Source organism: Lethenteron reissneri, chromosome 14, assembly GCF_015708825.2.
Source record: "Lethenteron reissneri isolate LAM-NWPU_2019-01 chromosome 14, ASM1570882v1, whole genome shotgun sequence".
Classification (NCBI taxonomy): Eukaryota; Metazoa; Chordata; class Hyperoartia; order Petromyzontiformes; family Petromyzontidae; genus Lethenteron; species Lethenteron reissneri.
The window spans coordinates 6,196,824-6,334,286 of NC_083792.1; the positions used below are offsets into that span (position 1 = coordinate 6,196,824).

The 137,463-nt window shown below is 52.9% G+C and overlaps 3 protein-coding genes across 5 annotated transcripts in view; all 3 read left to right on the forward strand.

The window, feature by feature from the left end:
- The window catches only part of LOC133342312 (galectin-related protein-like), a 3,817-nt gene extending 2,428 nt beyond the window's left edge, over nt 1–1,389 (forward strand). Inside the window, exon 4 of the mRNA XM_061551400.1 lies at nt 1,080–1,389. Coding sequence (XP_061407384.1) covers nt 1,080–1,223 — 144 coding nt within the window. The 3' untranslated portion in view covers nt 1,224–1,389. The remainder of the gene's footprint in view (nt 1–1,079) is intronic.
- An 8,349-nt stretch (nt 1,390–9,738) lies between these two features.
- On the forward strand, nt 9,739–16,887 carry LOC133342291 (uncharacterized). Of its 2 annotated transcripts, none has more exons than XM_061551364.1 (2): nt 9,739–9,939; nt 12,836–16,887. In XM_061551364.1, the coding sequence occupies exon 2, from the start codon at nt 12,851–12,853 to the stop codon at nt 14,156–14,158; it is 1,308 nt and encodes a 435-aa protein (XP_061407348.1). In that variant the 5' UTR covers nt 9,739–9,939; nt 12,836–12,850; the 3' UTR covers nt 14,159–16,887. The 2 variants fall into 2 exon arrangements, with proteins under 2 accessions (XP_061407348.1, XP_061407347.1); XM_061551363.1 differs by lacking the exon at nt 9,739–9,939 and adding an exon at nt 10,035–10,660.
- A 27,420-nt stretch (nt 16,888–44,307) lies between these two features.
- On the forward strand, nt 44,308–115,484 carry LOC133342267 (nesprin-1-like). 2 transcript variants are annotated; one of them, XM_061551316.1, is made up of 39 exons: nt 44,308–44,662; nt 52,953–53,123; nt 53,722–53,961; nt 54,907–55,488; nt 59,764–60,381; nt 60,875–60,922; nt 65,235–65,381; nt 65,661–65,882; nt 68,319–68,459; nt 68,792–69,028; nt 69,518–69,727; nt 70,718–70,819; nt 71,312–71,431; nt 71,671–71,877; nt 72,197–72,358; nt 72,459–72,590; nt 72,836–73,239; nt 73,379–73,511; nt 74,424–74,606; nt 75,105–75,254; nt 78,156–78,338; nt 79,078–79,239; nt 80,067–80,222; nt 80,747–80,917; nt 81,349–81,482; nt 82,457–82,661; nt 83,127–83,309; nt 83,744–83,896; nt 84,495–84,649; nt 85,544–85,832; nt 86,683–86,777; nt 87,114–87,351; nt 88,251–88,448; nt 89,932–90,060; nt 90,693–90,858; nt 91,900–92,058; nt 92,880–93,046; nt 110,026–110,188; nt 115,304–115,484. In XM_061551316.1, the coding sequence occupies exons 1-39, from the start codon at nt 44,420–44,422 to the stop codon at nt 115,321–115,323; spliced, it is 7,578 nt and encodes a 2,525-aa protein (XP_061407300.1). In that variant the 5' UTR covers nt 44,308–44,419; the 3' UTR covers nt 115,324–115,484. The 2 variants fall into 2 exon arrangements, with proteins under 2 accessions (XP_061407300.1, XP_061407301.1); XM_061551317.1 differs by lacking the exon at nt 60,875–60,922.
- Nucleotides 115,485–137,463: the final 21,979 nt, after the last annotated feature.

The window sequence follows — 137,463 nt, forward strand, 5'->3', positions numbered from 1 at the left end:
GAAAAGCGTCAGTTGTTTTACCTAATGAAACTGCTGCATGAGAGTGTTTTATATCGATACATTTATTTTTCACGCAGCGCCAGGCGTGAGACAGGAATTCTCCACCTTGAGAGCGAGTTATGTGCGTGAATAATTGTGATTGAAAGAAGATTCGAATACCGCATCGCCACTGATCTTAGCCGTGAGCCGGAAATACAATTCAGTTAATCGAGTTCACGGCACAGCGGGATAACCGCTGAGCCAACGCTTCCCCCCCCAAGGCACTTTGAGGGAGCACAAAACTCCACACTGAGCCAGCCTCAAGCTCTTCTCAGTGGGCTCCTGCCAAGTTTTCGCAGTAGGGGGCGACGCTGCTGCCGCGTGTGTGATTCCCAACTGAGTGATTTGCCACGCACATTTTCAGTCGTGGGATGATATTTTGGCCAACACCACTTGCATTAATTCTAGATTTGAAGTTGTCGTGACTGCAAGGATCAACATACTCGTTGGTTCTTTCGGTAAATTCACGTAGGTGAAAAAAAAAAATATAAAATATAAAAAAAAAATGAAAACAAATATTTTTTCTTTTCACCTACGTGACTTTACCGGAAGAACCAAAGAGTATACACCACTTGCATTGTGTGTGGGTTTATTTGTTTAGCCATGGGAAGGAAACCATGGAGAACAGGGGGAGAACACACAAACTCTACGCAGAATCGAGCTCGGGTAAGTATTTCTGCGAGGCACCCCTCCTGCCCGCACTGTGTGTCCGTATTGCAGGCAGTGTGTGGGGGCCATGGCACGGTGGTCAGCGCACCGCGCTATATACAACCCGGCGAGCACGAGTTCGATTTCGCTCACGAACAATAACAGTGGGTCTCCCCTAGGTCAACTCAGTGTTAAATTAGCACCTGTCGCGTTGTGTAAACATCAGCATTGGGGAGACAATAGCAGCCGGACGTGGTGCTGCCCCCCCCGCCCTCACCCGCGTGCGCCGTGTCGTCCTTCATCGGAGCTACTCGCTAACAGCACTTGCCCCATCAGTCTGCTGCTAAAGGCTACACGGGGGCTCTCTTTGTCTTTTGTGCTGGGGGGGGCAGTGCGAGCTGCTGTGCGAGCACGAGCGATTCCGCGTCACCGTGGACCAGCAGAACCTCTGCGGGTTCTGCCACCGGCTCCAACCGCTGCACAGCATCAACAGCGTGCGCGTCCGCGGCGACCTGAGGCTCACCAAGGTCACCTGAGTGGCCTCCAGCGGGGCCCGGGGTCACCCCCCCCCCCCCCCCCACCAAGCAGGGCCCGAGCCACGGGAGGGAGGTGGGGTGCGCCAGGCTGAGCCCGGCCCTGCAGCTCCGCCAGTAGATGTCCCAGATTTGAAGCTTTCGTGACTGCAAGGACTTTTATTAATTTAATTTTAAATTTTAACCTACGTGACTTTACCGAAAAAACCTAAGAATAGTAGATGTCCCCTCGGCACCACCCACACGCACGTTTCCTCCGTAGCGGTGGATCTCTGTCACGGAGCCCCCCCCCCCCCACAGCCCTGCCCGCCCTTCTACCCCCCACGCGAGAGGACCTCGAGCCGGGCCCGACTCCCAATTAAACCAAAAACCATCAAGTAGCAAAACGAATAAGCAGACGCTGGCCCTTATTCCCATATTTGTTTCTCCAATTAACAAAATATTAACAAAGCATTTTGACACATCTCGTCAGCCGCCACAGCTTTTCGAGAGTGCGAGCGTCCTTTTAGCAGCGTTGGTTGAACGCAAAGCCAACGCCGGACTGGTTTCGACATTCAGTGCCTCATCACTGTGGTCAACTTCAAGAGGGTGAATGGTTACATCTGGCTTGAATGAAAATAAAATACAATTATTTACCCCCTTGCGACGGAACATCTCATTTGCATCGGTGTCCAGGATGTGGCATATCCATAGCAAAAGTGGAATAACGCGTATATTATGTTTTTGAAATCTAAAGCCTATAAAGCAGAGGTGGGGAACCTTTTTTCTGCCAAGGGCCATTTGGATATTTATAACATCACTAGCATAAGTACCCGGCGTTGCCCGGGTGAAAAATATATTTCTTAATAACCTTACATATATACACAGATGGGCTGCTACCCCTGCCCCCCCCCAGCCACGATCTCCTCGGCCGCTGTGCAGTAATATGTACGGCCTATAGTGTGGTGGGGTGTCGAGGCCTAGTACCGTGCAGAGCCTCCGGCCTCGCCTAAATTGCCCACCCGGCTGAGGCTGGGTACCGGGGCCGTCCCCCCCCCCCCCCCCCCCCGCGCTACAATAATACTGTCTAATCGCTATAATTGTATTATCTACCGACCCTATAATAGTAATAGCACACATTGGGGTGGGGGGGAAGTGAAGAGGACGTGAAACTTTGATGAATTTAGCTCAGAGTCGCGTGGTGGGTGTCGAGGCCTAGTACCGTGCAGAGCCTCCGGCCTCGCCTAGATTGCCCACCCGGCTGAGGCTGGGTACTGGGTCCGGTACCCCCCCCCCCCCCCCGCGCTACAATAATACTGTCTAATCGCTATAATTTTATAATCTACCGACCCTATAATAGTAATTGCACACATTGTGGTGGGGGGGGAGTGAAGAGGACGTGAAACTTTGATGAATTTAATGCGTGCGCCTATTTTTAACGGGAATTAAAAATGGCGTCCACCCCGCGGCGAATGCGTCGCTACCCGTTGCCAGGGGCAACCGCCGGACCAATCGTGTCTCGCAAATCCCTGACATTTCGTCCAATGAAACTGCGTATGGTCCGATACACAGACACACACACAGACAGACAGACCGACAGACAGATTTGCGATTTTATATATATAGATTCACGGGCCATACAAAATTATCAACTAAAAAATTAGCCTGTTATATTTGGCCAAACATTTAATTAACTCGCCCCTAATGCGATGGCTGGAACTGCTTCTCTTTGGCGAGGCGTGTGATGTTAGCTGGTATTGATGATGTTGCTACTTGCAACTGCTTTTCCAGGTTTGCTCCGAGATTTATTTAATTTCGAGTCTCGCCTGCGGTTGCCTTGGCAGGGCCAGACCAAATGATTTCGCGGGCCTTATACGGCCCACGGGCCGGACGTTCCCCACCCCTACTATAAAGTATCGTACCCGTTTATGCGATGTCAAATACACGCATATTTGTCTTCAGTATATTTTGCTTCGCGGTGAGCCAATGGTGCGGGGAAGCATTGCACAGCGAAATAACCTTCACAGACTCGATCTGCTGACACCATCATACAAAATGTGTTTAACAAAGCAATTAAAGAAAATATATTCTATATCATATATATGAATTTGCGTATTTAAGAAACCTATGCAAAACATTGATATGTACATTGTCTTGTATTTTCATTGATCCGTGACCATTAAAGGCTGATTTGGAACATAGAGTACACGTATATACGACTGCATCTCATTTGTCTGGCACTTGTGTAGTGACATAGAATGGGTCACTACGGCGCGTAGCGCTGGTTACTGACAAAGAGGGGAATTGTGGGATGTAGCAGCCGATCTGCCAGCAGAACATGCAATGCCATGGAATGGGTCATTAGGGTGCGTAGCGCTGGCTGCTGGCAGAGAGAGGGCATCTCAGGACGTAGCAGCCTGGTCGGCTAACAGGGCACGTGATAGGCCGGGTTAAGGGATGTAGAGCAAAGGTGACAGAGGGGACACGTGGGGTATAGCCCAGAACCTTCTGGTAGGTTCCAGAAGAGGGCGTGGCCGAGGGCGGAGCCAGGCCACGCTGGGGGGCATAAAAGGGAGGTCCCGAGGCTGAGATCGGGGCTGTCGTTTGGAATGGAACCCGTCGTGCTACGTCTTCGTCTCCTCGGCGTCGTGAGTCAGACAGCGTGCCGGCTGTCCTGACCCGTCTGTTGTTATCCCGTGTGTGAGCAGAAGTGTTTAAGTGTAGAATTAACGTATGTGCCTCCTACTATTAGTGTCTCCGAAGTGACTCACTACACACGGGCTCCGGGGTGTGTGCAGTGGTGACACTCGCGCCTCACAGCAAGGAGCCCCTGGGTTCGATACCCGACTCCCGCTACTCTCCGTGCGGAGCTTGTATGATCTCCCCCTCTTCTGCATGAGTTCTCTCTGGCATCTCTCAGATTTATTCCGATGGCTAATACAAAAAAATTCTAAGCAATGTTAATTGTATTGACCAAACATCCCAATGCTGAGACATTACATGCAATTTGCTCAATTGGGATTAGAAGCCACCTACTGCAAAATAATTTGCTGGGTGAACAAAAATAACAATACAATATGTCATATCACGTAAGGTCAAATACTTGGATATAGGATTACATGAATACATGTTACAATAACATAGCATAACAATGGATAGGTATTCTTCGTGCAGTACTCTGGCGGTAGTGCCGTTATGTAGATAATTCTTTCTCCAGCGTTCCTGAAAACAACGAGTGGGAATTGAAGCCCCGCCTGTCGCCATGACCCAATGGATGTGCTCCGGAGCGATGGCAACAACCACGTCGATTGTGCAGAACCTGTAACGTGCAGCCGCATGTGTTCTACACCCGGGCAGGCCTACACCGGCCCTCCATCAGACAAGTGGCTGTCGTGAAGGTCGGGTTTACACAACCACCCCGCCCAGCCACCGACACGACGGGAAATCGATCTCAACCGCCCGTGCGCGTACGCGTACTGTTGAGCCTTACAGCAGATCAGCAACATCGTAGTAATACAGCAGCAATGCATACCATTACAACTTGGAACGCGCGCAGTATGCGCTCACTCTTGCCATCTCTTCAAATCACGGGTTCGGTTGTTGCCATGTCTTTTACACAGTCGGTACCCATTGAAGTAAGGGCAGTGTGAGACAAGCATCGACGTCTCCGCCTTGCGATACAAATCCAATGAAGAACACGCGGCACCGCCTTCAAGTGGGGCAGCGTGCCGGGCAGAACAGGAGCTGCTTTGCCTGCGTGGCGTCGCATCCAGGGCCGGATTAAGATTGTGTAAGGCCCCTTGGGCTACAGGTACTGTGAGCCCGCCCCCCCCCCCCCCCCCCCAGTAATATTTCCCAAAGGAAAAGAAAGTTAAAGAACAATAAAATTTATTTTTACAAGGCTAACAACAAATAAAACTCAGCATTTACAAGTGAAATCACTTTTCACTTCATCTCTGGAGGTCCTCCAGCTGGCTGAGGCCTCTGGGCTGCAGCCCCTAGACCAGGGGTGGGGAACTTCCGTCCGGCCCGCGGGCCGTGTGAGGCCCGCGAAATCATTTGGTCTCTGGCCCTGCCAAGACAACCGCAGGCGGGACTCGAAATTCAATACATCTAGGAGCAAACGTGGAAAAGCAGTTGCGAGTAGCAACATCATCAACGCCAGCCAACATCACACGCCTCACCAAAGAGAAGCAGTTCCAGGCATCACATTAGGGGTGTGAGTTAATTAAACGTTTGACCAAATATAACAGGGATAATTTTTAAGTTGATAATTTTGTATGACCCACGAATGATGTTATAAATATACAAACGGCCCTTGGCAGAAAAAAGGTTCCCCACCCGTGCCCTAAAGCCCCGTGCCTTGATCCGGCCCTGGTCGCATCCAGGGTCCGTGTTCTGGCATCTGCAACGCGCTCTCGTGGCGTCACCGCGTATGCACGACCACGAACTCGCTTCGCGTGCCACTGCCAACGCAACGCACCGGTTAAGCAAGGGGCGTTTACGGCGAAATGTTTTCTAGAATAAAGGAAATTAACGCGGTCATGCAACGCGTTTTGGGGTATTACGTACAGGTGGACGTTTGAGACATGAATGCTTTTTTTGTTGTTGCTTTTAGCCACTTCAGTCAGAATAAACAACCTTATAATACTGTAGTCACGAGACGACATTTCAACGTCATATCATGGCAAAGGTAGAGAGATGTTGCATGAGTCACAGGAGACGGTCCCAAGCATCTAAAGGGGGTACCGACAGGAACTCTGTTGCAAGCAGACATCGCACGGAACGTCACAACACCCAGACAACAAAGCACACACTGACAATGATTGCGGTAGACGCTCGTGTTAAATCAGCCGTTTCAATACTTTGCATTTGATCAAGTTCGACAAAAGTATAGCAAGCAAGTATACAGGACCCTTACACATGTAAGCGAGTCACACAGATAGATTCGAATCTGAGTCGAAGACGTGTAAGGTTTCTACGTGGAAGTTTACTTCCAACGAAAGCCGTGGTTATTGTAATTTTTAGAAATGTCCACCAAACAAGTTAACCCAGGTGGCTTGCAAAGCAAAGACAAATATATTCATCCCAACCGTAAGAGGAAGTCGAGACTTTATCACGCATAGCGCCACTCTGCAGCCACAGTTGAGTGAAAGTGCAACTTCTTCATAAGGTTATCACGAACTAGCAGAGCACAGCAAATATAATCACGTGAAATGTACTTCCCGGGTGAGAGTGGGAATCCGTTACAGATACAACATCGGTGAGAGCATCAGATTTGACAGCCAAGGACAGCAGATTTCCACCGTTGCCCAGTGCCAGACTCTTTTTTTAGTTCAGATTCATGAAATTAATTTACTCCGCGACTTGGGACGTTTCAAATAAAATCGCCTTTTGATTTGACACGACCGACTGTGACCGATGGGGTGGGCGATTCCTCCGGCGTGGAACACGCGGCACGACCACCGAGTGTAGCCTCCTCCTTCCTACGCTGTTCGCACACGTGCTAACTACACGGCAGCATTGTGTTCACTCGCGTGCGCATACAGCGCTGGCAATTGCCGTACACAAAAGACCGATGAGTGCGAGAAGCGAACTCTTTTAAATGAACACCCGGTGCGAGTGAGCCTTAGTTTTACGTTTGCATTGTCAAAGCGTTCCGTGATCTTAGATGCCTCTCGCACGTGTAGGAGGAGTGTGGTGCCACGAGAGCGGAGCAACTCCGCAAGCACCGCGACTCCCTCCCGGCCCCCGCACTAAACACACAACCGCACGCAGCGCACCCGCGCAGTGTCCTGGCGGGCGGTTGCCTGGCACATCGGGTTTTAATCCGAAGGGCCCCTAGACGGAGAGTCCCACGGTTTCCCGGTGCCAGGAGAGTGGCCGACCCTCGCAGGACAGGTTACACTGCGGTGCCCCTAAATTAGCTTAACATTGTATGGGCGCTGACACGCCCGCGTCCGAGCAGCGAGTATTCGAGCGGGGGGGGGGGGCGGGGGTGTTAAACCCGCTCGCTAACACTCGCGCTTGTTCACGCAGCAGCAATCGCATTAACAGCGAGGCGAGGCGCAAATTCGCGTAGGCTTTGTGGAAAATAAGCGCCTGCAGGGGCGCGCGCGTGCATGCCACCGCGTTGGCTTGTGTGGCGGCGGTGGCGGTGTACGTGGGCGTGTGCGAGGTAACCCCGGGCGGTGGTGAGCCAGCCGATTAGCCACGCCCCTCAGAGAGGGCGCTGCCGCGGGGGCCCCGATCACCCGATCGGCGGGGGCCCGGCGAGAGGCGGCCAACGAGGAGGAGGGGGAAGTGGAGGGGGTGGACGTCGCTCACACGGAGCGGGGAGGTGGGCGTCGACCCCCACGGGAGTACGGACGGCACTCTGTTCACACGCGGACAAATAAAAAACAGCTCACGTTCATCAATCACTCTGCCGTAATCGTGAAAATATGTTTAAGAGGCGACGTTTTGGTCAATGACCCTACATGTGCGCTATGAACAAAGGCCGTTTCGCGAACGCGTCGCATGTTACATGCGTACGTTTGTTTCCACGAAGGGCAGGCGGCGTCGGTAGCGGAATGTGTTGCTTTGGGCCAATTCCACGAGCGATGGACGCAGAGCGGGGCCCCATCCCTCGCTTTGTCCGCCATCTGGTGGCCAACCCCACGGCCCACGCCGGACAAACCCGGCACGGCGATCCCGAGTCGTCTGCCATCGAAGTTCCGTGCGAACCAGGCTCAAATTCGCTTAGCTTCTGAGACGTGACGAGACCAAGGTGCATTCGAGGTGGCAATGAGCATATTGAGAAGTCCGTTAGCAACACGACCTGAACTCGATGTTTGATTTCAGTATTTTAAAATAAACATGTGCTTGATTAAAAAAAAAATAGGCGAGCCTCAACAATAAATTTCGATTTAAAGCTTTCGTGACTGCAGGGATTCATCTTCTTGGTTCTTTCGGTAAAGTCACGTAGAATGGAAATAATAAAATAATAAAAATAAAACATAATAAATAATTCTCACGACGTTTCGACCACAACGCAAGCAGCGTCCTCAGGTGGAGAACAGGTCTGTCGAGAAGACAGAGTCTGAACATTCTTAGTCTGCGCGTTGTAAAACTTAAACGGTTGCCAGTGCGCGTGTCTGGGCAGCAGTAGTGACTGCCTCGCGTCAACCCCCGCCGCCTTCGCTGCAGCCACGGACGCTTCTGCTTCTCGCGGGATGGGAAATGGATTTGAGGAAGTTTTCCTGCGTCTAAAATGTGCCGATGACTAACCCACGCGCGGGCCGCGGTGCTGCCAGGACGCGTTGCGTGGGTCGCGATCACCGTGTACTGTACACCACTGGGATTGTAAAGCGGTTCAACATCCAGCCCGCTGGATTTCACGGCCACGGCGATTTCTCATACAACAGAGTTGAATCATGAAATTACTCTCCCTCAATATGTGTGCAGTGTCTTAACTGCTGACTTATACAGGACTCGTTCTGTTATGGCATTCACCATCATCGTCATGTCTGCCAATACGCTGCCGGATGACCGCCTCCCGACGCACACACCGCCATCCCTTTCATTCTTGCGACGCCGCATCCCATTCCTGACCTCTCGTCGCTTCATCTCTGCGGCGATTGTCCCCTTTAAGGTTCGAGTTCCATCCCTTTGACTGCCATTCCATCCGGGTCACCCTTCTCGCACAATGCGACTCATCCCGTGCCCTCATCCTGGTCTCCCGTGCCCTCATCTCGGTCTCCCGAATTATCATCCCGGTCTCCCGACTCCTCATCCTGGGCATACGCACAGCTGAGAATCACGAGCAGAGCGTGGAGAGACGCGCACGTGTTGAGAATCACCGCAGCGTGCACGCTGACCTTGAACTCATTTCGCACCGCGCGTAGCTAACCGGAGGTGCGGGGGAAGTGAGACGAACGCACAGCGAGCACACGCACGGGCGTGTTGTGTGACAGTCAAGGCGACGTCCCCGTCGTCCCCTCTGTTGTTCCTCTGGTGGCGATGCGTGCTGTTGATCTTGTGGACGCTGTTTGGTTTTTACTCCACTCCGGTCGCCGGCGTCGATGTGTATGTTGCCCCACGTCATCACGAGTGCACGTGCACACACGCACGGATTGCTATGCCAGGGAGACATGCAAATTATGGTAAAAAAAATGTTTTTGTTCAGATGCATTTACAATCATCACCTGTATGGTGACCTTCTTTCGCGCCGTACGCAGCCAACCGTGTTCATCAGAGGTCCCCGGGGAAAAGGGACAATAAACTAAACACAAAAAGCAGTTCTGAAAGAAAGTGGTTTTCAATTTTGACCAGCATGTGCCTCGATGCTGAATGCCAGCAGCGCGCTAGACGGCCACTGGGTGGTGTTTGTACAGATCTCTACACGGTGTTTGCATTGCCGGGAAGGACGCTCACAGAGTTTCTGGATCAACAGTGGGGCCTGCCCGTCATCAAATTCCTCCCCCCCCCCCCCGGCTCTACTGCGATGACTACTTTCTGGGAAATTCCCGTGGACGTCACTGACCGCTGCTAGTTTGCGGCTACTTTGTTCGCTGGCTGCAGCAAATCACGAGGTGCCGTGCCAAGAATTGTCACTCCCCTTCTCTCTCAAGTCGCACTGGCAGCAAGCCGACACTAAGCGCCTGTTCACCGGCGCTGGTGGCTGCTGCTGCTGCTGTTGTTGCTGGTGACACGGAGCTGTCGCTGGGAGTTCCACAGAGTCCCCTGACGCCACGGAGAGGTGAGTGAGTGAGCCACTCGTGTTCACGGCGTGTGTGGCAGCAGCAGCGGCATCACTTGTCTTGTGCCATACACAGTGCGGGACATACAGCTACGAGAGTTACGAGCGGAGCGTGGAGAGTCGCGCACGCTTGCAGCGTGAGACGGACGTCGAGACGCACGCGGCGAAGCAGTCTACGTGCGTGTGTTGACCTTGAACTTCTTTCGCACCGCACGTAGCTAATCGGAGGTGCTGGGTGGGAGGGTGGGGATAACAAAATAGACGCGCGTGTAAAAGGTTATCGTAAGACGTGTCGCGAACTGGGGAGAAAGGTGATCGGGCCTTGGGCAGGAAATGTCACGCGAAGCGACGACTCTCGTTGGTGGTGGAGGCTGACGGCGGAGTGGCAGCCAAAGGAGGGAGCGCAAACCGCCCGCGGAGATGGAGCGGCGGGGATCGCGGCTCGTGTGCGTGTTAGCGGGACGAGTCGTTTAGCGTCGCAAGAGCCGCGAGAGAAGAGACGGCGGCACGGTCGGTGGCGAGGAGTAGCTATGGAGGGGACTTCCGACGGCAGAGTTGGAGCTATGAAATCATCTGGTGCGCCAGGACGCGCGGTGGATTGTCACGCCACCGCTGTTATCCAACAGTGGATCGAGAGATAATGGACGACGATGACGACGATGACGATGATGATGCAGGCTGCGTGCGTGCATGCCGACACCGCGCTGCGCCGCGAGTCACGGTAACGAGGGCTCGTTCCCCCCCCTCTCTCGGTCGTTCACGTCGCTACCTCCTTCCTCGTTGCGAACGGGTGGCACAAGAGCGGCGCTCGCCGAAGCGCACCGGGGAAACAGACGACGATGAGGACTTGGGTTGCGCAACAAGAGCACAACCTGGGGGGGGGGCGGTGTAGGGGGGGCGATGGGTTGGGGGGGGGGCATCGCGAGGAGTCGGAGCGCACGGGCGCGGCGCGGAACCGCGGCGTTCATCTCGAGCGCCGCCTCCTCCGAGTCGCGTGATGCCAAAACGCCGCGGGCACGGGAACGGAGCACGAGTCGAAGCTCGACTCATTAAATAACTAGGTGACTGTGACAGTGAGGGGCGGGGCATTCGGGGGCATTCGGGAGTTTTTGGGGGTGCTCATTAACAATTGATTGAGGTGCGCGCATATGCAGACTTTCCATTTTCATGGATAGATGCAAGCCGCTTGATCACGGCTGATGGTGGTGACGCCTCGACTGCAGCTTGCATACACGTGGCCGAGTTGCACGACTGCGTTCGTTTGACGGTTCATTCAATTGCGCAGACAATTGTGTGCGACACCATTGCGACGTTGACAAGTAAGGCAGCTACGACGACTAGGAGTGACAATGTGCGCTTGCTGCCGTGCACGTCATTCACATGTCAATTGGCATTCACTGTTATTCTCGTGATAGAGCCTCTTCGTTTGCATCTTTTAAAAAAATGTCACGTTTGTAATGCGAAGCGAAACCTCGATTTAAATGCACACGGCACGGTGCAATGGACAATTAATCAATGAACACCGAACCAGAGTGCAGTTCATGCTTTTTTAGAGCTGGCGCCAGATTGGAACGGCGCAACACCCGGCAGGTTGTTGTTGTTGTGGTTGTTGTGTTTGTTGTTGTGGTTGTTGTTGTGGTGGTTGTGGTGGTTTTTGTTGTGGTTATTATCATGGTTATTGTGGTTGTTGTTGTTATGGTGGTGGTGGTTGTGATTGTTGTTATCGTGGTTGTTATTATTATGGTTTGTTTTTGTTGTTATTATGGTTGTGGTGGTTATTGTGGTTGTAGTTGTGGTGGTTGTTGCTGTAGTTGTTGCTGTGGTTGTTGTTGTTGCTGTGGTTGTTGTTGAGACACGGAGTCGACGCGCGGCTCCTGGAGCTGCTGGTGGCGGCACGTGGCCACGGCTCCGCGCTGGCAGCTTGCAGATAATGGGGATGGGGCCACGTGGAAGTTTCTGTGAGCGCAGCAGCGACAGCAGCAGCAGCTGCAGGAGGCGTGGGTGGCGACGTGGAAACGCATCTCGCGGATGGCCCCTTTGGCACGGAGCAATGGGCTCGACGTCGTAACAACATCCTCGATTTCGATTCAAAGCTTTCGTGACTGCAGGGATTCATCTTCTTGGTTCTTTCGGTAAAGTCACGTAAAATGGAAATAATAAAATATTAAAAATAAACATAATAAATAATTCTCACGACGTTTAGGGCCACAACGACGAGGACGGCTGCTTGCGTTGTGGCCGAAACGTCGTGAGAATTATTTTATTATGTTTTATTTTTATTATTTTATTATTTCCATTCTACGTGACTTTACCGAAAGAACCAAGAACATGAACATTCTCGATATCCCATCTCGCTCTGCTGCCCCTCGTGCGCCCCACTGCTGCCACCAGCTGCGCTCCGCGGGAGGTCGCTCCTGCGCTGCTGTGGCTCGCAGAGTCGGAACCTCCCTGTCCCCAGCTGTCTGCCCTGGCGGCTCCCTGCCTCCCGCGCTGTCCCTGTTCAATTCCAAACTCAAAAGGTTTTCAATTTCGGCTGCTCTATGACTGCCTCTTCACTTGGAAGTGTCACGAAGTGTTCCTCGCCGTACGGCCATGCCCCCTATCCACCCTGTGGTCTCAGACCTGGTATAGTGCACAGCATATTAAGAGGCGCTCCCATTTCACGTACAGGTGAAGTGTAATGCCAGAGACAGCCTTTTGTCGATCCGCTGCTGGATGACCATACCTCACCACGCTGCTCAGTGCGGGTCTGTGACGATTGTGCCCAGGACCGGTTCACATATTGCTTGCCAACAATGTCGGCTGTGGGACCAGGAATCAAACGCAATTACCACTAACGCTCACATTTCAGGCGCGCCGTGTGTGTGTGTCATTGTCTATATTTGTTGCCCGGCAGATTGGTATCTTAGCCATGGCCGACGACCGTGACGACGCTCGACTGCTGCAGTTGGAGGAAGACACAGACAGCCTGTGCGATGTCCAGCCTCCCGGGATATTCAGCTGCTTCCTCAGCTACTGCGACGCCGACAGCGACTGGGCTCAGGGGCTCATCTCCAAGCTGGAGAGCCCCGAGCGTGGGTTCAGCGTGTGTCATCACGAGCGAGACTTCCTCGCCGGGAAGCCCATCGTGGACAACATGGTGGACGCCATCCACAGGAGCCACAAGATCTTGCTGGTCTTGAGCGCCGACTACTTGAGCAGCCGATGGTGCACGTGGGAGACGCACATGAGCATCCTGGGCAACACGAATATCGGCAAAGCGATCGTGCCAATTCTCATGGGGCCAGTCGACATGCCCTTCCAGCTCAAGCACCTCACCTGCCTGGACGCCGCCGACCCGAATTTCTTGGTCAAGCTGGACACCGTGCTGCGCACGCCGAACAGCCTCGTCGAGATGTCCGCAACCCTCCCGTCGCCTTCCCGCATGTTGCACAACGGGATGCTGCTCCTGGTGATGAGACCGCGAGAGCAGCACCTGGAGCCCTGGAAAGTCGGCACCTTCAACGAGTACATGATCCCGCCGATGCTCGGGTGGATCGTCAGCCTGCAGGACTTCATGAAGGCCATGCTCATCATCAACAAAATGCCAAAGACGGCGAGCGTCTTCAGTGAACATGAAAAACGAGAAAAATGCAAAAGACTGTTGCAATTATTGATATTCGCGGTGATTGTTGCTTTTATAGCCGTCATTATGCGATTTTCCGAAAACCGTCTAATCTTCCCCGTGTCAATCAGCGGCTTGGTGCTGTTGCTGGCGCTGCTGCTCGGGACGATGTGGTACGTGTGGACGTGGCCCCGGCACGAGTACCGCAGGCAGCAGGCGCGGCTGCACGAGCGGGTCGGGGAGGCCAACCGCGTGTTCATCACGAGCAGCATCATGGCGGGATGCGGGCCCAGGGGGGAACTGCTCTTCGTGTACATGTGCGTGGAGCAGTGCCGCGTGCTCGTCTGCAACATGTTGAACGCGTGCCTGACGCTCACGCCCGCGGAAACCGAGGAGCTGTTCGTCAAGGCCCTGCGCCTCTTCTCGTGCGCCTACGTCGCGACCTGCGGTGAACAAGGGCTTCGCGCCGAAGGATGCGGGAGGAGCCGCCATCAGCCACGTGGAGGAGGGCATGTGCTTCTGCGAGTACGTTCAGCACGTGGCGCGCGTCCATCACAAGATGCCCCTCGGACGCTGTTTAATCCGCAGGAACAAAGTGATGGTTTCCAAGAATAAGCTGAGTGACATCTACCCGGAAGCCAACGCCCGAAGGACGACTTTGCGATTCTCAAATTGAAACTTGCGCCCCGTATGTCCTGCTCGGCCGCATTGTATCGGCGCGTAGGCTCGACGGCCCTCTCACCGTCCATCGATTCCACGCTCGGCGATGGCTACACAACAACAACCGCCATTCGCCACTAAGTGGCGGTGATGTCACCACGACGCTTGTGCCAGGCCAAGTGCACATTGAGGCCACGTGAAGTGTCGAACGCCCGCTGGCAGGAGGTCACGGGGCAGATCCAGGTGCCACGGGTCGACTGACCGAGATGACTGGCTGATGTACCACCTGTGCCTCCTACTGTACCAACTAATGGCTACACACACACTCATACACACGTGCTTGGCTTCTTTCTTTGCAAGTCATATTGCATGCACGATTGGGATGCACTCAGGTTTATACGGAGCACGTTTATTTTTTTTTCATTTCCACGAGTCCGAGTTTGTTTTGTTTAACCGGGTGAGAACTGTCGTCGGAGAAGAGACCACGATCATCGCAATTGGCGAGAGTAGCCCAATGCGGAAACGTTGAGACCGGGGCTCTCGTGTCGAAGTTACGAAGCCGCTTTGCCGACTCCCTCGCACCGCTCTGCACGCCGGAGGCTGCGCAACCGCGGGGCGCGGCCGTGGTGATGGGCACGGCCCAACGCGACATTCGCGGCTCGCAAAGTCCTCGGAAATCTTTGAAAGCCACGCAGTTTAACACGTAGCGGGCTCCATAATAGAGGTTTTTGGGTTCGATCGCGTAAATATGTGTCGTTAAAACCTGCCATCACCCGACACAGCCAACTAGTAAGGGTTGTCACATAAACAGAACGTGCCAATTCGTCACAGCACACCGGTGTGTTGGAGAGCCAAGCCACAACATTTACAATCTGAGTACGACGTTTCGCCAGTAATTACAACTAGCTTCATCAGGCGACAGCCAGCACATTTTGAGGCTCGCGGAGGATCACAGAACACGCGCGCGCTGCTCGGGTAATAGACAATCGGCGTGGGAAGGGCACAGCGCCGGCAAAGACGACGTCCGGTGGTTGACATTAGCGACGGAGACGACTTCTACCCACAGACATGGAGCAGTGGAATCAACCGATGTGCCCGGTGCGAGGTGGAGTGGCACACCACCGCAGGACCGTGATGGTGACGGCTCGGGGAGGCCTTCATCCAGCAGTGGATAGATCATGGCCGATGATAATAATTGCAGAATGACCCAAGCTCGACTGGGCGAGGTTCGTGGGGAAGGTTGCATCCCTAAGTTGGTTCCCTTCCCACGCACAGAGAGCCAATGGACGACGACAAAACAGGCACTGCTCTGGGTGCCGGGTGCTGTGCGTAGAGTGGTCCCTAGGGCACGGCGAATCGGGGCGACTGCCCCGGGCCCCGCGATCCGGGGGGGGGGGAGGGGGAAGGGGCGCGCTTCGACGGTACAGTGCCAGAAGTCATACTTTAGGTTTGGTTTGAAGGCGTCGGGGGTGTGAGTTGACCCGGTCCCCGCATCCCCCACGATGCACGGCCCTGGCTGCTGGCTGGGCGCTGACCGTGAGAACACTGGACTGGTTGAGGCCATGGCCAGGCTGCTTGCCTAGCTGCATTACTTTTTTAGTTTGAGGTTTGTCGCTCTCCCTAACCACAGTAGGGCGTTATCTTTTTAATACAGCACTTAAATAATATGAAACAATTGCATTGAAAGTGTATGCTGAATTGAACTTTGTCATGAATGTGTTTGGCATTGTCTGATCGCCTGTATAAGGTCTAGATTTTAAAATGTTTTTATACTTGCCTTTACGTTGTTGCTATGTGGGCGTCACTTGATGCCTTGGACTCGCCGGTGAACACAATTTTCTATCTCAAGGGATTTTCCAGGTGAAATGTTTCAATAAACATGAGAACGAACGGTACACTGCTGTTTATGTCACGGGCACAGGTCAACACGCCTCGACTGTCAAACGCGTGTGGAGCATCACCCATCCCCATCGGCCGTATTGAGCCAAGTTCCGATCCATCCCCTTCTGGGATCGCTCTGCTGCTGTCACCGTCCTTGGATCTCGCCCAGAGCAGGAAGGACGCTGGCGAACAGAGCGGAACAACGCAGACGTCCAGAATATACAGCTCACTCGATACCCAAACATCATCGCACCTGGCTGTGACATTCCTGGAAGACACTGGTGGTATAACCCATCAACCGCATCAGAACATTTAAACATCTGTTAAAACGAGCTCCAAAGCTCATCAGATGGCTCCACTCTAAATAAAGATTATGATTCTGAGAACATCAACAGGCCGATGCGAACATCTTCATAAATGGGAAATTAAAGACACAAACCACACCGCGATTGTGGTTATGCAACACAAACTATGGACCAAATCATAAACCAATGTAGTCTGCAATCCTTCAACGGAGGAGGAATAGCAAGACTACACAAACTCTCCCTCCTGAAGCCCTCTGGTGGCTAGCAATCATCGACATTGCCATTGACCTCCCGAACACACAGCTACATGCACAAATAGAACAGAACAGCCAATTGCGGATATTCCACATTCCCATGGCACGGCTCGGTCTATATGGCGACCGCAGGCGAGCGCGATATTTGAACACTGCCTCGCACAAAACTGCGTTCACAAGCCACGGCGCTTGAGCCCACGACCCAAATTCACCCTCCCCAGAGTCCAGCCCTCACTCGGCGCTGACGCCACTGCAGCAGGAGGAGGAGGGAAGCGGAGGGAGGGGGAGAGAGAGGCATTGCAGCTCCCATTAGACGACAGTGAGAGGTGGGCGGGAGTGGGAAGCTGATGGGAGGAGAGCCCGGGGGCTCGCACCGACATCCAGTGGCTCCGGGGTCGGAGTGAGGAGGTGGGAGCCAAGACAATGGGTCCTGTGCCCTGGTAGACTTAGACGACATTGATCCAGCAACATCCCGTTTGCGACGTTTATTTGTGTGAAGGGGGCGTTATTTTTTTTGTATTGTCACCGTGAGTGATTGCGACAGTGCTGGGGGAACGTCCTGCAGTTTGGTGGACAGCGCTTTTAAACTTCAAATGTGACCTTTGTGGGAGTCAAAGTATGATATTTGGTGGAATTACCAAATATCGGATTTTGAGAGGGCACTGGTCAAAGGTGTCCCCACCATGAGTGGCTCAGGACAGTGGCCGTGACGTCTGGAAGAATGATGGGGCAGCCCCTCACCTCCACGCAAGGCTAAACAACGGTGAGCTAAGAGACACATTCCTCTAAGCCCTACAAACGCCCTGCGTCACGGAGCAGACTCTGAAAACTTGCCTTCAATGTCCGGTAATGTTCGTCGAGTAACGTACAATTCTTAATAAAGTTTTTTTTTATTCTGGCAAATAGCCCGATGCCGCTGGATGTAATTACCAGCGAAACGTCGTACTCCTCAAATTGTTAATGTTGTGGATTTACTCTCCAACACACCGGTGGGCTGAAGTAGTCACTAATTGCAACGTTATGTTTACGTGACAAGTCTCTTACTAGCTGTGTCGGGTAGTGGAGGGTTACGACACAACATTTACACTTACGCGATCTAACCCAAACAACGTTATTATTAATAATATTGTTCGCGAAAGCCTTCGTGTTAAACTTACAGTTGTACGCCTCTGTTATTTTAAATCCTTTTGCAAGAAGCGCTCGCGAAGATGTCCACTGTTTTGGTAACTGCCCGTCGCATGTTCCTGTTTAAGGGAGTGAGCAACGCTTTTTACATTTGCAATACTTGTCATCGTATGCCAAACACAGTGACCTTCACAAAACATTGCAGCTGTAAGTTTACGGCAGAACTCAGCCCATCATGTCCCTGGGGTCACTAAAATGAACGCAACTTTGTGGGGAGTTGGCAGCAGTGAGTGTCTCTTGGTGTGCGTGTTCGGCCGGATAGAGGGGGCTAAACGGGCTCGAGAAAAGATGGAGTGATGTGGTACAAGAGGATGTGTTGCTGAGTGGACTTGCCGATGACCGGTACCAGCGGTGTCAAGATCAGCCTCTGTGTGACGAAGCTCGTGAATGACGCTGCTTCTGGGCAGTTGGAGGCAGTCGCCCTCCAGCAACAACGGAGGGCAGAGGAGCGACGCTCACAACAACGAGCGGAGCGCCGGGCGTATAAACACAGCAAGTTGGCACAGTAGGGGGCACAGGTGGTGCATCGGCCAGCAGTCATCTCAGTCAGTCGACCCGTGGCACCTGCTGGGTCTGCCCCGTGACCTCGTGCCAGCGGGCGTTCGACACTGCACGTGGCCTCAAGGTGCACCTAGCCTGGAACAGGCGCCGTGGTGACGTCACCACCACTTGGTGGCGAATGGCGGTTGTTGTGTGTGCCATAGGAATGTGGAATTTGCACGAACATCCTGACGGTCTGAGCAGAGAGACACTGTCGTCAAGACAGACGCTTCCTTGTTTTCATTCGAGGAGTCCTAATTTCAGCCCACCCCCCAATATTTAATCCAAACAAATCAATTAACCGTTCGTGTGCCCTTTGGGCATAGCCTTTAGAACAAAAAACACGGCGTCTCTTTTAGTCGGTTGCAGTGGTCTTCTGAGTCTGTTTATAACGTCGTGTTTTATAATGCAGGCGGTAATAAACTGTGACTTTGTCGTTGAACAGTGGCGAGGCATAGCCACTGACAGCCTCTCCCGCTCGGCATCGCCATGCCGAGTACAGAGGCGGGGTCTGCCCCATCCCTTCCTTCATGCCCATCATGGATTTCTGTCTCCAGTCAATAATTGCTGTGAATAACATTCACATGGGCGTGTAAACTCGTCTGGCTCCTATTCTGATTCGTTACGATTGTTAGTCAATCTATTAGCACGAAATAAGGTGTTGTATAATAATAATGGCCTTTATATGTAAGGAACAATCTGAGTCTGTTGACTATTTTTTTGCAAGAGTTTTATCTTCAATGTATCAGAGCCGGTACTGCCTTCTCCTCCCTTCACCGACCCCAGTGGTGAAGTATGGTTAAAATACCCCATTGACCAACACAGCACAGGAATGCTTGTATCCATCAGTGCAGTGAGAACACGTACAGTACGCGTGCTCACTTCAGCACGATGGCCTTACCGCCACGCTATTTTTATCCCACAGTCGTGTATTTATATTTGACGCCGACCTTCGCGCAACAGAGCGCTTGCCTCTCGACATTTTCCAGTCGCCCTGTTGTCCTGGCTGGAAAGAAAATACGCCACGAGTCTAATCACCAAGATTGTCCGGATTAAAAAGGCGTTCGGGAGAGTACGGCGCACCCCAATCTCGTGCCCACTGTGAATAAAGTTCAACAAATCAAGTTATACAAAGCTGGTCTTTGACACCGGATTATAAGACGCACCCTCAACTTTTGTTTGACTTTCAGGGAGAAAAGTGCGTCTTGTAATGTGAAGGCATGCTTTGTTATTCCAACAATGTCTCCATTCATTGCCCTATTACCCTGCGCGAAAATAAACTCATCAATGCGTGAAAGTCATCATCAACATCAGTCACGGCCAATCCACTGCTGGAATGAGTTTCAAACAATCTAGGGCGATACACAGACCCCGAAATGTTATTTAGACTGTAAGAATCCGATGAGCTATGAAGCTTCTTTTCCCCACGCATGTCCAGTGGGACGTACACGGGAGGTGTAGGCAAACCCCACGCTTCTTGTGGGATCTCTGGCGTGGTTTCCCCGTTGCTTGATTTCACGCGGGCGCTGAGGTTTCACTTCTCATTCTTTTTCCTGGAGCGTCGTGTATTTATTCCCTTTCCACGCTCTTCCTCGTGCCGTTTCTCATCCTCTTTCTCATCCGCCAGTTGTTTCCGTAACAGATCCAGATGTGACGCCGTGGTGGTGAGCTTAACTCGCCAGGCAAGTCGAGCTGAAATTGAGTTGGTGGGAGGGAGGGAGGGGGGGTGGTGCAGTTGTCAGCATTTTAAAATCTGAGCGTCCATGAAATCACGTTACAAAAAAAAACTGCCCGCACCGCCATCCGGCTGCAGTCAAAGAAACACTTCTGCATGCGCTCTCATGCCAACGGTGGGGTTACAGAGTAAAGGCGCGGCCCTGCAATTGCTCGCTCGCGCCACTGCTGGTGGAAGGACCTCCGCTAGACGGTGTCATTGCTCCGACTCTTCCAGGGATCTTGGAAGAGGTGGCAGTACCCACACTCTGCACCACCGCACCAGACCAGCCGATCGACTGCCGAGTACCAATTCGAGACTGCTGGGTGGACGGAAGCGGGGGGATTAAAACCAAATGTCCCATTCTCTTTGGTTCTTTCGGTAATGTCACGTGGGTATGAAATAAAATACATATACTACGTGACTTTACCGAAAGAACCAAAGAGTATGGATTCCCTGCAGTCACGAAAGCTTCAAATCAAGACAAAATGTCCCATTGTTTCAGCTGCCGCGCCGGGTGGTCGAACAGGTGACCTCTGTATTGCAAGTCCGGTGCGCTGACCACTACACCACAGCGTCCCTTGCAAGACGACAGCCTTACAGTCGTGCGGGCAACACACACGCGCAGTAAAGTTATACTATTATACTGCGGTATGGGGCCGTCCATAAATGACGTCACACACCTGGGGTGTGGGGGTTGAGAAATGTTACGTCACATCAAAATGCGCAACTTTAAATAATATAGGCAACACGTTCTACTTAATTAAATATACGTTTTAATAAATGTTTTCTCCTACAACATCAGTGCAGAGCCACATTAAATACGCACTACAATGACAATAGTTTAAAGCGATTTGAAGCATGTTAATTTTTTGGGGGGGGGGGGCAGGCAGAGCTTTGTGACGTCATATTTGAGGGGGTCTGACTTTTTGTGACGCCGGGTGACGAACGGGGGGGGGGGGGGTAAAAAATCGTCCAAAATCGCGTGACGTCATTTATGACGGCCCCTATACAATAGGGTGGCATGTTACTATGCAGCCTCTCTACATGTCTGCCACCCATCTCACAACACGCGAATTCACTATTCAATATTCACTATTGTATCACTCGGGGTCCTCTGTGAGATACGGTGCCAACCGCTGTCTCGGTATTCACTCAGCTGTTGTGGGAACAACGCCGAGGGGCTTCAGAGATCAGTGGGGTGCCTCTAAATGTCCGCTCTTGCAATACATCACAGGCAAAGACGTGCGTCTTATTATTTACAGGATTCCTCACTCGGAAAAACGGTGACGTGAACATCGCGCAGTTCGCCATCGTTGGCTCAAGCGAGCACCTGGCGCTGCTGATGACACACGGGACACTATGAGATCTCTTTTACCAGTGGCAAAATATAGTAGTAGGTTTTTACCCTTTTAAACTGGTACAAAAACTGACACCTTTAAAAGAGATCTCATAGTGTAAATGCTTACCCCGACCTCTCAAGACTCTGATATTGCACTGTGTTTGAGTTGTACGCCTTCTGGTGTCATCTGGTCCAACACCAATGGGGACTAGGCTCTAAAGAAAGCCTTCTCGGGTGTGGACCAACCAACTTCAAGGACAGTGCATATTATTATCATTATCAGAGTTGCTTCTTTTTGTTTGCTTTTTTGACTACTTGTGTTGTGGTTATTGCAAACATGATGCCTTGAATAAAGGTGTCCGTTTTTGTACCAGTTTAAAAGGGTAAAAACCTACTACGACACAAGGAACGTTGAAGCCGGTCCAGAAATAATTGTCTTGCATTGCACCAATGCTGCCGAGCAGATAGAGGCACTCCCAGAAGGCCGTGGCGCTGATGGGTTGTCTAATAAAACGCGTCTATATATTAGAGGAGCAAGTGTGTGTGTGTGTGTTGCATGTTGAGCTTCTATCGCACAATACGTAGCCAACCGTGCTGCTAATCAAAGCTGCTCATCGGAGGCGGAGAAGCAACTGTGGGAAGGACGCGTGTTTTTAAATCCTTTATATTAAGTTCGCTTGCTTGCTTAGGACCGTGTCAAATCTTTCGGTCGTTTTTTAACCCACTTCCCGTGATCCAATCGAGCTGACATTTTCCACACAGACTCGTTGTGCGTGACAATTAATGTTCCAAAATGTTACACTTTTTAGGACAAAAATATATTTAATTACCAATTGCTTAATGGTGCAATGCAATCATCTGACCCATAGGTGACAGCCATCTCAAGCCAGAGGACGAGAGGACTCTAGCCGCCACGCATATAAAGGATTTATAGTGAAAAACTTTGTTTTTACTGGTTATACTTATTTTACATTAATTTTAACACCGTGGAGAATTCTCCACACCGACCGCTGAAGGGTCGTTCCGTGCAAGCGTCAAGGCGTAGTCACCAGGCGTGGCGGCTCCAGTGCAGGCCACTGAAGCCACGGCAGTGCGGGAGAAACCCCCGCGCGTCTCTCGATTCCACGACAGCAGAGGTCGCAACTGGGTACCCGATACCCGTACCATACCCGATACCCGGCTACCCGGCCGGGTACGGGTAGCCGTTTGCGACCCTGGTGCGGCCGGGTACGGGTACGAGTAGGCCGTGAGTCACTGGTGAGTAGCCGTTTGTCACTCATTTCAGGTAGGGTACGGGTACGGGTAGGGAACGGCTACCCGTACCCGGCCGGATACGGGTACCCATTTGCGACCCTGGTGCGGCCGGGTACGGGTACGGGTAAGGAATCAAAACCCGTTTGCGACCTCTGCACGACAGCCACCCGGTGTCTGTTAGAAAGTCCCCCCCAGCTGTGGCGGCCAGCAGATGTCCCCACACAGCCGTGCCCAGAGCGAGCACGCACAATCTGAGGGTCTCAATGATCTCAATGGGATATTCGTGGCTGAAGGAGGTCATGAATGCAGGGAGGGGCTAGTTCATGCTAAGGCCTTGGATACCAGCAAGAGAATCTTAAAATCAATACGGGGAACGGACAGGGAGTCAGTGAAGGGACAGGAGCACATGTGTGTGATGTGATCCTTTTAAAGCGTGTACCAGTTAGCACCCTGGCGGCCACATTTTGAACTTACTGCAGACTTTTCGATTTAAAGCTTTCGTGACTGCAGGGATTCATCTTCTTGGTTCTTTCAGTAAAGTCACGTAGAAGGGAAATAATAAAATAATTAAAATAAAACATAATAAAATACAATTATCACGACGTTTCGGCCACAACGCAAGCAGCCTTCCTCAGGTGAAGAGAAGGTCTGTCGCTGTCTTTCCAACAGACCTGTTCTTCACCTGAGGACGGCTGCTTGCGTTGTGGCCGAAACGTCGTGAGAATTTTATTTTATTATGTTTTATTCTTTTATTCTTTTATTATTTATTTTCTACGTGACTTTACCGAAAGAACCAAGAAGATGAATTACTGCAGACTGTTCGGGTGCTCGCTCGGGATTCCAAAAAGCAGGGCATTGCGGTCGCCAATGTCCATGTACGTATTGTGCACGGGCAACAAGCACACAGTCAGAATCCTCATTTAGCCCGGAGGAATCGGATGAGCTACGAAGCTCTCTTAATTCACCAAAATACAGTAAGAAGGGGGGGGGGTGGTCGGCGAGTTACATCAACAACCACCGAGTCGCTGGAAAGAGATCAATATAAAAAATAAAGTATCGAAGTACAAATTGTTCAAGTGCAGCCCGCCCGCGGGTGTCTTCCGCACGCCGGAATACACCCGAGGGCTCTCGGATCCTGACCGAGATGGTCAGTGCGGCTCGGTGAACGAACGACGTGATTTTGCTGCTGCACCGTCCTCTGCTGCCCGCAACGTGCAACGCACCCGTCCCTTGTGCAGGGTCGTGTCCCAGGGTCAAGCCCCGCTCAGATTCCCAACGTCTGGCGAGATCTGGCGCGTTGTGGATGATTTGGGGATACCTATAATGGAATACAAGCGCCTTTATTATGAATATAAAACATGAAATAAACCCAAATAGGTAATTATCACGACTCATCAGTCAAGTCCGCGACATTATTTTTTAATTTGTTTCATGGCGAAGATAAATTAGTTACCGTGGAAGGAAGGTTTAAATTTTTTTTAAAAACTGCGTTTGATACGGAGGGCGCTGACAGCCGTCGGTAAATGCTGACGCGCGCGCGTCATAAATACAGAACGCCGTGGCGTGTAGCGGGTCACGTGATGCGTGCAAAGGCAAAGCTCCCCCATATAGCCTGGACAGGCTGATGAGGCAAGTGCCGTTAGCGAGCACGTATGCAGGCCGGCTCAGCACACGAGGGGTTCGGTGGGCAACACCAAACCCCTCCGCCTTTGTCTCCCCAGTGCTGATGACAACGCACCGGAACAGATCTATTCGTTTGAGGCTAAGTCGACCGAGGGGAGGTCCGGAACAGTTTAAAATATCCGCCGCTGCAATTGATCGTGAGCGGAGCTCCGGGTTCGTAGCGCAGTGCGCTAACCACTGCGCCACCTCACCCCGCCGCACACGGCAGGATGTGGCAGCAGCAGGAGCAGGAGGCGGCGGTGTCAACCCCCCATACGGCAGGAGTCACCTCCACGCCGTTCGGCCCCTTGCCAACGACGAGGGGCCGAGGTCCCCCCCGTGACGCTGTTCACCTCCACGCGCACCGCACCCACGGCGACGTACGAACCCCGGGGACCGCGGCGAGTCACAACGCCCTTGCGCTGTTTCCATAACGCTTGGAGGTAACGGGGAGAGAGGGGGGGTGGGAGTCGCAGATTCGTTATGTACAGCAGCGTGGCCGACACGCACGCTCGCAGATTAAACTGAGCGACAGAACGGAGAGAATTGGTGGATCGGGGGATAAATGGCTGGCGATGGAAATGAGCGATTTCGGTGCGGGGGGGGACAGCGCTTTAGTGGAACGGGATGACTGTCGGCTGATGGACTACACCGACGACGACGCATCGACAACTTGAAGGAGATGACGCAGCCCGAGAGGGCCACCGCCGTGGAGACGGAGCAATGAGAACGGTTCACGCGAGACGGATTCTCGCAGTCGTAGTCATAATGTTCACTTGAGTTGAACACTGAGTAGTAGTTGTAGTCGTGGGGCTTTCGCGACCAATATCATCCACAATAGAAGTGTTTGGGTTCGATCGCGTGAATCTAAATGTGTCGGTAAACCCGCCACCACCCGACACAGCCAACTAGTAAGGTTTGTCACGTCAACAAAACGTGGCCAATTCGTTACTATTTTTCGATTTTAAGCTTTCGTGACTGCAGGGATTCATATTCTTGGTTCTTTCGGTAAAGTGTTTTATTTTTTATTATTTCCATTCTACGTGACTTTACCGAAATAACCAATGATATCATTCGTTACTAGTTCAGCACTAACCGGTTGTGTGTTGGAGAGTGAACCCACAACAATTACAATTTAAGTACCCGAGTACTTGAACTTGTAACGCGCCTCCACCACAGTGTTCACTCGCTCTCACGGAGAGAGGGCGAGGACGACTCAGAGGCGCGAGGAATAGGAACCACAGATGACGAGGAACCACGAAGGAATAGGAACCACAGGTGAATAGGAACCACGGAAGAATATAAACCACAGAGGAAAAGGAACCACAGAGCAATAGGAACCACAGACGACGGGGGAATGCGGCAGCTAAGTGGTGATTCGGCGCTACCAAACAATTATCCACGCTCTGCGGTCCTCTATGTATGAAGATGTTTTCGGCCAAATAATTCGTATGTATACTTGGAGGATGGTGATTGCATGTCTTTATCCAGCAGTGGGTAGAACATCCCTGACGACGATCACGATGATGATGATGGCAATATAACCGACCAGGTGTCCACGTGATATCGTGGTCTGTGCGTGCAATCGCCGATCACGTGCTCCTCAATGGAGTACGCACGTGATCGCGTGATCACGTGCTCCTCAATGGAGTATGCACGTGATCGCGTGATCGCGTGATCACGTGCTCCTCAATGGAGTATGCACGTGATCGCATGCGTACTCCATTTGAACGTCACGCGTGTGTTCCGCACAGTCCACGCTCGTCCGTTGCGCACGTCACCCCGCGCTTGCGTCACCCCGCGACCGTCCGTGGCGGGTTTTGCGAAGCTCAAGAGACGACGTCTGTGGTCGCCAATACGAGAGAGGGACCTTCCCGGGTCACAGTGGTGCTCGCGCACACCTCTCTGCCCGTTTCATCATTCACACGGCAAGTGGTGAGCGCAGCGGCGTTCCTTGATAGCGACCATACAGGCGTCTCCTGTCAGGCGAAGCTGACCCCTCGTCGCTCGGTCAGCCGTGTGCCACACCAGTGGTAACACCTCTCTCTCTCTCGCTCTCTCTCCATCGAGCCGTCCAATGTGAGCAGCGAGTTCTCACCGAGGGGCCGTCCATAAATGAAGTCACGCACCTGGGGGGGGGGGCGGGGTCAGACATTTGTGACGATGTGTGACGAGGGGGGGGGGGGGTTGAGAAATGTGACGTCACATGAAAATGCGCAACTTTAAATAAATATAGACAATACGTTCTACTTAATTAAATATACTTTTTTTAAAAAAATGTTGTCTCCTACAACATCAGAGTGCAGCGCCACATTAAATACGCCCTAGAATGACAATAGTTTAAAGCGATTTTAAGCGTGTTTAATTTTTGGGGGGGGGCAGAGCTTTGTGACGTCATATTTGAGGAGGGGTCTGACTTTTTGTGACGCCGTGTGACGACGACGGGGGGGGGGGGGTAAAAAATCGCCCAAAATGGCGTGACGTCATTTATGGCCAGCCCCTGACTCGTAAGTTAAGGGGGGCTTGGTAGGAAGGTTCGCCATTGCTAACGGGACTAATCCCATCCGACGCCATTGCAGGCCCGCGAGCAGGCCCGGATTAACGCAGGGGGCTTTGGGCCTTAAATCCCAGGGCCTCGAATTTGCAGGGCCCCAAAACGATACTGCGGCACAATGGTCAACCCTGCAGCGTGGTTTGGTCATGAAAGCCACAGTGGCTGCCCTGTGTGGGTGGATACCGGCTATGTGCCGACATGATTCAAAATAGATAGTTTTTTTAATCATGTCAGATCGCCGTGGAAGTAAATATTCCTTCTAGATTTGAAGCTTTTGTGACTGCAAGGATTCATACTCTTAGGTTTTTCGGTAAAGTCACGTAGGAAAAAAATAAATAAATACAATTTTAATTGAAAAACTAATATAAATAAATAAAATTCCCTATTTTATTCTTTATTTTTTACCTACGTGACTTTACCGAAAAACCTAAGAGTAGTAAATATTCTGTCGTGCCTCCCCCCTGCCCCACCAGCACCACTCGACATTGCCAATCAATAACCTCGTCACGTGATGAACACACGTGGCAGATTGTTACTGCTTCAGCAGCGACCGCCGGAGTGCTGAAGAGCAATCCACGGGGCCGTGTCGGGTGGAGGAGGGTTAACGACACACACACACACTGATTTAGCTTTACACGTCTCATGTTGCATTCAGAAAACAGATCTGAAACTGGCCAAGGTGGATTACGGTGCGTTGGTTGGCAGCCGGTACGGTGACTTGTGGCTCACCGTCAGAGGTGAAGAAGGAATGTGTCGTTTTAATCCCGATCCCGACCGTGAGAGATCGGCACGACTTGTGGGTGGGCACGTTGGTCTAGCAGTGGATTGATCATGGCTGATGATCGATGACGGTGATGCGGAATCTTTACAGAGAAGTACAAAACCCACGGAGAGTGAGAGAGAGAGAAGCGGAGAGAGAGGGAGAGAGAGAGAGCGATCGAGAGACGCGCGCGCACGAGGTGGAGTTTCACGTCGCATCTTATCACGATCCGCGCACATCGACGGATGACGGATGGGGCGGGTTCACTCAATGGCCCACGCGTGAGGACGAGCGAGCGAGCGAGCTCTCTTCTGGTGCCTCTGCCGTGTCTGTCGAGTAAATTGTCGCTTCTGGGGCTTAGCCTCGGGGTCGTGTCGTTGTGTGACTCGCAAGGCCCCCTCCCCGCAGCGTCAATTAGCGATCGCGAGGATGAGAAATGACCGCCTGCGTACGCGAACACAGAGAACGTGGCCCGCTCGCACACGCGTGGTTAATACATTCCTCGGGAAGCACGCATTGTGGAGCCTCGGTTTAATTAGCACGTGCTCATTCGCAACGTTGTTTGTTGCAACAGCCGTTTAATAAAGCCCTTGACACCCTTGAAAGTTTTGAGTTTGTTTAGCTTTTTTTAAAATATCCGACCGCCAATAAAAGGGGACTTATCATCGTAGCAACATTCCCCGGCCGCATATCCCCCGCCTGGCTGTCCCGACAGGAAACTGCAGCTTTGTTGATAGGAGACGTTTCGTGTCACGGTCAGTGGGACTTGGGCGATGTCGTCACTGCAGCGTCAGTTGAAAACATGTGGCAGTGGTGTCACTTGAACGCTCATCTCTGGAACATTAAAGGCTTTGTTTTGTTTTATATCAAAAGCGAGGCTTCAAAATTGTGTCAGACGACACACAGATTAGGTGCGTACATCTTCCTTTCGTCGTCATCATCAGGCGTGATTTATCCACTGCTGGATGAAGGCCTCCGCCGAGTCGTCGCCATCCCTCGTGGTCTCGCGATGTGAGCTCCTGCACGCAAGGCTAATTTGATCATCTCGGCGGTGGTCGTATTCTCTGGCGAGTTCTCGCATTGGGCTGTCAATATCGCTCGTCTCAGGCAAGCCCAAGCCCGCTCGCTCTTCTGCAACAGTTCACGTGATGTATTACGCCTGAGGAGTCTCTGATCCACGTATTCCACTGTCACCCAGTGCCAGTTTAAACACGCACCTCTCTACGCTCCTTTGCACATTTTTTTGTTTTTGTTCCCTTAAGTGGAACTGTGTACAATTCGTGAATTGCCAAATTAAACTATTCTACTTTCACTTTAAACCCATAAACACACTTTCTAAAGCATAATGACATCACTGTGTTTACGTTCAGATGTCGGTGGAAGCCCTCAACGTATTCAAATCAAACCTGCTTACACTTTGCCAAACAATAAGATGAGTGACTTCGTTTCCACTGTGGAATTGTTTCTCTTTGTCCGCCACGGCTGCTGCCCTGCGCGTGGGTTACGCGTTGCGTTTACAGGAGCTGACTGATCATATCCGGCCAAATGGCTCCGTGCTCGAGCCTGCAGCTCTCAAGTTCAGATCCTCATTGGTGGTTGACTATAGCCCATCATCTCTCTGGGGATCGATACATTTAGTACCACTTTTTGGGGAAGCCAACAGTGGTTGTTCTATGGATAGACTATCCCCGGCCATAGGAATGTGGAACTTCCACCGCTGGCCCAAGGCTGTGAAAAGGGGATGAGCACTCCCTCAATGCTTCTTTGACCAAAAACATCACTTTCTCACTTTAGTCCGTCTCGTGTAGCTTATTTCAACTTATATATGACCGAAAGAGGTCGTCACAAATGTTCCTTCTGGGCGCAAGCAGAATGAGTCGTTTGGACATGCTATCCGTCCTGTCGGGGTCATTCCCAAGTTGCAGTAGGACTGTGTTGTGGGCAGCAGAGGGCAGGGCAGCGAAATCCACGTGTTTACTGCGTGCCTACGCTCCCACGTCTACCACGACACCTTCACTAACGCTGCTCTGACGAGCGTGGTGAAGTATGGTCAAACAACCCCCCCCCCTTGATTCGCACGGCCTAGGGGGGGGGGACCCTCATCCAGCAGTGGAATGGCAACGGCGCTCTGTGCATGCACGCACGTGGACATCGCTTCACCACACAATTCTTCAGTCGACCACGCGTCGCCTATTCACGTCTAGAAAGCGGAGACCCGGTAAGTGTCACCGTGACGCGTGCAGGTAAACATCCTGACGAGAGAGGGGCAGCGTCTCCTCGCCAAGCCGACCTCTGCCAAGATAGAACATCGCGGGACTGGATTTTTTGGGATTTCGCGCCAGGGGTGACGTCGGTGGCCATAAATAACCGCCGTCTGGCCCAGTGGCCCCCATTGCGCTGAAGGGTGGAAGCCAGGTCCCCTAAATATTTAACGCGGCACTGTAAACGCAGCGACCGTAGACGACGCAGTTGACCGAGTCAATTCGCGAGTCAGTTCGCGCGCCGCCGCGACCCGGGCTGTCGCAGGGCCGCGGACAGCCGCGGCACAAACCGGGAGCGGTGTCATCCCCATCGACACGCCACGATCTTAACCACTGCTGGATGAAGAGGGCAGATTAGGCACACGGCGTTTGTACCGTGTCACATCCACGCACAGCACAGCACTGCTGACGCTGCGACCACGAAACTCCGCGCCCGCATGTGAAATGTTTTGGAAAGTTTCAGGAATTGTTGTTTTTGTGTAGGGCCATTTTTGCCATTGTTCGTAGCCGATGGACTATTTTGTATTGCGGGGCAATGACTATTGTTAGCTCCATTGTGAGACGTAGCACGTGCGTGTTTACATTGTCTGCGCTCGCCGCTTATTCCACAATTAAAGAATGAGTGGGAGTTGAATGGGCTCGATGTGGACAGCAAAGTGCAGGACGGAGCCGCCTTTCTGTTGCCATCGTTCTGCCACAAAGTGGCTGAATGATGGCTTCAATATCCACATCGATAGCCACACCGATATCCACATCGATATCCGCATCAATGAGGCCTGAACTGCTGCACCGACCACCAGAGTGACACGGTGCTCAAGAGTAATATGGCGCTACTTACAACCACAAATTGGTACCTATTTTGTAGGCCCCATCGGAACGGAGTTCTGATTTGACCCATAACCCATCATTGTTTATTTTTTTATGGGCTCGGTTTAAAGGACGGAGACGAAGCACACACACAGAGAGAGAGCGCGAGACTACTGCACGAAATCTTCCACGGCCCCTGTGAAGCGCCTCTCCGAGACACCCCCCCACCCCCCACCGGGGGAGCGCCGGGATCGAGGGAGTCACGCGACCGTGAAGCCGAAGTGCGCTCAGCGCGAGCTGTGACCCCGCAGCCCACGGCACGAGGTCAACAACCGCGCTGATTGGAAGACTCTTTAATTGGGGGTCGAAGCAGCTCTGACGCCCCCCCTCCCCCCCTAACCCCCCCCCCACCACCCGGCGCCGTGGAAGCAGCAGCGGAGTGACGGAGCGCGCGGCGACGGCGTCCGTGGGGCGGAGCGAAGATCCCGTGACACCTGAGGCCCAGGGAACCTTGCAAGGCGGTGTCGCGTCATTCCCCGGGGCCCAACGGAACGGAGAATCGCACCGAGGCAACGGACTCGTAGTCAAGGTGTTTGCGTGTCAAACGCCGCCGATGCACACGAGGTTGTCACCAGCCAATTAAGAGATGAAAAGCATCGTTAGCTCGAGAAGCAGGGGAGCATGCCCGTGCCCGCAGCTGCTTTGATTGGGCTCACAGAGCAGAGAGCTTCAGGAGGAAGGTGATGTGACTGACGGTTTCAATGACGAGTTCAATGAATCCACCTGCGATCGCTTGCACCGCTCCCTTCTCTTCTCATGTTCTTCCCAACCTGCTGCTCTAAGCACTCTGCCTTTTCAAAATCAGAATTTGTACTTATACTGGAGGAATCCGATGATCTGTGAAGCTCTTTTTCACATTTGTTTCGCCCAACGCGGGCTCTCTCATCGACCCCCTCTGCCACCCCCCCCACCCACCACCAGAATCTAAGTCCCGCTTTCTTCTACCTTCGCCTGTCCATCGCTCGCCACTTTCCGATCCGCACAGCTGACGGTGATTAGGTTGGCAAAAGGTCTCGACCCTTGCGTCAACGACGTTCAATTAAAATAAATGGGTCCCTGTTGTTGTTGTTGCTCTGTTCCCTCAATGGCTGTGTGGGGTTTTATTTTTTGCACTCAAAGGGCCGCACCCCTCCCCCCCCCCCCCCCCCCATTATGTGCAGATAATGACAAAGGCATCGCCGCACGTTTCCTCCTGCCCTGTGACACCGCCTTTGTGGCTGACGATGCCCCGGGGCCACCCGGGACACGGGAGGGTCGCCTTGTGATTGGTGGGCCCGCAGAGCTCGCGGACGACAGCTTAAGGAGGTTGGTGATAAAGCTGCTGCTGCTGCTGCGACTGCTCGTGGTGATGATGATAATAATAATAACAGCCTCGATTTTATAAAGCGCCTTACATCCTGAAGTATCTCAAAGCGTTGTACGGCACAATAAAACCACACTCACAAGTATTGGTACGATCTCAGCGACATAGAAAACTGATCATAATAATACCAATGACCCCACTCGAAATTCAAATAAAGTGATGCAATATGACAAAAGTCAAATAATAATACAAATTACAGAGTAATCCAATTAGACAATATTGGTTTTCACAATGATGACGATTACTTCAATGATGTTTTCAATATTGGTGTTAAAAGAGCATTTCAGCTTTCATTATCGTCGTCGTTATTATCATCAGCAGCCATGGTCAGTCCACTGCTGGATGAAGGCCTCTCCCAAGCCACCGCCACCCCTCACGATCGATCCTGTAATGTAATAATAATACACCCATTCTGTGTTGCTTGTTGTTGTTGTTGATGCAGTAAATTCCATGCAGAAGCAGGGAATTAACGCGCAACCTTTGTCATTTTATGACCGTATCTGCAACTGAGTTTTTGTTGCATTTCTTGTAAACACAATATTTTATTTTTTGTGCCTCTTTAAACTGCAGCAGATCATTATTTTTGTATGGGCATAGGGGGGTGTGTGACTTCCCGTGGATGCATGGGCTATTATAATCTGTTTCTATCAATTTAGAAATTAACGTCTGGATTTTTTTTGCTGCCGGCACAAATACAACAATTTACCAACTCCATGCTCTGCTTCGGCACGATGACTCAATGTGTAATTTGTTCATCGAAGGTAATTAGGGCTGCGTTGGACTGGGTCACACGAACGAGGAGGGAGGAAGGGGGTGGTGTGAGATTATAATTGGGCATCTGGGGACCCTCCACAAACAATGCCTGACACGAGGACTACACCATCCCTGCACTAGCAACAACGAAACGCAACCCATACCCCCCCCCCCCCCCGCAAATAGTGGGGACAAAGCAGTGCCCACGCGCTTGCTGATATTCACGCAGAACACGGCTTACGGTGTCATATCCTAGATTTTTTGCGTTTGTCCTAAATTATCATTTGCGCATCATCATCATCGCCACCGCCACCACCACCACCACCAAGCAGCACCACCAGAGCGTCTATCCGACGAGGTTCATTAGTTGCTCGGCAGGGCGTGTGCTAACGTCGGCTTTGTACGCTCGTCTCGCGCGTGACCTTCTCCGGCGCGCTCAGCCGACGCCGCCGAGTTTCGCTCGGAGCCCCGCGGGTTCGTAGCATTGGCGGAACCCTTTGGGGGGGGCGGGGGTGGTGGGAGAGCCAGTGGAGGTCGGACAGTGGGCACAGCCGTCGCCGTTGCTGCCGCCGCAGCCGCCGCATTGTGAAGGCGCGCGCGCATATGCCCGTGCAAGCGGACAATCGTGCGCGCGGAAAGGCGTGAACGCCGAGCGGCCGTGTGGCTGGAGTAGCGGCGCACGGAGGATCAAAGGGCGCTAACACGGCACTTGAGGAGCATGCGTGTGGCTGTGGTTGCTGAAGATGCAGCCAATGGCGTCGTGACGCAGGCGTGGCTCGCCTGCGTGCAGAGCTCGCGGCGAGAGCTCCTCTCGCGCTCTCTCTCCGTCCCTCTCTCCCTCTCTCGCGCTCTCTCCCTCTCTCGCGCTCTCTCTCGCTCTCTTTCTCGCGCTCTCTCTCTTTTTTTTACGATCAGTGGAAACGAGAAGATGCTCGGTGTAGTCGGCACTTTGCTTCGTTCATCATTTCGCTTTTTTCAATGCTTGCTTTATGTGCCCCCCCCCCTGTTTAAATGAAATATTTCACCAAAGATTTCACGCTCTGCTCTCCTCCTTCTTACCCCTTCCCTCTCTCTCTACCCCCTCTCTCTACTCCCTCTCTCCCTACTCTATGTCTATGTTCCCCATGTTTGCTATGTAATTTTTTTTTACTACGACAAGTGCTGCATCTGCACCCAGCCCTCCTCGCAGTCCTACGGCCTCCGACGGGTAGCTCATCTCTGCATGCAGAGCTCTCCGTCTTCTGCCACCGAGCACACAGCCTCCTCCAGCGCCCACTTCTCCATGAAGGCCGGCACGGCGTGGGTCAGCCACGCATGGCGAAACTCCAGCCACACCCTGACACTGACTAGAGCGTGGAAGATGCCCAGGCTGCTGGCCGGACGTTTCCCCTCCACGGCCACCTTCCTCGTCCTGTATATGACGAGATTGGAATAGCCGACGAGCACGTTGACCAGCCCCTGAAAATGTTGGGATCCGTCGGCCTTCGGGTGTCCAAAGATGAGGACCGTCAGGGAGAAGTGGAGGCTGTACCTTAGGAGGATGTTTCTAAGGACCTTGAACAGCGAGTCCAGGCTCTTGCACTCCACGTATCGGTGCGCCACCATCTCGACTTTACCACAGAACCGGAATTCCGGGGACGTGTCAGTGAAGCGCGCCAGGGAGGCGTTGGTAGTGACGGTGCCGTGGGAGATGCTCCAGCTGAGGTCGCCGATGCGGTTGTACGTCGGGCTGGAGTAGAGTTGCCTCCAGAGAGGCCTCTCCGGAGAGATGCAGGGCAGGACTTTCCTCCAGGCATGGTCCTTATGGCTCCTCAGGGTGTCCTGTTGGTGAAACCGGACCATGTAGGAGTAGAGCACCTTCCTCTTGACATTTACGAAGGCCACCTCTGGTAGATCTTCCAGCCGGCACAGGTCGTGATCTGCCTTCGTTTGTCGGCATTGGCGATGCAGTGGCAAGACGGAGAGCTCCGGTGGAGGGGGACTGGGAGGGGCCTCGTCATCCCCAATGCCGATGGGGGGCGTTCTCCCCGCTGCCGCTGAGAAGGCTCCCTTGGCTTCGGCCAGGATCCGGGCAACCACCCAGAGCGACTGCAGCCCTGTCTTTGCGGCCATGTCTGCTGGTCTGAGCCACCGGCTCCATGTTCCAGGCTCCACCAGATCTCCCATCCTGGTGAGTCGCGCATTGGCGAGGCGCCTCTCCATGCCGGGGGTGGTGGTGGTTGATGGCAGTTTTGTCTGCGGGTTCCTGAGGATCGGTTCGAAGACCAAATCCTCGGCCGATCACGACTGGTTCAGCCTCCTGACGGCAAGGGAGCTCCATATCTGCAGGACGCTCCTGTAGAAAGGTGGCAGCTGTCCCAGTGGGAGGCCCTGCAGGTCCATGTAGAATAGTTGTTTGGAGCACTGCAGACCCCCCAGCTGTTTCAGGAGGAAGGAGGCTGTGACGCTCCAGGCCGGTGCAGGGGCGGCGTGCAGGAACTTTTGCGCGGCCTGCAGTCGGAAGGTGGCCAGCTGACTCTGCACGCACACCAGCCCGTGACCGCCCTCGTCCAGTGGCAGGGCCAGGACCCCAGCCATAATCCGGTGTCCTCCGCCCGACCATAAGAAGTCAAGGACTCGCTTCTGAAGTGCATTGACGAGGCTCATAGGGGGGGGCGGGGGGTGCAGGGAGAAGAGTCGGTGCCACAGCATGGACATCACCAGCTGGTTCATCACCAACGTCTTTGTCCTGAAGGTGAAGAACTTGCACAGGCGACTCCAGATGCCCAGCCGCTCCTTCACCTTCTCCTCCAGCTTGACCCAGTTCCTCTGCGGTGGTTCCTCCTCTGGTCCTAGGAACACCCCCAGGTGGTGCAGCGATGTTGTTGTGCTCCAATTGATGGCTTTTGCCTTCTCGGGACACTGGGTCATGTCTCACGCTCCAACCAGCAGCCCGCTGCACTTTTGCCAGTTCATTTTTGATGAGGAGGTCTTCGAAAAGACCTCCTGGCACTCGTGCAGCAGGGCGACATCATCCAGAGAGCACAGGATGAGGAGGACGTCGTCGGCGTATGCCGTCAGGACCAACTTGACGCTTGGTTCCCTGAGCACCAGGCCGCTGAGTCTCTGCCTTATGAGACTCAGGAAAGGCTCTAACGCCAGGGTATGAAGTTGGCCCGACAATGGGCATCCCTGTCTCATTCCTCGCTCGAATTTGACCTGTGCAGTGAGGGTGCCGTTGACCTTGATCATGCACTCCGCCTTGGTGTAGAGTAGGCGAATCGTTCAGACAAAGCCATACACAAAACCAAAGGTCTTGAGGGTTCGCAGCAGGTATTTGTGGTCCACTCTGTCAAAAGCTTTTTCCTGGTCAAGGGCCAGAAACGCGATTGGGATGCCCAACCTCTGGGACACCGCGATTAGGTCCCTGACCAGGAAGATGCCGTTGTGGATGGTTCGTCCGGGGATGGTGTGGGACAGGTCCCTGTTTACGACTTGTGCAATCACCCCTTTCAGTCGCAGGGAGAGAGCCTTCGTTAATATTTTGTAGTCGGTGTTCAGGAGGGACACCGGACGCCAGTTTTTTAGATGCCTCAGGTCTCCGTTCTTGGGAAGCAGAGTGAGCACCACCCTCCTCCAAGACTGAGGCATCACCCCAGTCACAGAGGCTTCCTCCAGCACTTCTCTGTAGTCCTCCCGTAGGGATGGCCAAAATTCAGCGTTAAACTCTCCTGTTAGCCCGTCTAACCCTGGTGAGTATTGGGGGCCAGTCCTCTTACATCTGCGTCAAGGTCATTCCTGGTGAGCTTTTTCTCCAGCAGCTCTTTCCCGTCTTCCCCCAGGGTGGGTAGACCACGCCATGCCTCCGCCTGGGCCGCTCCCGATGTTTCTTCAGGGGAGAACAGGCTGCCGTAGAAGTCTCTGATGATGGTCGACTTCTGCTGGAGTTCGTGCGCCAGGACACCGTCACCGTCAAAGAGGCACTCCATGGATTTGCGCCTCCCGTTCTGCCTCCCGAGGGAGTAGAAAAGCGGGGATCCCGTGTCGAGGTCGGTGATGATCTTCACCTGGGATCGCACAAATGCCCCCCTCATCTGCTACTCCTGTAGCCCTTTGAGATGCTCCCTCTTCTCATATTCTCGGAGAAGAGCAGCGTCGCTGTCCTCGGCGAGCCGGTGATGTCTGCGTTCTTCTGTATGGTGTTCCCCCAGGTGTATTGTTGGCACAACAGCCTGGTGTGCACTTTGCCCATATCCCACCACTGGGCCAGAGAGTCGAACTGCGTTATGGTTTTTCGCCACGCTTCCCAGAAATCCTCGAACATTTCTATGAAGGCGCCATCCTCCAGCAGCGAGTTGTTGAAATGCCAGTGGGATGCGCCCTCGCGGGCTCTCTCCAGCCTGACATGGAGCACGATGAGGTTGTGGTCCGTGAAGGGTGCCGCCCTGATGCCAGATGTTATGGCGCACGTCACAAAGCTCTTAGAGATGTAAAATCTGTCGCGCCTGGACTGCGTCACAGAGCCGTCGTGCCTCGTCCTCAGTGTACGTGAACTGGCGTCGGCCCGGGTGATGTATGCGCCACACATCCACCAAGGTGGCGTCCTCCAGGAGCCCCTGCATTTCCCTATTCTGCCCAACTCCCCCCGGCTGCCTCCCCGAACGTCGTCCGGGATCCCGGCCAGGTGCTTCCTCAGGAGGTGCAGAAACGGGATATTCTCCTTGGTCACCGGCATGTACACGTTCAGTAGGTGGGTGGTGACAGCGCCCACTCTGACCGTTACCGCGAGCAGCCTTCCCTTCACCACTTCGGTCTGGGAGATGAGCTCGGGATGAAACCCTTTAGCAAACAGGGTCGCGACTCCACAGGAGGTGTTGTCAAGGTGGCTGTAGAAGGAGTCCCCTCCCCACTCCTTCCTCCAGTCATCCTCGTCCTCGACCGTGAGATGCGTCTTTTGGAATGAAGACAGAGGCAGCATGTTTTCCTCGCAAGAGACATTGCGGAAAACCTCTGCACTGCCTCCCTGCATCCGTTCACGTTTAGGGAGCCGATGTCCATAGGCATTGCTTGTTCCTTGTCTCTGTGGCCTCCCACCTTGTAATTTGCGGAAATATCTCAGCTTTGCCCTCTCCTTGCCCCGGGACTCGAGTCCCTGCTTAGCGAGGAGTCTCTCAGCTTGAGTCACAGAGGCCTTTATTGCCTTGATGTCCTTCCATAGAGCCAAGGCAATGTCCGCTCTGTCCTTCTTCCCGTTAGGTCTCATCGAGGAAGTGCCAGAGATCAGGGGAGTCTGAGGGTCAAGGAGTTTTGACCCCTGGCTGCTCTCGCTCCTCACGATGAAACAGTCATCCTGATCTGAGTCGATCTCCCCGCCATCCAGCTCAGCTGTAAGAGCTACAGCGGCTGGGCTGGCGCATGGCCCAGCGGCGTCTTCTCCCCCAGTGTCAGGGATGGCTTGGGATGGCTCCTGTTCAGGCTCTTCGTGTGGATGGCCCGGTGTCTCTTCCACTGGTTTTGGGTCAGCAGTGGGACGGGGACCTTCCTCCGCATTCCCATCCATTTCCTCCTCGCCCCTGGTGAGTGTGGTCGATGTCTCTCCACCGACTTCCCCCTCCTCCTCTTGGTCGAGGGCGGAGCAAATTGTATTTGTCCCAGCTTCATCCATAGCTGGTGGGGCGTGAGGCTCTGTGACCACAGGAGATGGGTCAATCTCCGTGGCGATGTCGCATTCATCGTCCACGGTCTCCTGCTGTGGCAGCCCTTCGCCGCCCGCGCATCACTCGGCGCGGCGTCCGGGATGGCAAAAACCGCGTCTCCGGCGTCTGGCAGCTGTTCTGCTCCCTCCCCTGGTGTGGGGGGTTTTACCGCTTCTTCCGGCTCCAGGTCTGGGAGGTGTTCCTCCTCTCTCGCTCTCCCTCCTCTCTCGCTCTCTCCCTCACTCCCTCGCTCTCTCCCTCTCGCGCTCTCTCCTCGTCCCTGTTTACGACGTGCGGTTCATGTCCGTCACACGCAATTAATCCCCCCCCCCTCACCACCCCCCGTCTTGTTGCTACTGATAAGCGTCGTGAAATTTACGGCTATTTTAAGTGCGCTTTATTAAATCGGAGCAAAATATAGGGCATTCATTTTCCACTGGCATAAGGAAGACAGAACATTTTGTACCAATTTTTTTTTACATGTATATATATAAAAAACACACCGACAGAGGCGCACTGTACGTCGCGATGTGCGTGTGTGTGTTTGCGTGGATAATTTCCGCGGTTAAATCGCTCGGCACGAGGAACGCCGCTGGCTGCTGGGGGTGACCTCCGCATCGCGCGCCCTCCAAGCAATTGCCTCTTTTTACAAATGGCTGCGTGTCCAATTACGCATTAATTACCACTACAGCCATTGTGAGATTAATTACCCCCCCCCCACCACCACACACACCTATTTTTTTTTTACAAGCAGCACCCTACGTGGGATAGCATCTGCCTGCCTCGCGGGCAAAGCGTTTCCGCACGGCGCAGTCAAGTAACCTGCACCGGCGATTACTCGCGTATTACCCACGCATTTAATTCAAGGGTGGGGGTGGTGCCGACAGAGCAGCGTATCGAAGGAGCGCATCGTTGAATCGAAGAATTACTGTCATTGTCATTTAATTAGAGGTGGCAACCCTGCGTGCACGCATTCAGATGAAAGAGCCCTTCGTGAGCGACGACGTCTCCTCGTGGCCCCCATTCACCCACATCGACGCTCGCTCGCTCGCGCGTTAACCGCGGTTCCCGCGCGCCACATGCACGCGCCCTCGCGTGGCTCGTTTCGCAGTTTAATTCACCGCTTTTTTTCTCGCCGTGCGCCACAATTCTCTTCCCCGACGGCCGAGTCGTGCCGCACGCGCGTCGAAACCCCTCGTTCCCACCGCACGTGGGCCAACCGCGCCGATCGGAGGTTGCGCCGGTGGACCGAGCGGCTCGTCACGAGCGGGAACACGTGGGCCACTCTTCCTTGAGCGTGGCGCGTTTGCTTTGATGGGTGGCGCAACTGGCGGTGCAAGGCCGCCAATTGTGCGACGGCACACCAGTGTCGTGGCGGCCGCCCGTGGTTTTGGCCGCGAGAGCGATTTGCGTCTGCGGCCACCGTGGCCTGTTCAGCGACAGCGCGCGCTGTTTACCTGGTGAAAGAGCACCGCGTTTACTGCAGGCTAACAGAGGCTCCTTTCTTTCTCATTCAGTAGAGCCGCTGCGGAAATAACCAAGCCTTCGCGTCTCAATTAACACCGATCGCTCGAAGATCACGTTAATTATAAAAAATGACCAGTCTTGCGGGGCTTTAATTTATGCAGGCATGGCCGATCTAATTCATCGTACTGTGTGTTTTTATGAATAATTTTCACGATTTGAAAATTACGTGGGATTTTGGTCGTTCGTGCGGCTTGAGATGTTGAGTGGAGCTCTGCGATGCGCAATCTTGACGAGGAAGAGGTGAGACTGTGATTGACATCACCGGTGACACGCACCGTCATGAATAGTGAATGCGCACGAGAAACAAGACACCGCTTGCCTTGAGAGCCACGCTCTCGGATTTATGCCGCGTGGAGATGCCGCCGCATCTCAAAGCTGCTGCGCGACATCTGGGACGCGCACATCGCGGGGCGATTCGTAGCGAACGTGGCCCGTCGCTTTGGAAGGGCCGGTGGTAGGCAAAAGCGAAGATTAGAAGTCTAGGGCCTGGACTTGAACGAGAGCTGAGAGTCGGCAGCACGGATTAGCAGGCGGGCGGGGAGAATTACAGACGATGGGGGGGGGGGGGGCAGCTGAGAAGGAGCGACCGCCCGCTGAGTGGAGGTTGACTCAGGGCTTACAGAGAGGTTGCTGGGGCCGAGAACACGTTGGGGGGAGTAGAGCAATATGAGAGTGGAGAGGTAGGAGATGGCGTGGAGGGGAGTAGAGTGAGAAGAGAGGGAAAGGGAGGAGAATGTCTGGGGTGGAGTAGAGTGAGATGAGACGGGAGAGGTAGGAGAGTGCGTGGAGGGTAGTAGAGCGAGATGAGAGTGGAGAGGTAGGAGAGTGCGTGGAGGGTAGTAGAGCGAGATGAGAGTGGAGAGGTAGGAGAGTGCGTGGAGGGGAGTAGAGCGAGATGAGAGTGGAGAGGTAAGAGAGTGCGTGGAGGGGGAGTAGAGTGATTGAGAGGGGAGAGGTAGGAGAGTGCGTGGAGGGGAGTAGAGCGAGATGAGAGTGGAGAGGTAGGAGAGTGCGTGGAGGGGGAGTAGAGTGATTGAGAGGGGAGAGGTAGGAGAGTGCGTGGAGGGGAGGAGAGCGAGATGAGAGGGGAGAGGTAGGAGAGTGCGTGGAGGGGAGTAGAGTGAGATGAGAGGGGAGAGGTGGGAGAGTGCGTGGAGGGGGAGTAGAGCGAGATGAGAGTGGAGAGGTAGGAGGGTGTGTGGAGGGGAGTAGAGTGAGATGAGAGGGGAGAGGTAGGAGAATGTTTGGGGTGGAGTAGAGTGAGATGAGAGGTAGGAGAGTGCGTGGAGGGGGAGTAGAGCGAGATGAGAGGGGAGAGGTAGGAGGGTGTGTGGAGAGGAGTAGAGCGAGATGAGAGGAGAGAGGCAGGAGAGTGCGTGGAGGGGGAGTAGAGCGAGATGATAGGGAAGTGGTAGGATAGTGGGTGGAGGGCAGTAGAGTGAGATGAGAGAGAAGAGGTAGGAGAGTGCGTGGAGGGGAGTAGAGCCAGATGAGAGGGACGAGGTAGGAGAGTGTGTGGAGGGGAGTAGAGTGAGATGAGAGGGGAGAGGTAGGCAGGGACACATCCACATATGATCTTGAAGACTGGGAGTGCGATCTTGTCCTGATTGGAAGCCAGTCGAGAGTTGTGGTGACGCGGTCGTGTTTGTGTATGTGGGCTCGGAGGCGCGTGGTGGAGTTCGGGGTTGTGTGGAGGTTGGAGGCGAGGAATTTGGCCGCGGCGGAGAGAGCTGCAGTCATCGCGTTGGGAGGTGATGGAGGCAGGGAGTGGCAACGGCCCCATGACCCGCACGGTGCGTCGAGGCCTTCATCCAGCAGTGGAGTGGCAAAAGGGTTGTCCAGCTGCTGTCACCATACAGCCCTCATAGGGGACTGTAGGAGACTAAGCCTGGATCCCGTGTAACGAGAAATGTCATGCAAACGCGCATCCACAAAGGCAAAGCTCCCCCGTGTAGCCTTGAACAGACTGTTGGAGGCAAGTGCTGTTAGTGAGCACCTATTAAGGCCAGCACAGCACGCAGGAGGGTCGGGTGGGCGGCACCACGTCTAGATTGAAAACTCATTTCTTCAGAACTGCTTTTCGTGTTTAGTTTTGTCTTTCACCCGCACCTCCGATTAGCACGGTTGGCTACGTACGGTACGAAAGAAGTTCGGCACACGTGTGTATATATAGGGGATGATACGTGTGTGTGTAGGGGATGTTGTAGGCAATGATCCTTCATCGCATATTGGACACGGGTTGGAAACTCGCAGCAGTGTCGGGGTCCATTGCGGGCTTTGGGGATGTGAGTGACCGTGGCATTTGTAAGGGACAAAGGAGAGCGGCGACGGGGGAGATGGAGGCGTTGGCAAAGCTGGTGAGGAGGGCGCGGGGCTGGCGTGGGGCGGCAGTGTGGGGTCAGCGTCGATAGGAGACGCGATCCAGGATGGGAGAGGACTCGCTTGGGTCGGGGATGAAGGTCGTGATGCCGTCTGGGGTGGCTGGAGGGAAGACGTCAAGGGGGCGAGGTGTAGTCAAGGAGAGCAGCTCAAGGGAGAAGACAGAGAGGCTGGAATGGCTGTGGATTGCGAGGCGAGTTGGATGTCAGGTCGGCGCGATGGTAACACTCGTGCCTCGTAGCAAAAACTAAACCTCGGTTCGATTCCCGACTCTTTTCTGTGTGGCGTTTAAACACCGGTCTCTCCATGCTGTGCGTGACTTTTCATTGAGTTCTCCGGTTTTCTACCACAGCAGAAAAGCACGCAGCCTAACCGGTATTGGTCATAACAACCCAATGCTGAAATATCCCCTGCAAATTGTTCAATTATAATCAGGCAGCAGCAGCAACAGCAGCAACAGCAGCAACAACATCACACCTCTACTGCGAAAAATATTGGCAGGATCGTCTTGAATAATACTTTGAGACTCGCCGAGGCTTTCCTGGGTAAACGAGCTTAGTCGAGAATAATTAATAATGATTAATACAAAAAATCATAATTGAGTTGGTCCTGCTTGCCAACTGACGGTGGAGTGGTGGGTGCAGCAGGTTCAAGTGTCGTGACGAGGTTCAACACGGAGACCCTGGCGTGGTGTCCAAGCCCCTCGGCGTTCCTTCGCGTTTTTCGTGGATCCGCGTACGGGCACGGGTCTCGTCAAGTGGAAAAACGCGGCCACGCAGCCGCGGCTAGGCAGATCGGAGGCCCGGTGTTTGATATCGCTACGACCTCGCACGGGCTACGGGAAGAGCACTCCGTGTTGCTTCTCAATGCTGGACTGCGTCTGGAGCGACCGCCACAAAGACTTTAAATTATTTCCACTTTTTTGTTCGGTCGCTGTTTTGTGCGCGATGCTGCTTCGGTAGGTGGCGCACAACTGTCACCAAGCACTGAACAGCACTGCCCCGGGTAGCAACACATGTATAGAATAGAGTGACGTTTCGGGCAATGGCCCTTCTTCATGGCAACATACATCGAGTATGTCGAGGGAATGCCTTGCGAGCACAGGCAGCGCGCAACAGATGCGATCCCTTTTTCTTCTGTCTGTCTGTCTGAGCTGGGATCACCAAATCCTCCTCCCCGCCGCCTCCCTCCCTCCCTCTACCTCCAACCCCTGTGCGCCTTCCCCTCGCACCGCCGTCGACCTAAAGCCCCCGCCCACTTCAATCGGCTGAAAAGATCTGCCCGCGGTTGCTAGGCAGCTTCGTGGGAGCTGTATTAGTCAAAGAAAACAAAAGCCCGGGTAGCCGCGTGGGGCGGGAGGAAGAGCGGGAGGAGGAGGAGGGGGGGGTGGCGAGGTGATGTCCGTGTGAGTGCCGCGCGGCGCTGCTGCTGCTGCTGCGACTGCGGCGGACGGAGGAGAGTGGAGGGGTTTTTTTTTGTTTCGGGGTCGGCTGCTCGCGAGAGAGGGTGGAGAGAGGAGGAGGAGGAGGCAGCGTCGAGTTTTTTTTTTGCGCGGGAAGACGGAAACGGCAGAAGCATCATCAGCAGCAGCATCAGCGGCATCAGCCGTGCGCTCGTTCCCGTGTCACCGATCGCACGAGCGCGCCCGTGCGCACGCGCGCGTTGGCGCACACACAGCACAGCAGCACACCACACGTGTGAGTGCGTGCCCGGGCTGCCATCTGTCTGCGTTAATCCGCTGCCGGGGCTGCGGCGAGCGAGCGAGCGAGAGGGCGGGCGGGCGGGGAAGGGGAGGGGAACGAGCGAGCGAGCGAGCGATGCTGTCGGGGATGGTGGTGGCGCGGCGCTCGGCATCGCCACATCCCGCCGCGAGCGGGGGACCCCTCGCGGCGCCGTGGCCGAGCCGGGCCCGCGGCGCCGCGGGTCGAGGAGGCCGCTAGATGAGAGGCGCCGCCAGAGCGCGAGGACGAGGAAGAGGAGGACGAGGGGGAGGAGGAGAACCGCATCCCGAGCACATCCGAGCAGGCATGGCCGCGCGTTCGCCGCGGGGACTGTCGGCGCTGGGGGTTGGAGAGATGTCGTGCGTGGCGGAGGAGGCCGAGCTGGAGCTGCTGTACGAGGAGGAGGAGGAGGAAGAGGAATACGAGGATTTGCGTTGTTTTAGCCGATACTGCGAATCACCGGTAAGACGCCGCCGATGCGCACACCGCTGCACAGATGTCTGTTTTTTTGTTTTAGCACGCAAACGCTGCGGCTGGCTGCGGTGCGAGAGAATCCACGATTCGTGCGTAAATAAATAAGGAAACGATTCTAATGGTAAGGCAGAGGTGACATTTGAATGAATCGGGCCGAGCGTGGCCGCGTGTGTTGGCGGCCGTGAGCAGCAGGGGGGCGGGGGGCATTGGGTGGGGCGGTGGTGACGGTGCGGGTCTCCCGGGCCCTGCTGCCAGCGAGACAGCGCACGCGATGCATCCAGGGCACTTTACCTGCACGGCAGGAGGAGAGGTGCTGCACTGCAGAGGACATCAACAACACCAACAACGACCGTCCCCTCTCCCCCGACTGACCACGTTGAACCACGAAGCGCGTGCTCGTGGGCAATGCCGTTGAGCGACGTCGCCAATGACTTTGGATTTTGGAACACATCCACTGCGTCATTCACTCGTCGTGAATAATAACAATAATAAGAATCGTTTTGGCGAGAAACATTTGGGACCTTGCTGTGTCGTGCAAGGACCCCGCTGCGTTTTTGCGCTGCTCGTCCTCGCTCCTGTAATTCGTATTGGGATTGCAAAATTAAAGGGGGGAAATCCGTTATGCAATGCAGTGTCGTCCCCGATCAGCGTTAATGTCATGCTTGTTAATGATTGCGAATGGGATGTTTAATGAGTGCTGAAGGCTACTGTGAGTGGCTAAGCTATTGCTGCATTGCCAGCGGGGCCCAGAGCCTACAGCACGGTGAAGTTATTGACAGGGGGTTGGTTGGTCAGTACCAGCTGGGGTGAACATTTGTACCAGCAGTGTCCACCATCAGCAATGTCCACCACGGGCAGTGTCCACCATCAGCAGTGTCCACTACGGGCAGTGTCCACCATCAGCAGTGTCCACCACGGGCAGTATCGTCACGTGCAGTCTGTTCTATAGAGACGCTTTCTATGTATCCTCACATTGCATCGATGTGTCATAGACATTATCTTCCAAAACAAAGTACTCAATCAAACATGCTACGGTAGTCCCCTCTGACCTTACAATATTTTCACCCATCTTGCGTTCATATCCGCGTGCGATCCAGAGATACAAGTTTCAACAAGATGTTCGCAATTGCCACCCAGGGTGCGAGCCATAAGACGTGCTTGGGCCAACGTCTCAAGGACCACAAATGGCAGTGAGAGAGAGAGCGTGACACCTCGTTGTGTCACCCTCGTCACTGCCATTGGTGAGCGGCAGTGCGCAGAGGAACGGCGTGAACGCGACTTTGCCCCCCCTCCCCCCTTGCCACCTCTGCGCCCGGAGGAAAAAAAATTCGATGTACGCTGCGGCGCGGTGCCACATGCCTCGTGGAGTCCGCATGCTGTGTGGTCGACAGTGCGGTTTCTCTTTTATTACCAAATCAGTGGGGAGGCGGTGGCGGCGGCGGGGGAGGGAGATTCGCGATTGATGGCGATGCTTTCACGACGACGATTCGATTGACCGATTTTCCGCGAGGGTGGACCACACTCGCACCGCCCCGTCGCCAGCGTGTTCTGCACAGCTCCCGTGATGCATCGTGCTCCATCGATCCCTGCGCGAAACCGATCGGTCCCCGACGCGTATTGATCACTTATTGATCACGCCGGGCAGTTGCCGGAGTTGGGACAATGCCTGGCGACGCCCACTCAGATGGAGGGGCCGCCCCCCCCCCCCCCTTTGTGATGCAAAATTGAGCGTCAGACGCCGACGACGTTTCGTCTCACGAGCCTCGCCGTGCTCGTCCAGATGGAGCCCCTGTCTTGACCGAACCCCTCCCCGCGTCCAACACGACCCCCACCCCCCCATTCGTTCCCCCGGCGGTTCTCGCGAGCCGAACCGGGGGGGGCGGTGGTGATGTGCGGGCGAGACGCGGGCCACGTGGGGGGGGGGGTCTCGGTCACACGCCACCAGCAGCAGCTCGTAGCCCCTTGCTGGTGCCCTGAATTAAAAAGTAAATTCAGATTTTAGTACAAAGGCCTCGAGGCGTGCCCAGTCTGGTGTAAGAAAAACAAAATCCAAGCGCAACCCCGCTCTCACCCCCCCCCCACACACACATAATCTGTCTGGTAGTGTGAGAGTTGTAGCGATGGTGCTGCATGGCTCTTCAATGTTGTTGTTTTGGGCTGTGGTCAGCACCGTCTATGGGGGGCACCCTCTGACGCCTTCAAACTAAACCGGAAGTATTGCATCTGATACCGTGACGCCAAAGCCCCCCCCCCCCCCAAAGCGCGGGGCACGGGGCGGTCGCACCGATTCGCCGTTACCCGAGCGACGGCTCTGGCTGCGGTGTGTCGTTTGCCCGACGTTTCGCTCCTCCGCGCGTTGTTCCGAAGAGTTCCCGGAGAAGCTCCCCAGCACGCGGAGAGAAGCAGTCGGGCGCAGTGCCGAGACGAGGTGCCAGGGGGGTGGGCTGCGGGGAGCAGCGGCGCTCTGCCACAGCGGGAACTTGAGCGGCGTCGTTGAGTGCCGCCCCATGCGGGTCCTTGGGTAGAGGCACGGCGCGGGAGAGTGTGCGTCAACAGAATGCATTCAATTTCGATTTAAAGCTTTCGTAACTGCAGGGATTCATCTTCTTGGTTCTTTCGGTAAAGTCACGTAGAATGGAAATAATAAAAATAAAACATAATAAAATAATTCTCACAACGTCTGTTGAGAAGACAGAGTCTTCTCGACAGACCTGTTCTCCACCTGAGGACGGTTGCTTGCGTTGTGGCCGAAACGTCGTGAGAATTATTTTATTATGTTTTATTTTTATTATTTTATCATTTCCATTCTACGTGACTTTACCGAAAGAACCAAGAAGAAGAATGCATTCAACAAAAGCGTTTTTGCGTGGGTTTTAAATGCCACGTTGCGCCGTGCACCGGTGCAGTAGCCCGTAAAGCTGTCTCGCAGGTTAAAAGGAACGTGGCTTGAGGTCGCGGTCAAGCGGAACGGCGTTGGGGGCATTCTCGTGACGTCCGCGCGCGTTTGAATCCAACTCGCGTGCCGCTGCTCTGGTGGAGCATCCTGGGCGTCATTCTCTCTCTCTCATGAATGACGCTCCCAGCTGGTGGAGGGACAGCTGCACGATGAGAGCTCTTTTAAATGGCAATAACCAATCTTGATTTGAAGCTTTCGTGACTGCAGGAATCCACACTCTTTGGTTCTTTCGGTAAAGTCACGTAGATAGAAAATTCATAGATCGCGACGTTTCGATCGCAGCTACAAGCAACCGTCATCAGGTGAGACAAGCACAGCAGGAGAACTTCTGAGGCAGGAGAAAGAGCTGCTCCAACAAGAGGTTATATAGGCTTGAGGTGGGCTCATCCCAAGGGTTAGTGGGTGGAGCTAGAGATGGAATTTGAACGTAATAATCAACTCACCCGGAACGCGCCCGATCTCGCCAGATCTCAGAAGCGAAGCAGCGTTGGGTGTGGATCGCGCTTGAATGGGTGACGACGCAGGTTGTCGCCGGGGGAATGCTTTGATGTTGACTGCCGGCCGGGTGGCCCTTGAAAAAAAGCTTCTTATCTCACTGGGCTTTACTCGGAAATGAACTTTTGATTCTCCCGAAACTTCTGACTGCGGGGCCACGGGTTTGGTGGCAGAGGGAAGTGCAGTGTTGTACGTTACTTCTAGGCTTCCGATTCTGCGCCTCGCCCCTTCACCGCCAACGCGCACTGCCCAGCGTTGGGTGAATCACGGCCAAACAACGTCGGTGACCCGCGCGGCACGGGGAGGCCCTCGTCCAGCAGCGGGCGGCACGCGTCCGTTCCTCTTAGCGTCGTCCCTCACGTGGGTGGCCGCGTCGCCCGCTCAGCGCCGACATCGACCCTCAGCCCGTGCCCGTGCGCTCCGTCGCATTTGGCACCGATGCCCGGGCGGCGCAAAGTCAAAACGCTCGTGGCGATGGAGGCGACGCGGTGACGCGTATTGTCCCACTCGCCCGACGGATCGATCCGGTGGTTCCCGAAATGTTGGACGCAAGCGGCTCGTCAGTGCCTCTGTCGAGCAGCGGAGCCGAATCGGGCAGTTCGAGCGCTCGTCAAAGGTAACGAGGCGGCCAGCGTGGCACCGCTTTGGTAGGCACCGTACATTTGCCTACCTGGGAATAATCTGCAGGCGTCGCCTGGACATCAATTCCAGGCACCTGCGATTGCGCACTGGTTAGCGCGCGAGTTTCATTGCCGGCCCCGGCCAACATCAGTGGCGAGCGACATCTGACCAGGGCCTGGTTCCTCCGTTCACTGATCCTGGTCAGCGTGATGAAGTATGGCCAATCAACCCCACGTGACCACCACGGCAATGGGGAAGCATCCTTCCAGCAGCAGATTGACAAAGGGCTGCAATGCACCGCAGCCACGATGATCCACCACTCACCGATAATAATAATTATCCCTCCGTGCAGCTCGCAAACTGCCCTCGGCCGTGGCCATGGCAGTGGGAGGGCGGCATTGGCATCGTGGCAGCCGCCGCTGCCAGGCGAGGACTGCGTCTTTTCACAGTCTCCGCCGCAAATTAAACCTCTCCCGAGGGCAGGGGGCCAGTGGAGTCGTTGTGTGTGGGGGGGGGGGCACCTTAACAGTGATACCCCACGAAAGAGAGTGAACTTTTGGAGGGGGGGGGGCACAGGGACATCTGGTGGTGCAGCCCCCCCTTTCCTACCCACGCCCCACCCCCCCCGGCCCACAGGAACCGACGCTGCCCAGATGTTGCCAAGTGTCCGTGTCAAGAGCACTCATTACAGATAATTGAAAGAGCGATGGCACCAGACGTCAATTTCCATCTCACGCCGTGAGACGGCCGGGGGCGGGGAGGTGGTGCCGGAACGCAGCCGCCCAGCGGAGTGAGGATCGCAATCAGAATACTTATTAAGACTGGAGGAGGAATCCGATGAGCTATGAAGCTCTTTTTCACAGATGTCCAGTAGGGGTGCGTGAGAACGTTCCAGCAACAAGCCTAAAACACGATAGGAGTGCAAAGTAAAGGTAAACAAACCACTTAAAAAATGTATACAAATAAAACGAAACAATTTTTAATATATATATCACCAGGTAAAGTCCACCAAGGTGTTTACCTGATTGTTCAGAAGCCACCTGGCCACGGATGTCCGTATCCACGTGGCACAGTTGGACCTCTCCGTGCTTCGTCGTCGATGCAGCGGCAAGGCAACTTCGCCTTGCCGTGGCACGGGAGAGACGCAGCAGCAGCAGCAGCCAAGCCGCCGGCTGGCCAGGCGAGCCGAGACGGGGCTGCGGGCGGGAGGGGTTCATTGAAATTCACGTCTGGGATTGTCAACGGGCCAGGAGGCGGTGAATATTGGCGAGGCGCTGTAACGAGTCGACGTTCGCCTCGGGAGGTTCCGCTTGTACAAGAAAGAGGCTTTCGCAAACGCCACGCCGCGTAGTCCAGTCCACCCGTTGGGCTTTGCCGTTCATCTTCTTGGTTCTTTCTGTAAAGTCACGTAGAAGGGAAATAATAAAGTAATAAAACATAATAAAATAATTCTCACAACGTTTCGGCCACAACGCAAGCAGCCGTCCTCAGGTGAAGAACAGGTCTGTCGGAAAGAAATGTCGTGAGAATTATTTTATTATGTTTTATTTTTATAATTTTATTATTTACCTTCTACGTGACTTTACCGAAAGAACCAAGAAGATGAATCCCTGCGGTCACGAAAGCTATAAATCGAAATTTTATTATGTTTAATTTTTATTATTTTATTATGTTTTATTTTTATTATTTTATAATGTTTTATTTTATTTATTTTATTATTTCCCTTCTACGTGACTTTACCGAAAGAACCAAGAAGATGAATCCCTGCAGTCACGAAAGCTTTACATCGAAATTTTGCCGTTCATTTCAACGATAACGCATCAAGGGTGGTGGCTTTAACATAACTTCTTCGTGTCTCCACGTACGTGTTTGTTCTGCAGTTTTAAGCTGATTGACATGCGGAAGTCACTCTGAATAACAGAGCCGATGTTTTTAGAATGTGAAACGTCTTCGCGCGCAGTGTTGACAAGCTCGAGTTGTCATTAAACAATGGCCGAGCCAGGATTTTCAGGTTAGTGGAGGGGCAACCCCTCCAGCGGCGATGGCGCAGCCATCGATCGAGGGCCGAATTCAAACCGCGTTGTGTGATCGGCATCGCGCTCGCTGAAGGTGAATAACTTCAGGGAAGTCGTGTGTACTGTATACGCAACTGCGCACAATTCTGTGAGTCACTTATAACCGCTTTGCCGTTACTTAGTGCCAATTATGGACTATCATCACCTCGAGTCCCTGTCTCATAACAATATGCTACACAGTGGCAGTGGGGGTCGCAAAATGCCGATTTATTACTAATAAACCCCAATGATCCGATCAAAATTAGGGATTTCGATCGGATCATTGGTGGGGCATGTGCCTCCCCCCCACCGGCTCCGCCAGTGGTCATATATAGATATCTATATAGTGCTGCACCTCTATAAACGAGATTAACGCGTCGCGCTGCTCGTAAAGTGTTCCGCGGATTTGTATTTTGTATTATTTGCAATAGTTTGTTACCTGGAGAATCTCTTGAGATGGAACGGTCGTCGGGGAAGTCCATGCAGCGGTCCCCAACCTTTTTGGCACCAGGTTTCGTGGAAGTCAATTTTTTTACGGACCGGGGTGGGGGGTGGGTCATCATTGGGTCTTTCCCCATTTTCAAAAAAGCTCTCCAGCGACGTTTGTTTTTTACTCATTCTGGCTCGGGGTTAGCAGCTTGTGGGCTTACTAAAACTGTGACTGAGACAAGTGCGCGATGTGGATGGAAGTGGTAAATAATAAAACAATGGGCGGGCCACGTGCGGACTCACCGCCCTCACCTCCTGCTGCTGTGCGGCCCGGTTCCTAACAGGCCACGTGACCGGTCATCACGCTCGCTCACGCTCTCTCACGCTCGCTCACGCTCTCTCACGCGCGCTCACGCTCTCTCACGCGCGCTCACGCTCGCTCACGCTATCTCACGCTCGCTCACGCTCGCTCACGCTCGCTCACGCTCTCTCACGCGCGCTCACGCTCGCTCACGCTCTCTCACGCTCGCTCACGCTCACTCACGCTCTCTCACGCTATCTCACGCTCACTCACGCTATCTCACGCTCACTCACGCTCTCTCACGCTCACTCACGCTCTCTCACACTCATCAGGAATGAATCGCACTGTTTAACGAGCCCAGTGTGGATATAGAGGGTTGCGTATTCACGATTAATGATACTGTGCATAGTGGGATAATGTGAATCATTAGCCCACGTCAAGTATAATAAAATGTGAATACATTAATTTGTAATGGGTATTCTTTGGGTCTTTCGGTAAAGCCACGTAGATAGAAAAAACTATTAAAATATCACGACGTTTCGATCGCAACACAAGCAATCGTCATCGGGTGAATATCCAGTTGAAATGTGGCGGGTTTTTGCTGTGAGGTCATGGCCACTGTTTAATGAAACTGGGTCAGGTGACACACACTGACTCTTAAAATTCTGGATCTTTTCTCGATGATGCTTTATGCAGTTTCAAACAAAGCGTCGCAGTGTTCGCTACTTTTTTGTGAGGATTATTCTTCAGTTTGCCGGTGGGGATCTGAAACAAAAATCACGAAAGGCTTGCACAGTACACCGAGTGACTATTAATTTGTTTGGCTGTGTAGGGTGGGTGAAAGGTTTATGACACAGATTCGTCAACGATGGATCAGTCATCTGTGGCTGTGAGATATCCGCCTGTGGTCCTTAGGCAAGACAGTGCTAATGCTGATGATAGCCGTGGTGATTCAGTAAAAAAATACTTTATATATACCTGTGTTTTACAAAAAAACACTACGCCTTATTTTTCATAAACATGAATTTAAAACAAGCTTGTGTCTGTTTAAAAGCTTTAGGCAGTGTCGTCACCCGCGATTGAACGCAATGCTCCATTGCAACGCGATGCTCGTGAACAACGACCACACAACAACAAACACGGCCTTGGCAGCAATTTGGTAGAACCCAGCCCTGGCCACCGAGCCATCGTGTGGCCCGGGTCACGTGCGTGTGGGGCATGAGATGAGCAGCCCTGACACGCACCGTCGGGGTACACCAGCTTGCGTGGCCGCCTTCACCGACCCGCTTTGACCAGCGCGGCAAAGCGCGGTCGGGTAACGCGTGCGGTGCCGTGTCGCCTTGCCAATGGAAGCGTCTCCCGAGAGATAGTGAACGGCCGCGAGTGATAATCAATGAACGCGTCGGTCGCTGTGCCCGCCAGGTGGATCAGTACCACCGGCACTCGCTCTCGCCCGTGCCGGAGGAGTCCGGCGAGGAGCAGGAGGAGGAGGAGGAGCCGTGCGGCATCTCGGCGGGGTCCGCCGGCTCGCGCTCGTCCTCGTGCGAGGACCTCTCGCCAGGGGTCCTTCCCAGGGACGGCTCTCCCAAGCGGGTGAGATGGCGGCGCGTACTTCGGGAGGGGAAGTGGGGGAAGGCGGGGGGGGGGTGAAACAAAACCACAAAAATCCCCACCCTCGGCGCTGATTGGGAGCGTTCACGCCTGTGGGCTGTGCCGGTCACCGTAGACACGCCGCAGATCTCGTAAAATCGTGATTATAATCCCCCGTGAGTCCTGGGGGCCCGCCACACCTACGGTGGACACAGAGAGGGGGTTATGAGCAGGACGCTGGGCACGCGGCCGCACTGCGGCGTTGGCGCGGCGAGGTTCGCCTCCAACCCCCACCCCGACGTCGTGACGGATCAGAGGAGTGGCACCGCGCTGTCACGAACTACGCCAACGCCACGCTCCCCGTGCCGGCTCGGCACCGAGCGGCCCCGTGTACGGAGAGACTGCTGCGCCATTGGCACAACCGGCAACCATCCACGCCGAGAGAAAATCGCACGCGGGGTGTCTCTTAGTCGCTCGATGCGAACGTGCCGGTGTGTGTCCAGAGGCGGGCACCCAGGGTACGTGGTGTCTGAGAGCGTTGACGTGAACCGTCGTGTGCTCACCCCCCCCCCCCCACCTCGTGCCCCTTCGCTCGTGCAAGGCGGCGACGGCGGCTGCTGCGGTGACTGCGGTGGCGCAGTCCGCGTGCGAGCAGGAGCTGCTCCGGGCCGCGGCGGTGAAACTCCGCACGCTCGCCACGCCGCGGCTGCCCGGCACGCGGAGGCGCGAGGAGGAGGAGGGCGAGGAGGGTCCCGAGGAGGCCGAGGAGGTCGAGGAGGTGCAAGACGAGAAGAGGCCACTCAGCTCCTGGGAGACGCTCGAGTACCTTGTACGTGCTGAGGTGATGGGCGGCGGTGGGCGGATAAAACACAGCGGGGGGGCACGGTAGGGGGCACGGTATGGTGCGTCCGTCAACCCATGGCACCTGGGTCTGTCTCGTGACAAGAGCCAGCGAGCCTTCGACACTTCACGCGGCCTCAAAGCACACCTAGCCTGGCACAAGCACCGTGGTGATGTCACAATAGGCGGTTGTTGTTGGGGGTGGTGGCCACAGCGCCGGCCTTCGTAGAGGTGTTGCTCGCTAACAGCACTTGCCCCAACAGGCTGTTGAGGCTACACGGGGGGTCTTTGTCTTTGGGGGGTGGTGGGAAGGTGCTGGGGTGGAGGAGGCGCCCGCAGCTCCCCCAGGGCCAGCGCCGCCGCACCGCGCGCTTGCGAACACATCCAGCTCGCAAGCTGAGCAGGAGCTGAGCCTGGCTAGCGCCTGGATGAGTAGCCACCGCGCGCCTCACGTCGGCAAAGGGCAGCGCGGCAAATTTCCATTTGTTTTACCAACTCGCACCGATCAGCGTGGGGCGGCACTCATCCAGCAGTGGAGCGACTGGCGGGCTGTACACATGCAGGTGGTCATGTTCATGACGATATGTTCCGATGCACCCACAACTCATCGATTTAAGTCTGAATTGAAGGCATAACTTTCAAGAGCGTTTTGCATGTAACTGATTAAGTGAACGAGAGAGAGAGAGAGATGGCTCACGCACAGTTTAGAGTTTCTCTTGCGTTTATTCTCAATCGTCCGTGTGCATTGTCTACGATGCGTGGAGCGCCGTCTTTGGTGTGCTGTCACTTTCCTAACCGGGTGGACATCCCAGATGACCCTTGGCTCTGGTGCATCGAGACGTTCCGCACCGCAGGCTTAGTGGTGCGATCGATCACTTCCGGCACACGCCGCGTGCGCGTGGAGCGGGTGGCACGGTGACCAGCACCGTGCGATTCTCGGCGACAGGACCGACCGCTCCAGGACCGGGCCGGCGTTGCGTGGCAGCAACGGAGGAGGAGCAGTGACGACGAGGAGTACGTGGAGTACGAGGAGGAGGAGGAGGACCTCGCGCGGTCACAGCCGAGCCGGGAGGACGGCGTGGCCTCGACGCGTGGCCCCGACGAGCCGTGGGGGTGCAAGCGGAGCCGTCGGGACGAGAGCGAGCGCCGGGCGGGCACGGGTGGCCGCGAGCGCGAGGAGAACGCGGTGCGGGAGGCAACCGCCGCCGTCCGGCACCGCGCGTCCAACGGGCAGCAGCCCCGGCAGCGGCATCGACGGCTGAGGAACGGCTCGGCCCCGGAGGCGAGCGGAGAGCCGGACGATCGCTACGAGGAGGAGGAGGAGGCGGCGGCGACGATGGCGCTGTCGCGCGCGGCGGAAGGCGGCGGCGGCGCCGCGCAGGAGGGCGGCTGGGCGCTGCAGGTGGCGCTGACCGAGGCGGAGCGAGTGCAGAGCTGGCTCATGCAGGCGCACGCCTCCCTGGGGCGCTGCGGCGCCGTGCGGTGGGGCCGCACGCGCGACGTGGCCAGCCAGCTCGTCGACTGCCAGGTGAACGGAATGCTCGGAGGGTGCAAGGGATGATACGGGACACCTGTGAAAAAGTGCTTTAGAGCTCATCGGATTCCTCCAGTACACAGGAGAATAATAAATCTTGACTTAAAGCTTTCGTGACTGCAGGAATTCATATTCTTGGGTCTTTCGGGAAAGTCACGTAGATAGGTTAAAAGAAAATGACAAAAAACTACGACGTTTCGATCGCAACGCAAGCAGTCGTCTTTTTTTCTTCTGAAGACGACCGCTTGTGTAGTGGTTCGAAACGTCGTAGTTTTTTGTTATTTTTTGTTATTCTCTTTGAACCTATCTACGTGACTTTACCAAAAGACCCAATAATATTGTATAATAATGCTGAGAGATACCACGTGCTCTGATCCAGGTGCTGTCGTGCCCCTCTCTGGAGTCTCGTTTGATGTCGTCGAGTGGCAGGAGAGGAGTTTATCTTCGCAGCGGGCCTCTGTCTAGAGGGGCCATGTTATGCATTGAAATTCTACGAAGAGAAGCGCAAATTAGTGGCACCGTAGGAGGAGATCCCTGAAAAATGGAGCGTGGTGTCTCTGAGGAGAGGGGAAATTGCCTTTGCTGTAGAAAGTCCCATCAAGAATTCTTCCTCCGATGGAGCGTGTCACGCTCAACGGGACGCTGGAGGTCGGTGTTTATGCTGCTGCTCCTCCTGCTCCCAGAGTTTGCGAGTCGCACTCGAACGAACACCCTCTGTGTCGTGATCAGGCCAGGCGTATTCATGAGTTGTGTTGCTTGAGTCGTCAGGGTGAGGCGGGCATGTCCCTCCGATCTCTGTCCCCATGAAGAGCGATTCACAGACAAGCCAAAACTAAAAGCGGTGCGACGTGGAGACAGATAATGATGTGTAGAGGTCTGATTTGTGAACGTCTATAGACAATGACAATTATAACTGCACCAGGTGTGGGCGGGTAATTGGGCCGGGCGCATACGTGACGGTTGGATATGTCACTTTGGACCGCACTAATGTAATAATAATAATCATAATAATAATTATTAATAATCATTATTATTATTATATTAGTTGATAGTTGATCTCGTTCCACCTCCTCCCTCGACAGCTCCCCGCTCCCCGCCATGGGCAGACTCCCGAGAACAATAATAGCAGCCCAGCTTCCTCCAACCATTATCTCTTCTACATTGCTGGCAGAAATCCTGTTGTTGGTCTGGGGAGGTAGTCCCGTTGTCAATGGGCTCTGCTCCCCACCGTCACCGCTCGGCCGCCGCTTTCCCCCCTCTCGTCCGCTGACCCTGCTCTCATTGGCTCCGGCACCGTCGTCCTCATGGGCCATGATCTACCCGCTGCTGGACGAATTCGGTTGCCATCTCTCACGGGTCACGGGGTCACTGCGATGCAATTTTCGGTCTCACTCCTCCGGCCCACAAGCTGATTTCGCCGCTCCGTCTCCCCGCGGTGGGCGCGTTCTCTCCACCGGCTGCCGTTGGTCTCGACCGCCGGCCATCGTACCTTCCAGCGACGACGCGTCCTGCCCAAGCCCGCTTAATTTTCTTTGCAGTCAACACGACGTCCGCAGCTTGCGTGCATTCGCTCGCCAACCCCTTGCCGTTTCTCACTGTAATTCCAAGCGTGCGCCTCTCCGTGCGTCTCTCCGTTGCGCCGTTCACATTTTTTTCTCCGTCCTCCTCATCGGTGTCTCCGTGCCACCGATCTGTGCGCCACAGCGGGTGGGCGACACGCCCCCCCCGCTCGCAGGCACCGAGAGGTGACCCAGCGGCGGTGAAGCGAGCCGCGCGATCGCCGCTTCGACGCTTCCTTCTGACCGCAGACCGTCCACATTGCACTCGCTAGGATGCTGCCACCAAGCACTCAGACCGCCTCGCCCAGATTGCTGCGCATCTCTCCATCGTTTTTCCGTCGCGAGCGCCAGACATTGGATCTCCGGCCCGCTTGTCGCTTTGCTGGCGGAGCCCTCGGGTTGGTTTGTAGAGAGCGAGCTTCGAGCGTCTCTCTCTCCGATTCCCGTCACACAACGCCCTCCGATTGCGGCGACGATCGTGGAGATTGCGTCTCGAAGGGCCCCGTCAACAAGCGCGTGCGCGCACGTGTCAAGCCGCATCGTCCACATTCCTCCCGCTGCCTCCGAGTCCGAGTATCCTGTGCGATGTGAGCATCGCGCACTGTACTTGTATACAGCTCGTACATGTTGCGATGTAGTCATCTACACGTGACTTGAAGAGAAACCAATGGAATCCTGTTTTTAACCGTGAGAAGAGACAACGGTGGCGTGCTCTTTCATATCATTTCTTTCTTTTTACAAATTAAACGTCAAAGGGCCCCTGTCCTGTTAGTGAGAACGTGGCTGTTCATCCAATTTTTATGAAAAATATCTCAATTACCAACACCAGGGAAACTCACCCATGCGGTGTGTTTCTGCTTCCCTCTCACCTCTCATCTCACTCTACTCTCCTCCACTCTCCTACCTCTCCCCTCTCATCTCACTCTACTCTCCTCCACTCTCCTACCTCTCCCCTCTCATCTCACTCTACTCTCCTCCACTCTCCTACCTCTCCCCTCTCATCTCACTCTACTCTCCTCCACTCTCCTACCTCTCCCCTCTCATCTCACTCTACTCTCCTCCACTCTCCTACCTCTCCCCTCTCATCTCACTCTACTCTCCTCCACTCTCCTACCTCTCCCCTCTCATCTCACTCTACTCTCCTCCTCTCTCCTACCTCTCCCCTCTCATCTCACTCTACTCCCCTCCACTCTCCTACCTCTCCCCTCTCATCTCACTCTACTCCCCTCCACTCTCCTACCTCTCCCCTCTCATCTCACTCTACTCCCCTCCACTCTCCTACCTCTCCCCTTTCATCTCACTCTACTCCCCTCCACTCTCCTACCTCTCCCCTCTCATCTCACTCTACTCCCCTCCTACTCTCCTCCCTCTACCTCCTCTCCCCTCTCATCTCACTCTACTCCCCTCCACTCTCCTACCTCTCCCCTCTCATCTCACTCTACTCCCCTCCACTCTCCTACCTCTCCCCTCTCATCTCACTCTACTCCCCTCCACTCTCCTACCTCTCCCCTTTCATCTCACTCTACTCCCCTCCACTCTCCTACCTCTCCCCTCTCATCTCACTCTACTCCCCTCCACTCTCCTACCTCTCCCCTCTCATCTCACTCTACTCCCCTCCACTCTCCTACCTCTCCCCTCTCATCTCACTCTACTCCCCTACACTCTCCTACCTCTCCCCTCTCATCTCACTCTACTCCCCTCCACTCTCCTACCTCTCCCCTCTCATCTCACTCTACTCCCCTCTACTCTCCTACCTCTCATCTCACTCTACTCCCCTCCACTATCCTCCCTCTCCCCTCTTACCTTGCTCATCTACACTAAACTCTCCTCCCTCTCCCCTCTCATCTCACTGTCCAACCCTCCTCCACGCTCCCTCTTATCTCTCCCCTCTCACATCTTCACCCCCATGCTACACACGTTAGAAATGAGTCCACGCCATAACCAAATACACCCAGGGCACCCTTCCCCCATCACTCCGGATCATCGGCAGACTTACTCTGCCTCTACTCGAATCATTGATTTGAATCAAAAACGTGAATTGCAAATGTGGACATTGTGCCATCTGGGCACTCACGACCATGCACAGCCCTGGTGTCAATCCACTGCTGGATGAGGGCTTCCCCGCACCGTGCGGGTCCTGGGGGTTATTGGACCATCCTTCGTCACGCTGGGTGGTGCGGGTTGGTGAAGGCGTCGAGCACAGACGTGGGGAGCGTAGAAGTGCAGGACAGCAATGGACTTTGCTGCACTGTTGCCACCACGTCCGGGTGTCTGTGTGTCGGGCGGCAGCAGGAATTGGTGAGTACCGAGATCTTGTGCCGGCGTTGCGTTGCGCTTGAGTACAGGAGGCGCCTCGGCTGACTGAGAAATACGTCCGGGGTTTGGTCTCCGGTAGAGAAAATGCCAAGCCGAACCTTCTCCAATGCAGCCACGCAGTAGCCTATAGCGCCTGTTTTGCGCATTGTGGTCACTCATCCAGCGCTCAGCCCTGTTTAACCCAGTTAGCCTTGCACACGGGGGTCGTAGGTTCCATCTCAAGGGATTATCTCAGAAAACGATGTTTTTCTAAATGAAATGAGTAAAAATCACTTCCGAGGTGTGACGAGACCGGGCTCGTCCCGGGGTGATTCGGTCGGCGGTTCCGCTCGCGCAGCACTCCCCTTGATCACGCCGCCGCCGTCGGCCGTGCCACTGGCCGTGTCGTGTGCAGAGCCTGCTGACGGAGATCGAGCGCAAGGTGTCGGTGCTCGGCGCCCTCATCACGCGGAGCGACGCGCTCCTGGAGGAGGTGCGGGCCCGGGCGGGCTCGCGGACCCCCGTCCCCACCCTCGGCGCCGCGGGCGAGGACGGGAACCCGGCGTGCCTCGACTCAGCGGCGGCGACGGAGGGTGTAGAACGGGCCGCCCCCGACGACGGCCAACCGACGGACGCCGGGGGCGGCCGCGAGCCGGACGGCGACGACGGCGACGACGGCGACGACGCCGACGCCGGAAAGGAGGTCGCGTCCGACGAGCCGGAGAGCGACGTCCGCCCCGCCGAGTGGCCGGGCCGCTACTGCGATGGCGAACAAGTGGATGCGCAGCACGTGGACGCACAGCACGTGGACGTGCAGCACGTGGACGTGCAGCACGTGGACGTGCAGCACGTGGACGTGCAGCACGTGGACGCGCAGCACGTGGATGCGCAGCACGTGGACGTGCAGCACGTGGATGCGCAGCGCCTGCGGAGGAGGGCGCACGCCGAGGAGATCTCCGCTCGGCTGCGCACGCTCAAGGGCAGCTTGCTGGGGCTGCAGAAGGTGCTGCTCGACCGGCAGACCATCCTGCAGGTGAGCCCGGAGCGATCATCGGCCACCTCCACCCAGGTGGCTGAACGGCGTCGTTATTGGGCGACGAACTGTGCGAGTCAATTCTGAGAGTCCACGCGAGCGCTTTTGTAGTTTTTTTCGTTTTTTCGCGTGAAGATTTTCTTTGCCTGGGTGCACTCGCGGTTAGAGGATCATTTCAGAATCGAGGAATCACCGCGCAATCTGCGCCCTAAGACGTCCGGTACGTTACGGGCGCATTACAAATGTAATTTTTTGTTGTTGTTCACGAGTTAAAATTCTGGTCGGGGCTCAACTCGGCCCCTTCATCACTGCGGAGTGGATGAAATCGGCACTACCACGGAACGGGAAGTCGTCGGCGGTTGTTACGGACCGACCCGCTTCTGCCATGACGATGTGGACTCACCACCACAGGCTTGTGGTCCGATGAGTGCCTGGGCTCTGACTCGACGTTGTTGGATGAGGACGTGCGTGGCGGTGGCGTTGTGTCTCGCAGGGACGGTTAACGCGGCAGGAGGCAGAGGGAGAGGAGAGCACGTCACACGTAAATACCGCGCGCTCGTCGTGTGCTCTCGAACGCGGCCTTCGCGGCAGTGCCACGCTGCCGCTTGCCTGCGCGTTACTTGCCTGGTACTAACCCCTAATTACCGCTGCAGACAAAGGCAGGTTTTGTGTGTGTGTTCGCTGCAACCCCCTAACACCAGCACAAACAAATCTCTGGGTCACAATAAACAATGTTGTTCAAATTGCACGGTGACTGAAAGCGCCTTTAGCACATTGCGAGAGAATAAATAGGGATAATCGCTAACCCCTCCCCCCCCCCCCGGTAGGTGGGTTGTCGCTGCTCTGCGGATTGTGGCGGTGACACGGGCCGAGCGGTAACGCGTTCGCTGCTCGACTCGAGCCCACGGGCGCCTTCGGCTAATTTACCACGGGTGTGTTCGCCGTAAAAAAAACCACGACGTGCCATCTGGTTCACGGTGAACTTCAAGGATTCCGTGACGCCGATCGAGGGAAGAGGAGAGGCCACGTGTGCCCAGGTCATGGTTCAAATTTTCCGAATGTGAATAATTACTCGCACGGTGCTCGATTGGGAAACACGAAGCGACCATCGCGCCCTGTCTGCGAATTCTTGACTCCTTTTTTTAAATAATAATGACAACAACAATCAATAACAATAATAGCATTAATCAATAATAACATAAAACAATCACGGCGGCTGACGTCCACCCGGGGTTCGATTTGTTGGGGGTGAAAAGTGGCGCAGCCAGCCCCACTTCGGCGGGCACCCTGAGCCAGCTGCCGGGGACGGTGCCACGCTCCGACCTGAGCACCTAGCGCAGAAGGACCCTTGGAACCAGAGGTCGCAAACGGGTTTTGATTCCTAACCCGTACCCGTACCCGGCCGCACCAGGGTCGCAAACGGGTAGGGTACGGGTATCAGGTACCTGATTGCGACCTCTGGGATGAAGCCATGTTGCAGGCGCGGGTGGGTTGATTCTAGGTACTTGAATCGTGAGAGGAGACAAGACGTTGGGAAATGAGTGACAAACAGTTACTCACCAGTGACTCACGGCCTACCCGTACCCGGCCGCACCAGAGTCGCAAATGGGTACCCGTACCCGGCCGGGTACGGGTAGCCGGGTATCCAGTAGGGTACGGGTATCGGGTACCCGGATGCGACCTCTGCTTGGAACCCCCCACCCCCGCCGATCCGCGGCAGAAGGTGGGGTGCGGGGGGCGGCTGTCCGCCGCACAAAGACTCGGAATTCGCACCGGAATCCCTTTGTCCACCCGCTGGAGAAACGTCAACCCCCGCTCCGCTTAGCCGAGCGGCATTTGGTTTCGGCGCTTTGGCGTCGGCGCGCCACCGAGATGCGGCTCGCGTACGGCACGAGCCGGCACGTCGCCATCGATGTCTCACGGACGTGAAGCCGACCGTGCAGATGCGAGCGACGGACCGTCTTGCCGCGAACATTCAGCACGAGAGACGCTTCACGGACATTCCCTTTCGGCGCTGTCTTAATTCAGCCTCACTATCATCTTTTTTTTTGTACGATCAGTGGAAACAAGAAGATGCTCGGTGTATTCGGCACTTTGTTTCGTTCTTCATTTCGTAAAATGTTTTTTTTTTTTTACGGGGCTTTATGTAACCCTCGCTCGCTCTCTCTCTCGCTAAATCTCTCGCTCACTCGCTCGCTCGCTCGCTCTCTCGCTCGCTCTCACTATCATCAGCCATGGCCAATGCACTGCTGGATGAAAGCCTCCCTAAGCCATCGCTTGCGGTTCTGCGATGTAACATCGTTCATTCAGACACACTTTTCTAGTCTCTCAATTACTGTAATATTACACATATATACAGGGAAAAAACACACGATGTTACGTCACCCTGTTGTACACTGTAATTTATAAATATCTAGATAGTATGGTGGACAGCGGTGGTCTAGCGCCGAAAGCACTTTACTATGAATCCGACCACCTAAGTTCGATTCCCGACCAGGGCTCACGTCTTGGCACTCCCCCCTCCTTCACCAACCCGCGCCGCTCGGCACGCTGAATAGTGTGGTCATCCAACCCCCTGGATTGCCCGGTAACTTCTTGCTGTCTTGCTAAACGACAGACAGTAGAGACTAAAAACAAACGCCGGTCGGGTTACACATCCTGTTGGCCTTCCCGGCGCGCCGTGATCGCCGCACCTGCGCACCCCACCCTGCTCGCGGCTCGCCGCCGCTATTGTTTGCCCGCGGCGTGCGAGCCGCAATGCTTTCCTGCTGCCACTGTTGTGGCGTTACCACCACCACCACTCGCTTGCACCGCCCTTCCTACTCCACCGCCCCCCCCACCACCACCACCAACCACCACGGCGTGTGGCGGTGTGGTCATCGACGGTGCCAAAAAGCTCGCCCGGTACAGTGTCACCGCGTGACACATGGTGACCCTCCGCCAAGTTGGCTCAGCAGTGGCGAGATGTTGACTACCTCGCCCGGTATACAGGAGGTCGTGGGTTCGATACCAGACCCTGGGAGATGTTGACTACCTCGCCCGGTACACAGGAGGTCGTGGGTTCGATCCCTACCCTGACGCCTGCTGTATATTTGGAGTTTTAATGTCTCTATCCATGTGGTTGCATGGATTTTTTATATCCGGGTACTCCGATTTTTTCCTACATATTTAGAATCGACGTGTGTTTAGATTATTTGGCTGCTATAAATTTCCACACGATAAGCCACTTCGTTGAGTCATCCTTTGTGGCCAGGTCACTTCTAAAAAAGAGTTACATAGCTCAGTGGGCCTTACCTAGTAAAATAAAAAGAATAGTCTCAAAATAGTTTCATAAAAAGAATAGTTTCAAATAGTTCCATAATTTATAGTTGTCGCCAACACAAGAGCATCTTAGGATTCAGTCCCTGAGAACTTTCTCTTACAGCTTGGGTGTTCACGCAATTTCTGTCCGAAATCACGAGCGAAATGAAAAGAGCGCCTTATTGACGCGCGCGGGCGCACGTTATTACGGTGATTGACTCCAGTTTTAGACACGGCGATGGTTTGGCAGACGCACGCGGAACTTAAATGCACCATCCCAGCACGGATGAAAAAGTCACAGATTCAGTGCGTCCCACAACGTGGTGATTGGCGAGCGAGCGTGCCTCCCGTACCGGGGAAGGTGGACGATTGACTTCTCTCTGAATGACAGTTCTGATTGGTTGATGTACTATGTCAAAGTAAAATGCCGCTAGTGTACAGTAATCAAGGGTTATTATGGATAGGCGTAACCTTATACTCTCGTGGTTGTACCTTAAGCTGACAACACACATGATTTCATGTTAATAATTTATGTAAATGGGATGCACATTGCTGCCGTTACACAGGTTGTAGGATTACGGCGCGAACCAAACTGTTGAGGCAACCCAGAACCGAATGGAATAAAAACTCGACGAGTATTAATTTTTAATCAAATTGTGGCCCAGAATTGCGATAATCGATCGGCTCTCTGGGGCAGTGAATCGATGGAACCGTGCCGCCCGGAGACCGGCGCGGTGCCCCCCCCCCCTCCCCCTGGGGCACATCGTCTCCTCTCGCACGCGGCCCCGCACGGCACTCAGAGGGCTCCCTCGCCCACCGAGCGAACGCCGCTAACGATCTCACTCGCTGTCAGACACCACCGATTCATCGTTAGGACGCGTTAAATGGTTTTAGGTTTGATGTGTTTGGTTTGTTTTAATGACCCTTACTCACACATTAACTGTTTTAGTAAGTGCTTGGAGTGTATTTTCCAGCGCATGCTGCTGCGGTCGTATCTTCATGTTCGAATAATCAATGTTTGCGGGTTCACGACCGGCGCACTGCTCCATGAATCTAACGGTCTGAGTTAGATACCCATCCAAGGCTAACTTCAGCGGCGAGTGACGTCTGAGCTATTCGACGACTGTTAGGGTGAAGTATGGTGTAAATACGCCTTGACTGGCCAGAGAGGGTGGTGCACTCCAAGATTGCCGTGCGCCGCCATGTGCCCCGTTGGTACCGTGCACACGAGACGCTGCCCAGGCGCAGTGGGCACTGTTGGGGCCGAGCTTCAACGGGTGGCAGGGAGTCGACAGCACGGATGTCTGGGGCAAGGGTAGTTCAAGACCAGGGGTCGGCAGCCAAAATAATAAGAGGAGCCATTTTTTTCAAATTGGGTAAAAAAAATCTCGATGATTATGAGATGGTGGTGCTTCTTGATAAATAACATCACGAAGCGGTCCTTAAAGAGCCGGCTCCAGAGCTGCAGGTTGCCGACCCCTGTTCTAGACTAAGGGCGCAGCACAGAAGATTGATCGTTTGCGCCCCCACATCCAATCTTGACCCGGTCCCAGGAGGACCTCGTGCTGGAGGAGTACAGCGAGCGCGTGGAGAGGCTGCCCACGGGCTCGCTGCTGTCCGGCGGGGTTTCCCTCGCGGCCGCCGCCGGTGCCGTTGCCGCCTCCGCCACCGTCGACCACAACTGCAACCACCAGCCGCAGGTGCCCACTCGCGCCTTCGCCCGTCGGGAACCGGTGAACGCGCCGTGCAGTGCAGTTCAGACTCAAAAGTGTCTGCAGCAAGAGTGAACTGGCTCAACGAGTTGGCGACGGAACCTGTCTCCCCATCCCGGCGCGATTCACCCACGGCCGAAGTGCTCTCGCCGTGTAGCTCTGCGACGCGTTTTCGGGTCGTGCCGTCCGGTGCGATGTCCGACGTTTTGCGCCCACGTGCTCGGAGCATCTTTGCTGACAAAGCTCACGGCACGTGTGCCTCCACAGACACTCCGTGGCCTCCTGGAGGAGCTGAAGCTTCTCCTGGACGAGGCGGTCTTCGAGCACGAGGCCCTGTCAGCTAGGCGCGGTCAGGCGAGCGGCACGGCCCGGTCGGAGGCCCTGGAGGAGGGCCGCCGACGGCCCCCTTGGGGCCTCCTGGAGCAGGAGCAGCAGAGCAAGATGAGGGTGCTGGCCGACCTCCTGCACTGCCGCGACATCTCGGGCCCGGTGAGAGGCGGCTCGTTGGGTTGTCTTCCCATGTTGTCTATTTCAGTGGAAAACACCGGTGTACATGAGGACCTTTGCATTATTATTTTTGTTATCAAGGACTTGAAATACCAAAGCAAGCCTGTGTTGTGCTTTATTAGGCCCTGTGGTTTTCATTTATAATCGGAGACTTGTGGTGATAATTCCAGTCCCAGTGAGACTAAAGCGAGTTTGTCCGCATCGTGTACAATAGTTTGTATAGAACACCTAGTGTAATTGAGTAAATATCAACAGTGGGAAGACAAAGGTGGCCGGGTCTGGTTACACCACTACCTCCGGGCATCACGCGCACGATTCGCCGCACGTTGTCGTTACGTGTCGGGTATACAAGTCATCGCTCGTAGCAGCTCACGTTTGCCAGTGGGCTGATGTTTCAGGCAATTACCCTACAGCAATCGGTCTCCATGAGTGACACGGCATGGGGAAGTTTTGATCCAGCGGTGGAATGACAATGGGCTGTACACTGTTGTTGTTGTTGTTATTCTATTATTGCACATGATGGCAGCAGCAATATGTGCAGGAGCTAAATTCCAGCGTCGAGTTCGCCAGGACGAGTGCCCTTCAGAAGAGAGTTAATTCCTCTATGGAAGGAGCGCAGACTGCTCCTTCACCGGAGGTGTTCCATACTACGGTACCGTATGGTAAACCCACTGTGGCCTCTGCTCCTTCACGGGAGGTGTACCATACTACGGTACCGTATGGTAAACCCACTGTGGTCTCTGCTCCTTCACCGGAGGTGTACCGTACTATGGGACAGTATGGTAAACCCACTGTGGTCTCTGCTCCTTCACCGGAGGTGTTCCGTACTACGGGATAGTATAGTAAACCCACTGTGGTCTCTACTCCTTCACCGGAGGAGCAGGAGACAGTACTGCTGTGAGCGTGTGCCTTGGCTGGCGAAACCTGGCCATATTGATCCGATGTCATCCCGCTGTGTAGCGGCCTACGTGAGCAGCACTGTAACGAAGCCCTCCTGACCGCCAGCCGACATCGCTGAGCGGCGCGGCACGTAATTATTCGAGTAAAAAAATATATATAAGTGGTGCTTGGCGCCGAGTAATTTGACATTAAAGGCCGCGGGTGAGATTGCATAACGGAGTGGGGGGGGGGGTGGTGCGGATGGCGATTAATTTGGCGCTGATAGGACTGGCGGAGGTGCGTGTGGCGGTAATGCGTGTGCCAAATAGGGAGCTGGGTGGAGCTGACAGGAGAGTGATTAGGATGCTAATTGGATCAAGCAGCAGGACATGTCAGTGGGATAGACTCGCTAATGACTGAGATTAGTCGGCCGTTGTGTGCAGGGGTTTAGTGCCTGCCCTTTAACGAACCCCACCGCAGTCACCGATTGACGGACCGCCACGCGCTACGCTTCTGGAGTTTGCATTTCTAACATTTTTAAGGGACGCGAATCTCCGTTCATGCGGAGAGTTCACTTGAAACAACGCTCACGCCTCTTCTGCTGAAAATGTTATCACGCCGAAAGGACGGGAATGTGCACCTCAGGAATGAGGAATGTCCACCCCTGTCACCCAACTCAGACGATAACCACCGAGCCCAGCAGTGGCTGGACACGCGCACACCTTGCACGAGCACAGTCCTGATCTAGGCAATGCGGGATTACGTTTCACTGGTGGCGGCAGGCCAAAGGTAACCATGGAGACGAGCACGCCGTGCTGGCACAGCTGTCCGTGCTCCCCGAGGGCCGTGCTCGTGCACAGCCGTTGCTCTGCTCGTCGGAGGAAGGAGACTGACATTTCTCTAACCGACTGTGCGGGGAGGGACGCGCTTGCTGGGAATTCCACCGAGGGTTGAGGGAAGAGGAGCGCACGGTTTGGGGACACGCACGAGGGCCGCTCGCGAAGCAGAGGTCTCGCTCGTGCTGGAACGGATGATGGCTGATGGACAGGACTGGTGATTGCATGGCAACCAAGGGAGAGAATGCACTTTGGAGGATGACCACCACGGAGATGAGATACGTCTGTGTGCGTGTGTGGAGCAGTGGTGCGATGCTTAGTGCACCGTGGTACGGACCGAGCAATTTGAGTTCAATCGTCAGCAATGGCTCGCGTCGGTGCCATCAGTGGCGATCGGTATCTGAATCCCAGGCCTTCCCTGAGCTGAATTAAATAGCTGGCTCGGTGTGCAAGCATCAGCACTGGGGAGACAAGAGAGGCTGGACTTGGCATTGGTCACGCCGCTCACTCGTGCAACCGCGCTGGCCTTGATAGGCGCTCACGAACAGCACCTGCCCCGACGGTCCATACGGCCACGTCGCGATCGTTTCACGAAGCGGATTGTGGCATCGGCGGGGCCGTGAGCGAGGGCCTTCGTCCAGCAGCGGACGATGGCCGTGACGGCCGACGAAGGCGAGTACCGACTTTACCCCCCCGTGCGCAGGTGCCGCTCGCCTCGACGTCGCCGCTGGAGGAGGCGTGGGGGCCGGGTCGGCCTCCGCCGGCTCCCCGCGTGGCGGTGGTGGCGCCGCGGGTGGCAGCGAGGCTCGGACGCTCGGCCGGGGGGGGCGCCGGCGACGGAGAGGTGAAGCGTGGCGGCCCCTCGCGATCGCGCCCTCACCCGCTATTCACCCCTCTCGCTCATCCTTGATCAGCACGAAACCATTTGCCTTCTCTCACTCCCCCACTAAAAGTTCGATGAATTGTCACCGCTGGGTGGAAAGGTGGACGGGGGGGGGGCTGGAAGGGGCTGACCTCCCCCCCGCGCTGAATTCTTGTCATCAATTACCGCACCTCCAATTAGCACGGCTGGCTACGTGCTGTGCGAAAGAAGTTCAACGTGCATACGTTGAACCTCTGGTTACGTCCAGCAACATCGGCTGCTTCTGCTGCTGCTGCTGCTGATTCTCATCCCAGGTACAGAACGGTGTTGAGCACCATGGGGAGGGGACGGTGGAGGAAGAGGTGGAAGAAGACGGTGAGGAGGAGGAGGGGGAAGAGGAGGAGGAGGGGGAGAGGCCACGGGACCCCGAGTGGAAGTGTTTCTCCGCGCTGCGGGCGGCGTCGTGCCGCCTCGACGCCGTGGAGGAGGCGCTCCTCCTGCCCTGGGCGGACGGCGACGAGGAGCGGGAGGCGTGGCTGGAGGAAGAAGAGGTGACGATTCGGCGAGGGGCACAGTTGTTGTACGGTTTACACCTCGTGTTCATTCTGCACCGGAGTGAAATTGGACAATGATGATGATGATCCTCATGATGACAGCACTAATTATGATGATGATGATGATGACAGTAATGATGATGATTATAATGATGATGTTGAGGTTGGTTATAATGATTGTAGTGATTATGACAAGGTTGATGATGATGTTGTGGGTAACATTGAAGATAGGATTTTTGATGATGATGAAAAAATTGACGACGATTCGAAGGTTCACGTTGCTGATGGACGCTTGACGATTTCGGCGGTGATGATGATCATGCAGACGACAAAACAGAGGACGACCGTAGTAACAATAACGATGATAGCAACGTTGCTCGCGACGAGCGGCCTAACAACGGCAAGCGTGCTACCGAGCCGCACGGCGGCGGTCCTCGCCTCACCTCGACCTCCGACCCCGTGTGCGTCGGCCCTCGGCCACGGCAGGAGCTGTGCGTCCACCTGGCGGAGTTGGACCGCGAGTTGCGCCACCGCTCGTGGGAGGACGATGCGGCGAGCGAGCCGGGCCCGGGCGACGCCGTCGCCGCCGCTGCCACGAGGAGGGGCGTGCAGCTGCGGCTGGGCGCCCTGGAGGCCGCCTTGCGGGCCAGCTGCTCGGCCCTCAGGGACGGGATATCCAGAGTCGCTGAGCACCAGGTGCCAAGGCCACTTCGTCATCATTACCGTGATCATCACCATCGTCGTCATCTCATCACCGTCATCATCATCATAGCCATCATCATCACCGTTGTCATCATCATCTCATCACCGTCATCATCATCATTGCCATCATCATCATCACCGTTGTCATCATCATCTCATCACCGTCATCATCATCATTGCCATCATCATCATCATCACCGTTGTCATCATCTCATCACCATCATCATCATCATTGCCATCATCATCATCACTATCGTCGTCATCATCTCATCACCGTCATCATCACCGTCGTCATCATCTCATCACCGTTGTCATCATCATCTCATCACCGTCATCATCATCATTGCCATCATCATCACCGTCGTCATCATCATTATCATCATCACCGTCATCACCATCATCATTCCAATTTTTTAACAGCAGCTACCAATAAATGGCTTTTTGTGTTTAGTTTGCTGTCCTTCCCCCGCACCTCCGATGAGCACGGTTGGCTACATACAGTGAGAAAGAAGGTCACCATACACGCAGCAGCAGCAGCAGCTGATCGATGTGGCCCCGAGATCTCACGCGGGTCACGACGCGCGCTCTGACGTGGCTGGGATGAGGACTCCAACTTCGCAATTGGCGAGAACAGGCGCACTGGTCAACAGGCGCACTCGCCGTGCACGGACAAAGGGGAAGCCACTGGGACGGAAGTGACTCACTCGGAGCCCAGCAGAGACCGGGGTTCCTCCCGAGATGAAGGCATTTGTTTGCAAAGGAAAGATAGCCCCTGTGATGTTGCTTGTGATCAACGACTCGCCTTGCTGGCATGACAAACACACCGGTAGATGGCAGGTTTTCACAGCAGGTTTAATTATTATATTTTTCGAAGGGCTGGTGATGATACGGTGATGGTGTGGTGCGTGTCTCCGTGCGGTGACGGTGTGGTGCGTGTCTCCGTGGGGTGACAGTGCTGTGCGTGTCTCCGTGTCTGCGCTGCAGAGGGAGGTGGCGGCGCTGCAGAACGCCGTGTCAAGCGAGCGGCGCTCCGTTCAGCGCAAGCTCCAGCACTGCGCTGACCACAGCCCCACTCAGCAACTGGAGGCATGCGGTTGCACCACAGGGGCGCACGCTGAAGGCGGTGATGCGCGAGGGCGCTCCCTTTCCTTCTCGCTCCATATTTATCCCGAGTGTGCGTTTGGCGTCACGTCGCTATAGAGACGCCATTCAGAACGCTCACAGGAGTGCCGTGAGGCCACGTGATGCGTGGATGGTTCACTGACAGGCGATCACGGAACCCAGGTGTTACGGGTTAACTGACTGACATGACTGGCAGATGCACCTTCCGTGCTCCCTGCTGCACTTACTTGCTGTATTTTAGCCGACCGATGCTCCGCTCGTTGTTGTGAGCATTGCTCCTCCACCCTCCATTGTTGCTGGAGGGCGACTGCCTCCGACTGCCTCTTCTAAAGACAAACATCCCCCACGTAGCCTTTTGGGGGCAAGTGCTGCGGAGCCTCCTGTGCACGCGCGCCGTGTGCCAGACGGCGCAACTGCCGTGCGGCACTGACTCGGTCCCACGTGCCTCTCCGCCAGGTGCTCAGAGAGGTGGCGCGGTCCCTGGACAGCCTGAGAAGCCAAGCGGCGCCGCTCCGGCAGCGCCAGCTCGAGGCTAAGCCCACGTCGCCCGCTGGCACCGACCTGGCGCGCATCGAGGTTGGTGCTCGGGAGGCCCCCAGTCCTGGTTTCCCCACCATCGTCCTCTTGTCATTCTATTGAGGGAGGTAGCTGCCCTGGGGAGTCTCTAAATCTTCCCACTGTGTCTCTCCCTTTCTCTCCATCTCCCTTTCTCACAGCGCACACTGTCTTATAGCCTCATGGGACACTCTGTTTCCCTGTCTCCCCGTCACTCCATCTCACAGTCCCACGGGACACCGTGTCTCCTTGTCCCGCAGCACATGCTCGAGACGCTGGAGGAGGACGTTCACGGGCGGCGGCATGCCCTGACGCGCGCTTGCGCCGTCGACCGGCGCTACGAGCAGGAGCTGCGGGCGCTGCTGATGCTCGTGCGTCTCGCGGACGAGCGGCTCCTCTCCGCTCCCCGGCTGCTGCTCGCCGCCGCAGACCTCGAGCATGCGGAGCGGCAGTGTCTGGCGCTACAGGTGCGTTGCTTTTTGTTTAGAGCCAACGCATTTCTGGGAGGACACGTGGTGAGATGGGCATGAGACTCGTAAAATGTAAATCGGAATAAAATAAAAAAAATTCGTAAATGCCGTGGGACACTGGGAAAAGCTTTACTGGAACCCGAGCTGCCCCAGCCAAACCATGACGTCTGGCATCGGTAGATATATACTGTATATATACAGTGCATTTTTTACTGTATATACGTGTACTGTTGACGTGAAGTGGCGGTGGTGAGCGCACATGACGCAGCTGCTCCTCCATGAGGGTCGGTAACGCGGCGTCGCGACCTCCACGCAGGAGTTCTTCCGCCGGCTGGAGGAGCGGCGCTTCGCGGTGGAGGAGTGGGTGCGCCGGGCGTCGGGGCGCCGCGATGCCGCGTGGACGCGGCTGCAGGCTCGCCTCGACGCGCAGCAGGAGAGCCTCCGAGCCGGGGTCGCCGATCATCGCTGGATCATCCAGGTGTGGGGACCTCTCGTTACGATCGCATTTGTGTTTCCCTCGATCCAGCGCAACGGCTCACCATTCGCTTTGTCCCCGCTGCCCCGCTGGCACTCGTCAGGGGTGGCGGCAGCTGGAGCGGGAGCACGAGGATCTGAGCCAGCAGCTGGAGCACGCCGAGGGCTCCATGGTGGCCCGCGGGGTGGTGGAGGAGTCGGAGGAGTGGCTGTCGGACCGCATCGCCGCTCTCCTGGTGAGCATTGGAAAGATCCGGCAACGACGGTACTCAAAAGCCACTTGCTGTCCTGCCATCTGCGCTCACCTTTGTATGCAGCCTGGCGAGTTTGTGGGTCTCACGGATCGCTGCACGGTCCGCCGGACCCTCGCCTCCCCAAGCGTCGGATTGCGTGCGCCACCACGCCCGGCTCGTTCCCTTCCCAGCGTAAATTCCGTCGCGCGTCTCTCCTCCTCCTCGCTCGGTCATCACCCCCCACGCAGAGACTGCGGTCGCACCTGGACGAGCACCTGCCCCGGGTCTCGCAGCTGCTGGCGGACGGCAAGCGGCTGCACGGCCTCCTGATGGCGCGGCTCAGCTCGGCCGACAAAGCCGCGCGGGCCGGGCGCGACGACGGGGATCCTGCCGAGGCGACTCTCCGGATTTCCGGTGAAGGCGAAAGGTCGCCGGCCGCCCCTGCGTCGGACGGCGGCCCCGAGGGGCGCTCAGCGCCAGAAGGCGAGCCGGGAGACGGGGCCACGCACCCGACGGCTCTCGCGCTGGGCCTCGCTGCCGGGCCGGGCCTGACGTGCCACCTCGAGGGCTTCGGCCAGCGCTGGGCCGACTGCGGCGGCCGTTTGGGCACGGAGCTGCGTCGACTCCAGGCCCTGCTGGCGCACCTGACGCGGTACGGCGATCGCGAGTCCGCGCCGCGCTCGCCGCAACGCCGCGGCGGCGTCTGGGAGGGGCCGGCCGATACGACGCCGTTGTTAACGCGCCGCTTCCTCTCGTTTGCCCTCACCCGCCGACCACCGTTCGCGCCGAAGGTTCCGCTGCGAGTGCACGGAGCTGCTGCTGTGGCTCGCCGAGTCGCGGGGTCAGCTGGACTACTGGAGCAACCAGGCGGACACGGTGGCTCACGAGCCGTCCACGGCCCAGGAGCTTTTCCATCGGTTCATGGTGAGGACGCGGGTCAGGTGACGCCGCGAGGGTTCGGGCTGTTGGAGTTCAGTTTGTGTGACCGGGTGAGAACTCGAGAGACCAAGATTGACCTGGGTCACTCAAGATCGCTGAAAGCCCAGCTCGCTGAGCAGAGTGAAGGAAATGAGACCCAAAGTGGTTTGGCCAAGGCAAGAGGTCATTAGGCTTGGCCACAGACGCTGAACCACAGGCCCACCGGCCAACAACGCAAAAACAGCCAGCGGTCGAGGGCTCTCATGTCGCTACGTAGCAGATAAGAGCTCGTATGTTTCACAGGGACAGCTGCGATAAGGGGGTCTCAGAGGCTATTAGAAAAATTACTTCTGAGACGTTTATTACATTGCTAGCTTTTTTGTCCATCCAAGGACGAGTGTATATTGCAGTAAATATGAAATATTAAAGAGAAAAATTGTTCAGCTCATGATTATTAATGAGGGGGGGGGGGGTTGCCCCATGCGGAGTGACGTCATGCGCGGGACACACACACATTCTTGGCTTATTATAATAGTAATGGGTGCAATATAAATGCTGTTGTTGGAATTGTTGTTGTTGTGAATGGAGCAAGGTTACAGGAATTTGGGTGACGAGGGTTTGTTTACCGAGAGGTAGGAGGGAGGGGCTGCTGCCTCGCCACCACGTGCGTGTGTGTGTGCATGTGTGTGCGTGTGTGTGTGTGCGTGCGTGTGTGTGCGTGCGTGTGTGTGCGTGTGCATGTGTGTGCGTGCGTGTGCGTGCGTGTGTGTGCGTGTGTGTGCACGCGTGTGCGTGCGTGTGTGTGCATGTGTGTGTGTGCGTGCGTGTGTGTGCGTGTGTGTGTGTGTGCGTGCGTGCGTGCGTGTGCGTACGTGTACATGTGTACGTGCCGTGCGGCGCTACTGCCCGTCCCGCCAGGCGTTTGTGCACGAGGCCAACGTGAAGGCGGCCCTCAAGGCGGCGGTGGTGGCGGGCGGCACCCGACTGCTGCAGCTGCAGCAGGGCGAGGCGACGGCGCCGAGGACGCAGCTGGCGCAGCTGGAGACGGCGTGGGCCGAGCTGACGGCGCGCGTGCCGCTCGTGCAGGAGCGCCTGCACCAGGTGAGCGGCGCCCGCGTCCCCCCGCACGCGGCAGTCGCGCCCCCTCGCCGCGTCGTTACCGGCGGTGCCGCCACCGCCGTCGTTGTTGTCCCCAGCGACGGCAACGGCAGCGGCAGCAGTAGCCACGTCTGAGTCATCATCATCATCATCGTCGTCGTTGTCTTCGGCAACAGCATCTTAAGTTTCACGAAGAATCCATTGCCGTGCTGCCGTCTTCAGGCCACTTCACAGCCAGCCCCAACCCTATGGCACACGCCCGCATTGGCAAGCGGCCCCCCACGCAAGCACCGACAAGGCCGGCAGTGTCAAGTCAGCATCTTGTATCCGGGTGGGATAACTGGATTCCCCCACCCAGGAACTAACGAAGCCAGGCGGTCGCAGTGTCTGCACCATCGTCGATATAGAAGGCAGCCGAGCCTCCAGCAGGGAGGGGGGAAGGGGGAGGCTCGGTCCCCCTTGACGCTCCGGGGCTGACGTGAGCCGTGCGTGTCCCCGCAGGCGTTGGTGGCGTGCCGCCCGTCGTGCCAAACCATGGCGGAGCTCCTGGACTGGGTGGACGAGGTGGAGCGGAGGCTCGCGAGCGACGGAGACGAACTCTCCGGCCTGGTCGGCGCGGCGCCGCTCAGGGTTCTGCTCGACGAGTACAAGGTACCGACCGCCGTCGAGCCACGCGTCGTCCGGCACGGATTCCCGGCCGTTCCGCAACGCGTGCCGGCAGCCTGGGTCCCCCGCGTGCGGAGCGTCCTGGGAGCTCGTAGTTCATCGGAACGAATTGCCATCCTCGCAGACGCTTGTGTCGGCAATCTCGTTCCGCAGTCGCTCATCCGACAAGCTCAGGGCGTTGCGAAGTTCTCTTCTGCATGGAGTGACAACGCTGTAGGACGCGAGCGGATGCCGCAGAGTGCGAAGAGTTCCTAATGCGAGCCCGCACGAGGCCGTCCGTGACGGGTGCCTGTGAACGCATGCGTGCATACCAGACGGTGCCTGATGGGTCCACTTCCTCATCTAATTACTTTTATTTCTTGCTGTGATTGCCAGCGTGAAAAAGGCCTCCAGCCTCCCACCTGACAACCCCCTCCAGATGCCTCCATCATCCCCTCCGTGAGCCCACGTCAAAGCGGGCCTTGAAGTTAATCCGGCGGCACAAATCCCCGGCACAGACCGCTTCATCAGATGAAGCCCTCTCACTCGGCCGTCGCGGTTCTGCATATTTTTCATCAGCATCGCTTCAAATCCCATTACGCCTCTGAGACGAGAGGCGAGCGCGCGTGTGCGTGAGCGAGCGCGCGTGTGCGTGAGCCAGCGAGCGAGCGTGTGCGTGAGCGAGCGAGCGCGCGTGTGCGTGAGCGAGCGAGTGCGCGTGTGCGTGAGCGAGCGAGCGCGCGTGTGCGTGAGCCAGCGAGCGTGTGCGTGAGCGAGCGAGCGCGCGTGTGCGTGAGCGAGCGAGTGCGCGTGTGCGTGAGCCAGCGAGCGCGCGTGTGCGTGAGCGAGCGAGCGCGCGTGTGCGTGAGCGAGCGAGCAAGCGTGTGCGTGAGCCAGCGAGCGCGCGTGTGCGTGAGCCAGCGAGCGCGCGTGTGCGTGAGCGAGCGCGCGTGTGCGTGAGCCAGCGAGCGCGCGTGTGCGTGAGCGAGCGAGCGCGCGTGTGCGTGAGCCAGCGAGCAAGCGTGTGCATGAGCCAGCGAGCGAGCGCGCGTGTGCGTGAGCGAGCGAGCGCGCGTGTGCGTGAGCGAGCGCGCATGTGCGTGAGCGAGCGAGCGTGTGCGTGAGTGAGCGAGCGCACAGCAGCCGTTGAGCACTGATAGCCGTGCGCTCGCGCTGCCAGCGGCAGAGCTGTTCCTGCACGATCGTTGCTCCCGGCAGTGCCGCTGGCCACGGCTCCGTGCTGTGTTAATCCCGGCTAAAGCTTCGGGGCAGGTATGGTTCGATACAATAGTTTCATCCTCGTCATCAGACATGGTCAATCCACTGCTGGATGGAAGTCTCCCCAAGTAGACGCCACATCCCAAGCCGACGCCACATCTCAATAATCCGCCCAGCGCAAGCTGCACACGAGAGCTGATTTCATCGCTGAATGATCATCCTCACAGCCACATACGCCACCAACAATCCCATTCTGTTTTTCTTCGTCTTGTCAATCGCACGGCTGGTTTTCAATAGAGATATAAACAAGATAAAACGTAAAGAGTTTTTTCTCTTCCGTGTTCTCTGCAATTCTCTTGTTTGATTCATTCTGAGAAACCTGTCGCCTCCGCTATGTGAGGGTTATGATTGGATCTGCAGCTCATGACACGACCAGGATTACAGTTGGGGTAGAGGCCGACGTTTGCTGGAACCCACCAGACAACGAATCCGGGAGCCGGTTGCGCGCGATTAAAGTGAGCTCTCCAGTAGAGAATGAGTTCATAATAAAGGTTCTTGGGTTGCGTCGTAACCCTGCACCAACCGACACAGCCAGTAAGGTTTGTCACGTAAACAACTCGCCAATTGGTTACTGCACCTAAAGGGTTCAGTGATGATGTCGTCATCCTGCTCTGTTTAAGACGGGAAGCAGGTGGATTGCTTCACTATTCTGGCAAATCGTCCCATGATGTTGGATGTAATTACCAGCGAAATGTCACGTGACTCAAATTGTAAATGTTGCGGATTTACTCTCCAACACACCGGTGGGCTGAAGTAGTTACTAATTGGTGCGTTGATTACTTACGCGATATAACCCAAAAACCTTTATTATGAATAATATTGGTCGCGAAAGCATACATGTTAAACTGAGAATGAGTTGATGATGGTCTCAACCCAGGCACCAATTATTATGCAAAACGATCATCACACCAAATGTGGTTTTCACCTAATTTGGCAACGTTTTAGCTCTGAGAATGAAATAAGACTTCACGCGAACGTGTGGTGAACATCGCTGTCGCAGGGCGCATGCTGAAGTGCAGTGCCTCTTGCAGGGATCTCGGAAGTAGTTCTGCAATATACACTTCAGAAGGCCGTTCTCTCACATTGCTTGATGCGCGGCTCCACAAGAAATTGACACTTCCTTCCGCTGCACTATGGGGGGGAAAAAATAAAGAATACAGAATCACTTGTGACAACATCAAGTACTGCACGGATTTCTCTGCTGACCTCCCGTTCCCACCCATGGCCACTTGTGGCCTGTGAGAGCCCGAGGGAGGCTCAATTGGCCACGTCTCGTGGCGTGACTCCTGGACCATCTGCTCACTGCTGGTCGCTGTGTGTGACCAAGCACACGTGTTTGGGGAGTGGGAGTGCAGTGGTTCGTGCATCGCGCTACGAACCAAGCGAACCGAGTTTAATCCCCGCTCAATAACAGTGGCGATATTCCTGGGCCTCCTCTAGTGTGACTCAGCCTTGAATGAGTACCTCGTCCAGTGTGTAAACATCAGCACTGGGGAGCCAAAGGCGACCGGGCGTGCTGTTGGCCACCCACCCCCTTGTGCGCCGTGCCGACTTTAATACGTGCTCGCTAACCCCCCTCGCCCCAACGGTCTGCTCGTGCACCTTGGTTTGTGTTTCGTGACGACGCAGGGCTTGACGCTGGACACGCAGGCTCGCCAGCCGCTGGTGGACAGCGTGAGCCAGGCGCTGCTGCAGCAGCAGCAGGGCGCGGCGCACGTGCAGGCGCGGCGGTGCGATAAGCTGCAGCTGGCCGAGAGCGTGGGCGTGCTGGACCGGCGCTGGCAGGCGCTGCTCGGCCGCCTGGCCGCCACGGTGGGTGGCGCCGACGGCGCGTGCGTTGACGGGGGCGGCGGTGGTGGTGGTGTTGGGTCGACAAATGCTGCCAAGCGCCAGTGGCCCAGAAGTTCCATTGACAAACGGGCATTGGGTGTCAGTTTATGCGCACGTGGTCACGCGCGTTCAAGTGGTTTTGTGTACGGCGGCAAGTCGATCAGCAGCGTTCCGCTGCTCGTGTGGAGGTCGCTGAGCGAGCCGGTGGACGGCTTCAGGAGGAGTGGCCCGAGCAAACATCTGAAATGCTGCCAGGGAATGATCGATGCGGGCGGAGGTGTTTCCGTGTGGTCCGTAGTTTTGTATGTGTATGTTTGTATGTATGTATGCACGTTGACCTTCTTTTACACCGTACGTAGACTCACATGGATATGTATAGGCTTCCATAGACACCCATCGACTCACACAGACACCCATCGACTCATCTTCTTGGTTCTTTCGGTAAAGTCACGTAAAAGGGAAATAATAAAATAATAAAATGTAAACATAATAAAATACAATGTTTCTTTTATTATTATTATTTTATTATTTCCCTTCTACGTGACTTTACCGAAAGAACCAAGAAGATGAATCTCCGCAGTCACGAAAGCTTTAAATCGAAACCCATCGACTCGTATAGAGACTCGCAGGCGAACGATCGATGGGGGCGGCGTCGTTACGACGGTTCGTCGCTCGGAGCGCGTCGAGGGTCGTGCGTGACCGTCTCCGTGTGCCGGCACAGACGGAGAAGCTGGAGACGCGGCTGGAGGCCTGGACGGAGTGGGAGGCGCAGGCGCGCGCCGTGCGCGACTGGCTGGAGGCGCAGGCCGCGGGGCGACTGGCGGCGCTGCGGCAGTGCCGGGGTGGCGGGGCCACGGCGACTCTCGCGCTCGGCGCGTGCTCGGTGAGGCCCCCGCGCCGCCGCGTGCCGCTCGAGCCGCCATCTTGGTTGACCATGGCCCCGTTGTAGAGCACAACGAGACTCCGTTGGCTTAACAGAGACATCCGGTCGTAGTTAATAATAACGGCAGTTAAAAACTATTGGCGGCTATGAAAGGATAATGGCGAAACAAAAAATTGTGTTTGTTTTGAATGTGCATCATTAGACATAATTGTTTAATATTTAATTGTAATAGTATGAGAATAGGTTTTCCCTTTTTTCTGGCAACAAAACAGGTGTTAAGATGTTAAAACACCAAACTGAAACCTTTTACAAGGAATCATGTCTGCATTAACCACAATGCTTGTGGTCAGAATGCAAACAAAAAACATGCTCTGATAATATATGCATTGTCCTTGAAATTGATTGGTCCACAAAAGAGACAGCTTTCTTTGGAGCCTCGTCTCAAAACGGTGTTAGACCAGAGGACGCCAAAAGGACGCCTTTAGACCAGAGGACGCCAGTTTTGTTGCCAGAAAAAAGGTGAAAACCTATTCTCATATTTTGGTACTGGCAAAGGAGGTCCCAGGTTGTAATATTATTTTATTCACTCATGACAGCTCATCACATCGAAGTTGAAACTGACACTGAAATGTCTGGGGAATACACCACAGCCGGTTGTTAAATGAGCAGCACTGTAATCACACACCAAAAGCCACGTGCAGATGCAATAACACTCCCAGAAGGCCATGCGACTAATGGGATGAGTAAAATCTACTTTTTTCTGCTGCCAATATCAGCGCAGATCCGCTCACGGTGAGCGGTAAGACGTGTCGTGCTGCGTTCGTCAGGAATTGCAGGACAAGCTGAAGGCGCAAGTGGAAGAGGTCGACAAGCTGGAGGTGTGTGGCGGCTCCGTGGTGCCGGCCGACGGGAGGTCCCCCGGGGGTCTCGTCACAGAGACTCTGCGCGAGCTGCGGGCGTCGTGCAGCCGCGTGCAGCAGGAGGTGCGTTGCCACCACCGCCACCGCCAGCTGCTGCTGCTGCGCTAACACGCATCACAAGAATAGCCGGCGCTTACAGCCACCGAGGGCAATTGCCATAGAGGCAGCTAGACAGCGTTCATGATGATGCAAGAGAGGATCGAGACCATCGTTAGCAGCAGTAGCAGCAGCAGCGATGATCAATTCAATGCTGGAGGAAAGCCTCCCCAAGCTGTCGACTATCATGGTCTCGTAGTGTAACGACCCTCCTCGCTTCCGCACACCGGCTGCTCGCATCACTCCACCTGCCACTCCACTGTGAGTCTCGACCGCTGTCGTCCCCTTCGATAATGAGGCCCTTTCCGTGCCAACTCACGCTTCTTAACACTCAACACACAACAGATTATTTCAAAGCCTCTGCATGTCTCCCATCAATCTAAGAGCACTTAGTACGTCATTTAACACTCCCCTGATACACGTTGCCCAACGTGGCCTGTCTTGATTCATCCGAGTATCTATAAGCGGATCGCCCTGTGTTTGTCCACCAGCTGTCGCAGGCCGTGGAGCAGCAGCGGGGGCTAGTGGAGGCGTGGGGGAGCCGAGACGCGGCACACGAGGCCGTGAACCGGGCCTTGTGGGAGGCCTGGCATGGCCTCAGCAGGGCCAGTGTCCTCACGGGGTCTGCCCAGGCTGCCCAACGGCAGACGAGCATCCTGCAGGTGCGTGTGCGGCACGACGACTTGTATGCACGTTTGTTCAACTTCTTTCACACCGTACGTAGCCAACCGTGCTAATGGGAGGGGCGGAGGAAGGACAACAAACTAAAGTTTGGCTGGCCACCAAATTAAACCGCTGTCTGGGCGAGTTGTCGGAATGTAACCATTCACCCACCTCTCCATCCACTCTCCCCCCCCCCCCCCCCCACCATGTGCCATGATTTGTTGAATTATCACGATTCAGGGTTTACAGCTGTATTGAAAAATAATTGTCCATGCTGTCTCATTTGTACAATCTGCCTTGGGCGCATTCCGCATGATGTGGTAGTGAGTAACGATTCATAAATAAACTCGAGCTCGGTGACCCCGATGACCCCGTGACCCCCATGACCTGCGCTTGAGCTCAGCAAGGCCTCTTCGCTCGTCCTTGGCAGCGTTTGCAGGGAGAGGGCGAGCGCAGGGCGGAGCTGCTGCTGGAGCTGGTGGGGGTGACGGGGCGGCTCCGCTTCGCGTGCCACCCGGTGCTGCACGCGCGCCTCTCGCGGGGCCTGGACGATGCGAGGAGGAGGTAAGCAGCGTTCGCTCACGCTTGCGCTCGCGCATTTAAAAGCGCCGTTCTTGACTAGCCGCTCGTAGATCGGTCAGCGGGCCGCAGTCTCCGAGGACTTAACTGCGAATCGCACAGTGGTATGACGGCCAATCGGTTAGCGAGCACCTGTGGTGGTGGTGTAGTTGGTGAGACGAGGTGCATTCTGGGTGAATCGGTCATAGTCCAACGGAATAATCCTACTGCAGCTATTGGGGCTGAAGGGTGGTGTAGTGGTGGCACCCGTGCCTCACAGCCTAAGGCTGCTTTGTTTTATTCCCAACTTAAGCGCCTGTCTGTGCAGAGTTTGTATGTTCTCCCCCTGTTTTGCATGGGTTTCCTCTGGATTCTCCAGTTTCCTACCATAGCTAAAAACAACACACACACACACATAATGTAGCCAGTATTGGCCAAAAAAACATATCCCCATGCTGAAACATAACCTGCATATCACTCAATTGGGATCCAACACAGCAGCAACATCGCCCCCTGCGGAAAAACACTTGTGAGGACCCTTCTGACACTGAGGCTTTGTTTGGTGAAAACTTCAACGATTATAGTTGTTGTTGTGGAAAGATATTATCCTACCTCGTCTGGTACGGAGGAAGGTTGTGGGTTTGATCCCGACACTGACGCCTGTTGTATATTTAGAGTTTTTTTCCCTCCACATTTAGAAACATGCCTTGAATATATATGTATTTTGAACTTGTTTTGCACCATACTTAGCCAATAGTTTTAATCGGATATGCAGGGGAAGGACAACAAACCAAACACAAAAAGCAGTTCTTGAGGATTTGGCTGTTATACATTTCCACATGATAAGCCACTTCCTTCAGCTACCATTTGTGATGGCCAGGTCGCTTCTGAAAAAGAGCTACATAGCTCATTGGGCCTCACCTGATAATGTGAAAATAGTTTCGTTTTAAAACTCCGCTGTCTCTCCACGCGGCGCGCAGCCTGGAGGAGCTGGAGCGGGCCCTCACAGAGGGCCGCGCCCGGGCCGCCGAGCTGCGGGAGCTTTGGGCGGCACTGGGGGCATCGAAGGCGGCGGCCCTCGGCTCGCTGTCACGCCTGGAGGAGGAGGCCGCCACGCTGGGGGCGACCGTCTCCCCCTGGGACCTGCCACTGGAGGAGGCCCACAGCTGGCTCTCCAAGTGCCAGGTGACACCGACAACGCAAACGCTCCACCTCCTCCGACTCCAACCACCAACAACAACAAAACACACGGAGCACGGCGCTGGACAGAGCTTTCTCAGTCACAGCAGCACAACCTCTGGGACAACCCCCAACAAGCAATCCGCACACTCAACAACTCATCTCTTGCACTTGCCCAAATAGATAGTTTGTAAATAAATATATGTTTTATCATGGTTTAGAATCTTTCTAATTTCATGTTGAGTTTGAGTGTTAATGCGATGATAGTGCTTTGAGTGGCAGATTTGTGCCAGAAGGGCACCACTTGTGTAAACAAAACTAACCATGACTTGACTCGACTGGCAACAAAGTGCTTTGTTTCCGCCGGAATGGTCAGCAACGGTCCGAAACGCGGTTTTGGGAAAGCCAGGATGGCTGGCGAGCCTCCAAGGGGTGGTGTACATTTCTGTCTCTGTTGCTGGGCCCCGCTAGGAGATGGAGGCCGGCGCCGATGCCGCAGAGAGCTCGCTGGCGACCCTCTCGGCCCGCGCGGACGAGCTGAGCCAGCGCACGGGCCCCACGGCCGTGGCCCCCGCCCGGCTGGAGGGGGGGGCCCTCACCCACCGGCTGGGCCGTGTGCGGCGCTCGCTGCGCTCCAGCCGGCTCGCACTGCAGGTACCGGCGTGGCTTGATTATCATCATCATTATCATCGAAATCGCTACTCTGTTTCAAGAGGGTCCTGCTGAGTTTTCGCATGTTGCTGCTGCTGTGTGTGATCCAAATTAAGTAATTTGCAAGTGATGTTTTAGCATTGGGATATTTTAGTCAATACCACCGATGGAAGGAAACCAGAGAACCCAGAGGAAACCCATGCAGAAGCGGGGGAGAAAGTCCAAGCTCCGCACGGAGTTAGGAGTCTAACCCAGGGGCTTCTTGCTGCGAGCTACAGTGTCACCACCGCGCCACACCGCTGCCCTTACACAGCGCCGCAGGCAAATAAGAAAGACGAGCCTCGAGCCCGCTTGTTAGTCCAGAGGTGCCGCCAGCGTGGCGACGCCGGTCTGTCCCACGTGGGGGTTCGGCCCCAACCCTTGCGTCTCTCCTGCAGCATGGCAGCAGCGTCCACCGGGGCCTTGTGGATGGCCTGCGGGCGCTGGGGGCCGTGGTGGAGGAGGCCGAGGCGGTGCTGGGGAGCGAGCGGCACGACGCCCGTCCTCCCGGGGAGCCCGGAGGAGCGCACGGCCGCGCAGCGGAGATTAAGGTGCCAACGCAGGGTCCGGCGTCCGCATGTGTTCCGCACGTGTTCGCCTGTCGCTAGCGAGCCACGCACGCGTATGCAAATATAGGCGAAATGCACGTACCCAAGCGAGTTCCCGACATCTACCCACCGGTGGACTGCCGTAGGATTCCGATCGCTCGCGCGTTGTGAATGCATGCTCAAGATCTCCTGGAATGCGCCCGATCTCGGCAGATCTCGGAAGCTGAGCAGGAGTTGAGCCTGGATAGTGTGTGGATGGGCGACAACCACATGCGTAAAAAGGTGCGATAGGCTGTTGAGTTTGCTACGTTGCGGTCAGCAGAGGGCATTGCGGCAAAATCCGTCTACAACCACACGCGCTAGCCAAATAACTCCCACGACCTCGCACGGCATGGGGAGGCCCTCATTCAGCGGCGGATTGCCAAGAGGGCTGTACGTGGACTCTCTCACAGGCAGTATTGTGCTGTCACATTAAACGGTTCCAAGTGGCTCCCTGAGGTTCGGTAGCAGCAATAACCGCGACCCCCGTGACCTTGATCGCTCGGTGCCACCCCCTGCACCCCCCGTGCCTCCCGGGCTCCCCCCGACGATTCCGCTTCAGCTGCAGCTGCTGAGTCTGGCGGCAGCGGTGCCGGCGCTGGAGGCGGCGCGAGCGGATGGGCGCCAGCTCCTGCTGGACGGCAGCGATGCGCAGCACCTGCGAGCGCTGTCCGCGCGCTGGCACCGCACTGTCTCGCAAGCTGCACTCACATCAAGGTTTGTTTGTGTGGGTGTGTATGTGTGGGTGGCTGTGTGGGGAGCGGTAGTGTAGCAGTTAGCGCGCCGCCCTATGAACCCGGGGATCCGAGTTAGATTCCAACACCAGTGACGATTACCTGAATCGGCCCTGGGTCTCCCCTAGGTCTACTCAGTCTCAAATGAGTACCTGGTGCGTTGTGTAAACAACGGGGAGGCAAAGGCGGCCGGGCGTGGTGCTGGCCACACACCCCCTCGTGTGCTGTGCCGGCCTAAATAGGTGCTCGCTAACAGCACTTGCCCCAACAGTTTGTTAAAGCTATAGGTGGGATCTTTGTCTTTGGTGGTGATCACACTGCGCTGTGAAAGGGGAGATCTGAAGTGAATTCCCAGCCATAATTAATAGCAGCGCTCATGTCTCGATGCGTCGGTCAATCTTGATTTGAAGCTTTCGTGACTGCAGGAATCCATACTCTTTGGTTCTTTCGATAAAGTCACGTAGGTAGAAATAGATCACGACGTTTCGAGCTCTCACCTGAAGACAGTCTCATCTGAAGACGGTCGCTTGTGTTGCGATCGAAACGTCGTGATTTATTCTTTTTTCTACCTACGTGACTTTACCGAAAGAACCAAAGAGTATGGAGTCAGGCAGTATCTACAGGATGAGTAGTTTTCTCCACTGTCGAACACAGAGACATCAGCGCCTGTCCATCACAAAAGAAACAAACGAGGATCATTTGATGACGTTCGGTTCCGGGACGCGTCTTCGGGGTCGCGCCACCGCACGTTGTTCGTCGTGACGCCCGAAGTTTTGCACGCGTTGCTTTGCCCTGATGGCGTCCGGCTGCATCTTCATTACCGTCATCATCGTCGTCGTCATCATTGTACCTCTGCGCCCCCCGCCCCATTCTGCAGCCAGCAACAGGGCCAGTGGCTGCAGCGACGGAGCTTCGTGGAGAAGTGCAGGTGCTGGAAGAGGCTCCTCCTGGAGATGGAGCAGAGCCTGGACGTAGAGGAGGCTCCCGGCCTGGAGGACGGCCGCCACGCCAAGGAGAACGGGCAGGCCGCTCCTCGCGTGGACCTCGCCACGCCCGGCGAGCGCTCGTCCCCGCTCGACCGCCACGGGGAGCGTCCCGACGCCGGCGACGCGACGGCGCTCGGCGAGCGCTACGACAATCTGCTGGAGCGGCAGAGGACCGTGGAGGTGCGAGGATGCGTAGATTTTATTTTGACGTGAAAGCCTGTGGCAAGATGTTCGCGGCGGTGGTGGCGGTGGTGGTGGCGGTGGCTGAGACTTCATCAGAATGTCCTGAGGGTGGATTCTGAAATCATTCATCCAATAGTGGATTCTATTCTCGTGATGGCAATATGTTCAGGAGCGAAATGCCAATGTCGAGGTCTGTTAGCCACAAGGGGTTTCCGCAGAGAGGTGTTTTGGTCTTTCTCCGTTGAAGGAGAACCAACTACAGTGGTTCACTATATGGCCCAAAGTTTGGGTCGCTTGGCCACAATCACACTGTGGCTTGTGTTGAATGTATCTCCATGGGTTTCTGTGTATGTCTGTGTGTTTCTACGTCTCTGTGGGTTGCTATGGGTTTACTATATGGTCCATACTTTGGGTTGCATGGCCACAATTGCACTGCTGTGGCCTGTGTCTTAAATATTCAATTTATGAAGGAGATGTACATACCAGAACATCCACAGGCTTTATGAAAGGCTGTTGATCTTTTGATTAACAGGCCTTCATAAAGCCCGTTTATGTTCTGATGTGGTTGATGGTTCCACCAGTGTCTTTGAGGCATTTCGAAGCCAGGAGGTGCGATAATGTCTGGCTTTGGAATGAGGCGTTTATTGTGGACGTCCCCGTTGATCCACTCTGTTGGCTAGCAGCATCCTTCCGGATCTGGGTGAGATTCCAGGATGGTATCAACAGCAGCAGAAGCGATCCTAAGAAGGGGGGGATCGGGCTTTGAGTTGGCGGCACGTTCGTTAATTCGAACAGTGGATTGATACTGGGGGACGACGGTGGTGGTGGTGGTGGTGGTTGTGTCCAGTGCCTCCTGGTGAAGGTGCTGAGTCAGCAGGCGCTTGTGCAGGAGGTCGTGCGGGAGGGCCGGGAGCTGCTCGAGAGCGGGCGGGCAGCGGACCGGTACGCTGGGCAAGGAGGACACGCAGGGACTACCCGGCACTCGCGCACACGTGGCAACGCTGCGCATCTACGATCAAAATCGAGTACATTCAGTGCTTTGCCCAAATCATCTTAATGTGCTTGGCAATATAAAAACATATTTTAACTTATTATTATTAAAACCATTTAGACTGCAACCAATGGCAGCGTAGGGGGCAGCACTCTCCCTGCATCGTGAGAGAAATGTTCGTCACGTGACAGCCAAACCGATATTTTATTTCTCAGAGCTCGATTTCAGACAAATGGAGCGCAGCACCGCCGTCAATGCTCACACGCGTGCCGCCTCTCGCCACGCAGCTCGACGCTCGGGTCCAAGCTGGCGCTGCTGGCTGTGGTGTGGCGCGGCGCGGTGCGGCGCACGCGACACGCGAGGGAGGAGCTGGCGCGCCGCACCGCCTCGTGGCGCCGCTACCTTGAGGCGGGCGCTGCCGCGCGTGACGCTCTGCACCGGCTGGAGGCCGAGGTGACGGAGCTGGAGCGGTGCAGCTCCGGCCTCTCCCACTCGCGGGTGGCCCTGCTCCTGGAGGACACGGAGGTACGGCCCGCCCAGAGCTGCCAGGTGGAACGGGAGGCGGCCCTCAGCCGCCGCTTAACCTTACTTGTTCCTGTGGTCCGTACGTGTACACGTCCGTACGTGTACACGTCCGTACAGGTACAGGTGCAGCCTTTTCAGTAGTCACGTGGCTGGTGGCCGCAGTCATCGGAAGAAATATACTTGATGTGGTGTGCCGGGTACATAAATACAACCCTCCCTAGATCTCAAGGGCTAATCCTGCTTGTGCCTACATGTGGAACACACACAGGCCTCTTGTCAGCCCCTTGCTGGTCGAGAGGCTGGGGTGTTATTTGAACATACTTCACCACACTGGTCACTGTGGGTTGGTGAAATCAGGGGGGAATGCACCAAATCTCGTCAGATCTCGGAAGCTTAAGCAGGTGTGAGCCTGGAAAGTGCTTGCGTGGGCGACCACTGTGCATAGCACAGGCATTGTCGACTGTCGCGGGCAACAAAGAGAAACGCACCAAGATAAATTATTGTACAATACTATGCGCACTCACCAACGTGGTGAAATAAGGATAAAAAAAACTCCCATTATCCGCAGGGTGTTGTAAGGCCCTCATCCAGAAATGGATTGACAAACATTGACTGGATGACCAGCAGCTTAATTTCAGCCGGGCCTGACCTGGCCTACCAGCGACCTGGGAAATATTTCCGCACGCGGCACGCCGCGTCCAGCGTACCTCTCGCGACGGCTGCGGCTACTCAGGTCACGTGCCACCTATTCCAGCCTTTCCAGCAGCGACCCGCGGAGATATTCGGTGATAAATCAAACCCCGGGGTCTTGGCACTGGAGATGAAATCCCCGACCCGTGGACGATTCCCTCTGCACCCCGCCCCATCCACGACCGTACCGCGTGCCGTGCGTGCCGCAGGCCGTGACGCGCGCCACGCAGCGCACGCTGGGCGGCCGAGGGACAGCACTGGAGGCCGCTGCCACGGCCGCGGCGCTACAGCTGGAGCCGGCGGCGCGAGGCCGCCTGCGCCACGAGGTTGTTGCCGCACACGAGCGGTGGAAGCAGGCCGGGCTTCGTCTGCACATCCTTCATCAGCGGCTCACGTGCAGCTTGCAGGTGCCGTGTGTGGCGGGGGGGAGGGGGGGGAGGCCAGGGAGCGCAGAGCAATGGGAGGTGTCTGCAGCGATCCTATCGAGTTTGGAGACACCGCGTGGATTACGTAACGCTTTCCATCGCGCAGTCAGGGCATACCACGCTTTTGTTTTTGCAAATACTTTCCGCAGTTAGGTCTGACAAGTATTTGGGGGACCCTTTAATCAATTCCACTTGCTCTGGTGGTGCTGATATCTCCTGGCCACATCACAACTCAGCGGGTTTGGGAGTTTTACACACACAAGTGTGTATGTGAGATCCCAATTGAGATTATTTTTTCTTGCAGGTAATTTTTTAAATGTCGACCATAACACGGGCAACACAGTGGCCTACTCTGACGATTGACATCGCGGGACCTGTAAAGGTTGATACAGCCGCAGTGTTAGCCAGGGTGGCCGGCCGGACTCGAACCACGAACCTTCCCAAGAAGCAGAGAAAGCACCACCACGAGACCATGTTACGCAACCCTAACCCCACAAAAAATATATCGTGATTGAATCACAGGAAATCTCCGGTAAAACCCGGCACTTGTTTTAAACGGGAGCATTTTAAGTGGAATTACTTACGACACGATCTGAAATTCATGTTAAAGGGAGTTTAATCATTTTAATTCCCAATTATGTACTATCACACATTCAACAAAATCGTACTCAACTGTGTGTTCCTATATCAATGGCAATGCCAGTCCTTTGACTGTCCAGTAGAGCGTCACTCTGTAGGCTCTGCAGGGTATTCCTGCAACCGCCGTCTGTTGTTGTGGTCGTGGCGTCCGTCCACGTCCTCCCCCCGCGGTAAACGGAGGGCCTCTGAAGATGCGCGAGGACGCGTGGCCAAATCTCAAAAAACTCGCTTTCATGCCAAGCTGGCTGAATGAATAATTCAGCCGGATTGCTCGTCTTGTATATTTAATTAAAATCGCAGCTCGCTTTGAACGCAAACGAGCGGCAAAACGCGTGTGCCTGTTTACTCTCGCCAGAGCGCTCATCGCACGCAGTGGCCTCCCCGCAGAATTAATTAATCGCGCGTAATTGCTGCGATGCGTCTGCCGGGCGGTGGTCCGGGTGCGTCGTTAATTGAATCGTCGGCTTCTTAATCTGGCCAAGAGTTTTTGCCTCGCACGCATTGCCGCGGCGGGGCTCCTCTGCAACTCGGCGTTGGCTGCTGTGGTTGCGGATGCTGCCACTGTGCGATGGCGCGACGCGGTGGCTCGGCACGCTTAGCTCGCGATCCAAGTGGTCGCCGGTTCCATCTCCCAGCGCAGCAGTTGAAACAATGGTGCAAGTTTCTTGAAGCCCCCTGCCCCCCCGCCGCTATCGTGCATGTGTGCGTGCGTCTGTTTGCGTGCGTGCGCGTACGCGTGTGTTCGCTAAAGGCACTTGCTCCGACGGTCTTTTAAGGCTATGCGGGGGATCTTTGTGTGCGTGTGTATGAATGCGTGGCCGAGCAGGAGAGGGAGGGCTGGGAGTGCGTGCTGGAGGGCTCTTTGGAGAAGCAGGCCCTGCTGCAGGAGAGGCTCTTCCTGCTGCTGCTGCCATCACAAGAACCGGAGCTGCAGGAGCAGCAGCAGCAGTGCAGGGTGCGCGTGGAGACGAGACGAACACCGCCACCACACCAATCATAACATGATGATTGCCGACTCGGCACAATGAACGCCGACTCAGCACGATGAATGCCGACTCGGCATCCGTCATAGTGGCGAGACTGTGGCGGGCCGCCAGTGAACGAACGGTGTTCATTATCTTAATTTGTTTATTTTTTTTACTTGGTAGTCGGGTTTTAATTTGCTTGGTAGTGGGTGTATATGGGATTTGGTCCTTATATATTATTAATGTACAGCATTATCGGATGCTATTAGCATGAATGACGTTATATTTAAATGAAGCTATTATTATCTTTCAATGTTCGTGCCCGTGTCATCACGTGCTTGCGATGTATTAATCAACAGCAGAGTGAAATATTTCAGTTTAACACCTCGACTTTCGCGACCAACGTTATCCGTAATAAAGATTTTTTGGGGGTTAGATCTCGTAAATATAAATGCATCGTTAAACCCGCCACCGCCCGACACGGCCAATTAGCTTAGGTTGAAAATTATCCTCTCGAAATATTTCAAGAAAATCTTTTCCTGCGCCGCGAGCGCCTGTGCCGGCCTGCCGTTGAGTGTGGCGCCGTGGCCAACGGAGACGTGACGCTGCGCCGTGTCCCCAGGAGCTGGGGCAGCTGGTGGGCGAGTGCACCGAGGAGCTGGAGGGGTTGGAGGGGCCGGAGGGGCCGTGCTCTTCCCTGGAGCTGCCGGCGTCGGACGAAGGACCGCGCGCTGGCGGAGGCCCGCGTGGCCGGCGTGCGCTGGCAGTGGGCCGAGCTGCAGGACCAGGTGAGGGGCCACACCCCCGCGGCAGGCGGCAGGAAAGAGCGTTACGGCGTTCTGAATACGTCTGGTTTTCGGGGTCGCGCTGCGTGACGTTAGGCGTCGTGTCCAACGTTTTGTTCCACGTCCTGGGAGCTTCCTATTCGGTTGAAGAGGAAGTTTCTGGCTGACCAAGCAAATGCTTGGTGCCCCAAGCAGCTCAAGGAGTGCATCAGCTCAAATTCGAATTATACTGTAAACATAACCAGCCAATCTAAACATCGAATTAGTCCCTTTCATCCCTATCATATCTGCATTTATTTTCTCTCATCTCACTAAATCTTTGTCTACAATTCTCTTGTAACACTACACCTCTATCTCTAGTCTACATCTGTTTCTCTCATCTTGCGCAGAGTTTTTTTGCCGATGGCACACAGCCAGGTGGCTCAGCGGTAGAGCGCGCGTCTGACTATCGGTAATCCTATTTGGGGGTTGACTCGGCCCATCATCCCGCGTCAACGTCAGTATGTCGAGCTTCTTTCGCACCGTACATGGCCAACCGTGCTCATTGGAGGTGCGGGGGAAGAACAACAAAGATCAAACGAGTTCCACTTCGTGGGAAATTCATCATCGGTTTTCTTACAAATAGTCTCGCCCCTGCCACAGGAATGGGAAGATTTCCACCACTGGGTCATCTTTGTAAATAGGAAATGAGTCCTCGTTTAAGCAAAAAAATTACGTTGAGTGCCCCCGAGAGGTGACCACCAAACAAAGAACCCCCGTATAGCCTTTAACAGACTGTTGGGGCAAGTGCTGTTAGCGAGCACCTATGAAGGCCGGAACGGTACACGAGGGGGTGGGTGGGTGGCCAGCACCACGCCCGACCGCCTTTGTCTCCCTAGTGGCAATGTTTACACACCGCACCAGGTACTCATTTGAGGCTGAGTCGACCTAAGGAAGACCCCAGACCGGTTCAGATAATTGTCACTGGTGTTGGCCGTGAGCGGGAATCGAACTCGTGTCGCTCGTGACAACTCTGCGCGCGTGTATGCCCGCCGGGGCGTGCAGGTGAGTCGGCTGTCGCGCTGCGCGTCGGAGCGGCACGAGGAGTGGGAGACGTTTGCGAGGCGCGACTCGCGGCTCTGCGAGTGGCTCGTGCGCCTGGAGCAGGCGGTGTCGCGCGGAGGCGAGGGCAGCCTGGAGGAGACGCTGGGCTGGCTCGAGAAGGTGAGGCCTCCGGACGTGGGCCTCCCTACACCCTGCGGGTCTGGCCAGGGGGGCTCATTTTGACCACACTTCACCACGCTGGTCAGCGTGAGTTTGTGCCGGTGGGGATATAGATTAACGGTGTAACGGTGGATGTTGCTGCTGTGCACAGCATACGGCCCCACAGCCTGTATCACCTGTTGTACATGGTGGTCGTCCATAGAAGCACTCTCCAGGCTCAACCCAGCCTAGCTTTAGGTATTGACGAGATCGGTCCCATTCCCGGTCGTTTGCTCATCGGCTTCACCCTACAGAGGAACCTGTCCCTTCCTGAGGGCCCTATCCACTTATTTCGAGCAGGAAACACATCAGCACTCAGCTCGGTCACATATTGAATTAGCAGGGCTGAAGCCGACACATAGCTATCAGGGCACAAATGCATTTGTGCATTTTCAAAAAGTCGTTTTTGATCCTGCTAATAGCCACACAATGCAATACGTAAGTCTCGTTCGTATCGAATCGTCTTTATGAGAGTTATCGTGCCCCCTCCCTCTTGTTAAAAGCAGAGAGAGTTAATACCTTCAACCTGAGATGGAAAGCATTAATAAAGGGAAAAACAATATCGAACAATATCCTTGGGGATGTTTGGACAATTTTAATTACATTAAAAAGTTATCGAGTTGAACACAGACATACGGACGGACGGGCGGACAGATTTAATGCATCGGCACCCTTAACATGGAAGCGTTAAATGTGACAATCTGCAGAATCTGCAGAGCTGTGATCTGCCGGTGCTGATGCTGCTGCTGCCGCCGTGCGTTTTGCCGTGCGCTCCGCGCCAGGAGTGCAAGGACGAGGTGGAGGCGGCGGGCGACTGCTGGGCCCGGCTGCAGGCGTTCGGCAACCAGCTGGTGGCGGCGAGCGGAGCGGCGCGCGCCGCCGAGATCAGGGACAGGCTCGGACGCACGGAGGACCGCTGGAACCACCTGCACTACTTCTGGGCCACCAGGTGAGATGGGCAAGCGAGCGCGCGCGACAGTTGCCACCTGCCCTGGCTTTTCCCAGGATCGTACTCGCATCGTGGTGTCAGCAGCTGTCGTGGGGGAATATCTCGTGAGTCTTCACATCCGTCACAGCCGGTCCTGGCTCTTGTCGGGACTCGGCGATGCCCTCCTGTGGTCGAGGCCGGTATTTCACGCTTTGCGGGCAAGATGTGTTTGGGTCTCTGGGGTGTCTCTGCTGCCATCTTGTGGCAGCTTCTGAAATAGAGAAAACAGACAAAGAGCGGGGTTATGCCCCCTCCCGTTCATTCTGCAGTTGTGTTTTTTTATGTGAATCACAGCATCGTGGTAAACTATGGTCAAACACCTCGCATGATGGACACGGCGTGGAAAGGCACGCCATCACCCAGCAGTGGATTGACAAAGAGATAACAACCGTCATCGTTAATGCGTAGCACGCGGTCAGTGAGCCACCCGGCGAGTAACCGGTGAACAAAGTCACGTGGCCTGCAGTGCAATCCAGCGTGCGGCGTCGGTGAGGACCGTACAGCCACGTGGTTTGGCAGCACCGCAGCAGCAGTCGCTTCTTGCACGCGCGTGCAGCTCCGTGGCGACAGCGATGACGGTGGTGGCGAGCGGTCGTCCCCACGCGCCGCCGCGCCGTCTCTCGGCGCGTCGACTCGCCCTCCATCCCCGGCGTTGACGCCGATTGTTCGGTCGCGGAGAGGGGAAAACGAGGCCGTGCCGGCTGCGTTGCTCGAGCCAACGACGGCGGTGCGCGAGACGTCGCGACGCATCGGCCCTCGTTTAAGCCGCGTGCGGTGACGTGTGGAGGCCCGGGCTGATCAGGCTCAGCCGTGATGAACGGAAGGGGGCGGAGGGGGGAAACGGTCGACAGATTAGCGTTGGTTGGCATTGTGAGGGGAAGGGCATCGCATTACCTTCGTCTGTTTGTTTTCCTTGATTGTGAGCCGTGGATCCACGCTCGCGTCATGTTTCCAATCGGGGTTACGAAGAGCACACAGATATGAGGTGTTAGCAAGGCACATGTTGCATGTGTATCAGTGTGTTCTGCGTTAGCAAGGCATGTGTTTTATATTGCGTGTTGGTGAGTTTTTTTGCCGCAACAAGGCTCTGGAGTCCCTCCCCATATTAAACATCCTGCATGGTATCCATGCTGCTTCTGTAAGATGCAGTGGTTGAGAACCATTTATTGTGCGTTGCATATCACTCATAGAAGGTACATTTCTCGTCTTGCATGAAAATGTTGTTTTTAACAGTCTCTGACAATTGCACTCTTTCTCATCTCTTGTCAGCGTCGGCATTGCCTTCGAGTGTTTGTGTTGCTGTGCCAAATGGCGCAGCCGCCCCTTGAAGGCGTGCATCCTTGTTTACACTCAGCACAGAACTCCGTAGCAGAATGTCCTTCCATTCAAACATCCGTGGCTGATTTAATGGGAAGCGCTGGAGAAATACAGGCACTTTAAACGTGAATCGGGCATTTAATGAACTTTTCAGCTCCGGCGCTGAAAAAAAAATCCGCTCGGATTGCGCAGAGTAAGCGGAGCAAGGTTCTTTTTTAAACTGATTGGTTTTTACAGCTCAGCTCATTACCGCACTAAATTTAGCCGAGCCAGTGTGAACGGCGCTCGAGGCACCAGTCGGGTCAAGGGGGACTGGCGCCCGTCGGAATAAAAGTCCTTCTCACGCCAGTTCTCGTCCCCGCTTCTGCGGCAGCAGTGTCCGCTGGCCCCCCCATCGACTCGCCGTTGCTATGCAGAGGCACGAAATGCCTCGAACGCAAAGCATCCAGCCTCCACAAGTGCTCTTGACCGGCAACATCTGCTCAAGGGTTTGCCCACAGGCCCTTGAACGGAGTAGAAAACTGAAAAAGGCCACCCATGAGTAATGCACTACTGACCAGAATTTTTCACCAAACGTTGAAATAAACACAACGAACTAAAAAGGCCAAAAGCGGTGCAGCCCTGTGATGGCTTGTTCACACAACTGCTGGTGGACGGGCGTGCAGAGCCCCCCGAGAGGGGGTTTGGCCTATTCTTCCACACTGTCCAGACATCTTGGAAGATGTGAGAGCACCCACACTTCACTCCACCACATACAATCTTGGAGTGGGGGGAGGGGGCGTGTACTTAAGACATTTGAACCATTTCTACAACTACCTTGCTGGGAGACGAAATTGAACAGGCGACCGCTGGACTGCAAGTCCAGCGTGCTGACCCTTGCACCGTGTTAGCAACCCACACAGGGATAGCATTAGTCGAGAAATAATGATTGTAGCAGGGAGGGTGGATGTAAAGCAGAAAAGTGGATGGCAAAAACTGACAGTGGCTGATAACATCGGGACATCGTCACAACTCAAGACGGGAGCGTCAAGGGCAGCATAAGATCAGACGATCGCTGTCGACCTCTCAGAGAGCGTTACTCGCGGGTCCCAGAAGAACGGTGAGAGGAGTTAACCCCCAACGGGGTTCTTAGCTCACATCGCCCTGACTTGAGGTTTCCATCTCAAACCGCGGTGCCGCTCAAGATGAGCATCGGGACCTTTGTGAGGTCGGTTGCATCGGTCTGGATGGCGGTTGTTTTGTGGATGCGGTTGGTGGTTGGTGTGTGGGTGTGGTTGGTGTGTGGTTGGTGTGTGGTTGGTGGTTGGTGTGTGGTTGGTGTGTGGTTGGTGTGTGGTTGGTGGTTGGTGTGTGGTTGGTGTGTGGTTGGTGGTTGGTGTGTGGTTGGTGTGTGGTTGGTGGTTGGTGTGTGGTTGGTGGTTGGTGTGTGGTTGGTGGTTGGTGTGTGGGTGCGGTTGGTGTGTAGGCGTGGTTGGTTTGTGAGTGTGTGGTTGGTGGGTGGTTGTTTTGTGGTTGGTGTGTGGTTGGTGGTTGGTTTGTGGGTGTGGTTGGTGTGTGGTTGGTGTGTGGGCGTGGTTGGTGTGTCAGTGCGGTTGGTGTGTAGGTGTGGTTGGTTTGTCGGTGCAGTTGGCTTGGCTGCCCTCTCTTGGATGCTACTCCGCAATGGTGGCGAGGGCTCTGCTCCCAAGCCAGCAGCGTGAGCTCTCCCCATGGCCCCCGGGGAGCGTTGCCGCGCCGGAGCTCTTGACGCCTCTCGTCGATCAGGCACCTGCTGCCTGGCTGTCAATCGGCATGGACTTGCGCGACGGCGCTCGCCGCGTTCCACGCACGCGGGCGCCTCTCGCGTTCGTGGGGCCCCGGAGGGAACGTGCGAAGGGCCTTCAGCTGCAACGCACTCACGAGGACAGAGCCAACAACATAAGTCCCCTGCTTACCCTGAGTCGCACGACGCTGTAGCCGGTGGGGTGACGATATCCTCCGTGTTGGTGGAGGGAGCTCTTTCACAACATTCGATGTGGGTTATCAGTGACCTACTTTCTGTTTGTGGGCTCGCAGGCACCTCGATGCCCTGCAAGGACAAAGGTAGTCTGTGCAGCCTGTTGATAGCCTGTTGGGGTTTAACCTTTGCTTAATTAAAATGTGTTCACGCTTACCTATTACAAATGTGATGGTGCTGTTTGTTACTGGCCGCTTGATGTTTTGGGCCTTTGCGACTCTGCTCCGCAGCTGCAATGGGCAGCTGGTAAGGTCAGCATGGCACAGGATAGCATCGTGTGGCCAGCACCAGGCCCGGCAGACCTCCTCTCCCCAATTCTGATGTTTACACGCCAAACAAGGTGCTCATTTAAGGCTGAGTCGACATGGCGGAGCCACTTGACAGGTTAAGATCCTACCGGCCACTGATTTTTGCCATGTTCGGTCATGGAACCAAGATCACCAGGCCTGAAGCGCAGTACGCTAAGCATTATACCACCGCTGGCCTTCAAGTTGGTTTTTCGCACACGTGATCTCTTCATCATCCACCAACCCCATTCCTCAGCGGTTGGATCACAGCCAGGCACCACCAATGCATACGAAATCCTCGCCACGTAACGCGTGTTCCAACCTACAAAATGTGCACGCTTGCTTCGTGTTCTACTTTGCTGACTTTGCTGGCAGCTTCATCTCGCTGCGCTATGAACTCATTCGCCCAGGTTGGATTGCCGACCGTGGCTACCATCAGTGGCGAGAGTAGTTGTTTTAGACTAATTTCAGGGTGCTGATTCCAAATCTGATATCAGATTTGCTCTATCACATCTAATTTTTATGCTATAGGCATACCCCATTTTCATTGATTTTACCCGAAATTAACTCTGTCACTTATGATTGCAAGTTGTTGCGAGTCAGTGACTGCTTTAGTGTTAAAATATGGTGCTGTATTTTAGGATAGTGTGTTTATAATATCATTTTATGTAGATATCCACATTTATTTAATATTTTTCTTCTGCAGTTTTTATTGAAAATGCAATATTTGATATCTCAAAAACCTGATGTGATAAGACAAAAACTGATGCCAGATTTGGAATCAGCATCCCAAAATTACCTTAAAACCGTTGGAATACCTTATGCCAGAAAAAGTGTGTTGACCAGTGATATATCTGAACCGGTCTCGCCTGTGCTCGCTCCCCTTCACCAACCCGCACTGACCAGCGTGGCGAAATATGGTCAAACAACCCACACGACCTGAAAATCATTGGGAAAAACTCCCGTGTATAACGAGCAGATCTGGATCAACGACTAACGACCCTTGCCCTCATCCTCCCCGTCCGCTTCACGCGACCAGACTCTTCCTCCTCCCCCGCCCCGTGAGTTGTGTCTGTGGCTCTGAGTAGGGTGAATCTGCTGTACCGTGTGTTGAGTTTGTTGTCCTTCCACCGCACCTCCGATTAGCACGGTTGGCTACGTACGGTGCGAAAGAAGTTCAACATACATAGATTATTACAAGAGAGACAGTCCAAGCGCAAATTTTTTTATTTTATTTTATAATCTCATTGTGGACCCTGGTTTGGGACGATTCCTCAATCCGCTGGTGGGTGGAATTGCTGCAACCCTTCATAATTACTGTACGCAACAGTGGCAGCTTCGCCGCTCATTAATTTGAAAAGACGTTCCTCGGCCAAGTACTGACCCCCACGTTATTCTGAGCGACCTCTTTGTTAACCCAACAAAAAAAACGACCCTCGGCAGCAAGCACAAGCCTCTCCGCTGTGTGCGTCGCGATGCTGCGTCACGTCCTATTAATTTTACCGCATGCCAGATTTCTTTGATATGTCGTCGTCGTTGATGTGGTGGGGTTTTTTTTTATTCGCTGTCCCGCCGTGAATGTCACAGCCGCACGGTTTCCCAGCCAGGGACCATCGCTGAGCCTCCCCACGTCAGCTGAGTGAACCCTGAGAATCGCGAGAGACCTACTTTACGCCTCACTGCTATTTAATTGCCCAACCGTTGAGTCTCCCACGTTAATCCTTTTACATTTTCATCGGCCGTGCCACTGAATTGAAACCAAACGTGGAGAGACATATTTCTGTGAATACACACGCGCGTATATCGTTTTGTCTCGTCTATATAGCAAATTCAAACTTGGCAAGGCTGTCAAATCTGATGTGAAGTGAATAAAGATTCCAAATCAATAATTGAGCCGAGCTCTTCCGCGCTTGGGAACGATTTACATTTGAATTTCGCTGGCCTGTGTGGAGCCGCCAAGGGTATCCACGAAGCCTACTGAGGGTACACATCATATGCCTTAACCCCCTCGTAAATAAACTTATGAAGTGTGGGGGGGTGGGGGGTGTCATATGCCTTTCCCTCCCTTTCCACACTAATCCCACATTACTCTTTGTTTTTTTCGGTAAAGTCACGAAGGTAAAAAATTTAAATAAATTAAATCACGACGTTTCGGAGGCAACACAAGCTTCCGTCTTCAGGTGGAACCGTCACAGCAAAATTACTGCAGCACTTGATACAGCAAAATTGCTGTATCACTTGACACGGCAAAATTACTGTATCACTTGCTGTGACGGTTCCACCTGAAGACGGAAGCTTGTGTTGCCTCCGAAACGTCGTGATTTAATTTATTTAATTTTTTTACCTACGTGACTTTACCGAAAAAACTAAAGAGTATGAATCCTTGCAGTCACGAAAACTTCAAATCTACAATTAATCCCACACTCACACTAGGGGCTTAATTTCTCACTCGATTCTCCGGAACGCTTCTAGGCTGGCTTGGGGTAGGGATGATCGGCATAAGGCACTATGACGAGAGTACAATCCTAAATTCAACAATCCTACATCCTTTTGATTTAAAGCGTTCGTGACTGCAGGGATTCATATTCTTGGTTCTTTCGGTAAGGTCACATAGAAGTGAAATAATTGTAAAAATATTTTTATTATTTTATTATTTCCCTTCTAACTGACTTTACTGAAAGAACCAAGAATATGAATCCTACATCCACCGAATCACACGAATGCGTTAGAACAGAATAAGGCGAGAGGGATGTGTTTGAGCCCAAAGTAAGTCTTGGAACACCCACGGCATACCGCTTACAGACCCACCACAACATCCAGTTTCCATTCTCTCGTTGACGTTTTATCACCATTCACCAATTGACGGATGACGAGTGGATTGGGAGGGGGGAGGTGTCCGATGTAAGTTTATTCGGGAGATCAAGGGTGGCACAGTCGGGTTTTTTACAATCGGATTTAATTGTCTTTTTATATTAAACCCGATCATCTGAGATTGGGAGAAATCCGGTTTAATTGGTTCTAATTGCAGAACCGCACTTCTCAACGATGGGCTTCATCCATTCCAAGCTAAGGAACTCACTGGCACCCACGATTGTGGAGAAGCTCGTGTTCATCAAGACCAACCAGCCCGCATTCTACGCTCGCAGCACCAACGAGGAAGCAGCCTAAGCCGATCAGAGTTTCGTATTCATTAAACCAGGTTTTAACTCCCCGAAATCGGGTTTAATTGTATTAAATAAAAAACCCGATGCCTGCCGCTGGAAAAAAATCGGTTTTTCACCCATGCGGGAGGTCAGCGGCTCGCGTTGGCACAAGAGCCCCCACCACCACTCCACGTGCCACACAGGAGAGGGCCTTGGGACCCGAGACCGACGGATGAGTGGCGCTGCCAGGCAGCCGGCCCACTCACTTGGTAACAACAACAACAACCACCACCAACTCGCCAGCCAAGCCAAGCCGCTTAGTGGCTTTGTGACGTGGTAATGTGGTCGCGTCGTGGTGCAAAAGTGGGGGTGATGCCGGATCTGAGTGCGTGTGGGTGGGTGGGGGTGTGCTAGACGAGGGTTAGAGAGAGTGTGAGTGTGGGGGGGTAGAGGAGGAGAAGGAGGCGTGTGTGGGAAGTAAGAACACGTCTGTCCGAGTTCAAATCCGCTTGGCGAAGCCGGGCAGCCGTGCGTGAAGCGGTATATATTGCCAACGTAACCTCCTCCTCGTCATCCTCCTCCTCCTCGTTCGTTGCTTTTAATTGGTACATGTTTCGTGTGTGCGAGAGTGAAGTTGCGATTTAATTGGCGATTAGATTCCAGTGGATTGCTGCTGCTGCTGCTGTTGTTGTTGTTGTAGTAGTTGTTGTTGTAGTTCGTGGTCGTTATTTTGGCGTTGAGGGCGACAGTGGCGGCCGCTCGCGATCCGCGCGGCATCCCCACCACCACCACCCGCGTCTCGCTCGCAGAGTTTGTGGGTGGGTGGCGGGGTGTGTGTGGGTGGTGTGTGGGTGTAGAGGGTGTCGGAGTGTGTGGTGTGTGTGTGTGTAGAGGGTGTGTAAGGTGTGTGGGTGTGTGTGTGGTGTGTGTGTGTGTGTAGAGGGTGTGGATGGTGTGTGGGGGTGTGAGTGGGTGGCGGGGTGTGTGTGGGTGGTGTGTGGGTGTAGAGGGTGTCGGAGTGTGTGGTGTGTTTGTGTGTAGAGGGTGTGTAAGGTGTGTGGGGGTGTGTGTGGTGTGTGTGTGTGTAGAGGGTGTGGATGGTGTGTGGGGGTGTGAGTGGGTGGCGGGGTGTGTGTGGGTGGTGTGTGGGTGTAGAGGGTGTCGGAGTGTGTGGTGTGTTTGTGTGTAGAGGGTGTGTAAGGTGTGTGTGGTGTGTGTGTGTGTAGAGGGTGTGGATGGTGTGTGGGGGTGTGAGTGGGTGGCGGGGTGTGTGTGGGTGGTGTGTGGGTGTAGAGGGTGTCGGAGTGTGTGGTGTGTTTGTGTGTAGAGGGTGTGTAAGGTGTGTGGGGGTGTGTGTGGTGTGTGTGTGTGTAGAGGGTGTGGGTGGTGTGTGGGGGTGTGAGTGGGTGGCGGGGTGTGTGTGGGTGGTGTGTGGGTGTAGAGGGTGTCGGAGTGTGTGGTGTGTTTGTGTGTAGAGGGTGTGTAAGGTGTGTGGGGGTGTGTGTGGGTGGCGGGGTGTGTAGGTGTGGTGTGTGTATAGCGGGGTGTCTGGGTGGGGGTGTGTGTAGCGGTGTGTGTGGGTGTAGCGGTGTAGGTGTGTGTGTAGAGGGTGTGTGTGTGTAGCGGTGAGGGTGTGTGTGTGTAGCGGTGTGGGTGTGTGTGTGTCGGGGTGTGTGTGGGTGGTGTTTGTGTGTAGCGGTGTGTGTGGGTGGTGTGTGTAGGTGTGTGTGTAGCGGTGTAGAGGTGTAGGTATGTGTAGGTGTGTGTGTGTATCGGTGTGTGTGTCTTGTGCGGCTTCCCTGCGCGGCGAGCGTGGCGAGGCGGCGGCCATGGGGAGCAGGAGGTGCCCCCCCACCCGTCGCACTGTACGCGTGCTGGCAGCACCTCGTCCCTGCTCCCCACCACCTCCTCACCCACCACCTCCTCACCCACCACCTCCTCCACCTCCTCATCCACCACCTCACCCGCCACCTCCTCACCCTCCTCGCCCACATCCTCCACCTCGTCCACCACCTCACCCACCTCCTCACCCTCCTCCTCCACCTCCTCACCCACCTCCTCGTCCACATCCTCCACCTCCTCGTCCACCTCCGCCTCCTCACCCACCTCGTCCACCACCTCACCCACCTCACCCACCACCACCTCGTCACCCACCACCTCCACCACCTCCTCACCCACCTCCACCTCGTCACCCACCTCCACCTCGTCACCCACCTCCACCTCCTCACCCACCACCTCACCCACCACCTCACCCACCACCACCTCACCCACCACCACCTCACCCACTACCACCTCCTCACCCACCACCTCACCCATCCTCACCCACCACCTCCACCACCTCACCCACCTCCTCACCCACCACCACCTCCACCTCGTCACCCTCCTCACCCACCACCTCACCCACCACCACCTCACCCACCACCTCGTCACCCACCACCTCCACCACCTCCTCACCCACCACCTCACCCACCTCCACCTCCTCACCCACCACCACCTCCACCTCGTCGCCGACGTATCCGCTCCCACCGTGGGACGCGCTCCCCCGGCAGATTCCTTCCCCGTGGATCTCGATCCGCATTCCGGTTACGCCTCTCATTTAGTTCACTCCCCCCGCCCGCCCGCCTTTGTCTTTCTTCATCATGTCACTGTTGTTGTTGTTGTTCTCATCATTGCTTTAACCTCCTAACGGATCGCGCCGTCACTGAGTTGTTGTTAGACGCTGGGTGCCGCTGCCATCCGCTCCCGTGTCGGATTCGCACGAGGAGGAGGCCCGTGAGATGCTGATGCTGCTGCTGCGGTGATGTTAGAGAGGCAGCTGCTGCTCCTATCCCATCACCACCATCACCACCACCATCATCACCATCATCCCATCACCATCATCACCACCATCATCACCACCATCACCACCACCATCATCATCATCACCACCACCACCATCATCAGCACCACCAGTATCACTACCATCATCACTATCATCATCACCATCATCACCACTATCATCATCACCATCATCACCACCATCATCACTATCATCATCATCACCACCATCATCCCATCACCATCATCACCACCACCATCACTACCATCACCTTCATCACCATCATCACCACCACCATCACCACCACCACCATCATCACCACCACCATCACTACCATCACCTGCATCACCATCATCACCACCATCACCACCATCACCATCATCACCACCACCATCATCACCATCATCACCTTCATCACCACCATCACCACCACCATCACTACCATCACCATCATCACCACCACCATCATCACCATTACCGCCACCATCATCATCATCACCACCATCATCACTATCATCATCACCATCATCACCACCACCATCACCACCACCATCACCACCATCATCACCACCACCATCACCACCATCATCACCACCATCATCATCACCATTACCACCACCATCATCACCACCACCATCATCATCATCACCATTACCATCACCATCATCACCACCACCATCATCACCACCATCACCACCACCATCACCACCACCACCATCATCACCACCATCACCACCACCATCATCACCATAATCACCACCACCATCATCATCACCACCACCATCACCACCACCACCATCACCACCACCACCATCATCATCACCACCACCACAACAATCAACGCCACAAGCAGCCTGCGTGTTGCTGCTGTCTCAGCCTCTTGCGTGCGTAAAACACCGATTATTTAATGCTCAAGTCTTCTTGCAGTCATTATTTATCGTTCTGCGTGGAGGAGGAGTGGTGGTGTAGCAGTGTGATCGCAGTGTATCCTGGTGTCGGTTCAAATATGCGTCCTGCTGGTGTGTTATTAGTACAGTGCGGTGTTTATGGAGGCCTTGGTGGAGTCGTGGTGTCTTGGTGGTGCAGTGGATTTGGTACAGGGGCCTCTCTCAAGGCGCTGCCTGCGTCTTAATTACTCTGTGAAGATGACTGTGGGGGGTGTGGAGGAGATGATGATGGTAGTGGGAGAGTTGCTGCTACATCACTTATTCTCAAAAGCAATCTCCTCCTCTGTTACTTCCCCACCCCCCCAAAAAATATATAAACTGCTCGGACGGGACCGCGGATCAAATGACTCGACTCGGTTTGTTGCGGGGAGAGTTGATGTGGATGGAGGGGAAGGGAGTTTGTGGGTGAGTGGGTGGGTGGCTTTTGGGGAGGGATGTGGCTGCCCCCGTGGTTTGAGCCCACGGAGTGGGTGGGTTGGTGGGTGGGTGGATGGGCGGGCAGAGGAGTTGATGGGTGGGTGGGTGGACGGGCAGATGAGTTGGTGGGTGGGTTGAAGGGTGGGTGGGTTGAAGGGTTGGTGGGTGGGTGGGTTGAAAGGTTGGTGGGTGGGTGGGTTGAAGGGTTGGTGGGTGGGTGGGTTGATGGGTGGGCGGGTAGATGAGTTGGTGGGTGGGTTGAAGGGTGGGTGGGTGGGTTGAAAGGTTGGTGGGTGGGTGGGTTGAAGGGTTGGTGGGTGGGTGAGTTGAAGGGTTGATGGGTGGGCGGGCAGATGAGTTGGTGGGTTGGTTAGTGGGTGGGTTGGTGGATGGGCGGGCAGATGGGTTGGTGGGTGGGTGAGCGGGTTTGTGTGGGGGGCTGGGTCGTGTTTGGTTTGCTCGGGGGGGGGAGGGGTCGGAAGAACGGACTCGTCCAGGGAGGGAGTGGGTGTTTGTGTGTGTGTGTAAAACAAAAGGCACACATGGAGGAGGGAAAGGCCGTGTGACACACACACACACAGAGAGAGGTAGACGAAAGAGATGGACGAGGATGGCGTGGGGCTGATGTGGCACGGCACGGACATGGAGTTCGCTAACTTTGAGCTGGGACGTTTCTCGACCGCCTTTCGATCTCCCACCACGAGTCCGTGAGTTCGTCCTCCCGAGATGCTACACCCACCCCGTGTGTGTGTGTGTGATGGAAATCTAGCAGCAGCAGCAGCAGCGGCCTCTGTAGAAGTGGAATGTTTGTTGGGCAAGTGAGGGAGGCATGGCTTTTCCCCGCTGCCTTTTGTTCGGAATGTTGTGACGGTCCCCGGCCTAAATGTATTTATAGCAAAGCTTGAAGCGGGCTTTCGTTGTCGTTTCCCTACAAGTCTTAATCGGTTTTGGTTTGCGTTCCATCCCAAGCTGTTCAGTGCCGTATGATGCCTTTGCACAAGCAGATGTTGTTTGGGTGGCTTTTACAGTCATCTTCCGTGTGCATAGTGCAGCACCTCGACTCAAAGAGCGATGCAAACACAAGCTCGCGGTTGCTGTTTTACTGCTTGCTGCACGCCGTCGTCTTTAACAACCAGGGTCATTTCAGGTGGTGTCCCATTCATGCTGCAGACATGAATCCCGTGCAGTATTTTTCATCTGTACGCCTGCTTTCATATTTTTGTAGCTGTGATTATCGCTGCTGTGTACGTTATTGCCTTGTGCATTGCATAACATTGGGGTTCTCCACGCTTGTGTCTTATCCGTGGGTTAATTGTACTGCATTGACACCAACAGCATTGTTTGCAGAAATTGCATTGCTAATGACACAATTATACAATTATAATTGAGCCCGGATGTTTGTGATGCGCTGTTTGAATGGCAGGCTAAAGAGGGAAAGCTCTCCTAGGTCCACAATTAGGTTTAGTGGCACGTAAAGAGAACGTGCCAATTCGTTACTAATGCAGCACACCGGTGTGTCGGAGAGCAAATCTACAACATTTACAATCTGCACTAAGATTGTAAATGTCGGACAGCAAATCGACAACATTTACAATCTGCACTAAGGTTGTAAATGTCGGAGAGCAAATCCACAACATTTACAATCTGCACTAAGATTGTAAATGTCGGAGAGCAAATCCACAACACGTGCAATCTGCACGTGACAAACCTTACTAATTGGCTGTGTCGTGTGGTGGCGGGTTTAACGACACATTTATATTTATGCGATCTTAACTAAAAAAAAACCTCAATTATGCCTCCACAAACTCGGCCCAACACAGCCGAGCCGGTTTCTGACTGAAGCCGATGGCGTGGACCTTTTGAGAGTTTCTGTTTTTAACTCGTTCCTAATCTGTTAAGTGATCAGTAAATAAAAGGCTTATTGAGCAGTGGTGTTTATTTTAACTGAACAAACGAGGAGATGCCCTGGCGCTCGTCTGCGATGGCTTGGGGCATCATTTGTAACCTATGAAGGCTGAGAGCAAAGGTCCTCTTACACCCAATCGTAACCTTGTAACACGATTTATGTTCCTGGGTAGTGTTATTTCTAATTGCTTATGCCTGAAATGATAGAAAATGGCTATTACCCCACAAACTTTGCTTTTGTGACCAAGGCTTTATGTGAAGGAATGACACAAATGTACACGTTTTCTGATTGAAAAATAGGTACATTTCAAAATATCACTGTCCTGGTCGCAAAAGCAAAGTTTGTGGGGAATAATAGCCATGTTCTGTACTTTTGAGGCATAAGCAATTGGAAAATAGGATTTACTATCCAGGAACAAAAAAATATGTTTTTGTTACACAGTATAACCATCATTCATTGGGCTCTTGTAGCATGCGAATTAGTTTGAGCTCTCTCTCTTTATCTATTCTTGTTTGTGCGTCGATGCGTTTGCAACTGGGCTTTGATGCTATTGTTTCATATCCTCCACGTTGCTCCACGGATTGGCGTACTTGCTCCGATCATGCTTAACGCTGTTGCTCTACATTGAAAACTCGTGCCTTTATCCACTGCTGTGTGTGCTCAGTGTTGTTGTACCCCCGCACGTGCATACAGGTCAATAATGATGAGTGTACAGTGCAGTACTGCACGTGAGATTTTTCACTGAAATTTACACATCTGTATATTTTTTTTTTATAAATGTTTACCAGTATTTCGTATTACCTTGCTCTGTTGAAGTGACTTGACCTTTTGAAAAGTAAACCTCACCGAATTTCCACTCCGTTTCACTGTAGAAACATTGCTGTTCCAATGTTGTTAGGAGTTGTGTTGGATGATGGGTTGTAAATTGATGGTGACGTCGTAAATGTAACCGTCGTAAACCGGATGCAATGTTTCCCAAACTTAAAATCATAGTTCTTTCCTGATATACTCAATTGAATGTTAATGTTTCACAAATGTAAACAAATATGGGCGGAGTAACTACCTCACACTTGCTCCATTATAATAATAATTCAAATGTATAATGCGCATTCCATCTTAGGATCCACAATGTGCACTTCATGGGAAGCAGGAAACAAAAACAGAATCAGGGCCAACCGACCAAGCTAGAGAGAGAATGCGACTTTAAAGAGATGGGGTTTTAAAGCAGGCTTAAATATATCTACCGACTCCGATTGCCTGATTTCAAGTGGGCAAGGCGTTCCAACATAACTTGGGTGCCACGCTAACAAAAGCCCGATCACCAAAAGAGCGCAACCTCGACCCTGGGAGTGCTGAGCAGTTGGAGATGCGAAAATCTTAAGGACCTTGATGGAATATTTAAATGTATTAGTTCCTCAAAGCAATGTGGGGTGAGCCCTTTTAAAGCCTGTTAGGTTAATAGCAGTATCTTAAAATCCACTCGGAATTTGACCGGTAGCCAAGGAAGGGATAAGAGGCCCGGTGTAATGTGCTCACGTCGTGGTGTACGTGGTGTAAGCACTCTAGCAAGCTGCATTCTGAACAAGCTGGATTCTGCCCATTACTTTGCTCAGTATCCCAACCAGTGATAGTCGGGTTGGGATAACACAAAAGCATGGACCAGTCTCTCCAAGTCAGCAGGTGACAGGAAGTGATGCATTATGGCAATATTTTTTCGGTGGAAATATGACATTTTAACCACCTTCAATATATATGTGCCTCAAAGGATAATGACTGGTGAAACTGAACTCCGAGGTTTCTCACCTCCTGTGTATGAGATGACGCTCTCTGTGATCTCCATTCTGAGTACCTCTTCCGTGGGATGTTGAATAGTTGCACAACTCCGTGACTCTGAACGGACATTGCAGACAATTTCGAGATGTGGGTTTCTCATGAGTTTTGATTGGATTACACATTGGGCAAAGTATACGCCATTCAGGGTGTGTGGCGCATTTCTTGATAAGGGAGATATGCTTGCAAAATGCTATCTGGTGACGAACTGCCTTGACATGCACACTGGGATGTGAGGGCGTATTCGGTTTTGTGTACACGTGTCAAGCAATTGACACGCTCCATAAATAAGCCCCACATTGTATTCCAAAGTGGCACGTAACATTATTGGGCTACGTCAGCAAAGGAGTCGGTACAGCAACATCTATTGTACTGTACTGTGCTCTCCGCCTTAACCAAACCCATTCTAACCAGTGTGGTGAAGTATGATAATCTAATCTTGACAACTCGTACCATATGGGAAGACCCTCGCTCTAGCAGTGGATTGACAAAAGGGCTGTACAGTTACACATGTATTATTAGGGTGATTTAAAAGATTTTCACACAAGTTGCTTAAGTTCCGGATTGGCCCAGCGGGGTGGGGGATCTATGCGATGTAGGCTTCAACAACAGCTGGCGTGACTGGGGGACGGTGGACACTGAAGGCATTCCCAGTAGAGCAATCGTTAAAGACGCCACCAAGGTGCCGGCCGTAAATCCTCGTGATGGCTGTGCGCTATTAAACGGACCACACGCGTAAATGTTGTTGTGCTGCCAACGCCTTTAAAGTGGAAATCGTCAAACGCGCTTTAAAAAAGTCACACGTTCTCACGAGATGGACTGTCTCGGTCAAAAAAAAATCACTGCACAATTGAACTAGTATTAAACATAAACTGATTGGAAGAGGTACAGCCCAGCAATTCCTCACTCCACTCCACTGCTGGTGGAAGTGCCGTGGCTACAGTGCTAGAAAAATACCTCCTCTGGAGAGGGCATTTTTGGTCTACTCTTACATACTGACCAGACATCTTGGAAGAACATTAGCTGATACCGGAGCCTAAAAACATGCCTGGGATGCCTCCTAAATCTACGTAATGTCCTCGCCCCTGAAGTAACGAGATTTGCCAAATAATGTTTTGCTCGGGAAACCCAAAAAGTCGCTGCTAAGCCGCTGAGTTGGCTAGCTGTAATGTTGGCAGGTTTATCGTCGGTCTGTTCAAGCTATTTTAGCTGCTGGATACTATAGTTGTCCTCTTGTTCATGCATTCTTTTGGAGTAAAATTTTTATGGGTGGACATGAGAATGTATCGTATGTATCGTATGTATACGTTTCCCTGCGCTATGCATTGTTGCACGTCGTCCAGTGACATGCCCTGGAGCCTTTGTGTGGGTGACAAAACCCGTGGCGTGGACAGTAACTTAATATCGCCTGCTCAGCGTGACTTGTGTTTGTGCGTCTTTACGATGTAGCACAGTTGTCGCGGCCTCTGATTTAGTGAGACCACTGCACGGGTTGCATGTGTGAAGCTCTGTGCCTGAAATGGTTGCTGGGTTAAGAAGAAGAAAAAAATTTAACTTAAATAAACTTTTGTTAATTACTGTGTTTGTAATTGCAAGGGTGTGTGAAGTTTAATGTTCACAATTTACATGCACAGCCCTTTTCTATTCTATTCATATAGGATTTAAATAGCGCCCTTTTGCCAGCCCACTGCTGGAAGAGGGTCTCGCAGGTCATGGTGGATTTTACCGTGCTTCACTGCACTGGTCAGTGTGCGTTGTTGAAAGCGGGGAGCATATACGTACGGTACAACAATGCATTATGGTGCACTGCCCTCTGCTGCCCACCATCCAGACACTGTCCAGGCTTATCCTAACTCGGCTTACGAAATCTGGATAATTGAATCCGTGTGTAGACCGTTTAATTATGGATTTACCAACCCACACTGTCCAGTACTCTTAGGCATTGCTTAATAACACACCCACAACCCACACGGCATGGGAGAGCCTTCATCAACAATGCACAGGATATATATTCTATAAATATATTAGATGGGGGAGCGGTGCTGTCACAGTGGTTGGTGCACTCTGGAATTAAGTAACAAATTCACAATTGCATGGTGCCAGAAGATAACGTGTGAAATGCTGCTGGTTGAAAACAAAAACAAAACGGCTGGGGGTTGACACCGGCCGGTTCAGCGCAGCGAGCATCGGTGACCTACAACGGGGAGCGCTAGCGTCACAACGTGGCGCGCTAGCGTCGGACCGCGTGTTGAGCGACGCGTGCCGTGCGCGGCGTGCAGGGTGCGCTGGCTCCAGGATGTGAGCGGCAACAAGCAGCATTTGGACAGTGCCATGGGCAGCCTGCGCTCCTGGCTCGCCTGCATGGAGGCCACGCTGGCGCAGCCCATCGTCTACCACGACTTCGAGGCGACCGAGATCCAGCTGAAGCTGGCGCAGCAGCAGGTACATGCTCGGCAACGGGAGCCGGCGGCGATGGCACGGCTGACCTCTCGGCGCCGCACGTTCGTTCTCCTGCTCGGAGATCGCTCGCTCTTGCCGATTCGCAGCGAGCGCCGGCTATTACACACAGTGTAACACAGTACAGCCACGCAGATTCTCATCATTGAAAATACGAGTTGACAGCCCGTAATCTGGACGGGGTGACACGACGATCGCGTGACCCTCACTTGACCCCCCTCATCAGGCATTAACTCGCCTAGCACCACTCACTAGCAACTCACCTGACACTCACAATTCAGCTTGTCTAATACTCACCTGACCCTTGCCCCTCATCAACTCACCTGACACAAGTCATCAACCATGTGTCCCTTCACCACTCTCCGTTGTGTGATTTTGAAATGGGGTTGCGGGGCTCACGTCAAATGGTTGAGCCTATTGGCAGCCCTAGAATTGTGAAGCCAACTTATCAAGTTAGTGGTCAACGTCATAAAACAAATTGACTTGTATTATGAGCTTTCATTTCATTCCTCATTAAATCATAATGATGGCGTGGTCTTGGAGTTCTGTGGAAAATAGGAAAGTATGACTCCGTACTCGTGTACTCCAGGGTAAATCAGCAGCCATCAATGGTTGGTGCTGAGCCAGTAGTGGAATTTTGGCAGACAACGCCTCCGTACAGATGACCGTTGTTGACTTTCCAGAAAGTGGCGATTATTATCATTGACCCCCACAGGGATTACGATAATAATCGTGGTCACTGCATTTATTATAAGGGTGGTGATGATAATGACAATGATAATTATCATGATGGTGGTAAGGGGGATGATGATGACTAAGGTTGATTAATGCTCATGACAGCGATGATCATTACAGCAATGGTGATCATGGTAAGAACGGTGTGCTGATGATGATCATTATAATGACGATGGTGGTGGCCTGATTCGACCCCTGACCATGCGTTGAACTTGCTTTTCTGCTGATCGTGAGACACAATGCACCCTGCCCACAGTGCCATATGATCGGATTTCATACAAAATTGACTCGCATAGAGCTAGTCCACTGGGCACCACCCTGAACTAACAGTGGAAAATGAAGCCGGCTGTAAATAAGTGACATCATCTCCCAAACACAACACCACCACCACCAGCACCTGCACACCCATATGCACTTCGTGCCCTGCGTATGCTGGCCAGGCAAACATGAAGTATCCAAAGGGCACACAGGTGTGCAACTGCTGATTGCCATTTTATGGTCCCCGTTTGCTACCTCTTGGGAGGAAAAAATATTCTGGTGGTGGTGGCTATGCACGTAGCAATGTGGAAGCGGCAAGGGTTGGTGGATTGCGCAAAGTTGTGAAGCTCCCTTCCCGAGGGCGTCGAGGAGGTGCCCGTACTCTGACTCACCAGGAGAAGGCAGCACAGCGTGTGGCCTTGTTGCCATCCATTTCCGTCTGTACGGGGATAGTGTTTCCCCCCTTGCACGTGTGGGTTGCCTCTGGCTGTTCCGGTTTCTTCCCACTCATGTAAACACTCACGAATTTATTGTCTGAAAATATCTAAAGTAAAAACCCAATGCAGCAGCAGGATCCCTCCTGAAAATGAGTCCTACAAATCAGCGTGGCTCTGCTGGATCATTAAGTAAATGAATCATTCAATAGAACATTGTCTACGCCATCATCATTATCATCAGCTTCAGCCATGGTCAATCCACTGCTAGATGAAAAGCTGCCACCAACTCTCACAATCTTGCAATGTAACAATCCGCCTAACGCCGCCACATGAACCGATTTAATCGCTCAATCTCCTCTATGGACGTCATCTCTGGCACGTTCCATTGCTAGGCTGCCACTGTTATTATTGGAGTGCAGCTCATGACAGTCAGACACAGTAGTTGCAAACATGTCTATAAACAAACATCTGGTGGGCTAACTTTATTCAGTACTCAAAATAACTCTTAACCAACAAATCTACGAATCGCACCAAGACAAAAAAAATCCCACTCAGCACTGGTAGACTTCAGATGCGTTTTTAAGAGCTCAATCACTAAATTGAGGTCTCGAACCTAACGTTCACTGGCAATGCAAACCCACCCCAGTTAAGCTGAGAAACACAGTAGGTGTTGTTTCTCTGCTCTGTTGCAAAAATAAGCCAAGCAAATCAGGACCCTTTAAGATGGTCCATTGTATTCTTTCTTGAGAGGGATTGAAGACACACCCATTCGACATGCTTGCATTCCTGCAAGACGCCTTGCCTTCAGTCATACCATGGCCAAGTTTCCCAAATCACTCTGACCAGCATCCAGACCGCCTCTCAAAGCGGCAGCCTTGCCAATGCAAACCCAAAACACCAGTCCAAACCACCCCACCATGAAATAAAGCCACCGTTGCAGCCTCTTGGATGTGGCCGTGCTAATATATTTGATAAACTTTCACGGCGTGGCGTATTTTATAATGGACAGATTAGATTTTTAAGAGCATCGAAAGGCTGTGAGAATTGCGTAGATCAGTATTTTTAAAGGAAAGGTGTAAACCGATGGAAGGAAAACAAACAGGTTGTGTCGGGGAGTGGGTGGGGCTGACAGAGGGTGGGACAGGGTGAGAGACAACGAGCCCAGCGTGGCACAAGCTCGCTCACCTGTTGGCTCGTTCGATTGCGCTGGGGCGTAGTCAAGACATAGTCGAATGCCACGGCGCGGATGGAGGGAGGAAGTAAGGGGGTGGCGATGTGGAGGGGGTTGGGCGTGGGAGCCAACCTGCACCTGTATCCACGTGAACAGTATCCCTAGCAGCCGGCTTAGCTCGCTATTCCAACCGCCCAGAGGAGGGAGAGTGGTAGATCGAGCGAGAGAAAGAGAGGGGGGCGCACAGACGTTCCCGAGTGTGGATGTGACAAGACTGGGGATTCTGCGTTGGGATGAAATTAATTGTGGATACGGCCGTGCGACGACATGGTGCCTGGAGCGTACTTTGACTTGAGTGCATCGTAGCTTCGGGGCAAGTTGGGATTCGCCTGCAGGTACGGTAGTGAGATGTTGCCTCTGTTTGCTTACGCTGTACGGTAATTGTTGTGTGTGTGTGTTTTTAATGCGGGCTGTATGTATGCGTGTGGTGGCAGGTAATGGATGCCCCTTTGTACTGAATACATGGTAAATTGGTCGTAGTAATAATAATAACTATGATGTCATGGAAAAAGGGGCACTGAGATGCTTGCTCTGTGTAATAGCTAACATCTCCAAGACATTAACAGTATTCTGTGAAAGTCATTAGACGTGTTGAAAAACATAATAACTTAAACGTACAATCAGAAATCAAGCAGCAGAGTGGCTCACAATTGGAAGGTTTCCAGTTAAAAGCCCGGATGGGGGTCAACTCAGTCCATCATAATCTAGGATTTAAGCTTTCGTGACTGCAGACATTATGCTCATTGTTTTTTTCGGTAAAGTCACGTATGTAGAAATAAAATAAAAAATTTAATAAAATTAAAGTCCATCATCTCTTCGGGGCCAATATGAATACCACTTTGCGGGCAAGTTAAAAGTGGTTGTGCTATGGATAGGTTCACCCCTGCCATCATAATGTGGAATTTCCACCACTGGCCTAGGGCTGCATAGCGTAGATGAGCACTGCCTCAATGCTCATTTGGAATCCCTTCTAACCTTTTTTTACTGACAAACAGAACAGCAATCTCAGTGCAGATGGAAATGAAGTGTCGAATTCTGACTGGCGTAAAGTTTGCATATATAGCAAAGTTAATGCTTATTTACGGTCTCTCAAAGTCCCTTATGACGGCTGCACGTTGGATAGTAAACAGTTTGAAGTGGGTTTTTTTTCCTCTCCCCGAATCGCCCCGCCTGTGCGTGACGCTGGTCACGTCCGTCACGCAAGCGTGGGCTTGGCGCCTTGACACTCGTTCGGTCAGCGAGGAGTGAGCTTTTAGCATTGGGGCGCGAGTGAACTTCGCCTGTGGTGTGCACACGGTCTTGTTAGGGAGTGTACTGTCCCGGCACGATTTACAAGGGATGCATTAGAAAAACATATGAAACGCAACATCACAAAACCCCGCAAATTCCCGTCAACTGAGATGCATAAACATGGGTCTTTTAAATGCATATTTAAAATCTATAAATCATTCATGCGTCGTTTTTTGAAAGGCGAGTCTCGATAGATCAAAGGTGTGTTTGTGCGTAATTATATTCGGCACCTTTTAAATAATGGAAGACTTGTGAAGCGCGTCGAGATTTATTTGTCTTGCCGAGGGATGGGATTGCATGAAGGCGAATCGCTTTGCTAGTCAGTGACCACGTAATAGCGGGACCCCCAACCCCCTACTCACAATGAGACACCCAAGCTCTTTAAGCCGGCAAGAAGGAAAATGGGACCTTTCTCTATTGAGCTGCTGAAACAGGTGCACCATTGCCTCCAGAGCGTGTTTGTGCAATCACGCACAGGGATTCTTTTGTGAGGTGGTATTTGATTTGGTCCCACTGCAATGCGATCTTATTACTCTTGTGGCCTGCACACGCTTACATAAGGGCCACTGTCGCATCGCAAATCTGTGCAGTCTTTCAAACTGTACCCCGTTTCGAACTGTCCCCAGTGGATTCAAGAGCGTAAACAACGGGCAGCAAGTGATGTGTGAAATACAGCCGAGGTTCCTGCTCAAGGGACTTTGTCTTCCCCGAACTAAAATCCACACGGACTGAGATGTTGCTGTTAGGCTATTAAGCCTTGTCTAGCGGTACTATAGGTTTTTTTTCGCAAGTGGTTTCCCTCGTCTCTGTGTTCCCACATGACGGTGAACAGTTTCCATCGTTCAGAATGCCAGTCTTAGTTTTTTTGCCATTTCCTCTTAATTAATTGATCTTGTCATGCAATGCCGATATAGAGATTGGAATGTTGATAGAAAAAAGCAGATTCACATTTGGGATCTCAACGGTACTGGCTCAGGGATTTTACACTGTTAGACTTCAGAGGCATCCGACCACCTCTGCTTCTCTTAACTAAATATTATTTTGTTGTCGTAAACATCTGGTGCTGACTGGAAGTTGGTGCCCAGGAGGAGGGATGAAGCTGTGCGGCTCGTCTCGCTGGTCCGATCTCTCTCCATCTGTCTCCCGCAGGAGCTACAGAAAGACATTGAGGAGCACAGCGCCAGCGTGTCGTCGGTTCTGGGCGCGTGCGGGGCCCTGCTGCAGGACTGCGACGCGTGCGCCGGCAAGGCGGAGAGCGACGGTCTGTCGCAGGCGACGCGCGGCCTCGAGCGGCGCTGGAGGAACATCTGCGCCACAGCCATGGAGCGTCGGCTCAGGTGGGGCTTCCGTTCGTCCTGCGCCAACCCCTGAGTTTGGCAAGAGCAGTCACAAAGTATGAAGTGCAGCCGACTCGCGATTATTTGGGGTAATAGGGCGGAGGGACTGCACAGATAAAACAAAAATGTAGATAATTCCAAATCTATTTAAATCGAGTTGTACTTGCAAAACTAGCACTGCCCGTGCATTTGCGTGGGATACACATTTGGGGTGGGGGTAGGGGGGAGCGTGACGTCAGTGTGATGCCGGAACCCAGCTCGACGCTGTTGGATGCAGTGACATCATTGTGCAGATGTGGGTGGTAACATCAGCACCGTGCACTTGCCTGCCCATGCGCCAGCAAAACTTTTTTTTTATCATGACATTTCACCTAGATAATCAGTTGAGATGGAATATCTTATTTGCACAACATCAATCGATGCTTAACATATTTTATTTCGTGCCCATGTGAAATAAGAGTGACGACGTAGAATACGTCATCTGTATTTATTGTATTTTTAAAGTTATCTATTTACTTGCCGACGTGTTTGCAGTCATTTAGGCTCTGAGTCACATCGACTGTGAATCATCTAATAATAATTAAACCAGCAGGCGTAAAGATTTCGTGTTTCAAAAGATCCACGTGGACGGACTTGTAAACCCACTTCTTATACTGCAATCTTGGCAACTCAGTTTTTACAAATCTGTGATCCACTAACCTTTGCCTGCAAAGTGCTGCTTCTCTTGAGAACCTTCCCAAATTTCAAAGCCCATTAATTCCGAGCACTTTGCATTGTGGCACTTTTTTCTGGTGAAGTGGGGCACAATTTGGAAAGTTTTTACAAGCAAATAAAAGTGAAATGTTGGCAACGGCACCGCCATTGAGCCTCGCTATAACAGCATCGTGCTGTGCGAACCGTGTCCGGACCGTTTTAATTAATGCCGTGTTCACGGCTGCACACGTTGCTGTTTTGGCCACAGAGGGGTAACGGAGCTGCTGGGCACAGCGTGTACCTGGCCGTGTTGTTAATCGGGGCCGCGATGGAGTGTGGTCACAGATCACAAAGAGGAACGAAAGCTGAGCTCTCTCACCATTCAGGTTTACCTTGGAGGCACGAGCAATGCTTCAAGGGATCATTGCTGCTATGTTACATCCAGTTGTGTCACAACCGGTTGCCACACATGCCAATACGATGCCACTTAAGGTTTTTTCGACGATGCCACCGTTTTGTGTTTCTTAAGATGGACTCAACGCCTGTAGTGTTTTCTTATGATAATGTACAGCTCTTTGTCAGTCCACTGTTGTATGAAGCCCCCTTCCACATGGCGTGTCGGTGGTGGGGGTTGTTTGACCAGACGACCCAAAGGCTGGTCGCTGTGAGTTGTGAGAGGAAGGTGTCGTGGGGGTGGTGGGTGTCCAGGACGGTTCAGATATTGCCCGCCACTGATGTTGGCCGAGACCACGAATTGAACTCTGTTCACCAGGTTCTTAGCGCAGCGCATTAACCAATATATCACCACTCCACTCTTAATGTTGTATTGCTTGTGGTATTTTAATGGCTGGAGCGTACGCTATCTATCGCGTTTAACAAAAACATTGAGAACCGATTGTGGTTGAAAAGACATTGTAAATAAAATATATTATTTCCGTATTTGCAAAAATTCGAGAATAAATTTCGTAATATAGTTTATTGTGATGGGCAGTAGAGGGCAGTGCAACAAAAGATACTTTTGCGCTGCATATGTCACCAGTGCTGTTCATATTCCCCAACCATATCGACCAGCAGGGTGATCTATGGTCAAATAGCACGACCACACGGCATGGGGAGGCCCTCATTCAGCATTGCATTGACAAATGGGCTGTTAAGTATACATAGCTGTTTAAATTGTGCATTTGAATTGACGCCAGCATATCATGACCCACTCCTGCGAAGGAAGGTCAGAGTTTCTTTAACATGCGTTTTACTGCAGTCCGTGCCTTTTTAGTGGAAATGCCATCTTTGCACAGCAGGAGTAATTGAACCGTCAACTCGAATGCAAATGGTCCTGGTGGTGAGATAGCAGAGTACTTTACTGGTCAAAGAGGTGGCCTCTGCCAGCTGCCACAGCACATGATAGGGGGCCGTGGGGGGCAGGGTCCAGCGAGTCGTACTCTAGCGCAGCCACTTGCGCCTGCGCAATGCGGAGCGCGCCTCTCTTCGTCGAGTGCCCTCTCCTCGAGGGCTCTCGCCTACCGGCTCGCTCACTCCCTCGTTCACTCGCTACATCCTCGAGGGCTCTCGCCTACCGGCTCGCTCACTCCCTCGTTCACTCGCTACAACTGTAGCGAGGAGGCGGCGGCGGCGCCGATCGTGAAGCGCGCGGACCCATGCCGGGGCCAAAAATTGAAATGATATGCCGAAAATCGAGGTGATTTTAATTACAATGCTTTTACAATACAATTTGGATGAATATAGCGTCTAAATACAGCTGCATTTCAAGATGGTGTACAAAACAGTGTTATACATATATATTCTAGAGAATAGACAGTCAGTAACTCTAGCTGCTATACATGGTCATTTCTGTTAATTTTTGGTAACTGTTGCCAAGTCACCTTTTATTTAGTTTTTGTAGTCTTTGATCACCCCCTTGGACGGAGGTGCTGTGGGTATATGGTACGTGCTGCCCCCTGGTGCTCACCCGTGTGCCATATCGGGTGCGTGCCCCGTTATCTGTGCCCGCTGGCAGGATCGAGGACACGTGGCGGCTATGGCAGAAGTTCCGGGAGGACCACACGCGGTTGGAGGAATGGCTGGTGGAGCTGGAGCGCACGGCCGCGTCGCCGAGCTCCTCCTTGGTGCTGTACACGCAGGCCAAGGAGGAGCTCAAACGCTTTGAGGTGCCGCCCCCCCCCCCCCCTCTTCAACCGTGGGCGCTCGTGAGCCCTCATCACTCTACAAGCACGGATTTTAAACCGCACACGGTCATCAATACTCGACGCACGACAGCCGCAGACATTCAACTGGTTGTATTTCAACGTATCAACAGTGGTGGTCATAGGAAGGTGGGGCATTATAAGTACAGTCAAAGTCAATTGTTTCCTGAGTGCATTGGGCGGCGTTTATTGCTCTTGGTAAAGAGGGCAGCAGTCGCGATGGCCCCGCTGATGAGTTTATCAGCGACGCCGCCAGCGTCAGCATTGCCGGCGATCACGATAGAGCCGGTGCTGATGCCCGATGTCCCCTGCCTGCGATCACCACCACCCCCGCTACCACACCCCACCCCATCCAGGGCATCCAGCGGCAGGTGCACGAGAGCCTGACGCAGCTGGAGCTCGTCAACAAGCAGTACCGACGGCTGGCGCGCGAGAACCGCACGGACGCGACGTGCTGCCTGCGTCGCATGGTGCTCAGTTGCAACCAGCGCTGGGACGATCTCCAGCGCCGCGTCGCCGCCATCCTGCGCCGCCTCAAAGTGAGGGCACACCAAGATGCGGACCGCACGGTCGCGGCCCTATGGGCAAGGCCAAAGCCGAGCACAGAACATCAGCGGCTGCTCATGGGTTGTTGTTTTTGCATCTTGTTGGAATCGGTACGCACTTTATTTTTGTAAAAAGTGTGAGAGAAGAGGGGAGCGATGAAGGCGTTTCACTCAGAATAACACTCACGGGGCCTTGTGGTCTGCTGCATGTGCTTCTTTTTCCCTCGAGTTCTCTGAGATGTGCTCTCCCAATACCTTCTTCCTGTCTCCCTGCCCCGACACCACGCCCGGTCAGCACTTTGTGAGCCAGCGCGATGAGTTTGAGACGACGCGCGAGAGCCTGGTGGTGTGGCTCACCCAGATGGACCTGCAGCTCACCAACCTCGAGCACTTCTCCGAGTTCGACCGCGAGGTCAAGCTGCGCCAGCTGCGGGTGAGACGCCTGAACCGTCCATCATCTGATCACGTTTCCTTGAATCAGCCGTGCGGTAGGATCGTCTTGATTTCCGCTTTTTGGCAGCTGTCTTTTTTTTAAGCTTTACAGCGAAGGTTGAAAGTGCTTATGTGCTAGCCCTGCCCATTTACCTGTCATCAGCAGGGTTCGCGATAACTCTCATAAAGATAATCCATTATATATTACATTTGAGTGAGTTTTGTTGCAGTTCGGGACTTAGCTGATATAAAACTTAACTGATATAAAATGTATCAAAGGGTTGCCCATCACAGTACAAAAATCCATTACAAATAGATTAGCCTTTTCTGCCAAGGCGATGGCATCGCGCTTAATGCTCCTGCCTCATTTCTCCATGACTTCATTGGGTGTGACGTCATCTTCGCGACGTCACGTACCACGCGCCGTGTGACAACATCTCGTTGTGCGGCTTCAAAAGCGTTACACGGTCCGTGCGCGTGCACGATGTTCCATCCTCGTTTGCGATTGTCACGGCCCGCAGGCCTACCAGCAGGAAATCGAGCTGAACACGGCACGCATTGAGGAGCTCATCACTCACGCCGAGGAGCTGATCCAGAAGAGCGAGCCGCTGGATGCCGCCGTCATCGAGGAGGAGCTGGAGCAGCTGCGGCGAGATTGGCAGGACGTGTTCGCGCGCGTCGAGCGATATCTCACTCGCATCCACGGCCTCCTGGTGAGCGATGCTCTCTCTCGTCGGCACGGGCGGGCGGCCGGGCCAGACTTGTACCCCGCAGTCGCGGTCTGGGTTCATTCAGGAGTGCAGTGTGAGGTCCACCGCTGTCCGTACGTCAGACAACACTGGATATACAGATCAGCCACAGCACCCTGGGGCTACTTTGTGGGCAGCAGAGGGCAAGCAGAATCTGTATGGTTGTATACCATGCTCCTAAATTTGTGCTCAGTGCATTCACCAACCAGGAATAGTAAAACACGAACTCTCGCATGGATGGCCTCTCATGGCTAGCAGACCTCAACATTGGCGTTGAGCTCCTGAACACATTTTACATATGCAAGGGTTAGTATAGAACCAACCTACCCTGAGCAGCATGGTGAAGTATGGTCAAGTAATCCCCATGACCTGCACGGTATTGGGGCAGGCCCTCATCCAGCGGTGGATTACCAAAAGGGCTGTTCATGTACAAAGCCACCGCTTGATAGATAGACCATCCGTACACCATCAAACACTCGATATGTACAAACATCATACATGTACATCAGCCACAAGCCACCCACATATATAAGCTGTCCAGTACCAGCCACGTAGTCCGAGTCATGTCAAAGTGTCTCCCTGTTAATTGCTCTTGTTAATCCTGATCAAGTGGTGGATATTCCACATTCCTATAATGGGGACCTTTTTCTTTACCACAATACATATGCACGGACATCCATGTTTGTATCGTCACATGCATGCTTGAGGTTAAATTGCATGCGGTGATGGTGTCCATTGTCACCTAAACAACACTGCCGATGATGGCAAGGCCGAGACCAGCTGAACTCTCCTTTCCTTCCCTCGTTATATCTCAACGACTCGCGCACGGAGAGCGATGGTGAGAGATGAAGAGCTGAAAGTGGGATTGGATTCGATCCGATGGGAGTTTTAGCTATGCACCTGCTCGTGGGCAATGAACTCGTGAATACAAACTTAAGCAAAAGGGAACGACTGCTGAGATGCGTGCGCGTTAAACTGAACACCGCGCCGCCACCACACGGGGCCTCTGAATTGTGTGCAGGTGGTGGTGACGGACGATGACGACGATCAGTCGGACGCCGAGACGGAGCCGGAGGAGCTGGACGGGGTTCCGCCGAGCGTCGACGGCATGAGCGTCGGCGTTGCGAACGCCCCGATCGTGGGCTCGGTGGGCGATCCGTGCCTCTTGCGGCCCTCTGCCACGCGCAACGCGGCGCTCGCCCACCCTTCAGGACGAGACACGCCAGCCAGCCTCGAGTGGGACTACCAGTTTGACATCACCCGCATGGAGGGGGCACCTGAGAGAGGGGAGGATGACGACGATGACGGGGGATACGATGATGCTGATGGCACTCTTACCGGTACGTGGGGTCAAAGGTCGGTCAGGTGCCAGGGGTCAAAGGTCGGTCAGGTGCCAGGGGTCAATGGCGATAGAAGACCCTCTGTTTCTTCACAATACTTCCTTAACCACCAAATTGTTGAATGGTGAAACCCAGGTCTCTGTTAAAATACATTGATCTCATTGAATATATGATTACAAGTATGTAAATGTATGCGCATGTCCATGTTGTACAACTTCGTTTTGGGTATGAACATGAAAACTCTTAATTGTTTAAAGAAGCACTTCACCAAAGTCTAAAGATTATTTATGATGTGATTTGTCTAACAGGCAAGCCTTATTGAATCTCAGCACTCTTTCTCAGGAAAACCTTGCATTGAAATTATTTGATTCATTCCTTTTTAAGGAGTGATTTCCACGTAGGAGGAACCAAAACACTCGGAGGAAACCCATGCATATGAGGTGGTAGCACTCAAAAATACAAGCAGATGGATTTATGAACCAACGTTCCTCCAAAGCACCTGATTACAGGCATGCACCACTACGCCCTGCTCCTGGACATCACTTCTTCTAGTAAAATTTTCCTCGGTTACAGAAAATACATTCATAATAATTATCTGCTTAATGTTCACATGGAACAAGCTGAGCCACACGTTTCAGCTCTTCGTGCACTGCAACATCGCAACGTTGGAAAGTGCAAACCGTTGACATTTTATACATTATCCCTGGGAATGTCAATCATCACAGACAAACCCGTTGAAGTGAAATCGCATGCCGTTTTATCACCGTTTAACAAATGCACACCACTCCAAGGCTGTCGACCCCTGGACAAACCTTCAGGCTGGTACCAGTCGCGCAGCCTCGTCCCCCAGACTCACACACAGCCTTGTGCTGGGCAGGGCTGCAGGCTGTGTTGACAGCCCAGGACGTGAAATTGTGCGGGTTTTGTCCTTTCAGATATAGCTGTCACTGAGACTCATGAGGCCTTCATCGCTCAGACAGAAAGTGTCCTCAGGACATCAAGGGGTATGATGCAAGGCACAGCGGGCGTTGCGCTCTGCATGCTCATTGCCAACCACCGCTACTCGTCCCCACGCCCCCCCCGGCACCAGGAAAGCGCTTTCCATCCAGCCTCGTGCCTGGCTAGGCAGGTCGGATGGAAATATGCCCGGCAACCTGGCTTCCTAATTCCCATGCTGTGTGGCATCTCATTTAAGAATAACCCCTTGCAGTTTTATAACTTTACGCACGGCCTGTTTACCAGTCACTAATTTCTGCGTCTGTGGGGTTACTGCAGCTGTTTGTCAACCACGGTCATCGCTGCTTTTGACGTTGGTTGTCGGTAATCATCGCTGTTCATTAACATCCACTGCCGACGTTACCCTTCGCTCATGCTTAACTGCATCACCGTCTTCGTGATCCATACTGTGAGCTCCAAAGTGGGATAAACTAAATGTGCGATATCAAACGTCTGTGCTCACAACTGGTAACGTAATGTCAAGGTAATCCTGAGAATGGCAATGTCAGAATACTGCATTTTATATATTTGATGATAATGTAAAATGGCAAACGTATTATCTATAATGAAAGCGGCTATCAATTTATATCGGAATTTTAATAGTTTTGGGATCCATAAAATGAGTGTCTGTTTAAAATGCATGCGTTGTGGTGTTCTTAATTTTCTTTGTTCTGGGGAGCTATAGTAATCTGCCCACAATTTATGATAAATGCTGACATGGCCAACAGCATGCATGAGAACATTTGATACAATTTTCAATTTCTTAAACTAATTTCTTACACATGTATATGTTTTTACCGCATGTTTGTTTTTCAATACAGCATCTCAGCATTATTAACATTGACCATAGGTCGACCTTAATTTGTTCAGTTGCGTGAGTTCAGCCAAATTACAAAACGTGAACGGACTTCCATTTAACCATGTTGACGTCTACTGTGATGTGTGGGGGTGCCTGCGCACGACTTGCCGATTCTGCTGCTGACAGTGATGGTGACGATATCGGTGACGATGTCGGTGACGATGTCGGTGACGATGTCGGCGACGATGTCGGCGATGGTGATGGTGACGATGCTTCTGAATTAATGGCAGATGGAAACGGCAACGTCCTTGAGCTCCAGCTGCAGCAGCTGAACATGGCATTGGAGGCCACGCGCTACCACCTGCAGCAGACGGAGCACTTCCTGAGCCGACGCACCCCAACGGGACCGGACCTGGATGGAACCTACGCGCAATACGTGAGTCCGGGGACCCGAGGGCTTACCCGAGTGACTACCTCTTGGTAGAACACCGCGGTCAACACATTAGGGGGGTATCGACAATAATACAGTTGGGATTTACATACCAAACTAAATGTGACCGCATCTCAAGATGCTCTGCAAAAAAAAAAGTGAGCATGGTTATTTTTTTTAAGGCAGTCGGTAATAGGTGCATTTACAAATTGCTTCTCATACTCTTAGGTTTTTTCGGTAAAGTCACGTAGGTTAAAAAATAAAATTAAAATTAATAAAAGTAATAATAGAAATAAAATAAGAATTCACGAGGTTTCGGAGGCAACACAAGTCTCCGTCATCAGGTGGGACCGTCACAGCTAGATTTACCTACGTAACTTTACCGAAAAAACCTAAGAGTATGAATCCTTGCAGTCACGAAAGCTTCAAATCTAAAATTACTTCTCGTTTCTTCCCTTGTGGCACATGCATAATGTATTTGTACTACACAACAAGTCCTAAACATGTGTGAATAGTAAATGATCAGTTATTAAAAACACGATTCAATGGTTCCAAATATTATTTTGCTTTAATTGGCGTAATTGTTTAAATCGTAGAATTAACTACCCACCGAGTAAGATCTCACAAAGCAACTGTGACACAACACATTTTCAGAAATAAAAAAATGTTCATCGAAATTCTGCCGTGATGCTCCTCGGTCCGTTTTTGATGAGCAGTCGGATTCATTGCTTGGACAGCTCGAATGCACTGCGAACGCTCTTAACTTACCGCATCATAGCCTCATTCTCTCTTCATGCCGGCCCCAGGGGAATGAAGCATTATTTGAACCCGCAGTCTTTTATGTGCGAGCCGCTCCACCTGCCACTGGCCTACATGGCCGGTGCACTCTTGAGTTTAATGTCACGAATATTTTACTCATCACACTCGTTTAACGACTGCTTGAATTCTAAAACCCTGAACCGTGGTGCTACTTGAGGACTGATGAACAGGAATTCATTGTGTGGCAATTGTGTAGTGCATGGGAACGGTGTGGTGCATGAGAATTGTGTGAACGAGCGGAGTGCCTACCTGCCGCATGGTCTCGCAGATGCAGCTTCTGACCGAGTGCCAGAGCAGCGTTGAGCGCGTGCGCTGCATGGGCGAGGCCTTGATGGAAGGCCAAGAAGACGGCAGCCACTCCACAGGCCTGCAGCAGCAGCTGTCCGGTACGCAATGTCGTAGCTGTTGAGTGTGAGCAGGTGGTGCATCTGCACCAGGACCCCATGGGTTGGACTACGAAGAGGGAGAGGAATTGGACAGCTCCTTCCTCCTCCTCTCTCAACTTGTTTAGATGCGGCAAATCCAGCCACCCAACCAAGTCATGCATTTTTTATTCTCTTATTTATTTGCATATATGTATTTGTGTGCACGTGTTTGTTTGTGTGTGACCTGATTTCCATTCTCGCCCATTCCTAATATCAGTGGCCAGTGATATATGAACCAGTCCCAGGCTTCCCCTAGGTCACCTCAGCCTTAAATGAATACCCGGTGCATTATGTAAACATCAATGCTGGGAAGATAAATGGGGCCAAGTGTGGTGCTGGCTACAGCACCCACACGGACACTGTGGGGTGAGGGTGGGTGCTGCTAAAAACAATAGCCCCATCATTCTGTAAAGTCTTACGGTGATCTTTGTTTTCTGACTTGCATGTGTGTGCCTGTGTGGCGCGTACCGGAGCGCAGGCGTGTTCGAGCGTTGGGAAGAGCTGCGCGAGCAGGCGCAAGCCAAGGAGCAGCGCATGGTCACGCGGCTGCAGCAGTGGCGGCAGCTGGACGCGCAGGCGCACGAGCTGGCGCTGTGGTTGGACGGTGCGCAGGCCACACTCGGCCAATGCCGTGCCTCCACAGCTGCTCACTCCCCACAGCTGTCCGCCTTGCAGCTGTCGCTGTCCCAACTGCGGGTAAGCACGCCGTGCCTTTCACGTCGCTTCGTGTTCACTGTACATGGAGACTCGACCAAAACAACAACAACAACAGGTGTTATCTTGCTCTTATAAACCTCGTCGTTAGCAGCAGCAGCAGCTGTGATCTATCCACTGCTGGATGAGGCTTCCCCAAGACATGTCAATCTCTCGTGGTCTTGTGATGCAGCGATTTATCTATCTCCTGCACACGAGCCGATCTCAGCTCCCATTCTATTGCCAATAGGCATGCATTGATTAAAGTCAATTATTACACTTATGATACATGCACTGGGATCATGTATATAAAAGTCACTTAAACATCACAAATGAGACTAACAATGAAGACAAATCGTCTATATTCAAGGTGTTGCTGCATTTTACAAAATGCGATTGTCTTCGGAAGTATTAATTAGAGATATTAACGTTATCTTCCAAGCCATATGAGAGGACCTCACACGGTGCATGGCGTGATGTCCTCTCACACAGATCTAATGCGTTAACGCTTTCAACCACACTTAAAAATTGTTGGAAAGGAAACGAGATGCAAAAGAAGTTGCATGGAATCATCGTCCTCTCAAAACATGACAATTCAACGGTCCGTCGGGTTACTTGATTGGGAGGTGGTTTTTTTTTGCGCGCGGTGTGCAGGAACTCCAGGAGGACGCGGAGTCGCGCCGTCCCCTCGTGCTGTCGCTCACGCTGGGCGCACGGGAGCTGGAGAGCTCGTGCGGCGACGGGGATGAGGAGGAGGAGGAGGGCGACAACGATGACTCGTGGTCGAGCACCGACAGCGAGGCAGAGAGCGCGGCGGCGGCCAGGGTCTGCTTGCCGGGGGTCCGCCCGACGGCTGGGCAAACCCTTCTCCAGCTCCTGCCCGACGTCCTGTGCAGGTGGAAGAGGGTGAATGGCAGCCTCGAGGAGCTGGAGCGCACGCTGTTTGACAACATCAGCAACATCCACGCAAGTCGTGAGGTGCGTTTGGGGCCGGCATTTGCAAAGATAATAAAATGTCAGCGTTGCGAGACGATGTTAACGATGATTCTGGTAATGGCCATTTAAATTGTTTCCTTGCTTAAGGAAGCCATTGGGCTGCGTTTATGTACGTTGGTCGTCTGATGTGCCATCATCAGCCATGTCCTCTCCATAGCTGTATACTACTTCTCACACTCTCATCACCCTTCTTGGGCCCCCGATGCCACAATTTGTAATCCATCGCGCTCCTGCGAGATGAATCTCACCGCTACATCAACTTGGTGGTCTTCCTCTTGGATGTGTTCCATTCTTTGGCTGCCTTCCATTACACGCCTTGTCCATTGGCCATCTTCACTTCTAGTGATGTGTCGTGCCTGAGATGACGTCGGATGTGGAGATGGAGCGATGAACACTCATGTGCTTGTGTTTGGTGAATTTTTGTATCACACAACTGTAAGAAATGCTAACGGCTTTTCAGGACTTGTAGTAACTATTCCAATAATTATTATTATACGTATTACTTTATCCAGCAGTGGATTATGGTTGACGATTTTCAAATAAAAAATTAGGCATCATGCCACGATTTTAGGTTGATATATTTCTCTGAACTTTTTATAGTCCTGATAATTTTGCTCCAGCATCTGCTTATTTTATGATGTTCACAGTAATTGCATCCTATCACAGAGCTCTCTCCCTGGCAGTATTCACTTGTGACGTCTGGAACCACCATCCCGTCATCTGAAAAGTGATTTGATTCCTGGAATACACGAGTAGCTATAGAGATCCGCTTGAAATCCCCCTACTAGTTTTAAGATAGTATTCTTCGTGTGTTATGGTTCCATCCCGCTCACTGCCAGCTGCCATTTGTAAATTACCTTTCATCAGCCTCCGTTTTACTGCTTCGATGCTCCTACTTTTGCCTGAGCCACTGGTGGCACTGTTTTATTTCCATGCCAGTGATCATTGTGTCTCTTGGACAACCACTGTTGACTTTATGTACTCATCTTATCCAACCTAGAAGAAATGTAGCGGTCTGTGGAGTAACTTGAATAAAAAAAACAATGGAAATAATCGTTTTGTCGGTTGTTTTCTTAACAGATGAAAAGAGGCAAGGGCAGCCATCCAACAGTGAATATCGACCATCCAGTTCACAGGTATTATTCACTCTCGCCACTACTGTGCAATGAAAATGAAACCATTCAATGTAACGTAGTCATGCTATTGCTCCTTTTAAATTAGATGTCCTGTGCTAATATTACAATTAGAAAATGTGTCTTCATAAGCTCTTCCAATTTATGTTTTATTGATGCAAAGTATTAACTGAATAACATTGAGAGATGAAAAAAATCAACTCTTCTCAAAGTAGAATTCATGTTTTAATGTTTGCATGTTCTCGATCATTATATGTATCTTCAACATCGCATTCCCCTAATTTTTTTTATCACGGCATGTAACGATGCATCCGTGCATTGATTTAAATAATTTCTTACAGTCAATGTGAAGCATGTACCGATAGATTTCGTATCGTGACCTACGTAATCGTGGTTGTAACTAAGATTTGTATCTTATCACATCTATACCGTGGCAGGACGCCCAAAAAAGAAACCAGTTCATTGGCTCTTCCTGCTGAAAGAAATATAATCTCAATCCATGATACCTGTACTGAATTGTGTACGATAATTGTTTAGTGCTTATGCAACCGTATGCAAACAACATGTCAAATGTCACATTTGGGCTAAAGGAGCAGAAAAAATTACTTTGGAGACGATACAGAAAATTGCAAAAAAAATAAATGAGATAAAGATAAATGTATTACCAATTCAAATCATGACGGTTCATCAATCGTTCCATACCTATTTTCTTGCAGTGAATGCCTCTGCGTGTTGCGAGATGCGCTAAATGGCGTTTTGTGTCTGGACGTGTCAATGCCTTCGGTTCTCGGCAGTCTCCACAGCGGAAGCAACGCTGCGGAACGGGGGACGTCAGCGGCGCAGAGCTCGGCGCCGGCTCGGAGCGCAGCGAAGGAGACGCCGGGGTCATTTGCGCGGCGCGTCGTGTTCGCTTCGCTGCCCTTCCAGCTGATGCTGCTCTTCACGTTGCTCCTGCTCGTGTGTCTGATGCCCTCCACGGAGGAGCACCCGATCTGCGCCCACGTGAACAACTTCGCCAGGTCCTTCCACCCGATGCTCATTTATACCAACGGGCCACCTCCAACGTGACAGCCCCTTTGCGCAGATGGAGACGCACACGCGCACACGCACACACGCACAGACGTCATCGTTCAAACGTGTCTCGAGCAGCGTCGGCACCTGTTATGCAGTGATCGGTCAGGCTGGGATCTGGGAGTGGTGGCTGTGGGGGTACAAACTAAATACAACATTTTAGTTTCTGTTTAGATAGCAAAAGATCTGACAGTTTTCAGTCAAATTCAAACGGTGCATCCCTGAAAATCACACAGGAAAACGGAAGCATTACATACTGTGCATCAACTTAAAGCATGACTGTTTCACTATATATGCAATAAACCTGCCTAGTAATTTTTTTCCAATATGCAAACACTGGGCGCATGTTGTCTTAATCTACAATCTCACGAATGAGCAACATTTCCTAGCTATTTGGCCAGCAATGCCTGTAAGAGGAGATTTGCGTCAAGGTTTCATTGCATTATCAGATACATTTTTCAACAATAAAATATATTTTGTATGACTTGTTGGCCACTCGGTAAACTTGCGCGTTCTTCGGTGCACTCCAATGTACGCCGAGCTCGCGTGAAGCCACACTCAACAATCGCAGGTGAATTGCCAATCCACACCAGGCGTAAGTACAAAGGGGTGAGCACACCACCCTCATCGGATTGCTTCGTGACACACTGAAGAGACTTACACTCGGGCAAGGCCTCAATTGTTTCATAATTACATTTATAAAGAACTGTGTGGAGTGGAGCCAGTGGTTTCTTGTTTTCATTTTCAGTTCTAATTCTTGTCCATAGATGAATGCAAACATGTTTTAATACATGCACAAACTCCATTGGGTAAATTTTATTTTAATTCAACACTGTAAAAACTTTCACCAGCAATTCTGACTGCAGACAGCCAATTTATAACATCACCAAATGCAGCAGCGGCTTTGTGGTGTCCACGCAGCCTCGCAACTGCAGCCGCCTTCTCTTACGACCAACAGTCGACACCAGGAACGGCAGTAATTTAGAATGGCATCTACCATTGCCGTATTCTAAATCTGTAATTTCAAACTACACCACATGCCTTTGTCTTGTGAGGGACCTACAGAAATCACGGGCAGCAGTCACGAAGAGTTGGAATGAGGTTCAAAACTGCGTTTTAGTCACAAATGTTAAGCCTGGCTTATATTGATGGCCACTGACTTCTCCTCCAGGCATTTGATCTCTTATCAGAATGTGTATTTATCCTGGAAGAATCCAATGACCTGGAAGCTCTTCTTCACCGCGGGTCAGCAGGAATCTAAAAAAACCCACACAGGCTCCCCCCAGGGCATCATTGAAATACACAACACCCCATCACGTGATCTCTGAGCAATTATTTTATCAAGGACAACTGAGCCCAAGTACTATCCAGCTCGGCCCAATTCGGGAGCCCCATTCAAACACTTTGGGTCTCGGGCCAACAATATAAAACACTGATAAAATTACAGCTCCTAGGTCACATGACAGGACTGGCTAAATTGTGATGATGCCCTGGGGGAGGCTGTTTTTAATTATTTATACGTGGCGTGGGTTACAGTTGACAAGTCTGGAGAAGGAGTGTGTCGGGAGGCAGTGTAAAACTCTCACAAAGCAAAGCCCATGTTCTCATAAAATCAGTCAAGGGCTACTGTTTTAACTTGAGATCCATCTTCTTTAAATATTCTTTGGGGGTTACATTAACATTTTTAATTATTCACAAGATGACTTTGTTTTTAAAATATGTTCGTATTGTGTGATTTGATCGAGTGGGTTTTTTCTTCTACATAGCCAGTCATTAAGCAAAGTAAATCAATTGTTAGGTGAACACACCGCTAAAACTCAGAATGGGCTCAAACAGTGCAAACGCATGACATTACAATTGATGCATCTGCCACCCTCACTCTAATCCCCTCCTCCTGGTTTGCAAAATGTGCCACGGCTGCGTTGACCCCCACATGGTGCTCGTACAAAAGGCAGTCTGTACGCTTGCAGTTGTGCCTCTTAAAGCACAACAGCCTTTGCACGTGTAAAACACTCACGGTTTGAATAACGCTGACATTGTACACTGTCAAAACGCGCCTGTGTATGTATTTGTATAGATATTTATAAAACTATACCGTAGCCTGTATATAACTGATGACCGATACTTGTGTTTTTTCATTTCAGTATTATCAGCATTATAAAAATAGAAGATATACACAAATTGTTGTAGTTATGGGATAATTAGTTTTGTAACTTTAATACAACAAATCCAATAAACACTGGATCGTAACAATTCTGAAAAACAAGTTCTGTAAACGTTTGCTTCCCTGATTGAGGGTACTAAACAATGAATCGGAATGTTTCAAGATGTTTTTGTCTTTGTTCACCAGGCTCTTTTGAGCTGTTCTTAGGGCATCAGATTTTTGGAGCATGGCCCTTGTGTGGCGTTTTGCATCACTAGCTCATCTCATACACCGGCTGTCCTCTGCAAGTCACATTTATTTGTGCTGTAAATGTGTTGATATTTTTTAAAATAAATGCTGTGTACATAATGCACATGAAGGAGTATGCGTACGCCATCATGAATAACATTATTTTTTTGGTGAGCGCTGTTGGATAATGAGGATTGCAGAAGGACTTGTTCTCATGAATGAACATGGTGTCTGTCTAGTGATGAGCATTAGCGTCTGTGGAAAGCAGGTGAATACCATGTGTTGTGCAAGAAACAAGTTAAGTTCTTGACATGAGGGAAGATCTCAACTCCATTCCTCAGCTGCCATCGACACAATGCAGCATTTCTCTTCGTCCAGCCTTCTGCATTTATCCTGTACTATATATACCGGATGGTGTACTGTAGATTATCATTCGTGTTTTTTTATTAAATGTTCATTTCCATTGTCTGTTGATTGGCACGTGAGAAAAGCCACAATGTGGTGGGTCCCAAATTAGGTGTTGAGAAGTGCTCACCTCCATCATTGTGAAGACGCAGTGGATATCTGTGACAACTGGAGGTCTAAGTGATGACACATGGGAGTTCACCACGTGGGAGTGAGGAGCATGCTCTTCACCACCAACAATAGTTTTTGTTTTGATGTATTTGTGTGTCAATGGTAGCTCACAAGTCTGATGGATAACTTTTTCTATGTGTGGACATTTGTGAAAATCCCACTTGTCTTTGGGCTGTAAAATTAATTGCTGCAATAAGGTACTGTTTAAGTGTGCGTACTTCATGGCTGTTGGTAAGCCGCTTGTAGTGATTTGGTAAATGAATAACATACAATTCTAGATTTGAAGCTTTCGTGACTGCAAGGATTCATACTCTTAGTTCTTTCGGTCAAGTCACGTAGGTAAAAAAGGAAATTAAAATTAATAAAAAAGAAAAACAATAAAATCATTGTTTTTATTTTTTTATTAATTTTAATTTCATTTTTTATCTACGTGACTTTACCGAAAGAACTAATAACATACAACTTTAATATCCCTTGGATCGACCTTAACTGGATCTAATATAAATCCCGTAGACATTTTCGAAATGACTGTAAATTTATTCAAAGCTATTTAATGAGTTGAAGGACTGTAAGGAGAATCGTTTCTCAAACATATACTATACCTTTGTAAAAACACTTTGCTATGTTTATTAGTGATTAGCTGATTGTGGTTGGCCTAGGCTGAAGAATGTTGAACACTAAACACATGGCTCAGAATAAGCAGATCATAGAATGTATAGATAAGGTTCATAATATCAGTGTTAAGAATTATGAGCTTTTGCCCTGGTGAGAGATACCAACCTTAAATTTATCTTTCATGTATTGAAAGTTGTGGAAATCAATCAGATATAAACCGATTAGTCACGTGAATTTAATTAATATTACGTCCAAGTGTAATGACAAATACAGTTCCAGTTTTGTTGGAAATAGTTATATGAACTAAGTACCGTAACCAGGGTGATGTTTGTTTCACAGTGAAGTTGGGAATGTGAACCTTGAAGCTTTCTTTTAATTGCAAAGTGTTTGACATGACATTTATTGAAAGCCAAAGGTTGAATTACATCTGTGGTTCATGGGTTTTCACTTTTCCCATGTAAGTTCTAGCATTAAGCCTTTTTGTTGCTGCCAATCCTTGAGTTAAACATTTGTTGTTGTTCGTGAAGTCACAAGATCTTTTATGGTAAGAGGTCGCGTGTCACCTCAAATGACCTAACCCCCATTACGTGACATGCGAGAACGTGAAAATGTTTTGATGAGCAAATCACTCTGTGAAAATCCTTGTTCTGTGAAAGTACTGTCATGCTAATTGTGATGGAAGCACATGAAAAACATGCATTGGTTCTGATGAGTTTTATTTTTTCATAGTTAATATGAAGCACAACAGCTGTACATAGGCCCACACCAGCCCACAAGGAGCCAGGTCTTGACGTGCACTACCTGCCCTGTGCCTTTTAAAATGATGGGCACTCATTAGATGAGCTGCACAAATTCCAGTCGAGGCATGGACTCATTACAGTACAGTACTCTACTTAGGTTTTCTATAACCCCATGTGCACTGCTGGCTCATTGCCCAGCTTTCCATTATGCCCATCATGGCCAAGCTTCAAAGTCCACCTCACTGAAAAGTCCAATTAAAACAATATGACCCTAAATAAGCAAAGGCATTGCAGGCAGGATTGCCTGCAAGTGAGCAAACGACTTTGCCTACATGTACTGTATGTGTCTATGAATCCAATATCCTAGCTTTAGGCCCAATGTTGACCTGAATTCAGGCTCCTTTACAATAATTATTTGTAGAATTGGTGTGCCATAGCTTTTTCCTAAACTTACGATACAAGACCTGGTGTTATTTTCCATCAAAATTAGAAAGTTTTTTTGTTTTCTGCTTATTCTGACCTGAATATAAAAAGTGTTATGAAAAATGTGAGATTTATGCAGGTTGTAGAACACGGTACAATTAGCCAAACAAGTGTTTTTAGACACTGTAATTCTACTGACGTGTAATATGTTTTTTTAGGGAAATGTTTCCAATGTATTTTTTTGTAAATGGTTCCAAAGAGATTGCAATGTACTGTATGAGATGTCTGCACTTTGTGATAAAAATTAATTAGCAGCAATTTCCTGTTGTGCGTCTTATCTATTGGTTGTGCCTTTATAATACATGCCTAAATCAAATACATCAATCACATTATCTTTAACATTGAACACTTATAAGAGAAAACATATAGGACGCACTCTCCCACCTTATCTGCTTTCGTGTAGCGGATGTTGTTGGTGGACCGTTTTTGCTTATCTGCTCGGAAAATTCAAGATATCTGTAATTTCCTGTGCATAATGGAATGAAAGTGCCACCGCGGACAGGTGAGCCGTCTTTTACTTCAAAATATGCGGATAATAGCATGAATTTAGCACTTGTGTGAGGCCACAACTTGTGCGGGTGACTTCTCTGATCCGCTTATACGGATAATACGAATGTGTAGATAACGAGCGTGCATCAATTGAGGACATGTTTAATTATGTATGCTACTAGCAGATAATATGGCTGTGTTGCTTTTGGGAAATATGAACGTTTTTCTTTCATCTTACAATGTAAAAAATATTGGACCAGGATTTGTGTAGTCTTCTAAGGCATTTATCGAAGACAAACACTTTTTTTGAGATGGGACTTGTGAATTGCTGCTGGCTACTTAACAGTTTGGCTTTGTGCTCAGCAATATATAACTAGAATAAAAGTATACAAGATAATTATTCAAATTCTGCTCAAGTTTAGAGAACATATTTCCCAGTTCAAGAAACATTACAATTTCCATTTCACATCAAGTGTCCGAAACAATTGCGGGCCACGTGCGCAGCGAACTCAGTGCGCTGATTGGTCCAGTCATAGGCGGGAAATTCAAAAACGGCCAATCAAAAGGCGCCCTGTGAAGGGCCGACATCAGAGACTTCCGATTGGTCACCGATGACGGGCAAAATACATCCTCTTAGGTTTTTTCGGTAAAGTCACGTAGGTAAAAAATAATACATTTTTTTTACATACGTGACTACCGAAGAAAGTGATTTAATTGATTGTTTCATGTATTGTTATTTTATTTTTATTTTATTATTTTTTACCTACGTGACTACTGAAAAAACCTAAGAGTATGAATCCTTGCAGTCACGAAAGCTTCAAATCTAGGGCAAAATACATACTTGAATATATTTGATATTTTTTTACCTACGTGACTTTACAAAAAAAAACAGAGTATGGAAAACTTCAAATGTAAAAAAAACTATTTTTGTTCTTTCGGTAAAGTCACGTAGTTAGAAATTAAATAAAAACAAATCACGACGCTTTGATTGCAACACCAGCAATCATCATCAGGTGGGAAAACCACAGCAAGAAAATGTTTTTTTATTTTTTTCTAACTACGTGACTTTACCGAAAGAACCAAAGAGTATAGATTCCTGCAGTCACGAAAGCTTCAAATCAAGATTGGGCAAAATACACTTGTGCGTGTTTTGACGTGGCGGTATAGAAATGCAGTAACAACGATGGATTATGTTGCACGGGCTATACGCTGCAATCTCTATTTTAATACTGCAGATAAATAATAAACCTCTTAAAAGATTACCTCACTAAAGCAGATTATTTTGAATGGAAAGATATCAGTGTTTTCGAATTCGCTATATACTCTGAATAGCCAAGCTAGAAAATGTCTGGCGCAACTTAGCCAAGTTCAATATTACCAGCCTTGGATTTTCACTGCTGGATGAAGGCTTAGAATGAGCGGCACGTGATAGCTAACTTACCTTATATTATGTACTTATACTGGTAGGAACCTCCTGGTTACACCAGCCCACAGGGGATTATTGTGTCCGTCGTGCAGGGAGGGGCTGGGTGGGGAGGGAGGGGCTGGGTTGGGAGGGAGGGGCTGGGTTGGGAGGGAGTGGGCCTGGGTGGGGAGGGTGGGGGGGTGGGAGGAGTGAGGCTGGGTGGAGAGGGGAGGGTGGGGAGGGGCTGGGTGGGGCTGGGAGGGGGTGGGAGGGGTGGGACTGGGTGGGGAGGGGAGGATGGGGAGGGGCTGGGTGGGAGGAGTGGGGCTGGGTGGAGAGGGGCTAGGTGGGTAGGGTGGGGCTGGGAGGGGGTGGGAGGGGTGGGGCGGGGAGGGTGGGGAGGGGCTTGGTGGGAGGAGTGGGGCTGGGTGGAGAGGGGAGGGTGGGGAGGGGCTGGGTGGGGAAGGTGGCGCTGGGAGGGGGTGGGAGGGGTGGGGCTGGGTGGGGAGGGGCTGGTCACCCCGTGGTGCCCTTATAAAACTCAACGTTTCACCTACTCACGCCGGCTTGTGCCCGCCCTCACAGTCGGGCATATTTGCGGAATACACCACGCCGCCGTTGACCCTGGCCATTGACCAGCTCCCTCCGCAGGAATGTGTTCTTATGCTATCTTCACTTATCCTCCCCATTTGCCAACCCGCACAGACCATTGTGGTGAAGTATGGTCAAACAACTGGATGTGTGGATAGGTCTTCATCCAAATTTTGACTTCAAACTTTAGTGACTGCAGGAATTCATAGTATTTAGTTCTTTCGGTAAAGTCACGTCCATATAATAATAAACAAATAAAGTGAATAAAAATGAAGTGCGTTATTTTTATTCACTTTATTTTTTATTATTTTTTATTACTGAAAGAACCAAGAATAAATCAGGTACCCGATTATAGACTGCTAGTATGCTCAGTTTAATAACCATTGCTACAGTCTACATTATGGACTACCAGTCCACTCACCCAGCTTAACCATTACTACATTCTACACTATAGACTGCCAGTACACTCACCAAACTTAAGAACCAGGCTTTAGTTTTTTATTACTTAATTTTATCGTTTTTATTTGTACAATATTCACTTTATTTTTTATCATTATGTTTCTATCTACGTGACTTTACCGAAAGAACCAAAGAATAGGTCTTCATCCAGCAGTGGACCAATTGCGTGACGTCACTACAAAGCTTCACCATCACTCGACGCGTATTTGAAAACTCAATCTGGCGCATGACATCTTTCACCAGTTGCGTGACGTCACGACTAAGCTTCACCTTCACTCGCCACTCGTTTGAAAACTCAATCTGGTACGTGACATCATTCACCAGTTGCGTGACGTCATGACTAAGCTTCACCTTCACTCGCCACTCGTTTGAAAACTCAATCTGGTACGTGACATCATTCACCAGTTGCGTGACGTCACGACTAAGCTTCACCACTCGCCGCGCGTTTGAAAACTCAATCTGGTACGTGACATCATTCACCAGTTGCGTGACGTCACGACTAAGCTTCACCTTTACTCGCCACTCGTTTGAAAACTCAATCTGGTACATGACATCATTCATCAGTTGCGTGACGTCACGACTAAGCTTCACCACTCGCCGCGCGTTTGAAAGCTCAATCTGGTACATGACATCATTCACCAGTTGCGTGATGTCACGACTAAGCTTCACCACTCGCCGCGCGTTTGAAAACTCAATCTGGTCGGTGACATCATTCACCAGTTGCGTGACGTCACGTCTAAGCTTCACCTTCACTCGCCGCGCATTTGAAAACTCAATCTGGTACATGACATCATTCACAGTTGCGTGACGTCACTACAGTACTGAACTCCACCAACTTACTCTTAGGTTTTTTCGGTAAAGTCACATAGGTAAAATAATAATAAAATAAATTAAAAATAA

What these genes read in the sequence shown, in the direction of transcription:
- LOC133342291 (XM_061551363.1), top strand. Translation starts at nt 10,580, where the DNA reads ATGGACGACGATGACGACGATGACGATGATGATGCAGGCTGCGTGCGT. An exon ending in GCGCTGCGCCGCGAGTCACG is followed by an intron (nt 10,661 to 12,835) that starts GTAACGAGGGCT and finishes GTTGCCCGGCAG; the next exon opens with ATTGGTATCTTAGCCATGGC.
- LOC133342267 (XM_061551316.1), top strand. Translation starts at nt 44,420, where the DNA reads ATGAGAGGCGCCGCCAGAGCGCGAGGACGAGGAAGAGGAGGACGAGGG. An exon ending in CAAGCTGCACTCACATCAAG is followed by an intron (nt 84,650 to 85,543) that starts GTTTGTTTGTGT and finishes CCCATTCTGCAG; the next exon opens with CCAGCAACAGGGCCAGTGGC. An exon ending in TGAAGCTGGCGCAGCAGCAG is followed by an intron (nt 110,189 to 115,303) that starts GTACATGCTCGG and finishes TGTCTCCCGCAG; the next exon opens with GAGCTACAGAAAGACATTGA.